The sequence below is a fragment of the Arachis ipaensis genome, chromosome B3 (assembly GCF_059453495.1).
Source record: "Arachis ipaensis isolate K30076 ecotype BB chromosome B3, ASM5945349v1, whole genome shotgun sequence".
Lineage (NCBI taxonomy): Eukaryota > Viridiplantae > Streptophyta > Magnoliopsida > Fabales > Fabaceae > Arachis > Arachis ipaensis.
The window spans coordinates 111154293-111298471 of NC_142438.1; the positions used below are offsets into that span (position 1 = coordinate 111154293).

The 144179-nt window shown below is 37.3% G+C and overlaps 2 protein-coding genes and 5 non-coding genes across 7 annotated transcripts; 3 read left to right on the forward strand and 4 right to left on the reverse strand.

The window, feature by feature from the left end:
- Positions 1 to 13144: 13144 nt before the first annotated feature.
- Positions 13145 to 13252, reverse strand: LOC148572038 (small nucleolar RNA R71). Its single transcript, XR_015908707.1, has one exon. It is a non-coding gene; the product is annotated as a small nucleolar RNA R71 (small nucleolar RNA).
- Positions 13253 to 26599: 13347 nt separating this feature from the next.
- On the forward strand, positions 26600 to 26703 carry LOC148572039 (small nucleolar RNA R71). Its single transcript, XR_015880415.1, has one exon. It is a non-coding gene; the product is annotated as a small nucleolar RNA R71 (small nucleolar RNA).
- A 19750-nt stretch (positions 26704 to 46453) lies between these two features.
- LOC148572040 (small nucleolar RNA R71) lies at positions 46454 to 46561 on the reverse strand. The gene has a single exon (XR_015907996.1). It is a non-coding gene; the product is annotated as a small nucleolar RNA R71 (small nucleolar RNA).
- Positions 46562 to 83377: 36816 nt separating this feature from the next.
- Positions 83378 to 83485, reverse strand: LOC148572041 (small nucleolar RNA R71). Its single transcript, XR_015908181.1, has one exon. It is a non-coding gene; the product is annotated as a small nucleolar RNA R71 (small nucleolar RNA).
- A 19542-nt stretch (positions 83486 to 103027) lies between these two features.
- LOC107633437 (protein FAR1-RELATED SEQUENCE 5-like) lies at positions 103028 to 103942 on the forward strand. Its single transcript, XM_016337066.1, has one exon. It carries the CDS (start codon positions 103028 to 103030, stop codon positions 103940 to 103942), a length of 915 nt encoding a protein of 304 aa, XP_016192552.1.
- Positions 103943 to 108873: 4931 nt separating this feature from the next.
- LOC107634567 (protein ROH1A) lies at positions 108874 to 110678 on the forward strand. The gene has a single exon (XM_021119142.2). The coding sequence runs from the start codon at positions 109119 to 109121 to the stop codon at positions 110301 to 110303; it is 1185 nt and encodes a 394-aa protein (XP_020974801.1). The 5' UTR covers positions 108874 to 109118; the 3' UTR covers positions 110304 to 110678.
- A 23689-nt stretch (positions 110679 to 134367) lies between these two features.
- On the reverse strand, positions 134368 to 134475 carry LOC148572042 (small nucleolar RNA R71). Its single transcript, XR_015908387.1, has one exon. It is a non-coding gene; the product is annotated as a small nucleolar RNA R71 (small nucleolar RNA).
- Between the last annotated feature and the right edge of the window lie 9704 nt (positions 134476 to 144179).

Below are 144179 nucleotides of genomic sequence, written 5' to 3' on the forward strand. Positions count from 1 at the left end.
GACTTGTGAATAGAACAGTATTCCAACTTGTTTTACCTTCCCTTACTTAGTAAAGGATAACTAAACGAAATAACTCTCAATTGTCAATTAATCTTAAGAGTGTTCCATCAAGAATAGGGCTTCCATATAATCAACTCCCAGTCAAGGCTTTTATTTACACTATTCAATTTCATCAATTTAATTTCCTGTTTACTCAACTCAAACCTTTTCGAAAACATCTGATTAATAAAATAGCACCCTTTCCTGCAACTCGTTGGGAGACGACCTGGGATTCATACTCCCAGTATTTTAAATTTCAATTTTCTGTGACACCTTTCTAAATTGAGCGGTGGATTTCTGGCGAGTTAAGAACTATACTTGCAACGCATATATTCTAATAATTTTTAATTCACCACTTTCTGCCTGCATCATCCATCCACCTCCTCTGACGCATATTGAGCTCTTTCTAATCAAAGATATACTTAAGACTCTTGTGATCAGAAAAGACTCTAATCCTTACTCCGTAAAAGTAGTGCCTCCAAATTTTCAATGCAAACATAATCGCCGCCAATTCTAAGTCATGAGTCGGGTAATTCACCTTATATGGTATCAGTTAACGCGAAGCGTAAGCCATTACGTTTTGGTGTTGCATCAACACGCAACCCAAACCCTTCAAAGAAGTATTACAATATACTTCAACGGTTGATGCAGTTCTGGTAAAATCAAAATAGGCGCTGAAGTTAATTTCTCCATCAAGGTTTGAAAGCTCTCCTCACACTCCGACGTCCACAAAAACAGTGTCTCTTTCCTTGTTAACTTAGTCATTGGTAATGCAATTTGTGAAAACCCGTGAATGAACCTTCTATAATATCCAGCTAACCCCAAGAAGCTTCTGACCTCAGTCACTGTCATCGGTATTTTCCATTCCATCACCACCTCAACCTTCGAAGAATCCACTGCTATCCCTCTTTTACTCACCACGTGACCTAAGAACTTCACTTCCTCCTTCCAGAATTTGCATTTGGACAACTTAGCATACAATTTTCTCTCCTTCAGAACCTGTAGCACAATTCTCAGATGTTCTTCGTGCTCCTTCGCCGTCTTTGAGTAAACTAAGATGTTGTCTATGAAAACCACCACGAATTTGTCCAAAAAGGGACGAAATACTCTGTTCATGTAATCCATGAACACAACAGGTGCATTTGTCAACCCAAAGGACAATACTGCAAACTCGTAGTGCCCATATCACGTCCTAAATGCAGTTTTCAGAATGTCATCCTCCTTCACCCTTATTCGATGGTAACCAGATCTTAAATCAATTTTTGAAAACACCCTAGCCTCTTGCAACTGATCCATTAAGTCATCTATCCTCGGCAACGGATACTTGTTCCTCACAGTCATTTTGTTTAACTGCCGATAATCCATGCAAAGTCGCATTCCCCCATCTTTTTTCTTCACCAAGAAAACTGGCGCTCCCCACAGAGATACACTCGATCAGACGAACCTCCTGTTTAGAAGCTCTTCCAACTGAGTCTTAAGCTTAGCCAGCTCTATTGGAGCCATTCAGTATGGCACAATCGACACTGGTCCGGCTCCCGGCACCAAGTCAATCGCAAATTCAAATTTCCCTTTGAGGCAGAAATTCGGGAATATCTTCAGGAAATACTTTAGGAAAGTCTCTAACTACCAGAATTTGATCTAACATCTATACATCACCTAATGTATTCGCAGCCAACAATATATAACCCTGACACTCTTTCCCACTGCAGTTCACCAATACAGAGTTCAAGTAATAACCCTTAGCTACCACTGTTCCACTTTCCCCTTTCAGCATAAACCGAATTGATCGCTCAAAGCAATCTAACAAAATTCGATTCTTTGACAACCAATCAAACCGCAAAATCATTTCCATCCCAAACATTGGCAAACAATCAAATTATGAACAAAGTCTCTATCCTCAATCTTGAAAGCTACTTGCCTACAACCTGACCTAGTCACAACCATCTGATACGGGGTATGCACATGCAAATCAAATGATAATTCTAATACTTTTAATCCTAGTTCCTCAACTTTATCAAAGGCAATAAACGAATGTGAAGCTCCAGTATCATATAATACAACCAATGTTTTCTCACCAATTAAACACTTACCTCTCATCAACGGATACAACTTTGCAACATCTTAGGCCTTTACAGCAAACACCCGACCTTGCTGGTTCTGGCCCGCATTTGAAGTCCTCCTACAAGGACAATCGTTCGCCATGTGTCTTGGCAATCTGCATGTAAAGAATCCACCTATACCCAGCTTGCATGAATCATAAGGATGAAAACGCCTTGCAACGGTTACAAATTGAATCTGGAGAAACCTTACTTTTATTACCTCTCCCTCTCTCTGGGTGTTACTGATCATAGTTGTTCCTCCTAAGGCCCCCTTAACCTTGAAGTACATGTCCTCCTCTCTTAAAGTTCTGAGCTCATGGTTGGAAGTAACTTCCACGCACACGATTGTGGTTTCCCCCACGAGTATCTCTCGATAATGGTATCCCTCAAGCCTCCTTGATACTTAATACACTTCCAGCTCTCATAGGACTCCGGGGCACCCTAACATACCCTAGAGAACGTACAAAGCTCCTCAAACCGACTAGTGTAATTGGCCACAGACAATGAGCCCTGCTTCAGCTGCAAAAGCTCCAACTCCCTAGCCTCCCTTACAGATTCAGGAAAGTAGTTCTTGTAGAAAGCCGTTTGGAATACATCCCAAGGAATGTTGGCATTTTGAAGCTGTGGTAATCGGCATTCCCCTTGCCACCAGTGTTGCACCTCTCCTAATAGTTGATATGCTGCAAACTCTACAAATTGGTTGTTCAAAACATGCTGGGCTTGTAGAGAACGCTCCATAGCTTGGAACCAATTGTTCACTTCAGTGGGGTTGGTCGAACCTCTAAAAGTCGGTGGATGAACCTTGAGAAACGAAGCCAAGGTCATCAGAGCACCTCCCAAGTCATTACCGTCTCCTTCTCCATTTTTGTTCCCGTGTCCATTATCGTTTCTCCCGCCGATTGGCCCAATCTCTCTACTGCTTGCAAAGTTGTAGCAGCAATTGCTTCCATAATATTAGCCAAGTTGGCCATCGCTACTATGAACCCGGCATGGTTGTCGGCCGGTCGATCATTCTCAGTTCCTTCCCGTGTACGAGTACGACCTCTTTCGTGAGTAGCCATTAGGGTTCCTGTCTACACTAAACAGTTGATATCAAAGTGATCAGTCTCAATATGAAAAGCTTAGTGGTTCAGTTATCCTAAAAAGGAACTCACAAACAAGCATGCTATGCAATATCAAGTAGATAACCTAAATAGCATCAAAGAAAAAGACACAGAGTATGCAATGAAGCACAATCGGTCCATCTCTCAGACTCACAAGGACGAACTGCTCTGATAACACTAAATGTAACACCCTAATTACCCTAAACCTTACCGTAAAGCAAAGGATAACTAAAGATCACCACAATTCTAATGTTTATACAATAATATATATAGAAAGAAATAGTAATTCTAGAAGCCCGATGAAGGAATAAGCTCAAAACAGAGTTTCAAAAGCACAAATATTCACACGAAGCTAAAAGCAGAAAGGTACAAGGTATACAAGATAAGAAAGCATAAATAGATATATAAGTATAGTAGTCATAAGGAACTAGCCTTACCCTACGAATTTTAGGCCAACTAGTTATGTACAAACATACAGAGTTTTGAAAGTAAAACAGTATATACAATAATCTCTCTCAAAGTTAGCCTCTAAGGAAAATAAAATACAAAAGTGAGAGTACAAAATAAAGTATCCAAAAGACTCCAAAAGATAATCAAGATCCTCCTCTTTGTCATCATCTCGCAACTCACCGAGGTGGGTTATGACCTGCATATGAAAAACAACAACAAAATAGGTATGAGAATCGGAGGTTTTCAGTATGGTAACAATGCCCAATAATGTAAGATATAAGACTCCGGGATGCCAGAGGCAATCCTAGAGCTTCCTATCAATCATGAGATTCAACTTAAAGGATAACTCAATATAAAACCATCACTTTAAAACCATAATAAAATAAGGGAATCTAACTTAGGGATTTTCTAATCTAACATTTACACCATTGTCCCATAGCCTTTGCCATCCTAACCTCCATGCGATCCCATCGCCACTGCCTTCTGAACCTCTTCAATCTCAGCAGAAAACATAAGTAATAGCAATACAAGTAAAGCACAAGTATAATCATGTATATCAAGTAATTCAAGAAACAACTAAGCATGTTATACAATTAGGAAAATGCAAGTCGGAAAAGCAAGAAAACAGATAAAATATGCACATGATGAATGCCTGTCCTATTTGGCTATGATATCAAATCGTCGGTTTAACTGCTAACCCGACACATCCCCATGGGAATATTGCCTTTCGATCACGGATATAGCTACGGGAACCCCCATGGATATAGTGTCGGGCACACTCCTGTGATCCGAAAGGATGCGAGCGCGATACTCTGCCACAGACATCACATCTCAATATAAGCAGGACTAACCACCACCCCTTACGCCACCCTCGCGACCTCGACAGGCGAGATTAACCTACCGTCCCTGCCAGGCGCATAGCATCTCAATAATCTCAGTATAAAACAATCAGTGGTTTTTAGAAATCATTTTCAGTACTCCATCATCTCACTCAACTAATCCATCCTTAATACTCCAGAAACCTAAGGCTCCATCTTCTAAACTTTTTAGCTGAAATTATCTAGTTGACTTACTTATGATATTCTCTATGTTTCAAAGCCTAAAAATAAGTTAAGACATCCTAGGTAAGCTTTACGGAAGTTCACAAGCTTGCTGGGAAGGTAAAATAGTTAAAAACAAGGTTTTCTTAAAAGAACAGGACAGTGTGTGTATGCATAGGGTTGTGCATGCGCATTCCCAAAATAGTTTTCTTAAGTGTGCGTACTGATGAGCGGATAATTTATACCCTTTTTGGCATTATTTTTACATAGTTTTTAGTATGTTTTAGTTACTTTTTATTATATTTTTATTAGTTTTTATTCAAAAATCACATTTATGGACTTTACTATGAGTTTGTGTATTTTTCTGTCATTTCAGGTATTTTCTGGCTGAAATTGAAGGACCTGAGCAAAAATCTTATTCAAAAGCTGAAAAAGGACTACAGATGCTGTTGGATTCTGACCCTCTTGCACTCGAAGTGGACTTTCTGGAGCTACAAAAGCCCAATTGGCGCGCTCTCAATTACGTTAGAAGGTAGACATCCTGGGCTTTCCAGCAATATATAATAGTCCATACTTTTTCCGAGATTTGATGGTCCAAACTGGCGTCCAAATCTAGCCTAAAACATCATGGCGTAAAACGCCCAAACTGGCACCATAGCTGGCGTTTAACTCCAGGAACAGACTATGCACATGTAAAGCTCAATGCTTAGCCCAAGCACACACCAAGTGGGCTCTGGAAGTGGATTTCTGCACTATCTGTACTTAGTTACTCATTTTCTGTAAACCTAGGTTACTAGTTTAGTATAAAAACTACTTTTAGAGATTTATTTTACATCTTTGGAATATCTTTTGATCACTTTGATCTTTGAGACCATTTTTCACGTTTGGGGGCTGGCCATTTAGCCATGCCTAAACCTCTTTCACTTATGTATTTTCTACGGTGGAGTTTCTACACCCCATAGATTAAGGTGTAGAGCTCTGCTGTTCTTCATGAATTAATGCAATTACTACTGTTTTCTATTCAATTCACGCCTACTTCTTCTCTAAGATATACTCTCATACTTAATTCAATTAAGTCAGAATGAAGGGGTGACCCATGACAATCACCCAATCTTTGTTACTCGCTTAGCCAAGATCCGCGTGCCTGACAACCACAAAGCGGTCTACATGATGTTCAACGTAGTCATGGGACGACATTCGGAGTATATTCTCTTGGATATCTAATACACGGACCGAGTCTGTGAGATTAGTATCTTCGTGGTATAGGCTAGAATAATTGGCAGCATTCCTGGGATCCGGAAAGTCTAAACCTTGTCTGTGGTATTCCGAGTAAGATATGGGAAGGAATGACTGTGACGTGCTTCAAACCTGCGAATGTTGGGTGCAAGTGACAGTGTGCAAAAGGATCAATGGATTCTATTCCGACGCTAGCGGGAACCGATAGATGATTAGCCATGCGGTAGCTGTACCTGGTATTTTTCATCCGAGACGAGAAATCTGACAGTTGATTAGCCGTGCAGAAACCGTAGAGGACCATTTTCACTGAGAGGATCCTACAGCTTGCCATGGAAGGAGGTAACGCATGGTTGGAAGAAGGCAATAGGAAAGCAGAGGTTCAGAAGCAACAAAGCATCTCCATACGCTTATCTGAAATTCCCACCAATGAATTACATAAGTAACTTTATTTTATTTTATATTTTATTTATCTTTTAATTATCAAATCCTCAAAACCATTTGAATCCGCCTGACTGAGATTTACAAGGATGACCATATCTTGCTTCAAGCCGACAATCTCCATGGGATCGACCCTTACTCACGTAAGGTTTATTACTTGGACGACCCAGTGCACTTGCTGGTTAGTTGTGCGGAGTTGTGAAAAGTGTGAATCACAATTTCCCACCACAAAGTTTTTGGCGCTGTTGCCGGGGATTATTCGAGTTTGGACAACTGACGGTTCATCTTGTTGCTTAGATTAGGTAATTTTATTTTATGTTTAAGCTTTTTACTTTTATTTTCGAAAAATTCAAAAAACAAATTTATGTGTTCTTCAGATTTTTAAGAACGAATTCTAGAGTTTCAGGTGATATGTGAAGCCTGGCTGGCTGCTAAGCCATGTCTAATTTTTTTGGACTGAGGCTTTCACTTATCATTGCAGGAGCTTTTTGATTCCCATCAATTTGGCTGTTGTATGTAATGCTCTGCTGAAACTTGGCTGGCCATTTGGCCATGTCTAATCTTTTGGACCGAAGCTTTCACATAAAGCTTAGCTGGCTATTTAGCCATGTCTAAATTTTTGGACCGAAGCTTTAGACTAACATTGCATGATTCCTGGAATTCTTATTAAAAATTTTGTATCTCTTTATTTTCTTTTTTTCAAAATAATTTTCGAAAAATACAAAAAATTCATAAAATCATAAAAAAACCAAAAATTTTGTGTTTCTTGTTTGAGTTTAGTGTCAAATTTTAAGTTTGGTGTCAATTGCATCTTTTTAATTTTCTTAAAATTTTCAAAAATTCATGCATGTGTTCTTCAATGATCTTCAAGTTGTTCTTGATGATTGTCTTTGTTTGATCTTTACATTTTCTTGTTTTGTGTCTTTTCTTGTTTTTCATATACATTCTTGAATTGTTAGTATCTAAACATTAAAAATTTCTAAGTTTGGTGACTTGCATGTTTTTCTTTTCTTAAAAAAATTTTCAAAAATGTGTTCTTGATGTTCATCATGATCCTCAAAGTGTTCTTGGTGTTCATCTTGACATTCAAAGTGTTCTTGCATGCATTATTTGTTTTAATCTTAAATTTTCTTGTTTTGTTTCATTTTGGTGTTTTTCTCTCTCCTCATTAAAAATTAAAAAATTAAAAATAATATCTTTCTCTTATTTTACTAATAAATTTCAAAATTTTGGTTTGATTTGGTCAAAAATTTTTAAAATTTAGTAGTTTCTTATTAGTCAAGTCAAAATTTTAATTTAAAAAAAATTCCACCTTTTCAAATTTTTTTCAAAAATCTAATCTTTTTCATTTCTCTTTCATGTTTTCGAAAATCTCAAAATTAATTTTCAAAATCTTTTCTTATTTTTATTTCATATTTTTGAATTTATTGCTAACAATTAATGTTTTGATTCAGAAATTTTCAAGTTGTTACTTGCCTATCAAGAAAGGATCAATCTTTAAATTCTAGAATCATATCTTTTAGTTTCTTGTTAGTCAAGTAATCAACTTTAATTTCAAAAATCAAATCTTTTTAATTTCCTTTTCAAATCTTTTTCAAAATAAATTTCAATCATATCTTTTTCAAAATTTAATTTCAAAATCCTTCTCTAACTTCTTATCTTTTCAAAATTGATTTTCAAATCTTTTTCAATTAACTACTTGACTTTTTGTTTGATTTTAAAAAGTTTTCTATTTCAATCATATCTTTTTCAAAACCACCTAACTACCTTTCTCTCTCTCTAATTTTCGAAAATCATTAACCTCTTTTTCAAAATTCCTTTCAATTAACTAATTGTTTTAAATTTTAATTTAATTTTAATTCTCTTCTTAAATTTCGAATTCTAACTAATAATTAAAATAAAAAAAATATTTTTATTTTCTTTTGAATTAATTTTCGAATACTCTCTCTCTCTCATCTCTTTCTATTTATTCTATTTATTTACTAAAACTTTTCCTCTACTTATAATTCGAACCCACTCCCTCTCTCTGTGTTCGAATTCTTCTTCATCTCCCTTCTTCATTCTATTCTCCTATTCTTCTACTCACATAAAGGAATCTTTATCCTGTGACATAGAGGATTTCTCTTCTTTTCTGTTCTCTTCTTTTTCATATGAGCAGGAACAAGGATAAGAACATTCTTGTTGAAGCTAATCCTGAACCTGAAAGGACTCTAAAGAGGAAATTAAGAGAAGCTAAAGCACAAAACTCTAGAGAGGACCTAACAGAAATTTTTAAAAAAGAAGTAGAGATGGCAGCCGAAAATAACAATAATGGTGGAGATGCAAGAAAGATGCTTGGTGACTTTACTGCACCCACTTCTGACTTCTATGGCAGAAGCATCTCAATTCCTGCAATTAGAGCAAACAACTTTGAGCTTAAGCCTCAATTAATTTCTCTAATGCAGCAGAATTGCATGTTTTATGAACTTCCATTGGAAGATCTTCATCAGTTCTTAGCTGAATTCTTACAAATCTGTGACACTGTTAAGACCAATGGGGTTAATCCCGAGGTCTACAGACTTATGCTTTTTCCCTTTGCTGTAAGAGACAAAGCTAGGACATGGTTGGACTCACAACCTAAAGAAAGCCTGAACTCTTAGGAAAAGTTGGTCAATGCTTTCTTGGCCAAATTCTTTCTACCTCAAAAGTTGAGCAAGCTTAGAGTGGAAGTCCAAACCTTCAGACAGAAGGAAGGTGAATCCCTCTATGAAGCTTGGAAAAGATACAAGCAACTGATCAGAAGGTGTCCTTCTGACATGCTTTCAGAATCGAGCATCTTATGTATATTCTATGATGGTCTATCTGAATTGTCCAAGATGTCATTGGACCACTCTGCTGGTGGATCTCTTTATATGAAGAAGACGCCTGCAGAAGCCCAGGAACTCATTGAAATGGTTGCAAATAACCAGTTCATGTATACTTCTGAAAGAAATCCTGTGAATAATGGGATGATGATGAGCGGATAATTTATACGCTTTTTGGCATTGTTTTTAGTATGTTTTTAGTATGTTTTAGTTACTTTTTATTATATTTTTATTATTTTTTAAATAAAAATACATTTCTGGGATTTACTATGAGTTTGTGTGTTTTTTTGTGATTTCAGGTATTTTCTGGCTGAAATTGAGGGATCTGAGCAAAAATCTGATTCAGAGGCTGAAAAAGAACTGCAGATGCTGTTGGATTCTAACCTCCCTGCACTCGAAGTGGAATTTCTGGAGCTACAAAAATTCAATTGGCGCGCTCTCAATTGCGTTGGAAGTTAGACATCCTGGGCTTTCCAGCAATATATAATAGTCCATACTTTGCCCGAGATTTGGTGTCCCAAACCGGCGTTCCAAGTCAGCATAAAAATTCTGGCGTCAAAACGCCAGAACTAGCATAAAAGCTAGAGTTAAACGCCCAAACTGGCACAAAAGCTGGCATTTAACTCCAGGAACAGCCTATGCACGTGAAAGCTTCTATGCTCAGTCCAAGCACACACCAAGTGGACCCGGAAGTGGATTTCTGCACCATTTACTCATTTCTGTAAACCCTAGGCTACTAGTTTTCTATAAATAGGACCTTTTGCTATTGTAGTTTCATCTTGGAATCTTTAGTTCATCTTTTGATCTCTTGATCATGTTTTGGGGGCTGGCCTCACGGCCATGCCTAGACCTTTTGTTCTTATGTATTTTCAATGGTGGAGTTTCTACACCTCATAAATTAAGGTGTGGAGCTCTGCTGTTCTTCATGAATTAATGCAAAGTACTATTGTTTTTCTATTCAACTCAAGCCTATTTCTTCTCTAAGATATTCATTCGCACTCAAGAACATGATGAATGTGATGATTATGTGACACTCATCACTATTCTCACCTATGAACGCGTGCCTGACAACTACTTCCATTCTACATGCAAACAAGCTTGAATGTGTATCTCTTAAGTTTCTAATCTAAGATTAAAATCTTCGTGGTATAGGCTAGAATTATTGGCAGCATTCTTGAGATCCGGAAAGTCAAAACCTTGTCTGTGGTATTCTGAGTAGGATTTGGGATGGGATGACTGTGACGAGCTTCAAACTCGCGAGTGTTGGGCGTAGTGACAGATGCAAAAGGATCAATGGATCTTATTCCAACATGATCGAGAACCGACAGATGATTAGCCGTGCAGTGACAATGAATTTGGACCATTTTCACTGAGAGGACGGGAGGTAGCCATTGATAACGGTGAAACCCAACATAAAGCTTACCATGGAAAGAAGTATGAATGATTGGATGAAGACAATAGGAAAGCAGAAGTTCAGGAGGAACAAAGCATCTTCATACACTTATCTGAAATTCTCACCAATGAATTACATAAGTATCTCTATCTTATTTTATATTTTATTCATCTTTTAATTATTAATTCTCCATAACCATTTGAATCCGCCTGACTGAGATTTACAAGATGACCATAGCTTGCTTCAAGCCGACAATCTCCGTGGGATCGACCCTTACTCACGTAAGGTTTATTACTTGGACGACCCAGTGCACTTGCTGGTTTGTTGTGCGGAGTTGTAACAAAGAGTTGAGATTACAATTGTGCGTACCAAGTTGTTGGCGCCATTGATGATCACAATTTCGTGCACCAAGTTTATGGCGCCGTTGCCGGGGATTGTTCGAGTTTGGACAACTGACGGTTCATCTTGTTGCTTAGATTAGGTAACTTTATTTTATTTTTGTTCTTCAGAATTTTTAAGAATGAATTCTAGAGTTTCACATGATGTTTTTATCATCACAAAAGCTGATTGATTCTCATCAATTTGGCTGTTGTATGTAATGTCCTGCTGAAGCTTGGCTAGCCATGTCTAATCTTTTTAGACTGAAGCTTTAGACTAACATTGCATGATTCCTGTAATTCTTATTAAGAATTTTGAAATCTTTATTTTCTTTTCCAAATAATTTTCAAAAAATTACAAAAAAAATTTATAAAATCATAAAAACCAAAAATAATTTATGTTTCTTGTTTGAGTCTAGTGTCAATTTTTAAGTTTGGTGTCCTGCATGTTTTATTTGTTTCCTTGCATTTTTCGAATATATGAGTTTTGTTCTTCATTAATCTTCAAGTTGTTCTTGATGATTTCCTTGCTCTGATCTTTAATTTCTCTTGTTTTGTGTGTTTTGTTGTTTTTCATATGCATTCTCAATTTGTTAGTGTCTCTAATATGAAAATTTCTAAGTTTGGTGTCTTGCATGCATTGTTTATTTAATCTTAGTTTTACAAGGTTAGTTTCATTTTGTTGTTTTTCATCATTAAAAATCCAAAATTTTTTTTTTCAAAATTATGTCTTTTCAAGTCAATAATACAGAGAATTGAAGATTCAGAACATTCAGTAGAGGAATTACACAGAAAAAAGCTGGGCGTTCAAAACGCCCAGTGAGGAAGGAAAACTGGCGTTTAAATGCCAGCCAGGATACCATTCTGGGCGTTTAACGCCAGGATGGCACAAGAGGGAAGATTTTGTTTTTAATTCAAATCTTTTTCAAATTTTCATACTTTTTCAAAATCAAATCTTTTCCAAATCATATCTTTTCAATCATATCTTTTCAAAATCAAATCCTTTCCATTTTTTTACTATTTTCGAAAATCCTTGCTACAATTAATGATTTAATTCAAAATTTTCAAGTTGTTACTTGCCTATTAAGAAAGGATCAAATTTTAAATTCTAGAATCATGTCTTTTAATTTCTTGTTAGTCAAGTAATCAACTTTAATTTTAAAAATTTTTTTTAAATTGATTTTCAATCATATCTTCTCAATCATATCTTTTCAACCACATCTTTTTCAAAAATGATTTTCAATCATATCTTTTTGATTTCTAATTTCAAAATCTTTTTCAAAATCACTTAACTACTTTCTCAATTTTAATTTTCAAAAATCATCAACCAGTTTTTCAAAATTTCTTTTAATTATTTCAAAATCTTTTTAAACTTAATTTCGAAAATTCTTTCCCCCCTTCTCACCTTCTTCTATTTAAGGGATTAGCACTCTTTCTCAATGTGCAATTCGGACTCCCTCTCTCTATAAGTTCGAATTCTCTCCTTTCTACCTCCTCCTTCTATTCTTCTTTTCCTCTGACATCTCAAGGAATCTCTATACTGTGACATAGAGGATTCCATACTTTCTTCTCCTTTCTTTCATATGAGCAGGAGCAAGAACAAAGACATTCTTGTTGAAGCTGATCCTGAACCTGAAAGGACCCTGAAGAGAAAGCTAAGAGAAGCTAAAGCACAACTCTCTGGAGAGGACCTAACAAAAATTTTCAAACAAGAAGAAGCCATGGCAGCCGAAAACAACAACAATGCCAACAATGCAAGGAAGGTGCTTGGTGACTTTACTGCACCTACTCCCAACTTCTATGGGAGAAGCATCTTAATCCCTGCCATTGGAGAAAACAACTTTGAGCTTAAGCCTCAATTAGTTTCTCTAATGCAACAGAATTGCAAGTTTCATAGACTTCCATTGGAAGATCCTCATCAGTTCTTAGCTGAATTCTTGCAAATCTGTGACACTGTCAAGACCAATGGGGTTGATCCTGAGGTCTACAGACTTATGCTTTTCCCCTTTGTTGTAAGAGACAGAGCTAGGACATGGTTGTATTCACAACCTAAAGAAAGCCTAAACTCTTGGAAAAAGCTGGTCAATGCCTTCTTGGCAAAATTCTTTCCACCTCAAAAATTGAGTAAGCTAAGAGTGGAGGTCCAGACCTTCAGACAGAAGGAAGGTGAATCCCTCTATGAAGCTTGGGAAAGATACAAGCAATTGATCAGAAGGTGTCCTTCTGACATGCTTTCTAAATGGAGCATCATAGGTATCTTCTATGATGGTCTGTCTGAACTGTCCAAGATGTCATTGGACAGCTCTGCTGGAGGATCTCTTTATCTGAAGAAGACGCCTGCAGAAGCTCAGGAACTCATTGAGATGGTTGCAAGTAACCAATTTATGTACACTTCTGAAAGGAACCCTGTGAATAATGGGACAAATCAGAAGAATGGAGTTCTTGAGATTGAAACTCTAAATGCCATATTGGCTTAGAACAAAATATTGACTCAGCAAGTCAATATGATTTTTCAAAGTCTGTCTGGAATGCAAGCAGCAACAGGCAGTACCAAAGAAGCTTCATCTGAAGAAGAAGCTTATGATCCTGAGAACCCAGCAATGGAAGAGGTGAATTATATGGGAGAACCCTATGGAAACACCTATAATCTTCATGGAGAAATCATCTAAATCTCTCATGGAAGGACCAACAGAGGCCTCAAGAAGGCTTCAACAACAGTAATGGTGGAAGAAATAGGTTTAGCAATAGCAACCCTTTTCCATCATCTTCTCAGCAACAGACAGAGAATTCTAAGCAGAGCCACTCTGACTTAGCAACCATAGTCTCTGATCTAATTAAAACCACTCAAAGTTTCATGACTGAAACAAGGTCCTCCATTAGAAATTTGGAGTCACAAGTGGGTTAGCTGAGTAAGAAAATTACTGAACTCCCTCCTAGTACTCTCCCAAGCAATACAGAAGAGAACCCAAAAAGAGAGTGCAAGGCCATCAACATAACCCACACGGTCGAACCAGGAGAGGAGGAAGAGGTAGTGATTTCCACTGAGGAAGACCTCAATGGACATCCACTGGCTTCCAAGGAGTTCCCTAATGAGGAACCATGGGAATCTGAGGCTCATACAGAGACCATAGAGATTCCATTGAATTTACTTCTACCGTTCATGAGCTCTGATGAGTATTCCTCCTCTGAAGAGGATAAATATGTTACTGAAAAGCAATGATAAACCACTATTTTATGGTTTATCTTGTGCTCAATTGAGTGGTTTTTATCAACTCTTTACCCACTTATTCATACTATTTGCATAGTTTTACATTTGCCTTCCTAATTATGTGCTTTGATTGAAAACATGCTTCTTTGACCTTAAGTTCCCTATGTTTAATCCTCTCTTATTACCATTAGATGCCTTGATATGTGTGTTAAGTGATTTCAGAGATTACAGGACAGGAATGGCTCAGAGGATGGAAAGGAAGCATGCAAAAGTGGAAGGAATACAAGAAGTTGGAGAAATTGCTAAGCTGTCCAGCCTGACCTCTTCGCACTCAAACGGCTATAACTTTAGCTACAGAGGTCCAAATGACGCAGTTCCAGTTGCGTTGGAAAGCTAACGTCCGGCGCTTCGATTTGATATATAATATGCTATAGTTGCCCTTATGCTAGATGACGCGAACGCGTGCTCCACGCGGCCATGTTGCAGTAACAAAAAATCAGCATGTTTGAATTCGCAACCAGCGAATTCTGGGCTGTTTCTGACCCGGTTTGCGGCCCAGAAAACACAGATTAGAGGTTATAAAGTGGGAGAATCCATTCATTCAAAAAGAAGCTCACAATTCACAATTATTAGGACTTAGATGTAGTTTTTAGAGAGAGAGGTTCTCTCCTCTCTCTTAGGATTTAGTTTTAGGATTTAGGATTATTTCTTCTTCATCACAGGTTCAATGTTCCTTTACTTTAAGCTTCCTGATAAACCACTATTTTATGATTTATCTTGTGCTCAATTGAGTGGATTTTATCAACCCTTTACCCACTTATTCATAATATTTGCATGGTTTTATATTTCCTTCTTGATTTTGTGCTATGATTGAAAACATGCTTCTTTGATCTTATATTTTCTTATTATTAATCCTCTCTTATTACCATTAGATGCCTTGATATGTGTGTTAAGTGATTTCAGAGATTACAGGGCAGGAATGGCTCAGAGGATGGAAAGGAAGTATGCAAAAGTGGAAGGAATACAAGAAGTTGGAGAAATTGCTAAGCTGTCCAGCTTGACCTCTTCGCACTCAAATGGCTATAACTTTAGCTACAGAGATCCAAACGACGCGGTTTCAGTTGCGTTGGAAAGCTAATGTCTGGAGCTTCGATTTGATATATAATATGCTATGGTTTCCTTGACGCTAGATAACGCGATCGCATGATCCATGCGGCCGCGTCGCAGTGACAGAAATCCAGCGTGATTGAATTCGAGACCAGCGAATTCTGGGCTGTTTCTGACCCAGTTCTCGGCCCAGAAAACACAAATTAGAGGCTATAAAGTGGAGGAATGCATCCATTCATAAGGAGGCTCACATAATTCACTTCTCATGATTTAGATTAGTTTTGAGAGAGGTTCTCTCCTCTCTCTCTTATGATTTAGGACTTCTCTTAGTTTTAGCAGTGACTCTCAATCCCAGGTTCTTTATTTTTATTTAATTTATGAACTCTTCCATGTTACATTTAATTTTCTTAATTAATGTTATTTGAGGTATTTCAAGTCATGATTGCTTTCTTTTATTTACATGATTACTGCTTCCCATCTGAAGACATTTTTATTCCAGTAGATTTACTTTTCCCCTTTTGGTTTTGGTTAAGAAATCAGTAACTCAGGAGTTATCCAATTCAACAGCATAATTGTTAATTGTTATCTTGCCAATTGAACTGAACTTCAAATAATCCTAACCTTTTCTTAGGAAATAAATAGGATTCGAAGATCAAACTAATTAGTCCCTTGACTTTCCTTTGCTTTAGTAAAGGTCAACTAAGTGGAATTAAGATTCAACTTTCATTATTATTGATAAGGATAACTAAGTCTGGACTTCTAATTTCTTATACCTTACCAAGAGATTTTATTATTATTATTTTATCTTACTTGTCATATAACATATTCCCACCTTACTTCCAAAACCCCCAATTTACAATCTTCATAACCAATAATAAGAACATACCTCCCTGCAATTCCTTGAGAAGACGACCCGAGGTTTAAATACTCGGTTATAAATTTTAAGGGGTTTGTTACTTGTGACAACCAAAACATTTGTACGAAGGGATTTCTATCGGTTTAGAGACTATATCTACAACGCGACTGTTTTTATGAAATTCTTTACTGGCAAAAATCCTAACGTCATTTCCCTTCTACTTTTATTCATTCCATTACTTTAGTTGATTATTTGATGTTGCCAATTTGGTTTATGGATTCCTATGTTCAATTTAACTTTCTATTTAATATAATTTGAGGTATTTCAGTTTATGATTATTTTATTAAATGCTTTTAATTTAATTTAGAATTTTCTTTTTTTGCTTTGGTTAATTAATTGGTGATGCTTGAGTTATCAAACTCATTGTTGATTAAAAATTGGAATTCTTCAAGAATTAATTCGAGTTCCACTAACTCTAACTTTTCCCAAGGAAAGACTAGGACTTGAGGAATCAGAATTAATTCATCCACTTAACTTACCTTCATAGTTAGAGGTTAACAAAGTGGGAGAAAAATCCAATTCTCATTACAATTGATAAGGATAACCAGGATAGGACTTCCAGTTTTCATACCTTGCCAAGAGTTTTATTATCTATTTAATTTAATACAATTTACTTTCTTGCCATTTACTATTCTCGCTTTTTATCTTATACATTAAAAACCCCCAATTTACAAACTCATAACCAATAATAAGAACACCTCCCTGCAATTCCTTGAGAAGACGACCCGAGGTTTAAATACTTCGGTTATCAATTTATTTAGGGGTTTGTTACTTGTGACAACCAAAACATTTGTAAGAAAGGTTGATTGCTTGGTTTAGTAACTATACTTGCAACGAGAGTTTACTATAACCTCTAAACCATCAATCTTCCGCTCTTCAAAATGGCACCGTTGCCGGGAATTGCAAACATGTGCCTTATTATTGGTTATTGTAAATATTTACTATTTGCTTGTTTATTTGTTTTTATTTTTGTTTTTTTTTTCTTTTTTTTAAGAGGTTATTAGTTTTTATCTAGTTATTAAAAATTTTTCAAAAAATTTGTTCTTGGTGTTCATCTTGATCTTCAAGTTGTTCTTCGTGTTCATCTTGACCTTCAAGTTATTCTTAGTTGTTTTCTTCGTTTTGATCTAAAAATTTTAAGTTTGGTGTCATTTTATTATTTTTCTCTTTCCTCATTAAATTTAAAATTCAAATCTCAAATTTTAAAATTTAAAATTTCAAAATTTAAATTTCAAAATTCAAATCTTTTTCAAAAATCATTTCTTTTTCAAAAATCTTATCTTGTCTTATTTCAAAAATCAAATTTCAAAATTCAATTTTCAAAAATTCAAAATTCAAAAATTTCAAATTTCAAATTTCAAAAATTTAATTTTCAAATTCAAAATTTAAATTTCAATAACCTTTTAATTTAAATTTGTTTTTTTTTTTTTTAAATTTTTTTGCTATTATGAGTTCTCACCTCTCTCGCTTTGAGTTTGGTTCTAAATCTGTTGAAAGGAGTGGAAGCTATAGCAGGAATATGCATCAAGGTCTAAGCAATCAAAGATGGATGGAGCCAAAAGGATCTGATCAACCCTTTAGGCAATAGCCTCCAAGATATCATGGGCAAGGACCACTCAACACTGCATACCAAGTGATGCGCATAAACGTGTTATGCTACGATTTAAGAAATTGCACGATCGGCAAAATTCCTTCCGGCAAGTGCACCGGTTATCGTCGTCAAGTAAAAACTCACAATAGAGTGAGGTCGAATCCCACAAGGATTGGTTGAGTGAGCAATTCGGATTAGAAGTGTGTTCTAGTTGAGCGGAATCAAGATTTGAGATGAGAATTGCGGAATGTAAAATTGGCGGGAAAAGTAAATGACAAGAAAATTAAATGGCTGAATCTTAAATTGCATGAATTAAAGAGCAGAATGTAAATTGCTGAAATTAAAAGGGAATGGGGGTGATTGCATGAATTGAGTTGCAGAATGTAAAGAGAAAGGGGAAATCAGAAATGGGGAATTCATTGGGTTATAGGAGATATTGAGATCTCCGAATCAAAACATGTTTATCTCTTCCTCAACCAATGCGTTCATTAAATTTTGCTTGGCAATCTTATATGATTGGATCCCAATTCCTTGGCTCACCAATGCTCTCTAAAAACAAACAAATTCCCAATCCCTTGGTTTAAATGTTCATAAGAAGAGATGATGCTTGATCACTGATTATACCACACAATTTCATGAACCACAATTTGGTAGGATTACATGTCACAATATCCATCCAAACCCCAATCCAATCCACTGTGAGAAAGCTTCTCTAGCATGAATCCTCCATTCCTTTCCCAAGGCTCCGAAGGATTCCAAGTATGAGTAGTTTCTTTCCCAAGACAACTACTCAATGGAATTAGATCGAGAAGCTTTCTAACAAAATTCAAGAGAAAAGATTGAAGAAGAAGATAAACTATTATTGATTCATTGAATTACAATAGAGCTCCCTAACCCAATGAAAGGGGGTTTAGTGAATCATAGCTCTGAATTCAATTACAAAGAAAAGGAAAACTAGCTAAAAGTGAAAGTAAAAGTTCCTTCTAACTTAACTTCTATCCTATTTATACACTTTCTATATTGAGCTTCAGTTGTGCTTCTTGGGCTTTGAGGCCTCTCCTTGCTTTCCTTTTGCCTTGGGTTTATGATCCATAACCTTGATGAGGTTGTTGATCCAAATCCTGTAACATTTATTGAGCCAACTTAGTGATAATCAAATAATGACACATGACTCAATAAATTGAGATTTCAAACTCATCAATCCTTCAGGCCCAATCCCATAAACCATGATATTCAATTGGGTTTCATACCAAAGTAAGTTTAAGTTAATATTTGTGCTCAAAGACTAACTTAAATCACAATATTTTTGGCCCAGAAACCTTTTCCAAGAGTGGCGTTTAAGTTGTAGTTTAAGCTTAAACTGCAGCTTAAACGCCAGGCACTTCCAGTGAGGCCTTTTGTAGAAGCACGTTTAAGCTTCAGTTAAGGTTAAACTGAAGCTTAAACGTGGAAATGGAAGAAGGTAGCCCTGGAGAGTCATGTAGTCGAACACGTTTAAGCTTCAGTTTAAGGTTAAACTGAAGCTTAAACGTGGAGATAGGAAAGGCAGCCCTGGAGGTCGAACACGTTTAACCTCCAGTTTGAGGTCAAACTGGAGGTTAAACGTGGAAAAGGGTGGAGGCATACTGGAGGTCGAACACGTTTAACCTCCAGTTTGAGGTCAAACTGGAGGTTAAACGTGGAAGCTTGGAATGGTGGCCCTGGAGGTTAAACGTGGAGATGGAGAGAGCAACCCTGGAGTAGAAAAGCTATCGAACACGTTTAAGCTCCAGTTTGAGTCAAACTGGAGCTTAAACGTGGAATGGCTCCCTGGTACTCTTCCTGGTTCTGGCGTTTAACCTCCAGTTTGAGGTCAAACTGGAGGTTAAACGTGGAACTCCTCCCTGGGTGGCATACTCATTCTGGCGTTTAACCTCCAGTTTGAGGTCAAACTGGAGGTTAAACGTGGAATACTCCTTAAGTGAGGCTTTTCATTCTGGCGTTTAACCTCCAGTTTGAGGTCAAACTGGAGGTTAAACTTCAATCCCAGCATTTCTTATCCTTCATGATTTTGGCGTTTAAGCTCCAGTTTAGGCTTAAACTGGAACTTAAACTCCACATGTGATATTCAAGCTTCCTTTATTGATTTTGTTGCTTCCTTGCTTAGCCTCTTCTTCCCTGAAATCATCCAAACAATTGCATCAAAGTCTTGCAAAATTTCATGAGAATTCTTTCATTCATAGCATTTAAGTAATATAACTAAAACTCATGGAATTTGCATCAAAATCATATTGTTTGGATGGTTCATTACTTTGTTCTTCATTTAACCATTTTTGGTTACTTTAAGCTCAAGAAAATGCATAAAACAACTAAAACTAACAGAAAAATGCTAGTGAAACTAGCCTATGATGCCTTGGCATCACAACACCAAACTTAATACTTGCTTGTCCCTAAGCAAGTCCTGAGTTATTTGAGAAGAAAGTATGAAACAGAAAGCAATTACATTGGCTATATTAGCAAGCATTTGAAGTTCATCAGAAGGGTTTTATGCAGAAAGTTGCAGCATCATTTTTTCATACTTATCAGGTAGGATTATCACTTTTTCATTGCATCCATCAAAAATTGCTATGGCCTCTTGTTATTCTTATGTCTTTGGCACTTTTCTCTTCTTTGTTTTTCTTTTCTTTTTCTTAGAGCTTCTTTTGCTCCTTGTTTGCTTAGTGTCATGTGTTTCACAAGCCTTTGGCATTTTCTTTTTCTTATCAGTGCACTACACATATCCACCTTAGGCATTTTAGTTCACATTTCTTCTTGAGACATTGGTGCCCAGCACCTCTTTGTGTGACTAAATGTTTTGTATTTAGGTTGCTCTTGATAATGGACTTTTGGTTGATAATCCCGGGTTAGTTAACCCAAGTTACCAAGTGTTGAAACACTCCTCAGAACCTATTCATCCAAGCATATCCTTAATACATAAACACCACAGGCATTTGTCTCAGAAGTTCAAACCATTGGTACCTAGCTTATTTTCTCAATTTTTTTGCTTTTTGGTTGCCTTTTTCCGTGGCTTTTTCTTTTTCTTTTTCTTTCTTTTTCATGGCCAAAGACATTTATTCATCAAGATCCATAGACAATGTTCACTTTCTACATAAAAAAAATGATAATTCTACACTCTAATTTTAGTGATCTGACTAAACAATCAAGCATGCATACCACCACTTGATTCTACTTGATTTGTCACTAATTTAGCCAAGTTACTTTTGTTCAAACTTTTCTTTTATTTTTTTGGAAACAGAACAAGCATGGCACGCACTTGTTTAAGAAGGTGAAGTTATATCCAAACATCTAGGCATTCACTTTATTCAAGGCAATTAACAAACAGACATACTAAAAAAAACTACACATTCCAGAAAGATTCAACATTTACAGTTTAAACCAGAACACGCATGCTTTTGTTTGCCCTTTTTAAAGAATTAGCAAGGAACAATACCACCTTGTGAAATTCCTTGTTTTCTCTTTGTTGTCAGGAAACAATTTGATTTCTCCTTCTTCTTCCTAAATGTTGCTTCATGCTTTAAGGTTCTTGTTTCCTTTCCTGCAAAGAGTAATGAAGTTGCTTGCTTCTCAAGCACTTGAGTGGTCAGCTCAACTATGTGTGGGTAAGTATCGGATTCTTAGATTGGTGTGTGAACACCAAACTTAGTCTCCCACTTACTTCTCTCTGTTCTTTGAATCCTTGAGTTATCTTGGAATGATGTTGCTACTAAGGGTTTTAAGCATTTCTGTGACTGCTTAGAATAGTTGTTCCTTTCATATAATTCAAAGGTTGTTGTGTTCAGTTGATCTTTATGGTGGAACACCAAACTTAGAGTCACACATTCCCCTTTGACTTATTGATCCATGAATTCATTGTTTGGTGTGAAACACCAAACTTAATTCTTTGCAATGCACAGAAACTACTTTACCCTTTTTATTGAAACAAATAAAAGAAACAGCAACAAGGTATTACCTCAGGTTGGGTTGCCTCCCAACAAGCGCTTCTTTAACGTCATTAGCTTGACGGTCAGCTTCCTCAGTTGAGGTGATATTTAACTTTGTCCTTCTCCTCCACATCTCCCAAGTAATGTTTGAGTCTTTGACCGTTAACAATGAAGGTTCGTTGTGACTTTTCTTCCATGATTTCTACTTGTCCATAATTGGAGACCTTGGTGACAAGGAATGGTCCAGACCACCTTGATTTTAGCTTCCCTGGAAATAGCTTCAGCCTAGAATTGTAGAGCAATACTTTTTGCCCTTCTTCAAATTTCCTTGGGGCTATGTTGCTGTCATGCTTCTTCTTTGCTCTTTCTTTGTAAATTTTGGCATTCTCATAAGCTTCCGCTCTGAATTCTTCCAACTCTTGAATTTGCAACATCCTTCTTTCTCCAGCGGCTTTGTTGTCCAAGTTCAGAAGTTTCAAGGCCCAGTATGCCTTGTGCTCCAACTCCAGTGGCAGATGGCAAGCTTTTCCATATACTAGTTGGTAAGGAGACATTCTAATTGGTGTTTTGAAAGCTGTCCTATATGCCCAAAGAGCATCATCTAGCTTAATCGACCAGTCCTTTCTCGAAGTTCCCACAGTTTTTTCCAGGATTCTTTTGAGTTCTCTGTTAGATATTTCGGCTTGCCCACTTGTCTGTGGATGGTATGGTGTGGCTACCCTGTGTTTGACTCCATATTTTAGGAGCAATGCCTCTAATGGTTTGTTGCAAAAGTGGCTTCCTCCATCACTGATGATTGCTCTTGGAACCCCAAAACGGCAAAAAATGTGTTTTCTGAGGAAGTTCATGACTACCTTATTATCATTGGTTGGAGTTGCTATTGCTTCAACCCATTTAGAGACATAGTCTACTGCCACAAGAATGTAATTATTTGAGTATGAGGAGGGAAAGGGTCCCATGAAATCTATCCCCCATACATCAAACAATTCAAGTTCCAGAATGAATTGTTGTGGCATTTCATTTCTTCTTGGCAGGTTCCCAGCTTTCTGGCATTCATGGCAGTGCTTCACTAATTCTTTTGCATCTTTGAAGATAGTAGGCCAATAAAAACCACACTGCAACACCTTAGCTGCTGTTCTTTCTCCTGCAAAGTGCCCTCCATAAGTGGAGCCATGGCAGTCCCATAAAACTTCCCTTCCTTCTTCCTCGGATATGCATCTTCTGAGTATGCCATCGGAACATTTTTTGAACAAGTATGGTTCGTCCCAGATGAAGTATTTGGCATCATTTACCAATTTCTTCCTTTGATGTTTGTTAAATTCCAAAGGTAAACTCCCAGTGGCCTTGAAGTTTGCTATGTCTGCAAACCAGGGTGCTTTGTGAATTATCATGAGTTGTTCATCAGGAAAGCACTCATTTACATGTGTGCTTCCTTCTTCACATGGTATCCTTGATAAATGATCTGCCACCTTGTTTTCTACACCCTTCTTGTCTTTGATTTCAATGTCAAATTCCTGCAACAAAAGAACCCATCTAATAAGTCTCGGTTTAGATTCTTGTTTAGCAAGCAAATATTTTAAAGCTGAATGATCAGTGAAGACAATGACTTTAGATCCAATGAGATAAGATCTAAATTTTTCAAATGCAAAGACTATTGCCAAGAGTTCTTTTTCAGTGGTTGTGTAATTCCTTTGGTTAGCATTCAAGACTTTACTGGCATAATAAATCACATGTACCAAATTGTCTTTCCTTTGTCCTAACACTGCCCCAATAGCAAGGTCTGATGCATCACACATCAGTTCAAAAGGTAAGTTCCAATCAGGTGGGGCAATGATAGGTGCAGAGGACAGTTTTTGCTTCAAAAGTTCATAGGCTAGCATGCAATTTTTATCAAATACAAAGGGTGTATCAGAGACAAGCAAGTTACTCAAAGGTTTGGCTATTTTAGAAAAGTCTCTAATAAACCTTCTGTAAAAACCAGCGTGTCCCAAAAAGCTCCTAACTGCCTTGACATTACTTGGTGGAGGTAGTTTTTCAATGATTTCCACCTTAGCTCTGTCCACCTCCATGCCTCTATTAGAGATTTTGTGGCCAAGGACTATTCCTTCTGTGACCATGAAATGACACTTTTCCCAGTTTAATACTAGGTTAGTCTCTTGGCACCTCTTAAGCACCAAGGCAAGGTGGTGTAGGCAGCTGGGAAAAGAATCCCCAAACACAGAAAAATCGTCCATGAAGACCTCAATAAATTTTTCAATCATGTCCGAAAAGATGGACAGCATGCATCTTTGGAAAGTGGCAGGTGCATTGCACAATCCAAAGGGCATGCGTCTATAAGCAAAAACTCCATATGGACAAACAAATGATGTTTTCTCTTGATCACTAGGATCAACTACTATTTGGTTGTAGCCCGAATATCCATCCAAGAAGCAATAGTAAGCATGTCCGGCAAGCCTTTCAAGCATCTGATCCATGAATGGGAGTGGGAAATGATCTTTTCTGGTGGCTTCATTGAGCTTCCTGTAGTCTATGCACATCCTCCACCCAGTAACGGTTCTTGTGGGTATGAGTTCGTTCTTCTCATTTGGCACCACAGTTATGCCACCTTTCTTGGGAACTACATGGATGGGACTAACCCATGGGCTATCAGAAATGGGGTAGATTACCCCTGCCTGCCATAACTTCCTGACTTCCTTTTGTACCACTTCTTTCATGACGGGATTCAATCTTCTCTGAGCTTGAATGGAGGGTCTAGCATCTTCTTCTAACAAGATTTTATGCATGCATATGGATGAACTTATCCCCTTCAAATCAGCTAGGGTCCATCCAATGGCATCTTGATGAGTTTGCAGCACCTTGATCAATTCTTCTTCCTGTTCTTGGCTCAAGGCCGAGCTAATGATAACAGGGTGACTCTCATCACTACCCAAGTATGCATACTTGAGATTAGGGGGCAATGCTTTGAGCTCAGGTTTTGGTGCTTCCTTTTCTTCTTTCACTTTCTCTGGCATGCTTAGCATGGTTGTGTCAGCACCCTTGATATCACTAACTTCAATATCCTTGGTGAACTCCTCCTCTGCCACTTCCTTTATTGTTTCCTCAAAAGTTTCTTGTACTGCAATGTCTACTACATCAACCCTCATGCATTCCCTTAGTGATTCTGATGGATAGCTCATTGCCTTGAATACATTAAACACCAATTTCTCATCATGTAGTCTAAGAGTGAGTTCACCCTTTTGTACATCTATGATGGCTCCAGCAGTAGCTAGGAAGGGTCTTCCCAGAATTATTGAAGCTTTGGCTTCTTCCTCCATATCTAACACTACAAAATCAGCAGGAAATATAAATTCTCCCACTTTCACCAACAAATCCTCAACTATCCCATGAGGGAATTTAAAAGTTCGATCTGCCAATTGGAGGGCCATTCTTGTTGGTTTGGCTTCCTCAATCTTCATTCTTCTCATCATTGTTAGCGACATCAAATTGATGCTAGCCCCTAAGTCACACAAGGCCTTCTCCACCATGACTTCTCCTATGATGCAGGGGATTTGGAAACTGCCTGGGTCCTTCAATTTCTGAGGCAATTTGTGCTGAATGATGGCACTGCATTCTTCAGTTAACAACACAGTTTCCTCATTTCTCCAGCTTCTCTTCTTGGTCATTAATTCTTTTAAGAATTTTGCATAGAGTGGCATTTGCTCTATTGCCTCAGCAAAGGGAATGTTGATTTGAAGCTTCTTGAAAATCTCCAAGAACCTGGAGAATTGGCCATCCTTTTCACTTTTCATCAAACGTTGAGGATAAGGTGCTTTAGGTGTGTAAGGCTTCAAGACCTCTTTTTCTTTTTCTTTTGTTGCAAACGGTGTAACAGATTGTCCTTGTTCTTTGTCTTTCACATTTTCCTTTGCTTTATCCTCTGTGGTTTCCCTTGAAATCTCCTTTAGATTCTTTCCACTTCTGAGGGTTATGGCCTTACATTCCTCCCTTGCAATAGCCTTGGCAGCATGAGAACCGCTTGTCCCAGGGGCTTGCTTAGTCAAATACAAAATTTGATTTTCTAACTTCTGGATGGCAGCTCCTTGGTTTTGCAAGTTAGAATTTACTTCTTCCTTAAAAGCTTTCAATTCAATTATGTCTTGGCTCATGGTTGCAAGCATTCCTTCTATCCGATTTAATTGATCTTGAAATTGTTGGTTCGGATTAGGTTGGGTATGTTGATTATTTTGGCCATGATATGATGGTTGGGGGTAAGTGTTTTGTGTGGCTTGGTATGATCTTTGGTTGGAGTTTTGGTATGTGGAATTGTTATGTTGGTTGTGGTTGTAAGGTTTGTGGTTTTGTGGTTGGGTTTGTTGGTTTCCCCACCCAAAGTTTGGGTGGTTTCTCCAGCCTGGGTTGTAAGTGTTGGAATGTGGATCATATGATTGCCTTTGTTGGTTTCCCACATAGTTAACCTCATCCCAATCACCTCCTTCAATGCCTACTTCCTCTTGATCTTGTGTGTGTATTGCAGCCACTTGCTTTGTTTCTAATTGCCTGGTAAGCTCTGCTAGTTGCTTGGCAAACACCTTGTTTTGGGCTAGAATTGTATCAACCTGGTTCAGCTCCATGACTCCCTTAGTGTTGTGCCTTTCTGATGCATAGTAGTACTCATTCTCAGCCACTGTCTCGATCACTTCAATGGCTTCTTCCACAGTCTTTTTCCTGTTCAATGAACCTCCTGATGAATGGTCTACAGCCTTCCTTGATTCATAAGAGAGCCCATCATAGAAGATGTGCAGTTGCACCCAATCATGGAACATGTTTGGTGGGCACTTCCTTGTCAAGTCCTTGAATCTCTCCCATGCCTCGTAGAGAGTTTCACCATCTTGTTGTCTAAAAGTCTGAACCTCAGATCGAAGCCTATTGACCTTTTGTGGAGGGTAGAAACGTGCCAGAAACTTGCTTTCCACCTCATCCCATGTTGTTAGACTCCCCCTTGGGAATGATTCCAGCCACTTAGCTGCTTTGTCCCTAAGTGAAAATGGGAACAAAAGCAGTTTATAGGCATCTTCCTGGACTCCATTGGACTTCACAGTGTCACAAATTCTCAGGAATTTTGTGAGATGTTGGTTTGGGTCTTCATTAGCACTTCCTCCAAAGGAACAATGATTTTCCACAAGTGATATTAGCTGTGGCTTGAGCTCAAAATTGTTGGCCTGAATGGGTGGTTTCTGGATGCTACTACCACAATTCCCAGAGGTTGGGTTTATGTATGAACTAAGAACCCTCCTCTCAGGGATGGCATCGTTTCCATCAGCTCTCTCATGGTTGTGAACTTCTCTATCCATGTTGAGATCTAAAGCTTCCTCAAAATTGTCCTCAGATTCTCCTTCAGATTCCTCTTCTCCCACTACTCTCTTCCCTCTTGCTTCCCTTCTAAGTCTATGAAGGGTCCTCTCTGGTTCGGTATATGGAGGAGTTGATGTCTCTCCTCTCCTACCTGTCATACACGAACACAGCTCAAACACAAACAAGTGAAATACTCTTGGTTAATGGAAGAGTATGGTTAGCTCAATTGAGGAATTAATTCAAACAGTTAGTGAGTCAGTGAGTTAGTTGCATGAGTTTAAAGGCATAAAGAAGGAAAGCATGTAACCAAGTGCAGAAATTAAAATTCAACAAGTATCTTGAACAGAATTAACAAAGCAAGAGAAAATTGCTCAATCTAGTTAGCTTCCAATTTGAGAATTGTCAATCGAAAACCAATCCCCGGCAACGGCGCCATAAACTTGATGCGCATAAACGTGTTATGCTACGATTTAGGAAATTGCACGATCGGCAAAATTCCTTCCGGCAAGTGCACCGGTTATCGTCGTCAAGTAAAAACTCACAATAGAGTGAGGTCGAATCCCACAAGGATTGGTTGAGTGAGCAATTCGGATTAGAAGTGTGTTCTAGTTGAGCGGAATCAAGATTTGAGATGAGAATTGCGGAATGTAAAATTGGCGGGAAAAGTAAATGACAAGAAAATTAAATGGCTGAATCTTAAATTGCATGAATTAAAGAGCAGAATGTAAATTGCTGAAATTAAAAGGGAATGGGGGTGATTGCATGAATTGAGTTGCAGAATGTAAAGAGAAAGGGGAAATCAGAAATGGGGAATTCATTGGGTTATAGGAGATATTGAGATCTCCGAATCAAAACATGTTTATCTCTTCCTCAACCAATGCGTTCATTAAATTTTGCTTGGCAATCTTATATGATTGGATCCCAATTCCTTGGCTCACCAATGCTCTCTAAAAACAAACAAATTCCCAATCCCTTGGTTTAAATGTTCATAAGAAGAGATGATGCTTGATCACTGATTATACCACACAATTTCATGAACCACAATTTGGTAGGATTACATGTCACAATATCCATCCAAACCCCAATCCAATCCACTGTGAGAAAGCTTCTCTAGCATGAATCCTCCATTCCTTTCCCAAGGCTCCGAAGGATTCCAAGTATGAGTAGTTTCTTTCCCAAGACAACTACTCAATGGAATTAGATCGAGAAGCTTTCTAACAAAATTCAAGAGAAAAGATTGAAGAAGAAGATAAACTATTATTGATTCATTGAATTACAATAGAGCTCCCTAACCCAATGAAAGGGGGTTTAGTGAATCATAGCTCTGAATTCAATTACAAAGAAAAGGAAAACTAGCTAAAAGTGAAAGTAAAAGTTCCTTCTAACTTAACTTCTATCCTATTTATACACTTTCTATATTGAGCTTCAGTTGTGCTTCTTGGGCTTTGAGGCCTCTCCTTGCTTTCCTTTTGCCTTGGGTTTATGATCCATAACCTTGATGAGGTTGTTGATCCAAATCCTGTAACATTTATTGAGCCAACTTAGTGATAATCAAATAATGACACATGACTCAATAAATTGAGATTTCAAACTCATCAATCCTTCAGGCCCAATCCCATAAACCATGATATTCAATTGGGTTTCATACCAAAGTAAGTTTAAGTTAATATTTGTGCTCAAAGACTAACTTAAATCACAATATTTTTGGCCCAGAAACCTTTTCCAAGAGTGGCGTTTAAGTTGTAGTTTAAGCTTAAACTGCAGCTTAAACGCCAGGCACTTCCAGTGAGGCCTTTTGTAGAAGCACGTTTAAGCTTCAGTTAAGGTTAAACTGAAGCTTAAACGTGGAAATGGAAGAAGGTAGCCCTGGAGAGTCATGTAGTCGAACACGTTTAAGCTTCAGTTTAAGGTTAAACTGAAGCTTAAACGTGGAGATAGGAAAGGCAGCCCTGGAGGTCGAACACGTTTAACCTCCAGTTTGAGGTCAAACTGGAGGTTAAACGTGGAAAAGGGTGGAGGCATACTGGAGGTCGAACACGTTTAACCTCCAGTTTGAGGTCAAACTGGAGGTTAAACGTGGAAGCTTGGAATGGTGGCCCTGGAGGTTAAACGTGGAGATGGAGAGAGCAACCCTGGAGTAGAAAAGCTATCGAACACGTTTAAGCTCCAGTTTGAGTCAAACTGGAGCTTAAACGTGGAATGGCTCCCTGGTACTCTTCCTGGTTCTGGCGTTTAACCTCCAGTTTGAGGTCAAACTGGAGGTTAAACGTGGAACTCCTCCCTGGGTGGCATACTCATTCTGGCGTTTAACCTCCAGTTTGAGGTCAAACTGGAGGTTAAACGTGGAATACTCCTTAAGTGAGGCTTTTCATTCTGGCGTTTAACCTCCAGTTTGAGGTCAAACTGGAGGTTAAACTTCAATCCCAGCATTTCTTATCCTTCATGATTTTGGCGTTTAAGCTCCAGTTTAGGCTTAAACTGGAACTTAAACTCCACATGTGATATTCAAGCTTCCTTTATTGATTTTGTTGCTTCCTTGCTTAGCCTCTTCTTCCCTGAAATCATCCAAACAATTGCATCAAAGTCTTGCAAAATTTCATGAGAATTCTTTCATTCATAGCATTTAAGTAATATAACTAAAACTCATGGAATTTGCATCAAAATCATATTGTTTGGATGGTTCATTACTTTGTTCTTCATTTAACCATTTTTGGTTACTTTAAGCTCAAGAAAATGCATAAAACAACTAAAACTAACAGAAAAATGCTAGTGAAACTAGCCTATGATGCCTTGGCATCACAAAGCTGATAGATATGGTGGATCCCCTTGTAATTACCAACAAGCCCCACCCTGTGCTTATGAACTACCTCCCCAACATACCTTTGAACCACCATACTCACAAGCCCCTTTCCACCATTCACCTTCATATGACCCTTACCATCATCCACTATACCAACCACCTTATGAGCCATATGAACCATATCTAGAACCACCCCAACCTCAACCCAATTACTCCCAAGAACCACCACCTCCATATATACCATGTCAATATCCATCACCCCAAGAATCAACGGAGCAACTCAAGGAAACACTTGAAAAATTTAATGCCACACTTCATCAATTGAATCAAGCAATAAATCAATTAGCTTCCTGACGTTCAGACACTCAAGGAACCCCATGGCTTCATGTGGACAATCTAATGAAGAACTTAGCATGAAAAAGATACTAGAAACTCTAGTGGACAGTACGGAGCATGACTTTGTACTGAAACAAGTGGATGAAGCTGTAATTATTGAAAAGGAAGAAGTAGTTGAAGACTTGGGAGATGCTGAACCTCCATGGGAAAGTCAAGACATAGAACCTCCTTCCAAGGCAATTGAAATTGATGCTAAGGGGGTGTACAACCTCTAAGGCATATCATGATTAAGGACTTGGAAGAGCTCGGTCAAGAGATGGAGATTAAAGAAGAAGAAGCACAGCCTCCCATGCCCTTGGTAAGTAATGAAGAAGAGATTGAATTGGAAGAAGGCTACCAAGAGGAAGAAGTTGAAATCAAAGAAGTTTGCAAAGAGGTGGAAGTTGTCAAAGAGCACAAGGGAGTGGAGCTTGAAATCACCTTGCCAAAGTTATTGGAGACCCCTCCCCCTAAGTTGCCATCATCCTTCACAACATTCAAGTGGGTAAAATTCATATCCCTTAGCTTTCTAATCCCACTTGAATATGGGCTGCTGGAGACGGATGGTCAACTTAGAGCTCTTTGTGGCATTAAGAGTAAGAGGAAGATGGCCAGTGGTAATAATTGTCTTGCAAGGTTCATTATGGTTGGAAGCTTTAAGTTTAAACGCAAAGGTTGGTATAAAGCTCAACTGAATGGGTCTAGGAAGCTGTTTGGATGTCTCAGTGAGAATTCCGACTGTTCACCACCCAAGTGGAAAAATGATGATCAACAAGAAGATGGGTGCAAAGGCAAGGTCTGGGACCCTGGAATTCAATCTAGAAATCAGCACTCTTGGGGCCTTGTCACTTGCTTTAACTTACTTGAAGGCTTTCTACGCCTATTTTGGGATCCCGAAGGTTACTGGAAGTACAAACACTGGTGGAGATTCCTGGATGAATATAAGCATAAGCCACCATAACAGGGAGCTCACCAAATGTCCAACTTAAGGACTTTAACTAAAAGTGCTAGGTGGGAGACAACCCACCATGGTATGATCGTTCCTTTTTTATTTTTTTTAGTTTTATTTGTTTTCAAGTTTTATTTTATTTTATTATATTGAACCTGAAGTTTTGCATCACATTCATATTAGCACTACATTCTGCATTTTTTTTCAGATTAAAAAAAAAACAGAGATTTTTGCACGCGACGTGACAGCGTCGCCGACGCGTCCGCGTCGTATGTGCCTCAGGAAGAAAAAGTAATCGAACAGAGAGTCACGCGAGAGCGTGGCTGGAGGTGTGCCAGTGGCACAAATCGTCCCACATGACCGCGTCGCTGACGCATCCGCGTCGAGTGGGAATACTGGCCTCCCACGCGACCGCGTCACTCATGCGGTCGTGTGACCAGGATTTCGACGTAAAAAAGGTGCACAGCCGAAAATTGTGCTAGAGTGGTGCTGGACTGGCGCTGGGCGTGCAGTCCCTCTCATGCGAACGTGTACCCCACGCGTCCGCGTCGTATCCCAATAATTGGCCACTCACGCGATCGCATGACCCACGCGATCGCGTCACCCAAAATTTGGCACTAATATGATTTTGAACAGAGAGTTGTGCGAGCGCGAGGCTGCCTTCGCGCTAGTAGCATAAACTGTGTCACGCGACCGCGTGACCGACATGACCGCGTCAATCCGTATAAATGCAAGTCACGCGACCGCGTGCCCCACGCGTCCGCGTCGCTTGCGCCGCACATTTTATCCTAATTTGCCAAATATCTTATCTTTTCTTCCCCAATCCTAATTTTTCCTCCCTCCTCACTTACTTACTTCTTCTTCATCCTTTTAACTTCTCATCCTTTTTCACTTACATTTTATTTCATTTAATTTATTTGCATACTTTCATTCATTGCATATTTTTATTTTTCTAAATTTATTATTTTACCATTGGTGTTCAAATGTTCTTATTCAACTGTTACATCTTTTCTGGTATTTTCTTGGTGCTTAGTGACTTGTTTCATTCTTATTGAGTAATATTATTTAAATCAATGCCAATCTTTTATATCTGTATTACTCTTGCATTGACATGAATTTATATTATCTCTCCTTCCCCACTCTCTTCTCCATTGTTGCAAATTTTGCACCACTGGTATGCCATGGCTTCTATTGATTTCTCACGTACATGTTGAAGCTTCCATGTAAATGAGACCTTTTTATTTGGCACTAACCAACCCATACTTCATTTATTTTTTTATCTCTATTTTTAGGTTACTTTTCTTCCCTTTTTCTTTCAGGATGGCCACCCGGAAGGGAACTGGAAGACATTTACATGGGGAAACAAGACAAGTCCATCTGCATAATCTTTGGAGAAAAGCATCAGTTGTAGCAGCCCATCCACTTGTACATCTTAGCATGCACCGAGGACGGTGCAATCTTTAAGTGTGGGGAGGTCGATACCGATCTTCATGGGATAGTATTTTCTTCTCAACACCAATATTTTATTTTCTTTGTTAATTGCTGCATTTGCATATTTAATTGCATATTTGTTTGATTTTTTGCATATTTTACCACTTGGTTGAAGTAATATTTTCTTTTTCAAGAAACCTTTTAGAGCATTTCAATAATTTGAATAAAATTTAATGTTACACTTGTTTGAAGAAATATTATATTTTGAACATGGTTTTTGAGCCAAAGAACACACAACCTGTGAGATTTTGAGCTTATTTACATGGTTACATTAATTAACCATAAATTTTTATTCTTGTGTGTTTTCTTCTCTATAACTGCAATCTAGATTTTGTTCCAGTCTATATGTCCATTATTTAGTATATTTACATGCTTGCATATGATTGAGGCCATTATTTGATTTTTTACTCACTTATCCCAAATAAGCCTACCCTTTCAATCACCTTTGTTTGCCACCTTGAGCCTTTTAAATCCTATTTATTCTATATTTTACCACATCACTAGCCTTAAGCAGAAAAATAAATTAAATACTCCAATTGAATCTTTGGTTAGCTTAAGATAGAGATTGTGCATCAACTAAGTGTGGGAAAATTGTGGGAACATGGATTAATAAGGGAATGTATCATGTTTCTAATTTATTTAAATATTGAGAATTTGGGAACCTACTCATGTAAAACTAGAAAAAAATAAAAAAATCTGTATGTATTGATAAGTTATGTTTGCTTTTATGATTCAAAAAAAATAAAAAAATTTAATAAATAAATAAGGGGACAAAGTTACCCCAATAATTAAGTTTAATAAAAGATCAATGCACATGTGATAAAAATTAAAGAAAATTTGGTACATGAGTATGAGAATTATACAAAAGTGGGAATTATGGGTAGCTAGGCATGAATTTAAAAGTATATAGAGTATATGTATATTAGGTAAGAGCTTAGGTTAGTCAAAGATTCATGTTATATCTCACTTGGCCATACATGTACCCTTACCTTTACCTCAGCCCCATTACAACCCTAAAAAGACCTCATGATGTTTGCATTGATATGCTAAATATTTTTTGATTGGTTAGATGAAGAACAAAGTTTAGAAAGCATGACTAGGGAAGAGTAGAGTGATTGACCCTAGACACTTGAGAGACTAGAGTGATATACACTATCAGTAAGGGTTCAATGCTTGATTCTATGTTCCCTGCTTTCATGAGCTGTCTTCTTACAAGTTTACTTGTCTTTTATTGTATAATTTGAATTAGTGAAATCTGATTTATGTATATTCTTGGAGAATTTGATTTACTTTTAACCAAGTAGGTAGAAACATTTGCATGTAGTTGCATTCATATAGATAGGTTGTATTTCATACATTCTACCACTCCTCTTCATTCTTTATAGCTTCTCTTGAGCTTAGCATGAGGACATGCTAATGTTTAAGTGTGGGGAGGTTGATAAACCACTATTTTATGGTTTATCTTGTGCTCAATTGAGTGGTTTTTATCAACTCTTTACCCACTTATTCATATTATTTGCATGGTTTTACATTTGCCTTCCTAATTATGTGCTTTGATTGAAAACATGCTTCTTTGGCCTTAAGTTCCCTATGTTTAATCCTCTCTTATTACCATTAGATGTCTTGATATGTGTGTTAAGTGATTTCAGAGATTACAGGGCAGGAATGGCTCAAAGGATGGAAAGGAAGCATGCAAAAGTGGAAGGAATACAAGAAGTTGGAGAAATTGCTAAGCTGTCCAGCCTGACCTCTTCGCACTCAAACAGCTATAACTTTAGCTACAGAGGTCTAAATGACGCGGTTCTAGTTGCGTTGGAAAGCTAACGTCCGGAGCTTCGATTTGATATATAATATGCTATAGTTGCCCTGACGCTAGGCGACGCGAACGCGTGCTCCACGCGGCTGCGTCGCAGTGACGAATCAGCGTGTTTGAATTCGCAACCAACGAATTCTGGGCTGTTTCTGACCCAGTTTGCGGCCTAGAAAACACATATTAGAGGCTATAAAGTGAGAGAATCCATTCATTCAAAAAAAGCTCACAGTTCATAATTATTAGGATTTAGATGTAGTTTTTAGAGAGAGGTTCTCTCCTCTCTCTTAGGATTTAGTTTTAGGATTTAAGATTATTTCTTCTTCTTCGCAGGTTCAATGTTCCTTTACTTTAAGCTTCCCTTCTACTTTTATTCATTTCATTACTTTAGTTGATTATTTGATGTTGCCAATTTGGTTTACAGATTCCTATGTTCAATTTAACTTTCTATTTAATATAATTTGAGGTATTTCAGTTTATGGTTATTTTATTAAATGCTTTTAATTTAATTTAGAATTTTCCTTTTTTGCTTTGGTTAATTAATTGGTGACGCTTGAGTTATTAAACTCATTGTTGATTGAAAATTAGAATTCTTCAAGAATTAATTCGAGTTCCACTAACTCTAACTTTTCCCAAGGAAAGACTAGGACTTGAGGAATCAGAATTAATTCATCCACTGAAGTTACCTTCATAGTTAGAGGTTAACAAAGTGGGAGAAAAATCCAATTCTCATTACAATTGATAAGGATAACCAGGATAGGACTTCTAGTTTTCATACCTTGCCAAGAGTTTTATTATCTATTTAATTTAATACAATTTACTTTCTTGCCATTTACTATTCTCGCTTTTTATCTTATACATTAAAAACCCCCAATTTACAAACTCATAACCAATAATAAGAATACCTCCCTACAATTCCTTGAGAAGACGACCCGAGGTTTAAATACTTCGGTTATCAATTTATTTAGGGGTTTGTTATTTGTGACAACCAAAATGTTTGTAAGAAAGGTTGATTGCTTGGTTTAGTAACTATACTTGCAACGAGAGTTTACTATAACCTCTAAACCATCAATCTTCCGCTCTTCAAGCAAGTTGCCAAGTACCTTTGAGCAATCATGAAGCTTAATGCCAAGTTATTTGGTGATAAGACTTGGGAGGATGAACCCCCCTTGCTCACCAAAAAACTAGATGACTTGACTAGGCAGAGATTACCTCAGAAGAGACAGGATCTTGGAAAGTTCTCAATACCTTGTACCATAGGCACCATGACCTTTGAGAAGGCTCTGTGTGACCTGGGGTCAAGTATAAACCTCATGCCGCTCTCTGTAATGGAGAAGCTGGGGATCCTTGAGGTACAAGCTGCAAGAATCTCACTAGAGATGGCAGACAATTCAAGGAAACATGCTTATGGACTTGTAGAGGATGTCTTGGTAATGGTTGAAGGCCACTACATCCCTGCTGATTTCATAATCCTAGACACTGAGAAGTGTATGGATGAATCCATCATCCTTGGCATACCCTTCCTAGCCACAGCAAAAGCTGTGATTGATGTTGACAGAGAAAAATTGGTCCTTCAAGTGAATGAGGACTCCCTTGTGTTTAAAGCTCAAAGATCTCCCTCTGTAACTATGGAGAGGAAGCATGAAAAGCTTCTCTCAATGCAGAGTCAAATAGAGCCCCCACATTCAAACTCTAAGTTTGGTGTTGGGAGGCCATCACCATGCTCTGAGTATCTGTGAGGCTCCATGAGAGTCTACTGTCAAGCTATTGACATTAAAGAAGTGCTTGTTGGGAGGCAACCCAATTTTATTATATCTATTTATTTTCTATTGTTATTTTATGTTTTCTGTAGGTTGATGATCATGTGAAGTCACAAAAACAACTGAAAAAGAAAAAACAGAATGAAAAATAGTATTAAAAATAGCACACCTTAGAGGAGAAGATTATTGGCATTTAAACGCTAGTAAGGGTAGCAGAATGGGCGTTAAATGCCCAGTCTGGCACCATTCTGTGCTTTTAACGCCAGAAAGGGGCACAGAACTGGCGTTTAACGCTAGAAATGGGCACAGAGCTGGCGTTTAAACGCCAGAAAGGGGAGAAAAGCTGGCATTAAACACCAAAAATGGGCAGCAACCTGGCGTTTAACGCCAGGATTGGCAACCAAGGGGGCGTTTACACGCCAACATGGTGCAGGGATGAGAAATCCTTGACACCTTAGGATCTGTGGATCCTACAGGATCCCCACCTACCTCATCTCTCTCTTCTTCACACCTTGCCCAAATACCCTTCACCAATCACCTCAATACCTCTTCCCCAAAAACCCCTCACCTATCAAATCCTACCCTCTTCTCCATAATCTCTTCACCAATCCACATCCATCCATCATAAAACCCCACCTACCTCACCATTCAAATTTAAACCACTTTCCCTCCTAAACCCACCCATACATGGCCGAACCTTACCCCTCTCTCCACTCCTATATAAACCGATCTTCACTCCTTCATTTTTAAACCTCATACACACAACTCACCCCCTTGGTTGAACCACTAAACCCCCCTCCATCTCCTCTATTTCATCTTCTTCTACTCTCTTCTTTCTTCTTTGACAAGCAAACCTTCTAAGTTTGGTGTGGGAAAATCTAAAGCTTTTTGTTTTTCCATAACCATTTATGGCACCAAAGGCCGGAGAAACCTCAAGAAAGAGGAAAGGGAAGGCGAAAGCTTCTACCTCCGAGTCATGGGAGCTGGAGAGATTCATCTCAAAGGTCCATCAAGACCACTTGTATGAAGTTGTGGCCAAGAAGAAGGTGATCCCGGAGGTCCCTTTCAAACTCAAAAAGGGTGAATATCTGGATATCCGACATGAGATTCGAAGAAGAGGTTGGGAAGTTCATACCAACCCTATTCAACAAGTCAGAATCTTATTGGTTCAAGAGTTTTATGCCAATGCATGGATCACCAAGAAACATGATCAAAGTGTGAACCCGGACCCAAAGAATTAGCTTACAATGGTCCGGGGGAAATGCTTAGATTTTAGTCCGAAAAATGTAAGGTTGGCATTCAACTTGCCCATGATGCAAGGAGATGCACGCTCCTACACTAGAAGGGTCAACTTTGATCAAAGGTTGGACCAAGTCCTCATAGACATTTGTGAAGAGGGCACTCAATGTAAGAGAGATTCAAGAGGGAAGCCAGTTCAACTAAGAAGGCATGACCTCAAGCCCGTGGCTAGGGGATGTTGGAGTTCATCCAACGCTCAATCATTCCCACTAGTAACCCGTCTGAAGTTACTATAGACCGGGCTATCATGATCCATAGCATCATGATTGGAGAGGAAGTAGAAGTTCATGAGGTTGTATCCCTAGAACTCTACAAGGTGGCAGACAAGTCCTCTACTTTGGCAAGGTTAGCCTTCCCTCATCTTATTTGTCACCTCTGCAATTCAGCTGGAATTGACATAGAGGAAGACATCCTCATTGATGAGGACAAGCCCATCACTAAGAAAAGGATGGAGCAAACAAGAGAGTCCATTCATGGACAAGAGCATGAGAAAATTCCTCATCATGAAATCCCTGAGATGCCTCAAGGGATGCATTTTCCTCCACAAAACTATTGGGAGCAAATCAACACCTCCCTAGGAGAATTAAGTTCCAATATAGGACAACTAAGGGTGGAGCACCAAGAGCATTCCATCTTCCTCCATGAAATTAGAGAAGACCAAAGAGTTATGAGAGAGCAGCAACAAGGGCAAGGAAGAGACATTGAGGAGCTCAAGCACTCCATAATATCGTCAAGAGGAAGAATAAGCCGTCATCACTAAGGTGGACCCGTTCTTTAATTTCCTTGTTCTTATTTTTCTGTTTTCAAAAATTATGCTTTATGTTTATTTATGTTTGTGTCTTACTACATGATCATTAGTGTCTTAGTGTCTATGCCTTAAAGCTATGAATGTCATATGAATCCATCACCTTTCTTAAATGAAAAATTTTTTAATTAAAGAAAAAGAAGTACATGAATTTCAAATTTTAAATAGTTTAATTATTTTGATGTGGTGGCAATACTTTTTGTTTTCTGAATGAATGATTGAACAGCGCATATTTTTGAATTTATTTTTCATGAATGTTAAAATTGTTGGCTCTTGAGAGAATTATAAAAAACGAGAAATGTTATTTGATAATCTGAAAAATCATAAAATTGATTTTTGAAGCAAGAAAAAGCAGTGAAAAGCTTGCGAAAAAAATGGTGAAAAAAAAAGAAGAAGAAAAGAAAAAGCAAGCAGAAAAAGCCAATAGCCCTTTAATCTAAAAGGCAAGGGTAAAATAAAAAGGATCCAAGGCTTTGAGCATCAGTGGATAGGAGGGCCCACAGGAATAAAATCCTGGCCTAAGCGGCTAAATCAAGCTGTCCCTAACCATGTGCTTGTGGTGTGAAGGTGTCAAGTGAAAGGCTTGAGACTGAGCGGTTAAAGTCGTGGTCCAAAGCAAAAAGAGTGTGCTTAAGAGCTCTGGATACCTCTAATTGGGGACTCTAGCAAAGCTGACTCACAATCTAAAAAGGTTCACCCAGTTATGTGTCTGTGGCATTTATGTATCCGGTGGTAATATTGGAAAACAAAATGCTTAGGGTCACGGCCAAGACTCATAAAGTAACTGTGTTCAAGAATCAACATACTAAACTAGGAGAATCAATAACACTATCTAAATTCTGAGTTCCTATAGATGCCAATCATTCTAAACTTCAAAGGATAAAGTGAAATGCCAAAACTATTCAGAAGCAAAAAGCTAATAGCCCCGCTCATCTAATTAAGACTGATCTTCATAGATGTTATCGGAATTTATTGTATATTCTCTTCTTTTTATCCTACTTTGTTTTTAGTTGTTTGGGGACAATCAACAATTTAAGTTTGGTGTTGTGATGAGCGGATAATTTATACGCTTTTTGGCATTATTTTTAGTATGTTTTTAGTATATTTTAGTTACTTTTTATTATATTTTTATTAGTTTTTAAATAAAAATGACATTTCTGGGCTTTACTATGAGTTTGTGTATTTTTCTGTGATTTCAGGTATTTTCTGGCTGAAATTGAGGGACATCAGCAAAAATCTGATTCAGATGCTGAAAAAGGACTGCAGATGCTGTTGGATTCTGACCACCTTGCACTCGAAGTGGATTTTCTGGAGCTACAGAAGCCCAATTGGCGTGCTCTCAATTGCGTTAGGAAGTAGACATCCTGGGATTTTCAGCAATATATAATAGTCCATACTTTGCCCAAGATTTGATGGCCCGAACCGGCGTTCTAAGTCAGCATAAAAATTCTGGCGTCAAAACGCCAGAACTGGCATAAAAGCTGGAGTTAAATGCCTAAACTGGCACAAAAGCTGGCGTTTAACTCCAGAAACAGCCTATGTATGTGAAAGCTTCTATTCTCATCCCAAGCACACACCAAGTGGGCCCTTAAGTGGATTTATGCACCATTTACTCATTTCTATAAACCCTAGGCTACTAGTTTTCTATAAATAGGACCTTTTGCTATTGTATTTTCATCTTAGAATCTTTAGTTCATCTTTTGATCTCTTGATCACGTTTTGGGGGCTTGCCTCATGGCCATGCCTAGACCTTTTGTTCTTATGTATTTTCAACGGTGGAGTTTCTACATCCCATAGATTAAGGTGTGGAGCTCTGCTGTTCTTCATGAATTAATGCAAAGTACTATTATTTTTCTATTCAACTCAAGCCTATTTCTTCTCTAAGATATTCATTCACACTCAAGAACATGATGAATGTGATGATTATGTGACACTCATCACTATTCTCACCTATGAACGCGTGCCTGACAACCACTTCTGTTCTACATGCAAACAAGCTTGAATGTGTATCTCTTGAGTTTCTAATCTAATATTAAAACCTTCGTGGTATAGGCTACAATTATTGGCAACATTCTTGAGATCCGGAAAGTTTAAACCTTGTGTGTGGTATTCTGAGTAGGATCTGGGATGGGATGACTGTGACGAGCTTCAAACTCGTGAGTGTTGGGCATAGTGACAGACGCAAAAGGATTAATGGATCCTATTCCAACATGATCGAGAACCGACAGATGATTAGCCGTACGGTGACAGCGCATTTGGACCATTTTCACTGAGAGGACGAGAGGTAGCCATTGACAACGGTGAAACCCAACATAAAGCTTGCCATGGAAATGAGTATGAATGATTGGATGAAGACAATAGGAAAGCAGAAGTTTAGGAGGAACAAAGCATCTTCATACGCTTATCTGAAATTCTTCCCAATGAATTACATAAGTATCTCTATCTTATTTTACATTTTATTCATCTTTTAATTATCAATTCTCCATAACCATTTGAATCCGCCTGACTGAGATTTACAAGATGACCATAGCTTGCTTCAAGCCGACAATCTTCGTGGGATCGACCCTTACTCACGTAAGGTTTATTACTTGGATGACCCAGTGCACTTGCTGGTTAGTTGCGCGGAGTTGTGACAAAGAGTTGAGATTAAAATTGTGCGTACCAAGATGTTGGCGCCATTGATGATCACAATTTCGTGCACCAGATAACTTAGAAGAAAGGAGTTTTTGAGATTGATACTCTGAATGCCATATTGGCTCAGAACAAAATATTGACTCAGCAAGTCAATATGATTTCTCAGAGTCTGACTGAAATGCAAGTTGCATCAGGCAGTACTAAAGAAGCCTCCCCTGAAGGAGAAGCTTATGACCCTAAGAATCCTACAATGGAAGAGGTGAACTACATGGGAGAATCCTATAGAAACACCTATAATCCTTCATGGAGGAATCATCCAAATTTCTCATGGAAGGATCAACAGAAGACTAATCAAGGTTTCAATAATAATGGTGGGAGAAATAGGTTTGGCAATAGCAAGCCTTTTCCATCATCTTCTGAGCAACAGACAGAGAATTCTAAGCAGAGCCACTCTGACTTGGCAACCATAGTCTCTGATCTATCTAAGACCACTCTCAGTTTCATGACTGAAAAAAGGTCCTCCATTAGAAATTTGGAGGCACAAGTGGGTCAACTGAGTAAAAGAGTTACTGAAATCCCTCCTAGTACTCTCCCAAGCAATACAGAAGAGACTCCAAAGAGAGAGTGCAAGGCCATCAATATACCCAACATGGCCGAACCTGGAGAGGAGGAAGAGGCAGTGATTTCCAAAAAGGAAGACCTCAATGGACGTTCACTGGCCACTAAGGAGTTCCCCAATGAGGAACCAAAGGAATCTGAGGCTCATATAGAGACCATAGAGATTCCACTGAACTTACTATTGCCATTCATGAGCTCTGATGAGTATTCTTCCATTGAAGAGGATGAAGATATTATTGAAGAGCAAGTTACTCAGTATCTAGGAGCAATCATGAAGCTGAATGCCAAGTTATTTAGTAATGAGACTTGGAAGGATGAACCTCCATTGCTCATCAATGAATTGAATACCTTGGTTCAACAGAAATTACCTCAGAAGAAACCGAATCCCGGAAAGTTCTTAATACCTTGCATCATAGGCACCATGACCTTTAAAAAGGCTCTATGTGACATTGGTTCAAGTATAAACCTCATGCCACTCTCTGTAATGGAGAAACTAGGGATCTTTGAGGTACAAGCTGCAAGAATCTCACCAGAGATGGCAGACAATTCAAGGAAGCATGCTTATGGACTTGTAGAGGATGTCTTAGTAAAAGTTGAAGGCTTTTACATCCCTGCTAACTTCATAATCCTAGACACTGGAAAGGATGAAGATGAATCCATCATCCTTGGAAGACCCTTCCTAGCCACAGCAAGACCTGTGATTGATGTGGACTGATGAGCGGATAATTTATACGCTTTTTGGCATTATTTTTAGTATGTTTTTAGTAGGATCTAGTTACTTTTAGGGATGTTTTTATTAGTTTTTATGTTAAATTCACATTTCTGGACTTTACTATGAGTTTGTGTGTTTTTCTGTGATTTCAGGTATTTTTTGGCTGAAATTGAGGGACTTGAGCAAAAATCAGATTCAGAGGTTGAAGAAGGACTGCTGATGCTGTTTGATTCTGACCTCCCTGCACTCAAAGTGGATTTTCTGGAGCTACAAAACTCTAAATGGTGCGCTCTTAACGGCGTTGGAAAGTAGACATCCAGGGCTTTCCAGAAATATATAATAGTTCATACTTTGCCCAAGTGTAGACGATGCAAAAGGGCGTTGAACGCCAGTTCTACCCTGCAGTCTGGAGTTAAACGCCAGAAATACGTCACAAACCAGAGTTGAACGCCAAAAACATGTTACAACTTGGCGTTCAACTCCAAAAGAAGACTCTGCACGTGTAAACTTCAAGCTCAGCCCAAGCACACACCAAGTGGGCCCCGGAAGTGGATTTATGCATCAATTACTTACTTCTGTAAACCCTAGTAATTAGTTTAGTATAAATAGGACCTTTTACTATTGTATTTATATCTTCGGATCTTAGGATTTTTAGTTCAACTTTGGATCATATTGATCATGTTTGGGGGTTCGCCATTCGGCCATGCCTGGACCTTCATCACTTATGTATTTTCAACGGTAGAGTTTCTGCACTCCATAGATTAAGGTGTGGAGCTCTACTGTTCCTCATGATTTAATGCAAAGTACTACTGTTTTATATTCAATTCAACTTATTCCGCTTCTAAGATATCCATTCGCACCCAAGAACATGATGAATGTGATGATTATGTGACGCTCATCATCATTCTCACTTATGAACGCGTGCCTGACAAACACTTCCGTTCTACATGCAAATAAGCTAGAATGAATATCTCTTGGATATCTAATACAGGGGACCGAGTCCGAGTTATTAGTGTCTTCGTGGTATAAGTTAGAACCCATGGATGGCCATTCCTGAGATCTGGAAAGTGTAAACCTTGTCTGTGGTATTCCGAGTAGGATCTGGGAAGGGATGGCTGTGACGAACTTCAAACTCGCGAGTGCTGGGCGTAGTGACAGACGCAAAAGGAGGGTGAATCCTATTCCAGTATGATCGAGAACCTCCAGATAATTAGCCGTGCCGTGACAGAGCATTTGGACCTTTTTCACAGAGAGGATGGGATGTAGCCATTGACAACGGTGATGCCCTATATAAAGCTTGCCATGAAAAGGAGTAGGAATGATTGGATGAAGACAGCAGGAAAGCAGAGGTTCAGAGGAACGAAAGCATCTCTATACGCTTATCTGAAATTCTCACCAATGATTTGCATAAGTATTCCTATCTTTATTTTCTGTTTATTTATTATTATTATTCGAAAACTCCATGACCATTTGATATCCGCCTGACTGAGATTTACAAGATGACCATAGCTTGCTTCATACCAACAATCTCCGTGGGATCGACCCTTACTCACGTAAGGTTTTATTACTTGGACGACCCAGTGCACTCGCTGGTTAGTTGTATCGAAGTTGTGACAAATTATGAATTAAGATTAGAGCACCAAGTTTTTAGAGCCATTACCAGGGATCACAATTTCGTGCACCAAGTTTTTGGCGCCGTTGCCGGGGATTGTTCGAGTTTGGACAACTGACGGTTCATCTTGTTGCTCAGATTAGGTAATTTTCTTTTTGTTTTATTTTCAAATATCTTTCAAAAATTTCTCATCTGTTTTCGAAAATTATTCTAAATTTTTAAGAATGAATTCTAGTGCTTCATGAAGCATGTTGAAGCCTGGCTGGCTGTAAAGCCATGTCTAATTCTTTTGGACTGTGGCTTCCAACCATCAACATAGAGGCAAGTTAATTGGAATATCAACTGTTACATGCCTGATTTATATCCTAAAGCTGGCTGGCTATTAAGCCATGCCCAACCCTTGGATTGGAGCTTTAGGCCAACATTGAAAGATTCCTGGGATTCTTATTAAAAATTTTGAATTTCTTATTTTCTTTTTCCTATATGTTTTTCGAAAAAAAAATTAAAAGAAAATACAAAGAAATTTATAAAATCATAAAAATTAAAAATATTTTGTGTTTCTTGTTTGAGTCTTGAGTCAATTTTTAAGTTTGGTGTCAATTGCATTTTTTTTAAAAAATTTATGCATTTTTTGAAAATTCATGCATTCATAGTGTTCTTTATGATCTTCAAGTTGTTCTTGGCCAGTCTTCTTGTTTGATCTTCATATTTTCGTGTTTTGTGTCTTTTCTTGTTTTTCATATGCATTCTTGCATTCATAGTGTCTATGCATGAAAAATTTCTAAGTTTGGTGTCTTGCATGTTTTCTTTTCTTGAAAATTTTTCAAAAATAAGTTCTTGATGTTCATCTTGACATTCAAAGTGTTCTTGGTATTCATCTTGACATTCATAGTGTTCTTGCATGCATCATGTGTTTTGATTCATAATTTTCATGTTGTGAGTCATTTTTTTTTGTTTTTCTCTTTCATCATTAAAAATTCAAAAATCAAAAAAATATCTTTCCTTTTTTCTCTCATAAATTTCGAAAATTTGGATTGACTTTTTCAAAAATTTTTAAAATTCAATTGTTTCTTATGAGTCAAATCAAATTTTCAATTTAAAAATCTTATCTTTTTCAAAATCTTTTTCAAAAATCAAATCTTTTTCATTTTTCTTATTTATTTTTGAAAATTTTAGAAATATTTTTTAAAAATATTTTTCTTAATTTTACATCATATTTTCGAAAATATCATCAACAATTAATGTTTTGATTCAAAAATTTCAAGTTTGTTACTTACTTGTTAAGAAAGATTCAAACTTTAAGTTCTAGAATCATATCTTGTGATTTCTTGTGAATCAAGTCATTAATTATGATTTTAAAAATCAAATCTTTTTCAAAACTAATTTCAATCATATCTTTTCAAAAATATCTTTTTATCTTATCTTTTTCAAATACCTTTTCTAACTTCTTATCTTCTTATCTTTTAAAAATTGAATTTCAAATCTCTTTCAACTAACCACTTAACTTTTTATTTGATTCTTATCTTTAGTAAAACTGCCCAACTAACTTTTTACCTTTAATTTTTGAAAATCCCTTCCCTCTTTTCAAAATTTCTTTTTAATTAACTAATTATTTCAATTTTTTATTTTAATTTTATTTCATTCCTAATTTTCGAAAACTACTAACCTTTTTCAAAAACTTTTTTCGAAATTTAACTTTAAAATTTAACTTTTATTTTTCGAATTCTCTCACCTCCCTTCTTCTTCTATTCATTCATCTACTAACACTTCTCTTCATCTCATATCTCTGCTCTCCTCACCCTTCTGTTTAGATTCTCCTTTCTTTTCTCTTTTACTCTTCTTTTCTTCTACTCACAACAAGGGAACCTCTATACTGTGGTAAAAAGGATCCCCATTATTATTTTTCTGTTCCCTTCTCTTTCATATGATCAGGGACAAGGAAAAGGGCATTCTTGTTGAAGCTGATCCAGAACCTAAAAGGACTCTGAAGAGAAAACTAAGAGAAGCTAAAATATAACAATTCAGAGACAACCTTACAGGAATTTTCAAACAGGAAGAGGAGATGGCAGCCGAAAATAATAATAATGCAAGGAGGATGCTTGGTGACTTTAATGCACCTAATTCCAATTTACATGGAAGAAGCATCTCCATCCCTACTATTGGAGCAAACAATTTTGAGCTTAAATCTCAATTAGTTTCTCTGATGCAACAAAACTACAAGTTTCATAGACTTCCATCTGAAGATCCCTTTCAGTTCTTAACTAAATTCTTGCAGATATGTGATACTGTTAAGACTAATGGAGTAGATCCTGAAGTCTACAAGATCATGCTTTTCCCGTTTGCTGTAAGAGACAGAGCTAGAATATGGTTGGACTCTCAACCTAAGGATAGCCTGAACTCTTGGGATAAGCTGGTCAAGGCTTTCTTAGCCAAGTTTTCTCCTCCTCAAAAGCTGAGTAAGCTTAGAGTGGATGTTCAAACCTTCAGACAGAAAGAAGGTGAATCCCTCTATGAAGCTTGGGAGAGATACAAGCAACTAACCAAAAAGTGTCCTTCTGACATGCTTTCAGAATGGACCATCCTGGATATATTCTATGATGGTCTGTCTGAATTAGCTAAGATGTCATTGGATACTTCTGCAGGTGGATCCATTCACCTAAAGAAAACGCCTGTAGAAGCTCAAGAACTCATTGACATGGTTGCTAATAACTAGTTCATGTACATTTCTGAGAGGAATCCTGTGAGTAATGGGACGCCTCAGAAGAAGGAAGTTCTTGAAATTGATACTCTGAATGCCATATTGGCTCAGAATAAAATATTGACTCAGTAAGTCAATATGATTTCTCAGAGTCTGAATGGAATGTAAGCCGCATCCAACAGTACTCAAGAGGCATCTTCTGAAGAAGAAGCTTATTATCCTGAGAACCCTGCAATAGCAGAGGTAAATTATATGGGTGAACCTAATGGAAACACCTATAACCCCTCATGGAGAAATCACCCAAATCTCTCATGGAATGATCAACAAAAACCTCAACAAGGCTTTAATAATGGTGGAAGAAACAGGTTTAACAATAGTAAACCTTTTCCATCATCCACTCAGCAACAGACAGAGAATTCTGAGCAGAATCCATCTAGCTTAGCAAATTTAGTCTCTGATCTATCTAAGACCACTCTAAGTTTCATGAATGAAACAAGGTCCTCCATTAGAAATTTGGAGGCACAAGTGGGCCAGCTGAGTAAGAAGATCACTGAAATCCCTCCTAGTACTCTCCCAAGCAATCCAAAAGAAAATCAAAAAGGAGAGTGCAAGGCCATTGATATAACCATCATGGCCGAACCCAAGGAGGAAGAGGAGGACGTGAATCCCAAGGAGGAAGACCTCCTGGGACGTCCAGTGATCAACAAGGAGTTTCCTTTTGAGGAACCAAAAGAATCTGAGGCACATCTAGAAACCATAGAGATTCAATTGAACCTCCTTATGCCATTCATGAGCTCAAATGAGTATTCCTCTTCTGAAGAGAATGAGAATGTTACTGAAGAGCAAGTTGCCAAGTTCCTTAGTGCAATCATGAAGCTGAATGCCAATTTATTTGGTAATGAGACTTAGGTAGATGAACATCCCCTGTTCACCAATGAACTAAATGCATTGGATGAACTGAGATTGCCTCAGAAGAAACAGGATCCTGAAAAGTTCCTAATACCTTGTACCATAGGCACCATGACCTTTGAGAAGGCTCTATGTGACCTTGGGTCAGGAATAAACCTCATGCCACTCTCTATAATGGAGAAACTGGGAATCTTTGAGGTACAAACTGCTAGAATCTCGTTAGAGATGGCAGACAATTCCAAAAAATAGGCTTATGGACAAGTAGAGGACGTGTTAGTAAAGGTTGAAGGCCTTTACATCCCTGCTGATTTCATAACCCTGAATACTGGGAAGGATGAGGATGAATCCATCATTCTTGGAAGACCCTTCCTAGCCACAACAAGAGCTGTGATTGATGTAGACAGAGGAGAATTGATCCTTCAACTGAATGAGGACAACCTTGTGTTTAAAACTCAAGAATCTCCTTCTGTAACAATGGAGAGGAAGCATAGAAAGCTTCTCTCAATACAGAGTCAACTAAAGCCCCCATAGTCAAACTCTAAGTTTGGTGTTGGGAGGCCTCAGCCAAACTCTAAGTTTGGTGTTGAACTCCCATATCCAAACTCTAAGTTTGATGTTGGGAGTCTATAAAATTGACCTGATCACCTGTGTGGCTCCATGAGAGCCCACTGTCAAGCTATTGACATTAAAGAAGCGCTTGTTGGGAGGTAACCCAATTTTTATTTATCTAATTTTATTTTATTGTTCTTTCATGTTTTATTAGGTTCATGATCATGTGGAGTCACAAAATAAATAGAAAAATTAAAAACAGAATCAAAAACAGCAGAAGAAAAATCACACCCTGGAGGAAGGACTTACTGGCGTTTAAACGCCAGTAAGGAGCATCTGGCTGGTGTTCAACGCCAGAACAGAACATGGATCTGGCGTTGAACGGCCAAAACAAGCAGCATCCTGGCGTTCAGACGCCAGGAATGCACAATGAGGAAAGCTGGCGCTGAACGCCAGAAACAAGCATAAAACTGGCGTTCAACGCCAGAAACATGCTGCATCTGGGTGCTGAACGCCCAGAACAAGCACCAATTCGGCGTTTAAACGCCAGAATTGCATGCAAAGGCATTTTACATGCCTATTTGGTGCAGGAATGTAATTCCTTGACACCTCAGGATCTGTGGACACCACAGGATCCCCACATACCTCCACTCACCTTACCTCCTCATAATCCTATATCACCTTCTCTCTCTCCATTCACAGTCATCCCTTCTGTTTTCCATTCACCACTCACATCCATACACCCCACCTACCTTCAAAAATTCAAAATCTCTTTTCCACCTAAGCCCACCCATATAGCCAAATCACACATCCCTCCATCTCCTCCATATCTTCTTCTTCTTCTACTATTCTTTCTTCTTTTACTCGAGGGCGAGCAACATTCTAAGTTTGGTGTGGTAAAAGCATAGTTTTTTTGTTTTTCCATAATCATTGATGGCACCTAAGGCCAGAGAAACCTCTAAAAAGAGGAAAGGAAAGACAAAAGCTTCCATCAAGGGTCTATAGCTCAGTGGTAGAACATTTGACTGCAAATCAAGAGATCCCTGAGATACCTCAGGGGATACATTTTCCTCCACACAATTATTGGGAGCAACTAAGGGTGGAACATCAAGAGCACCCCATCATCCTTCATGAAATTAAAGAAGATCAAAGAGCAATGAGGGAGGAGCAACAAAGACAAGGAAGAGACATAGAAGAGCTCAAGGACATCATTGGTACCACAAGAAGAAAACGCTACCATCACTAAGGTGGACTCATTCTTCCTTGTTCTCAAATTTTCTGTTTTTTGTTTTCTTATGTTAAATGTTTATCTATGTTTGTGTCTTTATTACATGATCATTAGTGTTTAAGTGTCTATGCCTTAAAGTAATGAATATGAATCCATCACCTCTCTTAAATGAAAAATGTTTTAAAAAAACAAAAGAACAAGAAGTACATGAGTTTCAAATTTATCCTTGAACTTAGTTTAATTATATTGATGTGGTGACAATACTTTTTGTTTTCTGAATGAATGCTTGAACAGTGCATATGTCTTTTGAAGTTGTTGTTTATGAATGTTAAATATGTTGGCTCTTGAAAGAATGATGACAAGGAGACATGTTATTTGATAATCTAAAAAATCATAAAAATGATTATTGAAGTAAGAAAAAGCAGTGAATACAAAGCTTGCAGAAAAAAAAATGGCGAAAAAAAAATATAGAAAAAGAAAAAGCAAGCAGAAAAAGCCAAAAGATCTTAAAACCAAAAGGCAAGAGCAAAAAGCCAATAGCCCTTAAAACCAAAAGGCAAGGGTAATAAAAAGGATCCCAAGGCTTTGAGCATCAATGGATAGGAGGGCCTAAAGGAATAAAATCCTGGCCTAAGCGGCTAAACCAAGCTGTCCCTAACCATGTGCTTGTGGCGTGAAGGTGTCAAGTGAAAACTTGAGACTGAGCGGTTAAAGTCAATGTCCAAAGCAAAAGAAGAGTGTGCTTAAGAACTCTGGACACCTCTAATTGGGGACCTTAGCAAAGCTGAGTCACAATCTAAAAAGGTTCACCCAGTTATGTGTCTGTGGCATTTATGTATCCGGTGGTAATACTGGAAAACAAAGTGCTTAGGGCCACGACCAAGACTCATAAACTAGCTGTGTTCAAGAATCAACATACTGAACTAGGAGAATCAATAACACTATCTGAACTCTGAGTTCCTATAGATGCCAATCATTCTGAACCTCATCTGATTGGAGCTATGTTTCATTGATAGTTTGGAATTTATAGTATATTCTATTCTTTTTATCCTATTTGATTTTCAGTTGCTTGGGGACAAGCAACAATTTAAGTTTGGTGTTGTGATGAGCGGATAATTTATACGCTTTTTGGCATTGTTTTAAGTATGTTTTTAGTGAGATCTAGTTACTTTTAGGGATGTTTTTATTAGTTTTTATGTTAAATTCACATTTCTGGATTTTACTATGAGTTTGTGTGTTTTTCTGTGATTTCAGGTATTTTCTGGCTGAAATTGAGGGACTTGAGCAAAAATCAGATTCAGAGGTTGAAGAAGGACTGCTGATGCTGTTGGATTCTGACCTCCCTGCACTCAAAGTGGATTTTCTGGAGCTACAGAACTCAAAATGGCACGCTCTCAACAGAGTTGGAAAGTAGACATCCAGGGCTTTCCAGCAATATATAATAGTCCATACTTTGCCCAAGTGTAGATGACGCAAAAGGGCGTTGAACGCCAGTTCTACGCTGCAGTCTGGAGTTAAACGCCAGAAACACGTCACAAACCAGAGTTGAACGCCAAAAACACGTTACAACTTGGCGTTCAACTCCAAAAGAAGCCTCTGCACGTGTAAACTTCAAGCTCAGCCCAAGCACACACCAAGTGGGCTCCGGAAGTGGATTTATGCATCAATTACTTACTTCTGTAAACCCTAGTAACTAGTTTAGTATAAATAGGACTTTTTACTATTGTATTTATATCTTCGGATCTTAGGATTTTTAGCTCAACTTTGGATCATATTGATCACGTTTGGGGGCTGGCCATTCGGCCATGCCTGGACCTTCATCACTTATGTATTTTCAACGGTAGAGTTTCTGCACTCCATAAATTAAGGTGTGGAGCTCTGCTGTTCCTCATGATTTAATGCAAAGTACTACTGTTTTATATTCAATTCAACTTATTCCGCTTCTAAGATATCCATTCGCACCCAAGAACATGATGAATGTGATGATTATGTGACGCTCATCATCATTCTCACTTATGAACGCGTGCCTGACAAACACTTCCGTTCTACATGCAAACAAGCTAGAATGAATATCTCTTGGATATCTAATACAGGGGACCGAGTCCGAGTTATTAGTGTCTTCGTGGTATAAGTTAGAACCCATAGATGGCCATTCATGAGATCCGGAAAGTCTAAACCTTGTCTGTGGTATTCCGAGTAGGATCTGGGAAGGGATGGCTGTGACGAACTTCAAACTCGCGAGTGCTGGGCGTAGTGACAGACGCAAAAGGAGGGTGAATCCTATTCTAGTATGATCGAAAATCTCCAGATGATTAGCCGTGCCGTGACAGAGCATTTGGACCTTTTTCACAGAGAGGATGGGATGTAGCCATTGACAACGGTGATGCCCTATATAAAGCTTTCCATGGAAAGGAGTAGGAATGATTGGATGAAGACAGTAGGAAAGCAGAGGTTCAGAGGAACGAAAGCATCTCTATACGCTTATCTGAAATTCTCACCAATGATTTGCATAAGTATTCCTATCTTTATTTTCTGTTTATTTATTATTATTATTATTCGAAAACTCCATAACCATTTGATATCCGCCTGACTGAGATTTACAAGATGACCATAGCTTGCTTCATACCAACAATCTCCATGGGATTGACCCTTACTCACGTAAGGTTTTATTACTTGGACGACCCAGTGCACTTGCTGGTTAGTTGTATCGAAGTTGTGACAAATTATAAATTAATATTAGAGCACCAAGTTTTTGGAGCCATTACCAGGGATCACAATTTCGTGCACCATGGACAGAGGAGAGTTAGTCCTTCAATTGAATGAGGGCTACCCTGTGTTTAAGGCTCAAGGATCTTCTTCTGTAACCATGGAGAGGAAGCATGAAATGCTTCTCTCAATACAGAGTCAAACAGAGTCCCCACACTCAACTTCTAAGTTTGGTGTTGGGAGGCCATCATCAGGCTCTGAGTCTCTGTGAAGCTCTCCAAGAGCTCACTGTCAAGCTATTGACATTAAAGAAGCGCTTGTTGGGAGGCAACCTAATGTTATTTAATTATATTTATTTATTTTCTATTGTTATTTTATGTTTTCTTTAGGTTGATGATCATGTGAAGTCATAAAAACAACTGCAGAAATAAAGCAAAATGAAAAACAGCATAAAAAATAGCACACCCTGGAGAACAGACTTACTGGCATTTAAACGCAGTAATGATAGCAGAATGGGCGTTTAACGCAGAGCCTGGCAGCATTTTGGGTGTTAAACGCCAGAATGGGCAGTACTCTGGGCGTTTAACGCCAGAAAGCGGTGTCTAGTGTCTGGCTGGCGTTAAACACCAGAAAGGGGCAGCAGACTGGCGTTTAACGCCAGGAAAGGTAGCAGAACTGGCATTTAACACCAGGAAAGATAGCAGAGCTGGTGTTAAATGCCAGAATTGGCACACAATGGGCGTTTGAACACCAGAATGGTGCAGGGAGCAGAATTCCTTGACACCTCAGGATCTGTGGACCCCACAGGATCCCCACATACCCCACCTCTTCTTCTCTACTCTTCACACCTTTCTATAACACTCTTTCCCAAATACCCTTGACCAATCACATCAATACCTCTTCCCCAAACACCATTCACCTATCAAATCTTACCCTCTTCCCCATATTATCTTCACCATTCACATCCATCCATCATAAACCCCACCTACCTTACTATTCAAATTCAAACCATTTCCCTCCCAAACCCACCCATTCTCACACGGATTCCCTCTCTCTCCTACCCTATAAATACCCCTCCTCACTACCTTCAATTTCACACATCATACACACTACTACCCTCCTTGGCCAAAACCTTTACTACCCTCCATCTCCTCCTTTTCTTCTTCTTCTACTCCTTTCTTTCTTCTTTTGCTCGAGGACGAGCAAACCTTTTAAGTTTGGTGTGGAAAAAGCTCTGCTTTTTTTATTTTTCCATAACCACTAATGGCACCTAAGGCCGGAGAAACCTCTAGAAAGAGGAAAGGGAAGGCAATTGATTCTACCTCCAAGTCATGGGAGATGGAGAGATTCATCTCAAAGGTCTATCAAGACCACTTCTATGAAGTTGTGGCTAAGAAAAAGGTGATCCCCGAGGTCCCCTTCAAGCTCAAAAAGAGTGAATATCCAGAGATCCGACATGAGATTCAAAGAAGAGGTTGGAAAACTCTCACCAACCCCATTCAACAAGTCGGAATCTTAATGGTTCAAGAGTTCTATGCTAATGCATGGATCACTATGAACCATGAACAAAGTGTGAACCCGAACCCAAAGAATTGGCTCACAATGGTTCGGGAGAATTACTTGGATTTCAGTCCGGAAAATGTGAGGTTGACATTCAACTTGCCAATGATGCAAGGAAATCCTCACCCTTTCACTAGAAGGGTCAACTTTGATCAAAGGTTAGATCGAGTCCTCATGGACATCTGTGTGGAAGGAGCTCAATGGAAGAGAGACTCAAGAGGCAAGCCGGTTCAACTAAGAAGGCTTGACCTTAAACCCGTGGCTAGGGGATGGTTGGAGTTCATCCAACGCTCTATCATTCCTACTAGCAACCGGTCTAAAGTTACAATAGACTGGGCTATCATGATCCATAACATCATGAATGGAGAGGAAGTAGAAGTTCATGAGATCATATCCTTAGAACTCTACAAGGTGGCAGACAAGCCCTCCACTTTGGCAAGGTTAGCCTTTCCTCATCTCATTTGTACCCTATGCAATTCAGTTGGAATTGTCATAGAGGGAGACATCCTCATTGAAGGAGACAAGCCCATCACTAAGAAAAGGATGGAGCAAACAAGAGAGCCCACTCATGGACCTCAACAAGAGCATGAGGAAGTTCCTCATCATGAAATCCCTGAGATGCCTCAAGGGATGCACTTTCCTGCACAAAACTATTGGGAGCAAATCAACACCTCCTTAGGAGAATTGAGTTCCAACATGGGGCAACTAAGAATGGAGCACCAAGAGCATTCCATCCTCCTCCATGAAATTAGAGAAGACCAAAGAGCCATGAGGGAGGAGCAACAAAGGCAAGGAAGAGACATAGAGGAGCTCAAGCACTCCATAAGATCTTCAAGAGGAAGAACTAGCCGCCATCACTAAGGTGGACCCGTTCTTTAATTTCCTTGTTCTTATTTTCCTGTTTTTCAAAATATATGCTTTATGTTTTGTCTATGTTTGTGTCTTTATTACATGATCATTAGTGTCTAGTATCTATGTCTTAAAGCTATAAATGTCCTATGAATCCTTCACCTTTCTTAAATGAAAAATATTTTTATTTGCAAAAGAACAAGAAGTGCATGATTTCGAATTCTATCTTGAAATTAGTTTAATTATTTTGATGTGGTGGCAATACTTTTTGTTTTCTGAATGAATGCTTGAGCAGTGCATATTTTTGAATTTGTTGTTTATGAATGTTAAGATTGTTGGCTCTTGAAATAATAATAAAAAAGAAAGAATGTTATTGATAATCTGAAAAATCATAAAATTAATTCTTGAAGCAAGAAAAAGCAGTGAAGAACACAAAGCTTGCGAAAAAAATAAAGAAGAAAGAATGGCGAAGAAAAAAGCAAGCAGAAAAAGCCAATAACTCTTTAAACCAAAAGGCAAGGGTAAAAAGGATTCAAGGCTTTGAGCATTAATGGATAGGAGGGCCCACAGGAATAAAATCCTAGTAAGTGACTAAACCAAGCTGTCCCTAACTTTGTGCTTGTGGCGTGAAGGTATCAAGTGAAAAGCTTGAGACTGAGCGGTTAAAGTCGTGGTCCAAAGCAAAAAGAGTGTGCTTAAGAGCTCTGGGCACCTCTAACTAGGGATTCTAGCAAAGCTAAGTCACAATCTGAAAAGGTTCACCCAGTTATGTGTCTGTGGCATTTATGTATCCGGTGGTAATACTGGAAAACAAAATGCTTAGGGTCACAGCCAAGACTCATAAAGTAGCTGTGTTCAAGAATCAACATACTGAACTAAGAGGATCAATAACACTATCTGAATTCTAAGTTCCTATAGATGCCAATCATTATGAACTTCAAAGGATAAAGTGAGATGCCAAAACTGTTCAGAAGCAAAAAGGCTACAAGTCCCGCTCATCTAATTGAAGCTAATCTTCATTGATAAGTTTGGAATTTAGTGTATATTCTCTTCTTTTTATTCTATTTTGTTTTCAGTTGCTCTGGGACAAGCAACAATTTAAGTTCGGTGTTGTGATGAGCGGATAATTTATACCCTTTTTGGCATTGTTTTTACATAGTTTTTAGTATATTTTAGTTACTTTTTATTATATTTTTATTAGTTTTTATTCAAAAATCACATTTCTGGAGTTTATTATGAGTTTTTGTATTTTTCTGTGACTTCATGTATTTTCTAGCTGAAATTGAAGGACTTGAGCTAAAATCTTATTCAGAGGCTGAAAAAGGACTGCAAATGCTATTGGATTCTAACCCTCCTGCACTCGAAGTAGATTTTCTGGAGCTACAGAAGCCCAATTTGTGAGCTCTAAATTGCGTTAGAAAGTAGACATCCTGGGATTTCCAGCAATATATAATAGTTCATACTTTTCCCGAGATTTGATGGCCCAAACTGGCGTCCAAAGCCAGCCTAAAACATCTTGCCGTAAAACGCCCAAACTGGCACCAGAATTGGAGTTAAATGCCCAAACTGGCACCAAAGCTGGCATTTAACTCCAGGAAGAGCCTATGCACGTGTAAAGCTCACACACCAAGTGGGCCCCGGAAGTGGATTTTTGCACTATATGCACTTAGTTACTCATTTTCTGTAAACCTAGGTTACTAGTTTAGTATAAAAACTACTTTTAGAGATTTATTTTACATCTTTGGAATATATTTGGAATATCTTTTGATGACTTTGATCTTTGAGACCATTGTTCACGTTTGGGGGCTGGCCATTCGGCCATGCCTAGACCTCTTTCACTTATGTATTTTCTTCGGTGGAGTTTCTACACCCCATAGATTAAGGTGTGGAGTTCCGCTGTTCTTCATGAATTAATGCAATTACTACTGTTTTCTATTCAATTCACGCCTACTTCTTCTCTAAGATATACTCTCGTACTTAATTCAGTTAAGTCAGAATGAAGGGGTGACCCGTGACAATCACCCAATCTTTGTTACTCGCTTAGCCAATATCCGCGTGCCTGACAACCACAAAGCGGTCTACATGATGTTCAACATAGTCATTGGACGACAGCCGGAGTATATTCTCTTGGATATCTAATACACGGACCGAGTCCGTGAGATTAGTATCTTCGTGGTATAGGCTAGAATAATTGGCAGCATTCCTGGGATCTGAAAAGTCTAAACCTTGTCTATGGTATTCCGAGTAGGATCCGGGAAGGAATGACTGTGACGAGCTTCAAACCTGCGAATGTCGGGCGCAAGTGACAGTGTGCAAAAGGATCAATAGATTCTATTCCGATGCCAATGGGAACCGACAGATGATTAGCCATGCGGTAGCTGTACCTGGTATTTTTCATCCGAGACGAGAAATCTGACAGTTGATTAGCCGTGTAGAAACCGTAGAGGACCATTTTCACTGAGAGGATCCTATAGCTTGCCATGGAAGGAGGTAACGCATGGTTGGAAGAAGGCAATAGGAAAGCAGAGGTTCAGAAGCAACAAAGCATCTCCATACGCTTATCTGAAATTCCCACCAATGAATTACATAAGTAACTTTATTTTATTTTATATTTTATTTATCTTTTAATTATCAAATCCTCATAACCATTTGAATCCGCCTGACTGAGATTTACAAGGATGACCATAGCTTGCTTCAAGCCGACAATCTCCGTGGGATTGACCCTTACTCACGTAAGGTTTATTACTTGGATGACCCAGTGCACTTGCTGGTTAATTGTGCGGAGTTGTGAAAAGTGTGAATCACAATTTCGTGCACCACGTACGCATAGAGGTGTGCGTATGCACACAAAGTAAAAGTTTCCATTTTGTATGCACGCATGGATACGTGCGAACACCCTCAACAGAAGGCACTTCCCAACGTGTGCGTACACATGATGTTGTGCGTACGTACAACTTGCATTTTTCGCAGGTTGTGTGTGCGCACAAGAGCGTGCGAACGCTCCCAACAGTAGGCATATCCCTGTGTGTCTGTGCGCACCAGAGTGTACGCACGTTTTCAAAATTTCACAGGGTGTGTGTGCACACAAGGGTGTGCGTACGTACAAGTAAAAACATGGCCCCTGCTCAGAGCACGCGCACAACAGTGTGCATGCGCACACAAACCAGAACTCACAATTTCTGCAACGTCACAGAAATCAAATTTTTGTCACCAACTTCCAACGATCATATCTTTACTACAAAATTTCGATTTTCGCAAAATATATACCGTTTTAAAGCTCTTTAAATTATATTTAATTTGATATGAAATTCAATTAATTTCAAAAATTGTTGCTCAAGATATCATCCGTCAAAGTTCACCAAAAACTGGTTTTTACCAAAAGTTCACTAGGTTCTCAAACCTTCAAAATTCACAACCAAACCAATTCAAAGCCTATTCAATTTCACCATACAACCCTCCCAAATACTATACTTTACCTTTCCATTCCAACTCAATCAATTCAACATCTAACTCAATCCATTCATCCACCATAAACCCAACAATTTCCACAATTTCTACATCAAGATTCTGATATCAACAACTTTAACATAATCTCATTATTCATAAGCATCACTTATCCTATCTCAACATCAACAAACATCATAATTCGTTATCATTCCACACAATCATCATTATTCCACCCAACTTCATAATTCAACATCATCATTTACCATCATCATCACAATCATCAAAATCATCATACATCACAATTATCAACAATCAATTTCGATCCTATTCTATGGTCCACTAGCCTAAATGTCCAGAAATATTACATATTACATAGAGAAAATCGAAACCATACCTTGGCCGATTCCCAATATGTGCTGTACACCAAATTTGTGTCCACACCAAGTCTCCAATCACCAACAATTAATCCAAAGCTCCAATAATTCACAAGTCAAGCTAGACATATGTAATTTTATCATAAATCAACACCTAGGGTTCATCAATTTCACAAATTCACAAGGTAAAGAGTTTTCTTACCTTCTCCGATGGTGTTTGGGGCACAAACTACCAATAGTCCAATCTTAGATACCACCGAATCAATCAAAACACAAAAATTCACTCAAAACCAACTCCCACATTTTTGAATTTCTTAGGGCTACAAAAAGGAGAGAAAATTTCAAAATCTTACCAACACAAGTTAGATGAAACTAAAGGTTCGATGAGAGCTTCGCATAGCCGTAAACGGCACGCGAATCGGAGAACTGTAGCTCGAGTTATAGCCACCGAAAGTTGGTGGTGAATAGTGACACTCCCCCTTTCTTCTCTCAATTCATGCAGCTGTAATGTTAAGTTATGAGGCTGAAATGACCTCACTTAAGGGTATATATGGGTTAGGCTTGGGCCCAACTTGGGCCCAGTCCAACCCGTTAGCGTTTTTGACCCGTTTGCTCCAACTTTGGGTCAAACCTTTAAAATTATTGTCCAGTTTTCAACTTTAATTATTTTCTAAGTTTTCCTACAGTTTTTACTGCTCTCACACAATATCGGACAGATTTAAGCCGATACTGCTAGCTAATTTACCGGTACGTATTTTTACGCAATTTTCCGCAGAAAATTATATTTTTCAACTCAAAAAAATCTATTGAGTCCAAAAATCATATTTAAATTTTCTAATTAACATTTTAAATTTTTATATCCTATTTTAAGCAATTAATTTAATTAATTAACCAGTTAATTAGTCGTAATTCTTATAGACATTATGCAAGAAATAATAAATAATGTTGGATTCATCGAAATAAATTTCACACCCACATTTATATATGGTATAATCTCACCATCAAAATATACTAATAAACACACATTAGCTTCCATTGTTTTCAACAAAAACTTCTCAAACTCTAATACTCTCACACTCTAAAACTTTAAAAGAAATCACAACTAAGAACATAGAAGTAGAAGAAAGTGAATGAATATACTTTGCTTATTAGCTTATGTGAGGTTAACTTATTTATATAGGAACAAAAACTAATTTCTTAACTACTTTTGTCACAAAATAGTAAGATTTTGTTTAAAATAATATTAAATATTAATATTTCGCATGAAATGATATACTGACTTGGTCAATTCAATCTGACAAAGAAAACTTCTCGCAGTATATGAATGTTTGAAAATGTCATATTATTCCTTCCCAATCATGTTTTTCATTAAAAAAAAACCGAAATTCCTTCTCGCTGGCGACGTTATGAATTTTTAAAATAAAAAGCAAATTCCTTTTCACTAATAGCAAGGTACAATTTTAAAAAATTTAGAAAAACTAAAAAATTATTCTTGCTTTATGTGAGATACTTTTTGACTAACTAAAAAAACTAGTATCTCACCCACCGCGAGAAGGGTGAGCCCACCACTCCCTATCCAATACCCCATGTTTCCATCTTCGAGAATAACCATAAAAAAGTTCCATAATCAAATTTTTTTTGCTGTGAATTGATGGTAGTTTTCTCTTTCTTTTTTTCATGTGGTGAAAAAAAAGGCTATGTGGTCCCGTGCATTTGCATGAATCAAAAGCTAGTAATTAAAAGAAACTTTCATGTATCAGACTCTACTTTATTCCCCTATCACATAGCCATGCATTATAAAGCCACCATAAATACCACCTAATATTATTTAGTTCTTACATTTTGCTATATAGAACTTGATTTGAGCGTAGTTTTGTGGGAATATATTAACTAAAGAAATATTAAGAGAAGAGATTAAGAGTAAAAAAATTTGTGAAAAAAATACTTTTATTAGTGACAAATAAGCAACATAAGAACTAAAAATAAGAAATAATAGTAGAGAATAAGTGTTGAGACCTTCACTAATGTCACAAAAGAATAAATGAGTTCTTTTAAAGTGGACAAGGGTTAAGTAAAACTTGCTATCAGGTGTTCTAGTGGAACACTTGAATAATATTTTTGTAGATTCACTTGTTTGAATTTGATGAAAAAAGTCAAGAATAATGAAAATAATTAGAGGAGAGCAAAGGATAAAGATGATCTCTCCAATTTTTAGAAAATTCTTTCGAGAGAAGTGGATTGATGTCCTTTTATAATCTTAAACTATTTTAAAGGGAGAATACATTATTCAATGGTTACAATATCATCAGCCTATCCTAAGGCTTGTTACTGAATATGGTAGTTAGCAGAAGGTATTTTGGGGTGTTCCCATTATTTTAAGTCTCTTTAACTAAAATGGGTGTAAAGAAAAAGTTAATCTCCACAAGTTAAGATAGCATTTCTGACACTATTTCGGGTGTTTGTGGCAAAGAGGTATTCGGGTAAAAGAGTGCTCATGGCATGTGACATTAGTGAAGGGACATCTAGTTTGATTCATTTCTAACTAAATAACATTCTTTACACTTCAAATTCAACCAATCCACTTCCACCAATTTAGTTTCCACTTAAAGAGAAATTCAACTCCTCAATGTGTTCTTTTTGGGGTTTCATCCTTTTGGCCCAACACGTATAGAAAAAACTTTACGCTTTTTTGGCCATGTTTTGAGCCATCTTAAAATTATTTGTACACAACAAAATTACCTTTTTGGTGTACAATCATAAGCCCCATGCATGCAGTATTTGAGGATACAAAATATTTTCTCAGACTGTATATTTTATATCGTCATGCTTGTTATGGTGTCTTGAGACACTAGATATTCGTTGTCTTTGCATCTGAATATAATTGTTTTTCTTCTCATGTAACACATCTCAGCCCGATGTATATTAGATTATTACTTCTGGAATCAGCTAAAGGAGCTCTATGACAAAGGTCTTTCAACTTGCAACTTGAAATGTCATATCTTCATTTGTACATGTTTCCAATGGCAACACAAATAGAAAAAAAATCAGAAATTATGAGTAATATTCATTTGTAACTAGAAAATGGATATTTGGAAATATTAAAAAATTATTTGCCTAGCATAATAATGAGAAATTTGATAATAAATTTTTAGTTTAATCACTCTATTTGTCCCTATAGTTTCGCAAAATTTTCAATTAGGTTGCTATACTTTTTTTCTTTTAATTGGGTCCCTGCACCAAATTTTTTTTCAATTAGGTCCTTCTTGGCAGCAATTGGCTTAATTTTATAGGGACCTAACTAAAAAAAATTGGTATAGGAACCCAAATAAAAGAAAAAAAAATGTATGGACCAAATTAAAAAAATTTTTGGTGCAATGACTCAATTAAAAGAAAAAAAGTACAGTGATCTAACTAAAAATTTCACGAAATTATAGGGATCAACAGAGTAATTAAACCTAAATTTTTCAGTTAGAGCAATTTACTAATGGAGTGTTCAATATTAGTATTCTTCCAAAGCTGTAAACTTGGAATATCATGCAATACCTTCATATACTTCACCAAATAAAATATGATAATGTGAGAACATAAAAAATGAATGGTCTTATCAAGTAAAGAATATGATGAATAATTTTTATACCTCTGATTTTTTTTTCATTAGAAAACTCCCTGGTTGCTTGACGTCAGGATTTTTACCAGTAAAGAAGTTCATAAAAACAGTCGCGTTGTAGATATAGTCTCTAAACCAACAAAAATTCCTTCGTGCAAACGTTTTGGGTGTCACAAGTAACAAACCCCTTTAAAAATTGTTAACCGAGTATTCAAACTTCGGGTCGTCTTCTCAAGGAATTGCAAGGAAGTATGTTCTTATTACTGGCTATAAAGGTTGTAATCGGGGTTTAGAAGGTGAGAAGCAAGTGATTTAAATGACAAGTAAAGTAGATGGCAATTGAAATAAACAAACACTGTAAAGCAACTTTTGGCAAGGTAAGAGAAATTAGAAGTCCAACTTAGTTATCTCTCTCAACAATAATGAAAGTTAAATCTAAACTCCACTTAGTTAACCTTTACTAAAGTAAAGGAAAGTCAAGGGACTAATTAGTTTGACCTTCGAATCCTATTTATTTCCTAAGAAAAAGTTGGGATTATTGAAGTTCAGTTCAATTAGCAAGATAACGATTATCAATTATGCTGAGTTTAATAATGTTGAGTTACTGATTTCTTAACCAAGACCAAAAAGGGAAAGAGTAAAATTGTTGGAATAAAAATGCCCTTAGCTGGGAAGCAATGGTAACACAAATTAAGGAGAAAGCAATCAATAACTGAAATACCTCAAATAATCATTAATTCAAATCATAACATGGGAAGGATTCATAAGTCAAGTTGGCAACATTTATGGGTACAAATAAAAGCATTAAAGTAAATATTAAACCTGGATCGAGAGTCACTCTTACAAACTAAGAGAAGTCCTAAATCCTAATCCTAATCCTAAGAGAGAGAGGAGAGAACCTCTCTCAAACTAAATCTAAATCATGGAAAGTGAAAATTGGTGAGCTCTCCCTGAATGGATGCATTCCCCCACTTCATAACCTCTGGTCTATGCCTTCTGAACTTGGATTTGGGCCAAAAAGGGCTTCAAAATTCGCTATGAGCGTTTTCTGCAATTTCTGGTGCGTGGCCTCTGTCACGCGTCCGCGTGGGTCACGCGGTCGCGTCATTCGGAGCATTTGCTTGCCACGCGGTCGCGTCAGTCATGCGACCGCGTCATGTGCGTTCTACTTAAGGCGCGCAGTCGCGTCAGTCATGCGGCCGCGTCGCTGCTGATTCGCGCTTGGCACGCGATCGCTTCGTCCATGCGATCGCGTGGATGCCAGTTTCTTCAGAAGCTCCGTTTTGTGCTTTCCTTCCATTTTTGTATGTTTCCTTTTCCATCCTTTAAGTCATTCTGCCTTAGAAAATCTGAAACTACTCAACACACTAATCACGGCATCGAATGGAAATAAAGGTAATTAAAATAATTAATATTAAAGCTTAGGAAACATGTTTTTCACATACATCACATAATAAGGAAGGGAAAGTAAAACCATGCAATTAATATGAATAAGTGGGTGAAGGATTGAATAAATCACTCAAACTAAGCACAAAATAACTCATGAAATATGGGTTTATCAACCTCCCCACACTTAAACAATAGCATGTCCTCATGCTAAATCCAAGGTAAAGAATAAGGTAAGGTTAAAGTGGTGGAATGTTATGCAATGCAACATATTCTAAATGCATCTATCTAAATGAGTCATGCAATTCCAATTTATCCACTTATATATAAAGCTTACATGTAGTCAAATTAATTTACATCCTCAAAGAGTATATATATATATATAGCCAACCCTTAAATAATAAAGCATTTTAGCAAATGAGATGGGAAATATTGTACAAACTTAAAAAACAATTAGTAATTTAAGCACAGATATATGCTGATGAGCTATTGAACCCTCACTGGATTTTGTGTTTACCCTCTAGTCACTCAGTGTTTATTGGGTTTATTCACTCTATTTTTCTTTTTATTCTTACTTTCTATCACTTTGTTCTTCATCTAACCAATCAACAATTATAGAGTACAGTCATACCAAAGGTCATGAGGTCTTTAATTAAGGTTGTAATGGGGCCAAGGTGAAGGTAAGGATATATGTATAAGGCTAAGTGAGCTAATAAGTGAATCCTTAATTAGACTAAGATCTCACCTAACATACATATTTAGTAGAACAAAACTTCTTTACCAATTTTCCCATATTATCCCACTTGTTGTTACATGCTCATGTTTCAATTTTTGTTTTTATCCCATGTGCATTGCTTTTATTTTGCATTGGGAAATTTTTTTTTTATATCCCCTTTTATTAAATGCTGAAAAATAACTTTTTTTTTATGCACATGGTAATTGAATCACTTTGATTTCTCATGAGCATGCTTTCCAAAATTTATTTTATTTCTTTTAACTTTTCTACCCTTTTGTTTCTATCATCCATGTTCCCAATAGGTTTCCCGCATTTTAATCTATTTATAATTTTCTATCTTAAGCTAACCAAGGATTCAACTTGGGATTTTATTTTGTTTTTCTGCTTAAGGCTAGTAGTGTGGCTAAATAGAATAAAAGGGATTTTAAAGGCTCAAGGGGGCTAACAAGGGTGATGTGAAAGTTAGGTTATTTTGGGGTAAGTGAGCTAAAATAAATGATGGCCTCAATCATTCTTTTGGCATGTATCTATATTCTATAATTGGACATATAGATTAAAGCAAAGCAAAGAACATCAGAATAAAAAGAAACGAAACACACATGAATGAAATTATGGTTTGAATGCAACCATACAATTAAGCTCAATACTCACAGGCTGTGTGTTCTCTAACTCAAGCATCATATATCATTAATATATGTTATGCAGGTTTAGTTAAAAATTCCCATTATTCTCATAAAAAAATTATTTAAGGTAGCCTTTAAAGTTTTAATGTTCCTCCTTGATGAAATGTTGTCAGCTTAACTATATGATGTAATGCTATATATACAAGGTTTATGGATTTAAATCTGTTATGTTCAATTTCCTAGCTTACTTCCTTTTTATATTTTTCAATTTAACTATGCTATCTTATGCTAAAAAGGGTAAACTATACTAATTAATCCACTAATAAGTCAGAATTGCAAACTAAACTAAATAACTAAAAATATGAACTAGAAATGCAAAATGCAAAAGTAGAGTAAAAATACATAAAAGCAGCAATGTATAAGTACTCAGAAAAAAAAGAAAAATACAGAAAAATATCCAAAATAAAAGAAAAAGAGATGTAGTGGTTCACCAAAATAAAAATGCCAGAGATGGCGACCTCCCCACACTTAAAATGAAGCATCATCCCTGATGCTCAGTCAAGCCGGGTGTGAAGGGGTGTCATCACTGGTAGGAATGGTAGCTGGGGGCTCTGTGGTGGTGGTGGGCTGAGGGTCTGGCTGCTGTAGAGGCGGTGCTGACTGGATCAGGATCTCCGGATCTGCAGCCTCTATCTGATGCGTAACCTCCTGATGTGGGGCAGCCTGCTCTGTGTCTGCCTGCTGATGGGTCTCCTTCTGGAAGTGAGTCTTCTCCTCGTGCTCCTCCTCCTCCTCCTCTGATGGCTCTGATGGTGTGTCGGGCTCAGAGGGGATGTCACCACCCTGTCGGATCATCAGCTTCAGATGCGAATAGCGTCGCTGGCTGCGCCGCTCCAATTTTTCATACTGGCGCCGGTTACGGCGCTCCATCTGATCAAGCTGTCAGAATAGGCGGTGCACGAGGCGGTATACGGGCTCAGAGGCAGTGGAGGTGCAGTGGTGGTAGCAGGGGCAGCTGTGGATGAAGAGGGTCCAGCAGATGGTGGGGCTGTCTCATCAGTAGCAGTGAAGGGTGGTGGTCTGTAGCCCAGAGCTAGGAAGTTCCTGCTGTGAGGAATGATCTTCCTGCAGTCCGCCGCTGGTGGTCTCTCATCGGCATCCTCCCATGGCACGTCAGCTCGACGGCCTAGCTGTGTAACCAGATACGGAAAAGGGAGGGTGCCGCGAACATGGACCCTGGCCATAAAATGCCGGATAAAGCGTGGTAGATAAAGGTCCTTACCCTCCAGCACACACCTGATGACAAGTCATCTTAGCCTAGTTTCACTAGCCTTTTTCTTTTGTTTTCAATTGAATTATGCACTTTCTTGAGCCAAAAGCAAGCCAATTGGGTAGATTTTCATGTTTCCTTTGATTTAATCAACCATGTATGAATTCATGCTATTTCATGAGGTTTTATGCTATAATTGTCACATATTGTGAAAGAATGAATATCTCATGATTTTGAGCATAGCTTTGATGTGTTTGGTTGATTAATGATAGGTGAAGAAAGCTTGGAGAAAGGTTGATGCTAGAAGGAATGGCTAGGAGGAAGAGAGAACAAAAAGTTTGAGCAAAAGTTTGCCTCAAACTTTAGCTCAAACTTTTGGATTAATTGAAAATGAACCAGGAAGCAAAAAGCTGGACCAAAAGTTAGCCCCTAACTTTTTGGCTAACTTTTGGGCAAAAGCTAGAGCAAAAGATAGCCCCTAACTTTTTGGCCAACTTTTGGCATGAAAAACACCCCTGGATGAGCAAAAGTTTGCGCCAACGTTAGCCCCTAACTTTTTGGCTAACGTTGGCGCATGAAAAACACTCCCTGGACTAGCAAAAGTTTACGCCAACGTTAGCCCCTAACGTTTTGGCTAACGTTGGCGCCATGAATAACCAAAGGGAGGCCAACGTTGGAGCAAAAGTTAGACCCCTAACTTTTGCCCCAACGTTGGTATCAGCAAAACAAGGGTGCTGATGTGAAAAGTTGGAGCAAAAGTTAGCCCCTAACTTTTACTCCAACTTTTACTCAAACTTTCATGATTCCAACCCGGTTCAATTCGGTTCTTCTCCAAACTCCAAGAGCAATCAACCAAGGCCTCTATTAACCCAATTCCATCAAGAGCAAAGGCCCAATTAAAGGCTTGAAGACCATTTGAAGAAAGTGTATAAATAGCATAGGATTTAAGTTTTAGAGGAGCTTCTCTTTTTAGTTTTCAGGGAGCTTCCCTTTTAGTTTTTCAGAATAGCTTTCTTTTCGGTTTGCTTAGAGCTCACTTTTATTTTTCTTAGCATTGTTGTTTTAATTCAAGAGAATTTGGGAGGAGAATTGATCTCTCTTCTTCCTTGTTCCTGCCCAGCACTCTTTACTTTTCTTGTCTTGGATCTTGGGTGGAGAATTGAAGAAATTCTGTTTCAATCTCACCTTGGGATCTTGTTTAATTTTCTGCTTAATTGAATTTCAGTTTCGGTTACTTGCTTCTTCATCTACTTTCTTTGAAATTTACAATTTCCTCTGCAATTGTGCTTGTTGGATCTAGGAAGGCATTGAGATCTAGACTTGGTTTTCTAGTCTCTTGGGTCCTGAGATCCGGATTTCCCATTTCCCATTCCCTGTTTACTATTTTTATGCTTATTTACATTTCTGTTTTAAGATCCAGTTTGATTCAAGACATCCTTTACTTCTCTGTTTGTTGCAATTTTACATTTCCTTGTTTAATTTCTGCAAATCCAACTCCCCATTCCCTTTACAATTCAAGCCATTTACATTTCTTGCACTTTAAGATTTTGCAATTTACATTTCTTGCGTTCTAAGTTTCTGCCATTTAATTTCTTGCTCTTTAAGATTCAGCACTTTAATTCCTGTTCTCTTTAATTTCATGCCAATTACCCATTCCCTTTACTTTCTATGCAATTTAAATTCTGCAAATCACAAATTTCTCAACCAAATCTTGATTCGCTTGACTAAATCAACCACTAAACTAAAATTGCTCAATCCTTCAATCCCTGTGGGATCGACCTCACTCCCGTGAGTTATTATTACTTGATGCGACCCGGTGCACTTGCCGGTTAAGTTTGGGTGTTTTGGAGAAATTCGTTTTTCCACGAAAATATCCCATCAAGTTTTTGGCGCCGTTGCCGGGGATTGATTAGATTGACAATGATTAAGTGAGGTGGTGATCTAGATCTAGCATTTTTATTTTCTGTTCCTTTAATTTTCAATTAACCCACTAACTATTTGAATATTTACTTAAGCTAACTAAAACTTCATTCTAGCAATAGATTGAAGTGTCACTGGTTTGTGTATTTCTTATGTTCTGCTTGTATGTCAGGTACAAGAAGAAATACACCCATCTTTCATGAACAAGACGAAAGAACTCTTAGAAGGTTAAGAAGAGCTGAAAGAGGGAAAAATATTGTTGGAGAAGAAGAATCAGAAGAAGAATTCCAAGATATGGAGGAACATTCAACTAATCCACCAGGTGGAGCAGACAACAACAATAACAATCCACCCCAGAGGAGAGTTTTAGCTTCCTATACTTTTGCAAATCCTAGACATTGTGGAAGTAGCATCTTAACTCCAAATGTCAACGCAAACAATTTTGAACTAAAGCCACAACTCATCACTTTGGTTCAAAACAATTACTCTTTTGGTGGAGGACCACTTGAAGATCCGAACCAACACCTATCCACCTTCTTGAGGATTTGTAACACTGTTAAAACTAATGGTGTGCCTCCTGACAGCTACAAGCTATTGCTATTCCCATTTTCTCTCAGAGACAAGGCCACTCAATGGTTGGAATCCTTTCCAAGAGACAGCATTAACAATTGGGATGATTTGGTAACCAAGTTTCTTGCCAAATTTTACCCACCTCAAAGGATCATAAGGTTGAAGACTGAGGTACAAACATTTACACAAATGGAGGCTGAACCCATCCATGAGGCATGGGAGAGATACAAGGCTCTAATCAGGAAATGTCCTCCTGAAATGTTCACTGAGTGGGATAAGCTGCAGAATTTCTATGAGGGCTTAACATTGAAATCTCAAGAAGCTTTGGATCATTCAGCTGGAGGTTCCTTGCAACTCATGAAAACTGCAGAGGAAGCTCAAAATCTCATTGATATGGTGGCTAACAACCAATATTTCTTTGCTCATCAAAGAAACCGCCAACCATCACAAAGAAGAGGAGTAATGGAGCTAGAAGGAGTGGACTCAATCTTGGCTCAAAACAAGATGATGCAGCAGCAAATTCAACAACAATTTGAACAAATGGCCAAGAGGATTGATAGTCTCCAAGTTGCAGCAGTGAACACTAGCCAACCATCAACCACATGGGGGCAAAATGAAGAAACTCAAGAAGAACAACAACAAGAGCAAGTACAGTATATGCACAACCAAGGACCAAATGAAGTGTATGGTGATACATACAATCCATCCTGGAAGAACCACCCAAACCTCAGATGGGGAGATAATCATACCCAAAACCAACAACCATGGCAGAGAAACTCAAACCAAAATAACCCAAGAAGCAACCAAAACCACAACCAGCAGCAAACTAACCAAAACCCCTACAGAAAAACTCAAAACAACTACCCCAACCCCAACCAGTACCAATCCAATAACCAACCCACCAACCAAAATGCCTACCATCCACCACCCATATCTCATAACCCACCTCAAGTATCACCTGAAGCCCAAAGAATCACTAATTTGGAGGCCGTGATAGACAAAATGTTGAAACACCAAGAAATGATAACCAAGAATCAGGAAGCCTCCCTGAAGAGCCTAGAGAGACAGATGGGGCAAATCTCCAAACAGATTTCTGTTGAGAGACCTTCAAGCTCACTGCCGAGTGACACAATTCCAAATCCTAAGGAAGAATGCAAGGCGATAAAATTAAGGAGCGGGAGAACATTGATGAGCAACAATGACACCACTAAGAAGCAAGTAGAGAGCAGTAAAAGACCAATAGAAGAGGAACAGCCAACACACACAGAGGAAGCCAATGATGATGATGCAATGGCAAGCAAGGAAGCTTCAAAGCAAACTCAAGCAAAGGAGGAACAATCAAAAATTCCAAAAAAAGGGAATGAAGCAGTTGAAGAGCCAACCAAGAATCAAAAGCAACAAGCAGAGAAAACCTTTGTACCTCAACTGCCATATCCCCAGAGATTCAACAAAGAAACCAAGGACCAGCATTTTCACAAGTTCCTCAAAACTTTCAAAAAGCTGGAAATCAATATTCCTTTTGCTGAAGCACTTGAGCAAATGCCTCTGTATGCCAAGTTTTTGAAGGAGCTTATCAACAAGAAAAGAAGTTGGGATGAGAAGGAAACCATACTGCTCACTGAGGAATGCAGGGCTTTGATTCAAAAAGGGTTTCCCCCTAAGCTTGAAGACCCAGGGAGCTTTTTGCTACCTTGCACCATTGGGGAATTAACCATCACTAAAGCAATGTGCGATCTAGGAGCAAGTATCAACTTAATACCATCCTCCTTGGTAAAAAAGCTGCATATAGAGGAAGTTAAACCAGTACAGATATCTCTAGAGCTAGTAGATAAGTCAACAGTATATCCCAGGGGTATGATTGAAAACCTTCTGGTCAAGGTGGACAATTTCATATACCCTGCAGATTTTGTGGTTCTAGATTCAGAAGGGGATGATGGTGACTCTATTATTCTGGGAAGGCCATTCTTGGCCACTGCTAGAGCTATCATAGACATAGAGGAAGGAGAATTAACTCTCAGAATGCATGATAAGAGTGTCACTCTGAAGGTGTTACCAGAAGCACAGTTTGGTAATGAGAAGAAAAACTATATGGAACTTGACAAGGAAGAATCACAATTAAAGGGAGAAAGCAACAAGGCGATTCACAACAACATCCCAAGGCAAAAGATTGTGCAAACTGATGAAGAAGTCCAAGAGAATATGGGAGTATTAGCCACTGAAAGGATGAAAGATCCCCAAGGTAAGCCTACGGCCAGAAAAGAAAGGTCAACAAAAGAAAGGATGAAACGCAGAAACAAAACAAAAAGGGGTTGGAAGAACAGGAAGATTCCAACAGAGGGGCTTTCCAAAGGTGACAAAGTGCAATTGATATATCAACAACTGGGAGCAAGCCGACAGACTGATGACTATTACAATGTCAGCAACATACTCTCGTTGGAACATGCTGAAATTGAACACCAGAGAACAAAGAGGAGGATCACGGTCAGGGGAGACAAGTTGAGGCACTACAACCCTCAACCACCATAAAAGAAAGCTCCAATGTCAAGCTAGTGACAATAAAAGAGCGCTCCATGGGAGGCAACCCATGATTTAAGATTTATGTCATTTTAAATTCAATAAGTTATGATCATCTGAGCATGAAATTTATTTTCATAGACGTACTCAATGAATGCATGCAAAATTTTTTTTCATATGCTAAGACTTCTAAAGTTTGGTGTGCCTTCAAGCACACCAAACCAGTGTTGCAAACATTTTCATACTATATGCCTAGCATATGACCAAACACTAAGTTTGGTGTTTCTCTTCTCATGAAAATTAAAAAAAAATCATGCATCAATGATCATACATTATCTCTTACTGAGACTTTTCAATTAAAAAGAAATCATACTCTATGATGAAGGCATCAATTGTGATTTACTACTAGCATCTCACATTTACCCCTTAAGCAAAATACAAATTTGGTGCACGGATTTAGGGACACAATTGATCCTTCATGAAAAAAAAAAACAAGAGAGAAGAAGGAAAAGTATGATGAAAACATTTCTTATAAACATTTGACCAAGAATGGCATTGGGATTTCAATTTCACTAGTTGGAGGAAGAAACACATATTTTCAACTATATGACCAAACATTAAGTTTGGTGTCCTCCAAGAAAAGTCACGATTCAAATGGATATAAGGAATGATGATTCATATAGTGTTAATGAAAAAAAGAAAGAAAAAAAAAAAAGAAAAGCACCATTGCCACGGTTTGATATAGCTAATGCGTGTTGTCTTGTTGTGATGACTAGGTGGTCAAAGAACACTTTATGAAAGAGACAAGACAGAGGAAAGCATAGCATGAGGACAAAATCTCATCACATGCCTCAAAAAGAGAATCTGTCACTCGTTGAAATGATCACGGCAAAGACAATTGAAGGATGTCAAGCTAGTGACAATAAAAGAGCGCTTGTTGGGAGGCAACCCAACTTGAGGTAGTTTTCTTTTCATAGCTTTTTCAATAAAAATGTTGAATAATTGATATGTATTGCAAGGAGCTAAGTTTGGTGTTGCACACCAAAAACAACTTAAGGAAGAATGGAGGATTCTAAGTTTGGTGTTCCACCAAAACCTCATTCAAAAGCACATTCTAACCTCCTGCACATTGTTAGCTCCAAGCAATCGAACAGATTATTCAACCACTTAACTGCTTTTTAGCCTTAACTTCATAACCTTTAGCAAGGACACAAGATTTTGCCTAGAGTTAACCTGCTGTATCCAGAGAAGTGGCAAGAACTTAAGTTTGGTGTCCCCACACCAAATTAAATCCACAAGCCACACTCAATTCATGCATACTAACTGGTCATCTAAGGGCTTGAGAAGCAAGCAACTTTTGAGAAGTATGAAGGGAATTCACCACCATTTGAAGACACTATGCATCATAACTCAAAAGGGCACAACAGAAGGAAGGACAAAGGAACTGCAAACCAATAGGTTGTATTTACACTTAACTCTTACTGTTGAAAAATGTTTTGACTTGTGTTTTGTTAAAGTGTTCATCTAATACAAGTAGAATCACTCTTAGAATAAGTAAGCTAGTCTATGTGTGTGCTTGTGTGTTTACTTTCACTGAACAAAAAGCATGCTTTGTCCCCTGCATTTTCAATTCAATAAAAGAAATGTTTGAATGTGAAGTGAAATAGTTCTCTGTTAGATAGAAGTAAAATAAAAGTAAGTGGTGGTATGTGTGTGATTGTATAATAGCTCACCTTTAATGAATAAGAACACTAGGATGTCTCCTCTTAAGTAGAAAGTAGCTACTGTCTATGAATCTCAATCGAATAAAAATCCTTGGTTAGAAAGAAAAACAAAAAGAAAGAAAAAAGGGGAGAAAAAGAAATAGCCAAAAAGTAGCAGAACAAAAGAAAAACAAAAAGAAACAAAGCTGGACACCAATAGCTTGAACCTTAGGATATATGCCTGTGGTGTCTTTGTATTAGGATCTGCTTGGATTATTAAGCTCTTTGGAGTGCATCAACACTTGATGACTTGGGTTAACTAACCCGGGATCATCAGCTGAAAGTCCACTATCAAGAGCAACCTAACTACAAGGCATTTAGTAGCCCAAAGAGGTGCTGGGCATCAATGTTCTAAGAAGGAATGTGAGCCAAGTGTCTATAGTGAATAATGTGTCAAGTATAAAGAAAAGGAAATGAACTTGCTACACATGACACTCAAATAAAGCTTATGAACAAGATAATAGCCAAGGATAAAGGAATAATGAGAGGTCATAGCAGTATGTTACTTGAAGCTTGAAGGAGGCTTTCTAGGCTTAAGAGTCAATAAGAGGTGAGTGTGTACATATCCACATAAAACCCCATGAACTACCAATAACACTCTACTAGCATGAACATCCTCTTCCATTTCATTCTTTGTTCTCAATAAATCATTTCTTGCTTGGGGACAAGCAAGCTTTAAGTTTGGTGTTGTGATGACAAGTCATCTTAGCCTAGTTTCACTAGCCTTTTTCTTTTGTTTTCAATTGAATTATGCACTTTCTTGAGCCAAAAGCAAGCCAATTGGGTAGATTTTCATATTTCCTTTGACTTAATCAACCATGTATGAATTCATGCTATTTCATGAGGTTTTATGCTATAATTGTCACATATTATGAAAGAATGAATATCTCATGATTTTGAGCATAGCTTTGATGTGTTTGGTTAATTAATGATAGGTGAAGAAAGCTTGGAGAAAGGTTGATGCAAGAAGGAATGGCTAGGAGGAAGAGAGAACAAAAAGTTTGAGCAAAAGTTTGCCTCAAACTTTAGCTCAAACTTTTGGATTAATTAAAAATGAACCAGGAAGCAAAAAGCTGGACCAAAAGTTAGCCCCTAACTTTTTGGCTAACTTTTGGGCAAAAGCTGGAGCAAAAGTTAGCCCCTAACTTTTTGGCCAACTTTTGGCATGAAAAACACCCCTGGATGAGCAAAAGTTTGCGCCAACGTTAGCCCCTAACTTTTTGGCTAACGTTGGCGCATGAAAAACACTCCCTGGACTAGCAAAAGTTTGCGCCAACGTTAGCCCCTAACTTTTTGGCTAACGTTGGCGCCATGAATAACCAAGGGGAGGCCAACGTTGGAGCAAAAGTTAGACCCCTAACTTTTGCCCCAACGTTGGTATCAGCAAAACAAGGGTGCTGATGTGAAAAGTTGGAGCAAAAGTTAGCCCCTAACTTTTACTCCAACTTTTACTCAAACTTTCATGATTCCAACCCGGTTCAATTCGGTTCTTCTCCAAACTCCAAGAGCAATCAACCAAGGCCTCTATTAACCCAATTCCATCAAGAGCAAAGGCCCAATTGAAGGCTTGAAGACCATTTGAAGAAAGTGTATAAATAGCATAGGATTTAAGTTTTAGAGGAGCTTCTCTTTTTAGTTTTCAGGGAGCTTCCCTTTTAGTTTTTCAGAATAGCTTTCTTTTCGGTTTGCTTAGAGCTCACTTTTATTTTTCTTAGCATTGTTGTTTTAATTCAAGAGAATTTGGGAGGAGAATTGATCTCTCTTCTTCCTTGTTCCTGCCCAGCACTCTTTACTTTTCTTGTCTTGGATCTTGGGTGGAGAATTGAAGAAATTCTGTTTCAATCTCACCTTGGGATCTTGTTTAATTTTCTGCTTAATTGAATTTCAGTTTCGGTTACTTGCTTCTTCATCTACTTTCTTTGAAATTTACAATTTCCTTTGCAATTGTGCTTGTTGGATCTAGGAAGGCATTGAGATCTAGACTTGGTTTTCTAGTCTCTTGGGTCCTGAGATCCGGATTTCCCATTTCCCATTCCCTGTTTACTGTTTTCATGCTTATTTACATTTCTGTTTTAAGATCCAGTTTGATTCAAGACATCCTTTACTTCTCTGTTTGTTGCAATTTTTCATTTCCTTGTTTAATTTCTGCAAATCCAACTCCCCATTCCCTTTACAATTCAAGCCATTTACATTTCTTGCACTTTAAGATTTTGCAATTTACATTTCTTGCGTTCTAAGTTTCTGCCATTTAATTTCTTGTTCTTTAAGATTCAGCACTTTAATTCCTGTTCTCTTTAATTTCATGCCAATTACCCATTCCCTTTACTTTCTATGCAATTTAAATTCTGCAAATCACAAATTTCTCAACCAAATCTTGATTCGCTTGACTAAATCAACCACTAAACTAAAATTGCTCAATCCTTCAATCCCTGTGGGATCGACCTCACTCCCGTGAGTTATTATTACTTGATGCGACCCGGTGCACTTGCCGGTTAAGTTTGGGTGTTTTGGAGAAATTCATTTTTCCACGAAAATATCCCATCAACACCATAGAAGGGTGATCATAGCAGCTGGGATCTCCGTCTCATGAGTACTCGGCATCACATAATTACTCAAGATCTGGTGCCATAACCGAGCCTCATCATTTAAGTACGCCCTCTTGATCCCTCTAGGCATGGTGGTGTCCTGACCCATCTCCCAAGGAACAGTCGGGTCGAGAGCTATCCGTGCCTTTACAGCATCCCAATCAAACTGCATCTGGCGCATGTCCTCCTCAGCCTTTGAATAACCATCAGGCTGATCGGACTTGGCTGGGAGCTGGAGAATGTCCTCTAAGGCCTCCTCAGTGACTAGAATTTGTTTTCTTCTCAGGTTCACTGCATCTAGGGTGGTGATGTAGTAGTTGTAGTAGAATTCCCGGACCCAAGATGCATTGACCTCTGTCAATGTTCTCTCCAGAAAGAACCAGCCTCTTTGCTTGATTTGCTCAGTGGTGTACTGCTGGAGTGCTTCTGGAATCTTCAGAGTTCTCTCCAGGTATAGATTCCTGGAGTTTGCAAAAGCCGGATACTTCAGCTCACAGTACCAGTTTGCAAATTTTATTGGATCATTTGTAGGGAGCAACTGGTCAGCTTTTTCCTGCTGTGTAAAGTTCTTCTCCCGCCATGAGGAATCATGCATGAGGACAATGATGGACTGGGAGGAATCTCCTCTCTTGCGCTTGCCAGTAGCCTTGCCTTTACCTTTCCTCTGTGAGGCAGACATCCTGAAAAATGGAAAACCAGGATATGGATAAAAATAGGGAAGCAAATAGGCAAATAAACAAAGAAAAATCAAAGCGACAAAAGAGAATTGGAAATAGGTAAATGAGTTAAGTAATAGTGTATTAAGGATTGTATAGTAGTTTAAAAGTTTGAAAGGAAGAATTTACAATCCAAAATTTATCAGAATCCAAGGTAAATAGAAAAATAGGGATGGCAGTGGGGCGGGTAGGGGCGGGTTCTTGCCCTACTCGACCCCGCCCCGCCGTCCTTGTACCTTACTACTACCCGCCTCATCCCTACCCGCGGGTAGTAGGCTACTCTACCCTAACCCGCCCCACGGGTACCCGCCCCGCCCCTACCCGCCCCTATAGAAAGTAAATGACATTTTAAATTTTACACATTCATATATAAATCAAGATACAAACTTAAAATTCATAACTGAATTAAAATACAAACATAAGATTCATACAATGTCAAATAACTTAAAATTAAAAAAGAGTTCATAGAATGTCAAATAACTAAATTAAAATACAAACATAAAGAAATTACATCATTAAAATATAAAAAAGTCTTCAATCCTTATTCTTGATCACTTTCCACATCTTCATCATCATTAAAGTTTTGAAGATCAAGATTCAAACCTAAAATTCAAACCTGAAAAAAAACAATTAAAAAAGCACAAAACAAAATTTAAGAATTGGCAAACTGAATCATGTTCACATCACCTAGTCCAACACAAGTCTCTCTTTTCCAACAATTCTAACAAGATCTTTTAGTCTTTTGAGATCCATTTGACCATTGTTGAACACATACTATAAAGAGAGAAATCAATTAAACACAATATGGCTAAATTATTTCCATTGAAAAATAACACATAAGTGGCATTCTTGAATAACATAATTGGTTGAGAGAGTTAATACAAATGCTTTCTCAATGGATGAAAGTTAATGGCAATTAAAAGGTGGAAAAACTTAAAGAAGAACTTAAAGATGTGACAATGACGTGGCTTGCTCCTTCCTCGATGTAACTCAAATAATTGTTCGAATTTATTCTCCCTCCAATTTGCAAACCGCCTAAATTTTACCAGTCCTCCACATTTAAGTTCAGCAGAGGAAAAATATATGTAAGTTTTAAACATTTCATCAACCATAAAGGACAATGAAAATGCTAACATAACTTGTATATTGCTAAGACTCATGTTTCAACTTTCAACAACATCATTCTCAATAACAATTAAGAACACAACATTTTAGTAAATATGTTCCTTTAGAAAACACAAATGCCACTAATCAGTGGCAGCATTTAGAAAATCATATCGGGATAAGCATGCAATGCTTCAAGTGCAGCAGCTTTGCTCAAAAGATCCGCACCGAGCATGATCGCATGGCCAACGGTAAGCCCATCTTGTTTATAAAGAATAGCATACTCAGCTAAAACATTAAAAATCAAGGATGAATATGTTTGTTATCAAATTGAAAGTTCAATTAATATCAATAATACAAGAAGAATATATGACTTCAAAGTATTCTGCACAAGTTGAATATATGACTTCAAAGGAATGAAAAAGAAGAATAATACTCTAATTCACTCAATAAAACCACACACTAACCCAGCATGAATTAATGGTTATAATGCAGTGTGAATCAAGGATGAATTCATCAAGGCTGTGTTTGGTAACTAAAATAGGACACAAATATAAAGATTCAGAGATAGAAAAAATGTCTTCCCTTCGTATTCAATTTTCAGTACAAAAAATAAAGGAAGTTTAAGATCTCAATTTTCTCCAAACAGTGTTTATTCTTTTGAACAGTTAATCCTATGACAAAATCTGCCCCATAAACTAAAATTGTTCCTGCAAATGAACATACATGTGATGCTAGACTTGAACAGAAACATAGTTACATAACCTCACTAAGATATGACAATATTAATGCACTCAAGCTTTAAGATATGGCAGCAGAGAGAGCATGAGATAGAGAAAGGGGCAACTTACCAGTTACTAGAGGAGGAAGACGGTAACAAAGAGGGCAGCGTAGAGGTTCGGTAGTGCAGGACGGCAGCACAGTGACACAGCGAGGGTTCACTGTTCAGCAGATGAAGACTCAGCGATGGGTTCGGAGGATGGTAGCATCGCGGCGGTGAGAGGCTCGGCGGGAGAGGAAGAGGGTTGCGGCTGAAGAGGAAGAGGAAGTGGGCGAGGGGCTCGGAGGAAGGTGTTGTCGCGGCGGTGATTGGCTCGGCAGGAGAGGAAGAGGGTTGCGGCTGAAGAGGAAGAGGTGACGGGTGACCTTTCTCTGTTAGGGTTGGGGGAATGGGGGCACAAAGCCTCAAACATGAAAGAGACAAGGTCACAAGGAGTGAAACTGTTAGGGTTGCGGCTGTGAGAACTGAGAAAGAGAAACCCTAAAATTGAAATTGTGTATATATACTATGCACTCCGGGGCGGGTAGGGGCGGGTTTACCCTGACCCCGACCAAAACCCGCCCCGCCCCGACCAAAACCCGCCCCGCTCCGGGTCGTGTTTTAACCCGCTCCGACCGGGTCGGGGCGGCTCGGGTACCCGCGGGTTCGGGTACTCCTGCCACCCCTATAGAAAAATAGTCATTATGCCATGGTTAGAAAGTTAGAGGAAAGTGAAAAATCAGAAAAGAGACTTTGAAAGGTTAGTATGGTTAGAATTTGAAAAAGAAGTTAGTAAATTAAAATTAGTGAGTCAATAAAATGTGGTTTTAAGGTAAGTGGCATAAAGAAAATATTCCATATAACAAGGATTCACAATTATGGCTAGAATTAACTCACAACCAAACAAGGAAAACAGGGTGATGTTGATTCTAATAGATATAAAGAAAGCAAGAACTGGAATCAGAATATCACAAATACAGTTGATAAACCAGGAAATCAAAGAGGATAAGAAAGTCTGTCATAGCATTCATGAAACGGTTTGGGTAAAGCAGAGGACAACAGAGTTCAGATTGCCAAACCAAAACATGAATGAAAATAATTCACAAAAAATTTGGGCAGCATTCCGGCTAAAGTTGGATTGTCCCGGAAAATAAACAGCAAACAAGGCAGTTCATATGAATTAAAAAAACTTGCTGCAGTTACCTATAATTAATAGAAACAGAAAAATTCAGAGTAACAAGCAGCAAATGCAAGAAATCACAGCATATGAAGGTCACAGGAACAACAGAAATCCAATTTTGATAAAACAGAAACATGAACAGTGCAAGTAAACAGACCTAGATCCACTAACCACAGCCTAATCTACCTAACAACCTAAAAATCCACTACAGCATGCATATTTGATGAGCGGATAATTTATACGCTTTTTGGCATTGTTTTTAGTATGTTTTTAGTAGAATCTGGTTACTTTTAGGGATGTTTTTAATAGATTTTGTATTAAATTCACATTTCTGGACTTTACTATGAGTTTGTGTGTTTTTCTGTGATTTCAGGTATTTTCTGGCTGAAATTGAGGGACTTGAGCAGAAATCAGATTCAGAGGTTGAAAAAGGACTGCTGATGCTGTTGGATTCTGACCTCCCTGCACTCAAAGTGGATTTTCTGGAGCTACAGAACTCGAAATGTCGCGCTTCCAATTTCGTTCGAAAGTAGACATCCAGGGCTTTTCAGCAATATATAATAGTCCATACTTTGGCCAAGAATAGACGACGTAAACTGGCGTTCAACGCCAGCTCTCTGCCCAAATCTGGCGTCCAGCGCCAGAAAAGGATCCAAAACCAGAGTTGAACGCCCAAACTGGCACAAAAACTGGCGTTCAACTCCACAAATGGCCTCTGCACGTGCTACACTTAAGCTCAGCCCAAACACACACCAAGTGGGCCCCAGAAGTGGATTTATGCATCAATTACTTACTCATGTAAACCCTAGTGACTAGTTTATTATAAATAGGACCTTTTACTAGTCTTTTTGACCATCTTTGGATTACCTTATGATCCTTTGATCACGTTTTAGGGGGCTGGCCATCTCGGCCATGCCTGGACCTTCACTTATGTATTTTTAACGGTAGAGTTTCTACACTCCATAGATTAAGGTGTGGAGCTCTGCTGTTCCTCAAAGATCAATGCAAAGTACTACTGTTTTCTATTCAATTCTTCTTATTTCTCTTCTAAGATATCCATTCGCACCCAAGAACGTGATGAAGGTGATGATTATGTGTGACGCTCATCATCCTTCTCCTTTATGAACGCGTGCCTGACAAACACTTCTGTTCTACATGAAATAAGCTAGAATGAATATCTCTTAGATCTCCTAACCAGAATCTTCGTGGCGTAAGCTAGAATGATGGCGGCATTCAAGAGAATCCGGAAGGTCTAAACCTTGTCTGTGGTATTCTGAGTAGGATTCAATGATTGAATGACTGTGACGAGCTTCAAACTCGCGAGTGCTGGGCGTTAGTGACAGACGCAAAAGGAGGGTGAATCCTATTCCAGCATGATCGGGAACCGACAGATGAATAGCCGTGCCGTGACAGGGTGCGTGAGCATATTATTCACTGAGAGGAGGGGATGTAGCCACTGACAACGGTGATGCCCTTGCATAAAGCCAGCCATGGAAAGGAGTAAGACTGATTGGATGAAGATAGCAGGGAAGCAGAGGTTCAGAGGAACGAAAAGCATCTCCATTCGCTTATCTGAAATTCCTACCAATGATTTACATAAGTATCTCTATCCCTATTTTACTATATAATATTCGAAAACACCATTATCACTTTATATCTGCCTGACTGAGATTTATAAGGTGACCATAGCTTGCTTCATACCAACAATCTCCGTGGGATTCGACCCTTACTCACATAAGGTATTACTTGGACGACCCAGTGCACTTGCTGGTTAGTTGTATCGAAGTTGTGACAATCATGAATTAAGATCAGAGCACCAAGCTTTGGAGCCATTACCAGGATTTGTTCGAGCCTGGAGATCACAATTTCGTGCACCAAGTTTTTGGCGCCGTTGCCGGGGATTGTTTGAGTTTGGACAACTGACGGTTCATCTTGTTGCTCAGATTAGGTAATTTTCTTTTCGTTTTGTTTTCAAAAATCTTTCAAAAATATTTTCAAAAATCTCTCATCTGTTTTCGAAAAAAATAAAAATGTTTTCAAAAATAAAATATTTTTTTTCAGAATTTTTAAGAATGAATTCTAGTGTTTCATGAAGCATGTGAAGCCTGGCTGGCTGTAAAGCCATGTCTAAATTCTTTTGGACTGAGGCTTCCAAACTATCAGAGGTAAGTTACATACTTGGTAAATGATGAGCAGCAATTTGTTATCAAGATCAATATACTCTGATGTTAAATGCTGAAGCTTGGCTGGCCATTGGCCATGTCTAGTGTTTTGGACTGGAGCTTTCTTTGAAAAGCTTGGCTGGCTAGTGAGCCATGTCTAATTCCTGGACTGAAGCTTTAGACTAAGAATGCAAGATTCCTGGAATTCATATTAAAAATTTTGGAATCCTTATTTTCCTTTTTCAATAAATTTTCGAAAAAAATCCAAAAAAATTAGAAAATCATAGAAAGCAAAAAAATATTTTGTGTTTCTTGTTTGAGTCTTGAGTCATGTTATAAGTTTGGTGTCAATTGCATATGCATCTTACATTTTTTCGAAAATATCATGCATTCATAGTGTTCTTCATGATCTTCAAGTTGTTCTTGGTAAGTCTACTTGTTTGATCTTGATGATTTTTTGTTTTGTGTCTTTTGGTGTTTTTCATATGCATTCTTGAATTCTTAGTGCGTAAGCATTAAAGAATTCTAAGTTTGGTGTCTTGCATGTTTTCTTTGAATAAAAAATTTTTCAAAATTGTGTCTATGATGTTCATCTTGACATTCATAGTGTTCTTGGTGTTCATCTTGACATTCATAGCATTCTTGCATGCATCACATGTTTTGATCTAAAAATTTCATGCATTGCATTTTTTTTGTGTTTTTCTCTCTCATCATAAAAATTCAAAAATAAAAAAAATATCTTTCCCTTTTTCTCTCATCAAATTCGAAAATTTGGATTGACTTTTTCAAAAAATTTTAAAATCAAATTGTTTCTCATGAGTCAAATCAAATTTTCAATTTGAAAATCTTATCTTTTTCAAAATCTTTTTCAAAAATCAAATCTTTTTCAAAAATCTTTTTCTTATTTTTATACCATATTTTCGAAAATAACAATAACAATTAATGTTTTGATTCAAAAATTTGAAGTTTGTTACTTGCTTGTTAAGAAAGATTCAAACTTTAAGTTCTAGAATCATATCTTGTGATTTCTTATGAATCAAGTCATTAATTGAGATTTTAAAAATTCAAATCTTTTTCAAAAACTAACTTCTATCATATCTTTTCAAAAATATCTTCTTATCTTATCTTTTTCAAAAATATCTTTTCAAAATATCTTTTCTAACTTCCTAACTTCTTATCTTTTCAAATTTGTTTCAACTAACTAACTAACTTTTTGGTTGTTTCTTAACTTTTTCAAAACTACCTAACTAACTCTCTCTCTCTCTCTAATTTTCGAAAATATCTTCCCTCTTTTTCAAAAATTTCTTTTTTATTAACTAATTATTTTTATTTTTAAATTTAAAAAAAAAAATTCGAAAATTTCTAACATTTTTCAAAAACCATTTTCAAAAATCACTAACTCCTTTTCAAAAATAATTTTCGAAAATTATACCTCCCCCATCCTATTCTATTTATTCATTCATATCCTAACATCTCATCTCACATCTCTTCCATCCGTACAGTTGTGCTTCTTCCTTTACATCACATTCTTTGTCCCCCCCTCTTTTCTTCCACTCACAAAGGGATCCCTATACTGTGGTATAAAGGATCTCTATCATTATTATTATTTTTCTGTGCCTTCTTCTTTGTCATATGAGCAGGAGCAAGGATAAGAACATTCTTGTGGAAGCAGATCCAGAACCTGAAAGGACTCTGAAGAGAAAATTAAGAGAAGCTAAAATACAACAATCTAAAGATAACCTTTCAGAAATTTTCGAACAGGCAGAGGAGATGGCAGCCGAAAATAATAATAATGTAAGGAAGATGCTTGGTGACTTTACTGCACCTAATTCCAATTTACATGGAAGAAGCATCTCCATTCCTGCCATTGGAGCAAACAACTTTGAGCTGAAACCTCAATTAGTTTCTCTGATGCAGCAGAACTGCAAGTTTCATGGACTTCCATCTGAAGATCCTTTTCAGTTCTTAACTGAATTCTTGCAGATATGTGATACTGTTAAGACTAATGGAGTAGATCCTGAAGTCTACAGGCTCATGCTTTTCCCCTTTGATGTAAGAGACAGAGCTAGATTATGGTTGGATTCTCAACCCAAAGACAGCCTGAACTCTTGGGATAAGCTGGTCACGGCTTTCTTAGCCAAGTACTTTCCTCCTCAAAAGCTGAGCAAGCTTAGAGCTGATGTTCAAACCTTCAGACAGAAAGAAGGTGAATCCCTCTATGAAGCTTGGGAAAGATACAAACAGTTGACCAAAAAGTGTCCTTCTGACATGCTTTCAGAATGGACCATCCTGGATATATTCTATGATGGTCTGTCTGAGCTATCAAAGATGTCACTGGACACTTCTGCAGGTGGATCCATTCACCTAAAGAAAACGCCTGCAGAAGCTCAAGAACTCATTGACATGGTTGCTAATAACCAGTTCATGTACACTTCTGAAAGGAATCCTGTGAGTAATGGGACGCCTATGAAGAAGGGAGTTCTTGAGATTGATACTCTGAATGCCATATTGGCTCAGAACAAAATATTGACTCAGCAAGTCAATATGATTTCTCAGAGTCTGCATGGAATGCAAGCTGCATCCAACAGTACTCAAGAGGCATCTTCTGAAGAAGAAGCCTATGATCCTGAGAACCCTGCAATAGCAGAGGTGAATTACTTAGGTGAACCTTATGGAAACACCTATAACTCAACATGGAGAAATCATCCAAATTTCTCATGGAAGGATCAAAAGCCCCAACAAGGCTTTAATAATGGTGGAAGAAACAGGTTTAGCAATAGCAAGCCTTTTCCATCATCAACTCAGCAACAGACAGAGAACTCTGAACAAAATGCTTCTAATTTAGCAAATCTAGTCTCTGATCTATCTAAGGCCAGTGTAAGTTTCATGAATGAAACAAGGTCTTCCATTAGAAATCTGGAAGCACAAGTGGGCCAGCTGAGTAAAAGGATCACTGAAATCCCTCCTAGTACTCTCCCAAGCAATACAGAAGAGAACCCAAAAGGAGAGTGCAAGGCCATTGACATAAGCGCCATGGCCGAACCTGTGAGGAGAGGAGAGGACGTGAATCCCAAGGAGGAAGACCTCCTGGGACGTCCAGTGATCAATAAGGAGCTTCCCTCTGAGGAACCAAAGGAATCTGAGACTCATCTAGAGACCATAGAGATTCCATTGAACCTCCTTATGCCCTTCATGAGCTCTGATGAGTATTCCTCTTCTGAAGAGAATGAGGATGTTACTGAAGAGCAAACTGCCAAGTTTCTTGGTGCAATCATGAAGCTGAATGCCAAATTATTTGGCATTGATACTTGGGAAGTTGAACCTCCCTTGTTCGTCAATGAACTAAGTGATCTGGATCAACTGACATTGCCTCAGAAGAGACAGGATCCTGGAAAGTTCATAATACCCTGTACCATAGGCACCATGATCTTTAAGGCTCTGTGTGACCTTGGTTCAGGAATAAACCTCATGCCCCTCTCTGTAATAGAGAAACTGGGAATCTATGGGGTGCAAGCTGCTAAAATCTCACTAGAGATGGCAGACAGCTCAAGAAAACAGGCATATGGACAAGTAGAGGATGTATTAGTAAAGGTTGAGGGCCTTTACATCTCTGCTGATTTCATAGTCTTGGATACTGGAAAGGAAGAGGATGAATCCATCATCCTAGGAAGACCTTTCCTGGCCACAGCAAGAGCTGTGATTAATGTTGACAGAGGTGAAATAATCCTTCAATGGAATGAGGACTCCCTTGTGTTTAAAACTCAAGGATCTCCCTCTGCAACCATGGAGAGGAAGCAGAAAAAGCTTCTCTCCAAGCAGAGTCAACCAGAGCCCCCACAGTCAAACTCTAAGTTTGTTGTTGGGAGGCCACAACCAAACTCTAAGTTTGGTGTTGAACTCCCATATCCAAACTCTAAGTTTGGTGTTGGAAAGTTTCAACAAAGCTCTGCACATCTGTGAGGCTCCATGAGAGCCCTCTGTCAAGCTATTGACATTAAAGAAGCGCTTGTTGGGAGGCAACCCAATGTTTATCTAATTCTTATTTTTTTTTGTTTTTCATGTTTTCTTAGGTTCATGATCATGTGGAGTCACAAAATAAACAAAAAATTGAAAACGGAATCAAAAACAGCAGAAGAAAAATCACACCCTGGAGGAGCATCTGTCTGGCGTTCAAACGCCAGAACAGAGCATAGTTCTGGCGCTGAACGCCCAGAATGGGAGCATCCTGGCACTGAACGCCCAGAACAAGCATGGTTCTGGCGTTCAACGCCAGAAATGGCAGCAAAGGGGCGTTGAACGCCCAAAATGGGCACTAACCTGGCGCTGAACGCCCAGAGTTGTGTGCAAGGGCATTTTACATGCCTAAATTGGTGCAGGGATGTAAATGCCTTGAAACCTCAGGATCTGTGGACCCCACAGGATCATCTCAGGATCTGTGGACCCCACAGGACCCCCACCTACCTCATCATCTCTCTTTCCATTCATGATCATCCCTTCTTTTTTTTCCATTTACCACTCACATCCATACACCCACTACCTTCAAAAATTCAACATCTCTCTCCCACCCAATCCCACCCATATGGCCGAATACACACTCCCATCCATCTCCTCCATATCTTCTTCTTATTCTTCTATTCTTTCTTCTTTTGCTCGAGGGCGAGCAACATTCTAAGTTTGGTGTGGTAAAAGCATAGCTTTTTTGTTTTTTCCATAACCATTGATGGCACCTAAGGCCAGAGAAACCTCTAGAAAGAGGAAAGGGAAGACAAAAGCTTCCATCAAGGGTCTATAGCTCAGTGGTAGAACATTTGACTGCAAATCAAGAGATCACTGAGATACCTCAGGGGATACATTTTCTTCCACACAATTATTGGAAGCAACTAAGGGTGGAACATCAAGAGCACTCCATCATCCTTCATGAAATCAGAGAAGATCTAAAAGCAATGAAGGAGGAGCAGCCAAGGCAAGGAAGAGACATAGAAGAGCTCAAGGACATCACTAAGGTGGACTCATTCCTTGTTCTTACTTTCTCTGTTTTTCATTTTCTATGTTATGTGCTTATCTATGTTTGTGTCTTCATTACATGATCATTAGTAGTTAGTAACTCTGTCTTAAAGTTATGAATGTCCTATGAATCCATCACCTCTCTTAAAATAAAAACTGTTTTAATTCAAAAGAACAAGAAGTACATGAGTTTTGAATTTATCCTTGAACTTAGCTTAATTATATTGATGTGGTGACAATGCTTCTTGTTTTCTGAATGTATGCTTGAACAGTGCATATGTCTTTTGAAGTTGTTGTTTAAGAATGTTAAATATGTTGGCTCTTGAAAGAATGATGACTAGGAGACATGTTATTTGATAATCTGAAAAATCAAAAAAAAAATGATTCTTGAAGCAAGAAAAAGCAGCAAAGAACAAAGCTTGCAGAAAAAAAAAATAGGCGAAAAAAAAATGTAGAAAAAAAAATAGAAAGAAAAAGCAAGCAGAAAAAGCCAATAACCCTTAAAACCAAAAGGCAAGGGCAAATAAAAAGGATCCCAAGGCTTTGAGCATTAGTGGATAGGAGGGCCTAAAGGAATAAAATCCTGGTCTAAGCGGCTAAACCAAGCTGTCCCTAACCATGTGCTTGTGGCGTGTAGGTGTCAAGTGAAAACTTGAGACTGAGCGGTTAAAGTCAAGGTCCAAAGCAAAAACAAAGAGTGTGCTTAAGAACCCTGGACACCTCTAATTGGGGACTTTAGCAAGGCTAAGTCACAATCTGAAAAGGTTCACCCAATTATGTGTCTGTGGCAATTATGTATCCGGTGGTAATACTGGAAAACAAAATGCTTAGAGCCACGGCCAAGACTCATAAAAAAGCTGTGTTCAAGAAACATCATGCTGAACTAAGAGAGTCAATAACACTATTCGAAATCTGAAGTTCCTATAGATGCCAATCATTCTGAAACTCAATGGATAAAGTGAGATGCCAAAACTATTCAAGAGGCAAAAAGCTATAAGTCCCGCTCATATGATGGGAGCTATGTTTCATTGATAGTTTGGAATTTATAGTATATTCTATTCTTTTTATCCTACTTGATTTTCAGTTGCTTGGGGACAAGCAACAATTTAAGTTTGGTGTTGTGATGAGCGGATAATTTATACGCTTTTTGGCATTGTTTTTAGTATGTTTTTAGTAGAATCTGGTTACTTTTAGGGATGTTTTTAATAGATTTTGTGTTAAATTCACATTTCTGGACTTTACTATGAGTTTGTGTGTTTTTCTGTGATTTCAGGTATTTTCTGGCTGAAATTGAGGGACTTGAGCAGAAATCAGATTCAGAGGTTGAAAAAGGACTGCTGATGCTGTTGGATTCTGACCTCCCTGCACTCAAAGTGGATTTTCTAGAGCTACAGAACTCGAAATGGCGCGCTTCCAATTGCGTTGGAAAGTAGACATCCAGGGCTTTCCATCAATATATAATAGTCCATACTTTGGCCAAGAATAGACGACGTAAACTGGCGTTCAACACCAGCTCTCTGCCCAAATCTGGCGTCCAGCGCCAGAAAAGGATCCAAAACCAGAGTTGAACGCCCAAACTGGCACAAAAACTGGCGTTCAACTCCACAAATGGCCTCTGCACGTGCTACACTTAAGCTCAGCCCAAACACACACCAAGTGGGCCCCGGAAGTGGATTTATGCATCAATTACTTACTCATGTAAACCCTAGTGACTAGTTTATTATAAATAGGACCTTTTACTAGTCTTTTTGACCATCTTTGGATTACCTTATGATCCTTTGATCACGTTTTAGGGGGCTGGCCATCTCGGCCATGCCTGGACCTTCACTTATGTATTTTTAACGGTAGAGTTTCTACACTCCATAGATTAAGGTGTGGAGCTCTGCTGTTCCTCAAAGATCAATGCAAAGTACTACTGTTTTCTATTCAATTCTTCTTATTTCTCTTCTAAGATATCCATTCGCACCCAAGAACGTGATGAAGGTGATGATTATGTGTGACGCTCATCATCCTTCTCCTTTATGAACGCGTGCCTGACAAACACTTCTGTTCTACATGAAATAAGCTAGAATGAATATCTCTTAGATCTCCTAACCAGAATCTTCGTGGCGTAAGCTAGAATGATGGCGGCATTCAAGAGAATCCGGAAGGTCTAAACCTTGTCTGTGGTATTCTGAGTAGGATTCAATGATTGAATGACTGTGACGAGCTTCAAACTCGCGAGTGCTGGGCGTTAGTGACAGACGCAAAAGGAGGGTGAATCCTATTCCAGCATGATCGAGAACCGACAGATGAATAGCCGTGCCGTGACAGGGTGCGTGAGCATATTATTCACTGAGAGGAGGGGATGTAGCCACTGACAACGGTGATGCCCTTGCATAAAGCCAGCCATGGAAAGGAGTAAGACTGATTGGATGAAGATAGCAGGGAAGCAGAGGTTCAGAGGAACGAAAAGCATCTCCATTCGCTTATCTGAAATTCCTACCAATGATTTACATAAGTATCTCTATCCCTATTTTACTATATAATATTCGAAAACACCATTATCACTTTATATCTGCCTGACTGAGATTTACAAGGTGACCATAGCTTGCTTCATACCAACAATCTCCGTGGGATTCGACCCTTACTCACGTAAGGTATTACTTGGACGACCCAGTGTACTTGCTGGTTAGTTGTATCGAAGTTGTGACAATCATGAATTAAGATCAGAGCACCAAGCTTTGGAGCCATTACCAGGATTTGTTCGAGCCTGGAGATCACAATTTCGTGCACCAATATCTATCTATCCTAATTATGAACTGGGTGGTGGTCGGCGCGGCGGCAATGGTGGCTGGGTGGTGGTTGAGAGAAGAGGGGCAGAGAGGGAGAAGAGGGTTGGGGCGGGGCTACGCGACTAATAGGGTTCGCGTGGCTGAGGGGTTATATTTTTGAATCCACGCGGCCGCGTGGGGCACGCGGTCGCGTGGTTGGGGTGAAAATGGTAGTGACGGGATCGCGTGGGGCGCGCGATCGCATGAAAGGGGGTGGAAGAGGGGATGACGCGATCGCGCGGGTCACGCGATCGCGTCACTGAAAATTGTGCTAAACGCACGACTCCAGCACCATTTCAGCATAACTCTCTGTCTCCTTCTAAGGTGATGTGCAATCCATGTGACGTGATCACGTCGCTCACGCGGTCGCGTGGGATTGGTATTGTGCAAGTGACGCGATCGCATGGGGCATGCGATCGCGTGGGCCAAATTGTGTAAAACGCACAAGGGCCGCACGATTCCAGCCTAACTTTCTGGACGTTGGATAATTACGCCGATCTCCGGGTCACGCGATCGTGTGGATGACGCGGTCGCGTGGGAAGTGTAGTTCGCCATGTGACGCGATCGCATAGGGCATGCGGTCGCGTCGTGCATCCCCTTTTTTTTTAATTGAATGCAGGATGCAATGCTTAATGTGAATGCTATGCATAATTCCAGGTTTAATAAAATAAAAATAAAATTCAAAAACAAACAAAGTGGAATAAAATTAAAATTGCAAAAGGAACGATCATACCATGGTGGGTTGTCTCCCACCGAGCACTTTTGGTTAAAGTCCTTAAGTTGGACATTGGAAGGGCTTCCTGTTATGGTGGCTTGTGTTTAAATTCATCCAGAAATCTCCACCAGTGCTTGGAATGCCAATAGCCTCTGGGGTCCCAAACTAGGCATGTAAAGCTTCTGAGCAGCTTCAAACAAAGTTTTAGGCTCCCGGGGTGACGAATGTCAGAATAGATTCCAGGATCCCAAGCCTTGTTTTTAAATCCGCCTCTGTCTTGATCTATATGTTTCCATCCGGGTGGTTTAAAAAGTAGAATCTCACCATGGTGACCAAACGTTCTCCGTGATCCATGCAATGAAGCATGATACCAATCCGTGTACTTCGAGGTGAAGCGTGAAACCTTATTGAACCTTGTGCACCAACTCTGAGTACGAGCCAGTTCCCTCTTACTCTTAAAGCCGCAAAGAGCTCTAAGCTGGCCATCTGTTTCAAGCAAACCATATTCAAGTGAATAAGCAAAGTTAAAGGTTAAGGATTGTACCCACTTGAAGCTTGTATTAGGTGGCAATGGCCTTGGGGGTAGGTATTTCCGGTGGTTCTGTAAGTTCCATTCCTTTGTGCTCTTCTGTAAATTCCTCCACTTCCTTGCAGGGTTCTACAATTGTATCTATGTCCAGGTCAAAGTATTCTATGTCTTCCTCATCACTTGAGTCATAGATTGGAGGTTGAGAAAAATCTACCTCCGCATCATCTTCATATTCACTTGGTGAAGATTCTTCAATCTCAGAGAATTCACTTGCGGATGCAAGTTCATTACTAAGAGAGCTAGACTTGTAACTATCATCATCAAGGGAATTTGTGTCCTGGGTTATTCCGTCTGATTCTTCATAAACAACTTGCCTTGGAGGTTGTACAATATCCTCCTTAGCATTAACTGTGGCGTCCTTGATGGAGTTCTTCTCAGTTCTGGATTCCCATGGAGGTTCAGCATCTCCTAGATCTTCAACCAACTCTTCTTCTTGAACAATGACAGCTTCTTCTATTTGTTCTAGTACGAATACATTCTCTATCTTGTCCACTGGAGTTTCTGGTATCTCCTTCATGCTACGCTCTTCGTTAGACTATTCACATGGGGCTGTAGCTGATCCTTGTGTATTTGAGCGTCTAGAAACCCATTGAATTACTACTTGCTCTAGTTGTCGAATGGTTGTTTGAAATTTATTTACTGTTTCCGTTAGGCGAACCTCTGCTTCTCGGGTTGCCGGACTTGGACATGATACAAAGGAAAGTGGTGGTGGTTGGGAGTGATTGGATTGGTACTGGGGTAAGGAAGGATCATATGGTGGCGAATGGTGAAGAGAAGCTTGTGAGTGTGGTGGTTCGAGGTTATGTTGAAAGGATGGTTTATATGTATGGGGTGGGGCTTGTTGGTAGTTACAAGGTTGTCCACCATGTCTTTCAGCTGGGTATGCACGGTAGAATGGTCTTTGTCCAGGATATCTCGGAGGGTGTTGCTGCCTAAAGGGTTGATTAGATCCTCTTGGCTCCATCCATCCTTGATTGGTCTGACCTTGATGCACATTCCTGCTGTAGCTTCTATTTCCTTCAACAAAATTAGAACCAAACTCAAAGCGAGAGGGGTGAGAGTTCATGGTAGCAAATAAAGATAAAAAGGAAAAACAAAAATAAATAAACAAGCAAAAGAAAAATATTTACAATAACCAATAATAAGGCACATGTTAGCAGTTCCCCGGCAACGGCGCCATTTTGACATCAGGATTTTTGCCAGTAAAGAAGTTCATAAAAACAGTCGCGTTGTAGATATAGTCTCTAAACCAACAAAAACCCCTTCGTGCAAACGTTTTGGGTGTCACAAGTAACAATCCCCTTTAAAAATTGTTAATCGAGTATTCAAACCTCGGGTCGTCTTCTCAAGGAACTGCAAGGAAGTATGTTCTTATTACTGGCTATAAAGGTTGTAATCGGGGTTTAGAAGGTGAGAAGCAAGTGATTTAAATGACAAGTAAAGTAGATGGCAATTGAAATAAATAAACACTGTAAAGCAACTTTTGGCAAGGTAAGAGAAATTAGAAGTCCAACTTAGTTATCTCTCTCAACAATAATGAAAGTTGAATCTAAACTCCACTTAGTTAACCTTTACTAAAGTAAAGGAAAGTCAAGGGACTAATTAGTTTGACCTTCGAATCCTATTTATTTCCTAAGAAAAAGTTGGGATTATTGAAGTTCAGTTCAATTAGCAAGATAACGATTATCAATTATGCTGAGTTTAATAATGTTGAGTTACTGATTTCTTAACCAAGACCAAAAAGGGAAAGAGTAAAATTGTTGGAATAAAAATGCCCTTAGCTGGGAAGCAATGGTAACACAAATTAAGGAGAAAGCAATCAATAACTAAAATACCTCAAATAATCATTAATTCAAATCATAACATGGGAAGGATTCATAAGTCAAGTTGGCAACATTTATAGGTACAAATAAAAGCATTAAAGTAAATATTAAACCTGGATCGAGAGTCACTCTTACAAACTAAGAGAAGTCCTAAATCCTAATCCTAATCCTAAGAGAGAGAGGAGAGAACCTCTCTCAAACTAAATCTAAATCATGGAAAGTGAAAATTGGTGAGCTCTCCCTGAATGGATGCATTCCCCCACTTCATAACCTCTGGTCTATGCCTTTTGGACTTGGATTTGGGCCAAAAAGGACTTCAGAATTCGCTCTGAGCATTTTCTACAATTTCTGGTGCGTAGCCTCTGTCACGCGTCCGCGTGGGTCACGCGGTCGCGTCATTCGGAGTATTTCCTTGCCACGCGGTCGCGTCAGTCATGCGATCGCGTCATGTGCGTTCTGCTTAAGGCGCGCCGTCGCGTCAGTCATGCGGCCGCGTCGCTACTGATTCGCACTTGGCACGCGATCGCTTCGTCCATGCGATCGTGTGGATGCCAGTTTCTTCAGAAGCTCCGTTTTGTGCTTTCCTTCCATTTTTGTATGTTTTCTTTTCCATCCTTTAAGTCATTCTGCCTTAGAAAATCTGAAACTACTCAACACACTAATCACGGCATCGAATGGAAATAAAAGTAATTAAAATAATTAATATTAAAGCTTAGGAAACATGTTTTCACATACATCACATAATAAGGAAGGGAAAGTAAAACCATGCAATTAATATGAATAAGTGGGTGAAGGATTGAATAAATCACTCAAACTAAGCCCAAAATAACTCATGAAATATGGGTTTATCATTGCTTCTTTAACATGCAATGTTCTTTGTCCTTCTCAAATTTTTTGAATTCATTGATTTCAAAGGGTTGGGGTGTTGAGGTGCTCCAATGTTGATCACTTCTAATTCATTGTAGTTGTTGATATATAGTTGAAGACTTTTAAAAATATGTAACTTTGTGAATTGAGCAAAGATTGACTTTGAGTGTTCTATAATTTTTTCTTTATAGTTTGGGTTAGTATCCTTTGAGGTGGTGTTCTTCGTAGAGGTATTTTCCAAGCAACATTCTTATAACGATATAGAATTTCAAAATTGAAATTATTGTTCACTTCAGGAGAAGTATTAAGATCATCTTGAGGAAGGTAATAAATGATTACTTTTCTGATTTCGTTCATCAACAACGTCTTCTTTTTCATGTTGAGATTTCTTTCAAAGCCTCTATCAATAGGCTAGTGAAAAAGTAGATCAATCTTCTTATCTAACTTTGCAGGTTGATCGTGTATAACATGATTTTGCGCATCGACAAACATATTTAAGAACACTTGAAGTGACAAATGTGATATATAGTATGCATTCATGCAAGTATTTGTATAATTTATAGATACCCCATGACTAGGGGTGAAAAAAGGTCAGGCGGCATGCCAGAGGCCTGTAGCCTGGCCTATGTTTAGCTTGGCCTAGCCTAGCCTGTTATAAAATAAACACAGGCTCAGGCTCTTGAAAAAGCCTTAATACGTTAATAGGCCAGGCTCAGGCTCACTAATTAGCCTTATTGACCTGTCAGGCCTGCCTGGGCCTGTTAACACATAATTAAATATATAAATAATATTTTTATTATTAATAAAATTATGAGATATTTTAAATTTATTATATTTTATTATAAATACTTTTGTATATTTTAAATACTTTAAAAGTTTAAAAATTCTTATAAATATTAAATATGACATATTATATATAAATATTTTTATTAAAATGATTTTTTTAAATAATATTTTTATTTTTGTAAAAAAAAATTATGAGATCTTTTAACAGGCTTTAGGTCAGGCCAGGCTAAATAACAGGCCACGTTTAATACTTTAAAAAAAGTCTATATATAGCAGGCTGTAGGTCAGGTTCAGGCCAATTAATTACATGACAGGTCAGGCCTGTGAAGAGTAAAGCCTGGCCTGTTTCCACCCTTACCCATGACTTTACTTAATTAGACCATAACCATGATTAAAAGACTCTACCCATACATGATAATTTTTTATGGCATCGAACACAATTCATATAGATGAGTATATATATTAGGGAAAGATTGTAGAAAAGTTCTAACTTTCTTTGGATAGAATATTTTTGTTGTGAAAATCTTTTTTTTACTATAAAGAGAACTTTTGTTGTTGAAAAAAATTCTTATTGTAGACGAATTAGAGATTATATTAACAATAGCTATCCCCAAGTAATGTTGGTAACTCAAAAGAAAAATTGTCATAAGAATTCATGCTAGCTTAGAAGATATCCAATGTGCGGACTTCAATATACAGATACACTTTTTTCCTTTTTTAAAACATACTTTTCTAGTATGTACTCATAATTTTGAAGAACACCTAACTCATGAAGATGAGTGGACATTTTTATTCAAATTATTAGTACCCTTTTTGAATGGACATCTTCTAAGTAAATATTTTTAGGGTGACACCTTTTCTGTGCCATCTTACAAATGAACACTTCTTTACTTTATTCTCATTGCTTCTTTGACGAGAAAGAGAAAACACTTCCATGTGTGTTGATTATGATTTATATATGTGATGCGTCTGTATCATTAGTATTTTTTCTTCTTTATTTTAATTGATTTAAAAAGAATTTCTATGGATAATCAATGAATTTAAGGTTAGAATGGATATTACTTTAATTAGTTGAAATTTATTGATTACATAAAGTTTTAGAAGGAAAATAGAAACACATAGAAAGCTTCCTGAAAGTTACAGAAAGTTCCTTGGAAGAAGAAAAAGTGAGAGACAGGGGCTTTCACATACTACGTCCCCCACATTTTACATGTCACGTGTACACATGCAGCGCGCGCACGTGTGACCATCATTTCACATAGTATGTTGAAGCTTTCACGTAATACGTTGGGGACATTTTCCATGTCACACGTACGCGTGACTATCACTTTTCATGTAGTACGCTAACGATCTCACGTACAATGTAGCCCACTTCACGTTGTACGTGAGCCCACAGAAGACATTCCAGGATCAATTCTCCATGTCACATATGACTTGGACGAGCCAAGTACTATGTAGGCATTGCTACCTCTTCCAGAACCTAAAACCAAGGCCTTCTGTTCTTCAACTTCTCAGCCCTTTGAAGGATCAATCACAAGCCCAGTAATGATGACAGTTATTAAATATCACAAGCAATTAAGGAAGATATCTTCTCGGTAGAAAATAATTAGGAAAAGATTTGATTCTGTTTGAATTTTGAATTTGATTTAGAAGTTTGAATTTTTATCTTTCAGCTTTTTAGGTAAGTATATAAGGGAAAAAGGCTCTAACCTCTTCTCTTCGCCACTTTTGAGTTTTATTTTTTTTAAGTTTTCAAGAACAAGCGTGAGTTTCTAATTCTCCTCGGTTAAGGTTAGGAGCTCTGTTAGTTCTATGACTTTTCTATTTCTAATTGATGCAATTGATTCCTTTTTAAGAAACTGTTTTCATTCTTTATCTCAAGGGGTTTGAATATGTTGAAAAATAATTCTTCTCTGACTTGAATTTTCTTAATCTCTTAGAAAATTGATTAATTGAATTAAACTTGAAAATTGATTCTCATAATTCTTAAGTTTTGAAACTGGATTGATAAGTGACATAAAATCAACTAGGTTAAACTCTTATGAATTATGTGATTTTATAAATCAGTAGACGTCTTCAACTCTTTTCTTGATTAAGTGACTAAGGGATTAGTGTTTAATTAGGTTAAAGAGAAATTGAATCACCAAGAGATTGGGGTTTAATTACTAATGATTTGCCATAAAAGAATCATTGCATGCATGATTAGAATAGAAAGTGAAAAGTGTTGATTCGAACGACTAACATCTCTGAAACCTTAATTTTCTCAATTATACATTACTTTCATACTCACTGTTTGCTTTGTTTGCTTCATTCAATTTCTGTTTGAGTTCAAAAGCTTTCAAAACCCTAATTTTCTAGTCTGACTATATTAATCGGTTGATTTTGTTTGCTTAACTCGTTAATCCTCGTGGGATCAACCCTCATTCACCTGAGGTATTACTTGATTTGACCCGGTTCACTTGCCAGTATTTTTTGGATTGTAAAATCTACATCAATAAGTACCTCTATTCTATAAGTTTTTTTTCTAAGAACACCTAATGGAGATGGAGGGAACACCTTTAGATACCTCTTCAAGTGTACCACATAAGTTTTAAATATTTGAATAATCATGCATGTATTTATGCCTTCCTTTTCAAATTATTGTATGAATATTTTTGCAAGAGATAATCAACCACAATCATCATAGTTGTTGATTTCTTTCAAAAGAGTGAGTTAAACACCTCATGGATGAAAAACATTCATTCAGCCCTTTCTCTCTTGATGGGGAGGTTATAGATAGGACCAAAATAAATGTTCAGTCGTCTCTTTTCTTTTCTGTCATTGCCTTTTTTTGGAACATCACTTAATATTTCTTCACAAATTAGGAACACCTCCATATCTTGTGTGTTTGATACTTCAAAGTGATTGAAGATTCAAAAGAATTCCATATTGTAGCACTGGTAAAAATGTAGCTTAGGGTGTTTAATTTTTTTTAAGAATACCGATCAAAATAAGACACATGTAACATTGGTGGTATTTGAGGTTAGTGAACCCCGCATTTCAAAATATTCCAAGGTTTTCAATTTTTTACTATCTTCAGCATGAATTTAGAATAACATTCCAATATACATAATATTTAGATACTATATCTAGGCATGGATGTTCCACAAGATGATAAATGCGCATAGAATTGAGAGTTTTAATATCAAAGTTGAGAGTACTTAGCTTCTTTGAAGACTCTTTAAGATAATGTTCCAGGTGGATTTCTCATGAAACAACTTATATGATTTATTGTTGTTAACCAGCTTCTATTCATAATGAGTTTAAGTGTTTCTATGGTGATGTCAAGACTTCCCTTCCTTCATTTTTCTTAGCGACTTCAACTGCTGATGAGCGGATAATTTATACCATTTTTGGCATTGTTTCTATATAGTTTTTAGTATGTTTTAATTACTTTTTATTATATTTTTATTAGTTTTTATTCAAAAATTACATTTCTGGACTTTACTATGAGTTTGTGTGTTTTTCTATAATTTCAGGTATTTTTAGTATGTTGGATTCTGACCCTCCTGTACTTGAAGTGGATTTTATGGAGCTACAGAAGCCCAATTGGCGCGCTCTCAGTTGCGCTGGAAAGTAGACATCTTGGGCTTTCCAGAAATATATAATAGTCTATACTTTCTCGAGATTTGATAGCCCAAACTGGCGTTGAAAGCTAGCCTAAAACTTTCTGGCGTAAAACGCCAGAACTGGCATAATTCTTGGCGTTAAACGTCCATTTTGGCACCCAGGGTGGCGTTTAACTCCAACCTTGGGCATATGCACGTGAAAGCTTGAAAGCTCAGCCCAGACATGCACCAAGTGGGTCCCGGAAGTGGATTTCTGCACTATCTGCACTTAGTTACTCAATTTCTGTAAACCTAAGTTACTAGTCTAGTATAAAAACTACTTTTAGAGATTCATTTGGTACCTCATGACATTTTACACTTCATATTGTATCTTCTACGGCATGAGTCTCTAAACCCCATAGGTGGGGGTGAGGAGCTCTGCTGTGTTTCAATGGATTAATGCAATTACTACTATTTTCTATTCAATCATGCTTGATTCTATTCTAAGATACTCATTCGTACTTCAATATGGAGAGTGTAATGATCTGTGACACTCATCATTATTCTCAATTCTATGAACACGTGCCTGACAACCACTCCCATTCTATCTGAGCTCAACGTAGTCATTGGGTAACAGCTTGAGTGCGCATCTCTTGGATATCTAATACACAGACCGAGTCCGTGAGATTAGTATCTTCGTGGTATAGGCTAGAATCATGGGCAGAATTTCTGGGATCCGAAAAGTCTAAACCTTGTATGTGGTATTCCGAGTAGGATCCGAGAAGGAATGACTGTGACGAGCTTCAAACCTGCGAATGTTTGGTGCAGTGACAATGTGCAAAAGGACAAGGGTCTTATTCCAACGCTAGTGGGAACCAACAGATGATTAGCCGTGCGGTAGCTGCACATGGTATTTTTCATCGGAGACGAGAAATCTGACAGTTGATTAGCCGTGCAGAGATCGTACCTGGTATTTTTCATCCGAGAGGATCATAAAGCTTGCCATTGAAGGAAGCCATGCGTGTTTGAAGAAGAAGACAGTAGGAAAGCAGAGATTCAGATGACAGAGCACTCTGGAACCTCAACCTATTTCTCATTACTGAATCACAGGTACTATTTATTTCATGTTATTTATTTTTCATAAATACAATCACTCTCATCATTAATCTCCTGACTAAGATTTACAAAATAATCATAGCTTACTTCAAGTTGACAATCTTCGTGGGATCGACCCTTACTCACGTAAGGTATTACTTGGACGACCCAGTGCACTTGCTGGTTAGTTGTGCGGAGTTGTGAAAAGTGTAATCACAATTTCGTGCACCAACTGCCTTTTCAAAAAATTTGGGTATCAAGTGTTTCTAAACGTGTAGATATTCTTTGCTAGGCACCTTTGCAAACCCTTAGGGTGTTCATAGAGATATAGTAGAATCAAATCTAAATAACCTTAAGTTATTTAAATTCAAAGGTTATTGTCTTGAAAATCTCTCTTCCAAACTGAAGTCCCCATCTAGGGTACCTGACTTTGCTAGAGAGAAATTCTTGTCTAAAGAGTATGATACCCTTTCTTCTGATATTTCTGCTCTTCAAAAAAAAAAAAGTTGACATGCTTAGATTTGAACTGGACACTATGAAGGCTAAGCTAACCAGTGTCAACTTGGAGCGAGAGTAATCAGCCAAGTATAACAATGTTACTTTTTTCATCATATCTTTTGATGATCTTTTGAAGCTGTTCTTAGTTTTTTTTGTGAAAGATGTAAGGCTTTAACAAGTATATTTCTTCTTTGCTGTCTCTATGACTTTTATTGTTATACTTCTTTTTGAGTGTCTTGCTTTTTCTTTTATTTAATACTATGCATACTCCTCCAAGGAATTTTATTTTCTTTGCCTACTTGTGTGATCATTTTATTTTTGATACACATTTTGCTTTTGGAGGAGGGATACTATACACACATTTAATAATATGCATAATCCAAAATTTTTCTTGCCCGGCTTTTGCTCTCTCTTTTTTATTAAAGAGCTCACAGGGTGGAATACCTCATTTTCTAGAATTCTTTTGCAATGCAAACTTTTTAAGATGCATCATTTATAACACTTGAGTATACGATTATAGATGGAGTTTTTTCACCACTGCTTCAATGAACATTAGTTTATTATGGTAGAACTCCCTGTTGAATGAGTCGGGATTCTATAACACTAGAACATTTTCATGGGCTTTTGGTAATTTTGTGAGTAGGGAATTGACAGCCTCCAAGCTTTTTTTTAGGCTTCTGAATGACTCCTATCAAGACTTTGGATATCTCTTTTTGAATGTGGGGTTCCAACCTGAGTTAGTTAAATATGATAGTACATTCTCAAGATTTTGAAAGATCTCTTGCTAATGTGTCTTCATCTTGGGACTCCTCTATGGTGATCATCTTTTTAGCCTCATCTACAATCTCAATCAACATTACCTCTCTTGCCGCATCTATCATTCCAATGTCATGCTGGGAAAAAAGGAGTGTTCTTCACACCTGCTTGATTTTGTTTTCTGTGTAGGAGTATCTTTTCTTTCTTTACTTGCTTATGAAATATCATTCACATAACAATTAGTCAAACCATGACTCTTATTTCGGTATACCATGTAGTACTTTAGGTCTCTCAAGTCTTCAGAGATTGGTGGTTCTCTACATGTTCTAAGATTCAATATTTCATCCTCGAACCATCCATTTACGACCACCATGGCTTGAGATATGGAGAGGGATAGCAATGGTGGAAGACTGTTTTTGTTAGGACCCTTAGGATAGGAATGCTTTCTGCTCCTATCATCAACAATACACACCTCTAGAGGGAAAACTTGTTCAGATCTCCTCCCATTGCGCTTCATTGTCTCGGTTATGTCAAATGCTCTCTTCAAGAGTTCAGAAAGATATTTATATTGCTCATGAAACAATAAATTTAGGACTCATCTTCCACGTTTCTAATACACTCATACGGCACCGGATTCGATAGTCCCAGAACAAAACATATTTTTTAAGTTTTTTTAATAACTGATAATTAGTCCTTATCTAATTTTAATTACAAATTAACCCCATATATTTTATTTAATCATAAAAAACTATTTTTTTTATTTTATAAATTATTATTTTATCATTAATCTATTATGTTTATTAACAATCAAAAACAAAAACAATAACGAATTAAATCTTTCATTGATTGTAATAAATTTTTTTGCTATTCCAATCGATTAAAAGTTTATATTTGATCTGTGACGTTCGTCCAGGACTGTGAAATCATGTTTCTTTGAAAATCAATCGATTGGATTATCAAAACAATCGATTGAATTTCAGGTTTCCCATAACTCAATCGATTGGACTACAGGTTGTTATCATAAAACAATCGATTGAAAATTGTAAGGCAGCATGGTTTTTGCAAAAATCAATCGATTGGTCACATTACCCAATCGATTGAACGATGAATAAAATGTGAGTTTTTTATAATTCAATCGATTGTTTATACTACCCAATCGATTGAATGCTTCAAAACAACATGAGGTCTCACAATTCAATCAATTGGTTGTGTTACCCAATCGATTGAATTCATCAAAACAATATGGATTTGTCAAATTCAATCGATTGGTTGTGCTACCAAATCGATTGAAGTGTGTACTACACCTATTTCAATTTTGTTATCGTTTTTATAAATTATTATCTTATTATTCATCTGTCTTATCTTTAAAATTCTATCTTCAATTTTTAAGGTTTTATTTTGATTTAGATACTCTAATCTTATCTTTTCTTTATTATTAACATTATAAATTGGTGAATAATCCATCACCAATATTCAATCCCACCATTAAAATCGTGTATCAATCTCTTTGATTATAAAAAATTTCATTGTTTTTCTTTCGGATATCCATCTACTTAATATCCAATTTTTTTCATTTTTTATCTGTCTATTTAATATCCACTATTTGTTCATCATTAATTGATAATTACAGTTGCAGCAATCACCAAAGGTCGAATCAATTTTATTATTGTAGTGTTCAAAAAATAATCCATCGTTTTGATTACAAAATCGAGGTCAGTGAATAGAATCTCTAATTTTGCAATTCTTTGTTTCGATACTTTATTCGTGAAATTGATTGTGTAATAAAAAAATTTTTTTTTATCTTTTAGTAATTCTCAGACATTGAGAAATACTAAAAAGTAAATAGATTTTATTATTTTTTATTATTAATTAGCTAGCAATCAAGGACGGTCCTAGAGGGGGCGAGTAGTGGCCTGGACCCCCCAAAATTTTAAGAAACTATACTTATATATAAGATTTGTGTTTAAAAAATAAAAAGATATTATGTAATTTAATAGTTTTATATGTATTATTTTTCACTATGTAATAGATCTATGTCTTAATTGTTTAATTCACTAATATTTTTTACCTAACTAATTTAATATCATACCCTCAAGTCTTTGTACCTTTCAATTTAGTTTTTATATAATAATTTCTATATTTATTTTTATAAAAAATCATTTGTTTTTTTATATTAATATATTTAACATTCATATTTTTATATTAATAATAACTTACATAGTTATGTTTTGGTAATCACATTATGTACTTTAGATATTATTTTCTTGTAAAAAATATTAATTTTTCTTCTAAATTTACATTGTTAAAAGAAAAATTTTATAAAGATGTCTTATATCTTGTATTCTATAAGGGTACTGTGTCTTTCAAATAATTAATAATTTATAATTTATTTTCAAATTTTTTAAAATTTTTGAAAGAATAAATTTTAATTAATAAGATATGTGATAATTTTTAGCTAAACACGCTATAAATTATTGGTATTTTAAAATTTTATAATGTACTATTGATATTGTTATATTTTCTTTATGTAATTATCATATTAAAAATAAAATTGTGGAAAAAAATTATAATTATATGTATCTTAATATATCTGTTAAAAAACTAACTCCAATAACTATATGTTAATTATTTTTATAGATTAAAAAAATTATTTAAAAATTTGCACCTCCATATTAAAATCTCTGGATCCGTCCCTGCTAGCAATATTAGAATCTATTTATTTTTTGTAATGTTATAAGATGAAGTGTACTGAATTATTTTTTTTATTGGACATTTTTAAGATGTCAGGTATATTTACGGACACTGAGATGAATGAGCAATACCAGGAGGACGATGACATTAACCAACAAGAAGAGCTAGTTTGTGACCAAGATATGATGAATTAACAGAATGAATTCGAACAAGATTTCAGAGATAAATTTACTGAGGGATCATATTTTTCTGAAGCTGATCGGTCAGAAGATATCCTTGAAACTACTTATGTGGTTGACTCCATGCAAGACATTACAACTTTGAATTTTAGTGAAAATTTTGCGGAGGAAATTAGTAAATATCACTTTTCTACATTGCAGCTTGCATTTGATTTTTATCTGAAGTACTCAAAGTCGAAAGGCTTTAGTGCAAGGAAGAGCAAGACCTTCAAGAATAGTATTGGCGAGATTTATAAACAAAAGTTTGTATGTCATAGGCAAGGATTCAGGGAGGACTGGAGGAGAAATATTACACGCTGGAAAAAAGGAAGAATGAGCCTAGATTGGAAACAAGAACTGGGTGTGAATCCCGAATGGATGTTAAATTTGTACCAAAAATTGGAAGGTGGCATATCTTTTATTTCTCTGACGAAGACAACCATGATTTATTGGATACACAATTCAGTGCTATGTTTCCTGCCCACAGAAAAATATCAGAGGCATATATTATGCAAATGATGAACATGCTAAAGTCCGGGATTAGCACTTCACAGATATTTGGTCTTCTAGCTAGTCAAGAAGGCGGGTATGAATTTGTTGGCTATGGTCCCAGAGATATCTACAATGAGATTGCTCGGCAAAGGCGTCAAATTCCTGGTGAAGCAGTACGAGTGTTGAAGAAGTTGGAGGATATGCGGTTGAAGGATCCACAATTATATTTCAAGGCATGTCATGATTCAAGAGGTTTGTTACGTAACTTGTTCTGGTCTGATGGGATTAGCCTATTAGACTACCAACTCTTCGGGGATGTTATTGCTTTTGATGCTATGTACAAGAAGAACAGGTATAGTTGTCCATTAGTCATAGTCAGCAGGGTTAACCACCACAACCAAACAATTGTTTTTGCTGCTACGTTAATTGTGGACGAGACTACTGATACATATATTTGGCTCCTGCGTCAGATCATGTTTGCAATGAAGGGTAAGACCCCGACCTCAATAATAACTTATGGGGCCATGGTGATTAGGAATGCAGTAAGAGATGTATTTTCCGAAGTCAGACATAGATTATGCGCTTGGCACCTTATTCGAAATGCAACTAGCAATGTTGGAAATCCATCGTTTCTATCTAAATTCAGAAAAATCATGTTAGGAGATTATGAGATTCCCGTGTTTAAGCGTAAGTGGGTTCAGCTTATTGAAGAATTTGGCCTTAAGGATAAGTCGTGGGTGAACAACATGTATGAAGAGAAGCATACGTGGGCTACTGCATATATAAGAGAAAACTAGATAATTAAAGATTGGTGTCCAAGTGGTAATTACGTTGGTAATGAAAAAGAAATAAACAGGTCTTCTATAGTCTTTTGTGGGTTGGCTCAATGCATAAGACGCCTTGGATTTATCGAATGATTTGGGCTCCATCTTTGGCTTTCTAATTCCGTCTGGGTGAGTGAACGGTAATTTTTTCTGTGTCCCCATAATGGTCTTATCCTAAGAAAAAAAACAGGTTCAGTAAATTCTTATTATCATGTTAGGATTATACTAGTAAAAAATATGAGTTATTGAATTTTACTACACATGCATATACCTTTAATATATTTTTCTTTTTTGTTGTGACTCTTATAGTTGGGGATACTGGTTTGTCCATATTGATCTCGATGTTGAACGCATCATCGTGAGTGAAAAACCTCTTGTCCAGTTCAATAAGATCATCCTCGTCGTCTGATATAGTAGTATGAATATCAATATCCGAACTCTTAGCCTTCAATCTATTTGAGAATGGACGTGTCTTTTGTACAGAAAGCTTGGTCGGAGTCTCGAAATCATTGTTCAGACTGAGTTGTGATATCATTGTCTCAATGCGGCTTACAGATTCAAGGATTTTATCAATTTTTTCGTCCCGAGCCATGTTTACAACTCTCATTGACTGCAAACATTTTAGGTAAAATAATTTCATATAAATGTAAAAATACAAAAAGAGTGATAAAAAATGTTTATACTATATAAATTGTATGACATAATATAAATTGCATTACTTGTTGTCAAATTAAATTACCCCCATGCTAAGGAGGACCTCTTCCACTTTACTAGACAATTCTTCACTTTTATTTAGATCCTTGCTTTGAATAACATCGTTATTGATAACTAGGTCATCCTGTATAAAGAAAACATAAAAGATTAAATTACTCATAATACATTCTACTAAAAATTAAAAACCGATTACGTCTTACCTTAGCACTAGGAATTGTAGTTCCAATTTGATCACCAAAATCAACTGTGATAAGATCACAGTCTATAGCCAGTGACATATTCTGTGTATTACATGCATCATTAGGGACTAAATCTTCGTTAGAAGGAATATCCATGATTATTATCAACTGAAGAATATTGTATGAGTAGATTTGGTTGAAAGGCAAATACTTAAAATAATTTGTCAACGTATAAAAAATTAGTCGGATTGAGCACATATATATACACCCAAAAAAGATAACCAAATTTTAATTCTATCTTTTTTTAAATTTTTAAATTAAGTGAACAATTTTAAAAATTTTTATGATATCTTATCTTTTGGTTAAAATCAAATACAAATAAAATTTTATCTTGATTTTTATTTACAATTTAACAAAGTAAATTTTATTAATTCATATGATTATATCTTATCTATAATTATTTTTAAGTAGATAAATAATAATAATAATAATAATAATAATAATAATAATAATAATAATAATAATAATAATAAGATTAGACGCATCATTAATAATTAAAAAAAAGTTTCAAAACTGGTTGAATAGGCACTATACGTAATCAAGCCCCCACCAATCGATTGAAATAATAATTGTGGATACTTCAATCGATTGCACTTAGAAAACAATCAATTGAAACAGTAATTAAGTGTACTTCAATCGATTACAATAATAATACAATCGATTGAATCAGTAATTGAGGATAATTCACTTGATTGCATTAACAAACCAATCGATTGAAACAGTAATTAAGTGTACTTCATTCGATTACAATAACAAAACAATCGATTGAATCAACAATTGAGGATATATCAATCGATTTCACTACCAAAACAATCGATTGAATCCATACAAACACCTGATTGCAAGCATTCTTCAATCGATTGGTTTCAAGAACTGATTGCACCTGATTTCATGAAAAAAAGCTGACGCGTCTTTAGCTTCCTTAGATGATGAAGACGAAGTTGCAAACTTCTATCTTTCAGCCAACCTCATACCGCAAATTTTTCTAACTATTATTAAGTTACAAGAATCTTATAATGAATTATTTTAAGAATTCACAAAGATGGTCAAATAATTTGCTTTATCAAAGAAAAAAGTTTTGCAACTTCAAAAAAGATGTTAGACATTTTGAAAAATGAAAATATTATTGGTAAACAAATTTGTGAAGATCACAATTCATCATACGAATCGTGAAACTCATCTTAAGGATATAGATAAACTTAAAATAGATTTAGCTAAATTTAATGCATCATCCAAGAGTTTAAATAAATTATGTAGTAAAATCATGCGAATGATAGAAAAGGTCTTACAATTCAAACAAACCTAGTACCTTTAAGAACTTTACATATGAATTATAAAAATGTACAAAAGTCCCACTGAATATTCAAGAACTCTACATGTGAATTAAGTTCCCAGATTTACATGCATAGATAAGATGTTTTTTTTCTACTTTATCTTCTTTGTATACTAAGAAAGTTAGATTGCCATAATACTTTCTTTAAAAATAAAATAAGCTTAAAAAAGTTGCACTACCTAATAAAAGCACAAGAAATTTTTGCCATCATGTATGAAAATGGCAGAATAAAACACTAGCAAAAATGTCAGTGCTATGCTTCATGATCAGCAGAACAAAGTCCAAAGATTGAATTTGATATCAATTTTAGTGTCCACTGAGCATCATGTTGGCACCAACTGTTGCAATAGTAGTAGCATCGAGAAACTTTCACCATGGAAATAACTTGCAAGAACTTATGCTTCTGTTGGATTTCATGAACCAGTGAGAAAGTTACAATCAATTCCAAAGTAAAATTCATAATATGATTTACAGGGATGAAATCATTTAAAATTGTCAAAATACCTAGTGAACAATAATACCTAGGACTCTTAAAAGTGAAATGACACATTTCATGATACAGTGAAAATAACACCTAGATTTTGTCATTGTTGAAAATAGAGCCGCTCTCAAAACGTAATTATCCTAGATTTTTTTGTAACTCACTAACATTAACTCTCATCCAAGCATCAATGGGTATTATAGGATCATGTGGAGTTCTTGATAACAATTTCTTCATGGTCCAGGCCTTGGGATGATGCCCCTTGAGTTTGTGATGCCTAGATTAGTGTATAGAAGATCAATTGCTTCTCCTTGACGATTGATAGCTTCAGTTTGCTTGTCTTGACGCTGCCTCATTTCAGCAAATTGCCCGTCCATATATACCACCCCCTCCTTCGCCAACAATGCGAGATTTGATGGATGAATTGCAAAGCATGAGAGTAATCTCATACTATAGACTCTGCAAACCCACCAATCTATCATATTCACCCCATTCCTCATCTGCCGCAATACCTTCAGTAAATTTTGCCCCATGATAAACTAAATTCCATTGTTCAACTAATTGTTCCAAAGTAACTCTATAATGCCGTGACCCTAAATCAAACTCAATCAGTGGCATTACCTCCTCACCCTCTTCATCAAGTTTGGAACAACATAATTTAAAGTACTATTAATAATATTATTAATAGAGACCATTTATAAACTCAACAAACTCAAAACATTAATAATATTATTAATCTATTAATAATACATATTATCATAAAGTTACAGATCAATAAAAATTTATCAATATAAGAATAATGAAGATTAAATAAAATTTTATGTAGATTAAAATTCAATTACTTGTATAGTATACTAATAATTAAATTTACATATATTTTACTCAAAATCATTATATATAACTATATATACAAGCAATTGAATTTTAATATACGTAAACTTTTAATTAATCAACACTTATATTGATAAATCTTTATCGATACATAACCATATGACAATATGTATTATTAATAGATTAATAACATTATTGATGTTTTGAGTTTGTTGAATTTATAAATGGTCTCTATAATATATATATATATATATATATATATATATATAAAAGATAGTGTATTTTAATGCAAAGATATTAAATAGAATTATTAATTTAGTTCAAAGAGATAAAAGAATTAAATTTGTTATTACTCAAAAAAAGTTTACTATATATCAAATAATGTGTTCATTAGTTTCTATTTTATTGTGAAAATTATCTAAATCATAATACTAATAGTATATCATATGGTTATTATTATTAATGTATTAACCATATTTTAATGTTTATTATTTATACATTTAAAAGTTATATTTAAAAATTATTTATTTAGCTTCATAATAAATGATATTTTTAAATTTGAATAATATATTAATTAGTTTGTACTTATTATACTATATATTCAATAATTTATTAAAAAATAATATTAATATAATGAATAAAAATCATTTGAAAAAGATATTGCTTAAAGAATAAGGCCAAATAAACCCCTAACTAATTTGAATTTAGAGACAATTAGACTCCTGTCTATTTTTGAACCTGACACGTCAGTGTTCCGTTCAGACTTGACGGAGAAACACTCACAAGGACCGCGTTGTGTCATGGAAGTAGAGGATAGGAACCGAAATGGATCATTTTTATCTTAAAAGATCGCGTTGTCATTCTGAAAAATGGACAGGGGTTGGGTTGGTAGTTCGCTCATCAAATTTTGATACAAATTTTTCCAATCACTATTAGAAAAATAAGATCTTTTCATCATTAAAAATTGATAATTTTATGTCGAGTGATTTAAAAAAAATGATATATTGTGTCATATTTTTTGGAAAATAAAAAATATAAAAATCAAATTTTGTTCTAAATTTTTTTATACACATGCTAAATATTTATTCAAATATTTTTAAAAAAATTAGATTTAATGAATAAACTGTTTGTTATATATGAATGTTTTTTATTTGATACTTATAAAAAATATAATATTTATTAATTTTTTGTGATATTTTTAATTAATTCAAAAATTATTTTATTGATAACAATTTTTTTTCGGCATTTGAATATTTCGAGATTGGTAGGTTTTTTTGTTCTCTTTCCATGTAAAAAAGAAGAGAAGAGAAGAGCATTGTGGGAAAAAGAGGAGAGAATACCGAATCAGCGTAGACCCAAAAAAGCAAAAGAAATAAGAAAAAAGAAAAGAGAAATGGTCTGGTCTTACGACAGCACCTCCCTCTGACCATAAAAATAGGCCATTTATATAACTCCCGCGTTCTCTCTTCTCTTTTACACCTCTAATCTTATTTCTTTTCTCTTTTCTGTTTCTTTTTCAGTTTCTCCTGTTATTGATTTCAGAAGAAGAAGATGCCTGCGACGACAGAGAACAACCACAACCAGGGATCGTTCCTGGGGAGAATAAGCATCAGAAGGAACCAGGTGATGTCGATGTCAATGGACGGCATCCACGACACGGAGTGTGAGGAGATGGAGCTATTTCAGAGGCACGTGGCAGAGAGATTCGCAGAGCTGCTGTCGTGCACAGATGAACCGGAGGCATTCATGTCCATCGGGTGGCTGAGGAAGCTTCTAGACGAGTTTTTGTGTTGTGAGGCAGAGTTCAAGGCTGTAATCCTCATGGGAAGGGACCCATTCCAGATCGCCAAGCCACCTCTCGACAAGCTCCTCCCTGAGCTCCTTGACCGCATCATCAAGTCTCTCGATGTCTGCAATGCCGTCTCCCTCGGAATTGATTCCCTCAGGAACATCCAACGCCTCGCCGAAATCGTCCTCTCTGCCCTCGACCAGACCCTCATCGGAGACGGCCAGGTCCGCCGTGCAAAGAAGGCCCTCTCCACCCTCCTCAGCGCCATGCTCCACGAGGACAAGGACGGCGGCATCACCAAGGGCACCGAGCGCAACCGCTCATTCGGCCGTCGCGGCAACAAGGACAAAGACCGCTCTGCCGCTGCCCCCTTCCGCTCCCTCTCTTGGACCATGCCCAAAAACTGGTCTGCTGCCAAGCAAATTCACGCCATGTCATCCAACCTGGCAGCTCCACGTGGCAATGAGTCGTCTGGCCTTGCCCTCCCTGTTTTTATAATGAACACCGTTTTGGTTTTCATTCTGTGGACATTGGTTGCAGCGCTTCCATGCCAGGAGAGGAGTGGGCTTGGGACCCACTTCCAGATGCCTAGGAATTTGAGCTGGGCCCAGCCCATCACTGCACTTCAGGAGAGGATCTCCGAGGAGTGGAAGAAGAAGGAGAAGAAAGGTACGGTGGGGCTATTGGAGGAGATGCAGAAGATGGAGAAGATTGCACAATGGCTCCTTGATTTTGCAGACTCATTCCAGTTCCCTGCCGAGGCTGACAAATTGGAGGAAGTTAAGGCACAAGTGGAGGAGTTGGCTGATATATGCCGGAAGATGGAGGAAGGGTTGGAGCCATTGCAGCTGCAGATTAGAGAGGTCTTCCATAGAGTTGTCAGGACCAGAACTGAGTTCCTTCATGTGTTGGACCAAGCTGCCAAATTGAATATACCCACTTCCTAAACAACTTCCATAACGGCACCCTCTTTTTCACTCTATCTTTTCTTTTTCCCCTTATTTTTCTTGTTTAAAAGAATCCCCCTTTGTGAACGGCACTTTCAGAACCAACATGGACAGTTCAATGAGGTTGGTTTCTGGGGGTGGGGGTTAATTTAAAATTCTTTACAAGGTATGGAAAGCATAGTCATTTCCAAAGCTGGTCTTCTTAATGGATTATTTTAATATTTCATTAACTATGGTAGGCTGCTCTCTACATTTGCCTACATTGTACATCAACATTATAGCTTCTTTTATGGGCTGCTTTACTTCTAAGGGGGATGTCTGCGGCTGCATTTACTAAAAACTTGTTTAATTAGCTGTATCTATTCTTTATTAATCAATTTTCTATTTATTTTTTCTAGAACCATGGTATTCTGTTGCGTAAAAGAAAAAGATGAAAAAGATGTTGCTTGGGGTTGGAAGAAAGACATACATCCATCTAGAAATTAAGCAAAAGTTTTCCCCTTATTATATCACTTATTAACAAGCTTACTTTAACTTATATTTTTCTCGTTTAGTTTTAGAGTTCCAAAGGAGCTAGTATTAATTGTCTAGTACATCTGGAAATGATGATATGTTGGTATATTATTATGGCAACTACCCCCATGAAGATGTCAAAAATATATTTTTATGATGATCTTTATTTAAAAAATGTAACATATTTGTTTGGCCACACTTTTATGACATATAAAAATCAAGCCCTACAACTTATCATCTAATAGTCAAAAAGAAATATCTTCATATGATGACAATTATGAAATTTTCATTGGAGTAGCCATCTATTATTAATGACCAGTGGTTGCATGACAATTTCATAGGAACTACGTTGAATAGGCCAGAGGGGAGGTAAGATTGGATCTAAAATTCGTTAAGTTTTCCTCCCATGTACATGTCAACGATGATCATATATTTTAAGCAAAAAATGTGCAGTGATATATTACTATCCACATTTTTTAGTGAAAGTCAGCAATCAAAAGTTTGGAGGGAGCACTAGAGCAATCAACACTCAGCACTAGAAAACAAATTTGAGTGCCTAGTGCAAAATAACTGGATTTCTACATGCCCACTACTACAAAGCTTATACCGATCGAAAGAAAAAATATAATTATACCTTATACTTGGTTCCTCAAGTTGGAGGTTTTATTTATATCAGCATAGCTAGACGTACAAGTCATTAAATGTTTTGCAGAAACCTATCATCCATAATTAACTCTGAAAAATAACAATCAAAATCGAAATGTGATTTCAATAACGTAAATTAAATTAGCAATAGAATGCTAAAAATTGACAAAAGTTATAGAGTAGGGATTTTGTCATAATTTACAGGTTTTGACTATATTCACTTTATTCAGCAAGTTTGGTAAGTTTGAGAACCATTTCAAAACATGCAGCCTTAGTAGATTAGTTATAGCACAAAATTTCTCTTGTTGTTATTGTTGGCTTGTTGCTATCATCTCTTTGCATTTTGAATTTGTCTTTCATATCAGAATATTTAAACGTATTTCATCTTTGGAATCTTTGCCAACAATGAATCAATAATACTAGCATTTGGCCACGCAATTGCACGAAAAAATCTAATCATTTTTTTCGTTAAAATTTATATTTTTTATATAGAATTTATACCAAACAAAATTTTTAGTGAAAATACAAGTTAAAGTATTGATGATGTAAAATTATGTCAAAATAAATCTAAACTCATTATATTCATAATAATAATGACTATTATAAAATATTACAACATTCATAATAAATCCGTAAATTAGAAATATACAGAAGAAAAGGCATATTAGAAATCTCCTTGCATGCTTGCAAAGGAGAGAATGTTTGTTACTTTGTTATGTAATGAGAGATTTGGAGAAAGAAGAGTGTAAAACACAAGAAAAAATGGTTTGAGACTTTGAATTGTTTGTGTTTTTTGAAATATTCATTATTGTAATTTTTATATCAATTTTTAATAGGATTAAAAATTATAAATCTATTAGTTAGCTTAGTATATAAAATTTATTGTGTATTTTTTATATAAAAATACTTTTAATTTGTTATTTATCACTTTTAATATTAATTAATTAAAAAAATATAATACCAAAATATTCTCCCTCAAATTTGTTACTTGTTAAGTAGATGGTCGGTTAAATTCAATTCTTTATTCTTAGGGAATCTTTTAAGATTTTGTTAGAAAGGGAGATCTTGATTCAATAAACTTGAACAGAAAATTAATAGATTATGATCTAAATATTCTTTCAATGCTTACAAAAATTATTTAAAAGAAAAAAATGAATGAGAGAAAAAATTAATTCACCTAAAGAAAAGAGAATACATTTAGTTTATTTTAATTCTGTACCATTTCTGTACTAACTAACTACTATTCTTGCCTTTTATGAATATTGTCCAGGTCTATGATCAAATCAGATATTATTTTCATTGTAATACATTTTCTTCAAAACAGATAAACTAAGTAAGGTCTCAATCAAAATTGATAAATAAGGTCTCAATAAACTTTGCCTCAATATATAAATTTGGTGCATTCTTATAAATTGAGTACAAGAAATAATCTTTAAAGGCCTTATGTAGTAGCAGCAGCTCTCCTCTTCCTTGGTGTAGCTTCTATGTCTAATCATAATAACAATAATCTTTAGAGTCACACATAAACCATAGTTTAATAAATACTAATAGCATGTTAAAATTTTTCTGAAACTAATAATAATCATCATCGTAAAAAAGAAAAGACAATAACATTAGCAATGCAATTAAAATGGTAAAAATGTCTAATGAAAAATAAAAAAGGAAATTTAATCCAAAAAAAAAGTACCTTCCGCCTCTATAAGGACTTTTAAAAACCATGATGAGTGTCAATAGGTACTTTTGAATTTGAATAATTCTTTGTTTGGATTGCTTTCAGATTGACAACTCCTTAAATGCAAACAACTGTGATTAAACCAAAGGGAACTAAATCTATTTATAAACAAATCTAAGTGGATAGAATGCTAGTAGTGTATGATAGCAGATTAGCTTTAATTGTAGATAGAACCAAACCACCCTTTCCAATTTTATTGCTTGGACGAAATAGTCAAGAGACAAGTTTTGGTTCTTTATAAGAATAGAGTCCCACATTTGGATTTCTTAAGTTCTATTCACAAATATATTCAGTTAAAATCTCTACTGGTATTTTTGCTCTTTGGAATATAATGAATGTCATAATTAATGACTACAACCATATCCAATTAAATGTTAACCAAGTTACCTTCATCAATGTTTGGATCTCGTTTTGGTGCAGAAGTTGCCTTCCTACCAATATGAAAGAAAAACAGGTCATAACTGAATGCAATACCCAATTTCACCAGTTTGAATCATAGAATACCGTCAAATTCTTTAAGCAATATAAAATGGTACATGTGAAAAATAAGGCTACAATTTCCACTTAGCAGAGTTGAATAAACATTTTAATGAGTCAAACATTCTCAACAAAGCTCCAGTGAAATTGAAAGAAAGTACCAATATAAAAAGTTAAAACAGAAATAGAATCTCCTATTTTGCTACTTAGGCTGAGTTAACTGATTTGACTAATCTGAATATAAAGAAGTTGTCTCAAAAACTAAATGGTCAAAGGATCAGCTCCAAATTGTTCAATATAGAAAAAACTACATAACAATTCAAGCACGTATGAAAATGCATTCATGTAAACCCTATAAAATAGTGAAATACTTTCTATATGCCACAGAACTCTATATCATGCACAACTATATCAAATAGTCTTTTCAGGTAGGGAAGCCTCATTGTACCATCACATAAGAAATGGCAAGAATTCCTTATCAAATTGCGAATTGTACCAAACCTTCACCTTCAGCAATAGTAGAAAGGAGGACCAGAGGCCAGACTTACATAGCCATAGAGTCAGAGGAAAACAGAACAGAGCAAAAATAAATCAAGAAATAAAGAAAAGAAAGTAAGCCCCACAAACAAAAAGAAATAACTAGAGATGCCAAAAAATGTCAACCAGTAGCACAAAATTGTTATAAAAAAAAAACCACTTTACTTTTTCTTTCCCTTAGCATAATATGTTAAAGAGTTTTCATATAACCGAATGAGTCTCACTTTATCATCAAAGGCTTAATTTTATTCTGTAATACTTAAGACAAAAAAGATTTTGCAATAATTCAGTATATTACCTTTAAAATATTTCTTTTTCACTCTCTCATTAACAACAATCATAGAGAAGCAAAAATATATTCAGAAAAATAAAAAATAGTAATCAGACTTTATAATTAGAAGAAGTAGCTAAAAGTGGCCATATCTTGAAGAATAAATGCAAAGGATCAATTCTAGACCTGACCCAAAGCTACCTCTAATCATATACACACCCAGCACACAGAGAGCAGCCACTAAGGTCTAAAAAGAGCACGAACAATTGAAGAAACAATGAATTAAACAAACAAATTTGGGTTCCAATAAAAAATTAGCACCAAATAAATTCTTAATGAATTTCAACAACCATAGCTAATTTTAATGACACGAAGGAGCGCAATTGGAACCCCAACGAAACCTACAGAACCCATAAAAAAAAAACTCAATCTGGTAACCTCAACTTCTTCCATACAATTAGAAGATTCACATATGGAAAAGATTCACAATAAATCAATACTCGATGCAAAATTAAATCTACCGACAAAAGGCATAAGGATAATAACATTTCCAAAGAAACTTTAGAATATACTAATATAGTACTGAAAGATTTCATGCATAAATTTAATTTCAATTAAAAAATCTAGTTCTAACTCTCCACGTAATAAAACCTAACCTATTTTGGTTGGAAAAAATCCGAATTGAAGCATAATCCAAAAGTATATAATCATGTAGCGCATCCTTTAATATCATTCGACACACTCCATCATTTTTAAATTTTAAAATTGATATATTCTCTATGTCCTGGTGTTTCTATACAAAACTAAAAAGAGATTTTAAAGTAACTATTATGTTACAACCATCAAAACCTAAGCCTGCCCTTTCTAACGAATTGATTAATTACCAAGCTTTTCATTTCACTAAATAAGTATTATTTAATCCACCAAATAAGATAAAAAAAAGTCTAATTACCCTAATCACCATTTGGCATTTTGATACCTGATTTTCATATTTAGTAATTCAATCATGAAAGGCCACCAAATTATGTGTTTAAAATTATCATAAAAATAGTATAAAAGTAAATTATTTAATGCAATTAACCTGTTAAAAGCCAATTAATATTCAAAAAGAAAATTTCAAACCAAATTCAAGATTTACTCCAAAATAAGCAAATAAATAAATGCAAAAATAAGATACTGTTTTGCAAATCAGCCTGACATTGGTTTGTGGAATCTTGCACAATTCACAAAAACTTTCTGAGTTGCTCAATTAATAAATGAGAAAGAGGCAAATTATGCGATAAAAAGGTAGCAATAATACTTGCATGTATATTCCAAATTTCCTTATACAAAATACTATTATTATAAGTCATAGATTTTACAATGTCAAATGTCTTCTTAATCAAATTCAAACCAACCATGTAGTATGCATAATGCTTTAATAAAAAAAAATCATGTGATACTAACTCTTTTTTAACCAAGAGCAATGCTGCACATGCACAAGTTTTTGGAATATTAATCAAATTCAACGTCGTATTAACTATTTTAACATGTAGCCAAATTGCCTTCATCAATATCTGAATTTTATTTTGGTATAAAAGTCAAGGGCATATAAGAAAGAAAAAAATTGAAAAAAAATTACACAATATAGCAATATAACACTTTCTACTAAGCAAGTAAATCAGATGAATTCAAAGGAATATATATCATTTGAATAAGTAAACAGACTCTTACCTTTACAATAACGATAGCTATCACTCCAATGATAATAACGAGCAGTAGCATCATAATACACTTGTCAGTAGCAATCTATTGTCAAGAAAAGCAAAGCAAACAAAATGGTTAGTCAATAAATGATTCATATACTATTGTGGGTGAAAAAAAAAGGTTGAATTTTCAGAAATTGACTTGCCTACAAAGTTGCTTGGTCAATTTTGAGGCTCTCTTCATTGAGAAATGAATAGAATCCAACTCCTCAGTGACTTTTCTCATTTATTCTGTCTATTCAGGAGATATTACAGTGTTTAGTAGGTACATATATATTGATTTAATTTGATGTGTGTATTAATAAAGAAGTTAAGCAACATCATAAGTTATACACCTGAGACTTTAGAGTTGCTGTAGTTTCGGTTCCAATATTTATTGTCTCTTGAACAATTTGTTATTAGCAATGAACACACATAAATACCTAGCAACAATGAAATTTTGTAAGGATATTTCAAGAAATATATAGTAACCTTCTTTTCCTTGTCAATAGTTTAGTTTATTTCATCCATCATTTGATGCCCTCTATTAATTAGTTGTTCATTTGTCATTGCTGTAAAGAAACAAATGCATCATCATACATCTTCCACAATCCAACTTAAACAAAAATCATACAACTTAATTAGAAAGCACATTAAACATATTAAGGAGAGATGACATCCTATTTCTATATGGATATATCTATAGCCCTACTCTCTCTTTCTTTCCCTTCATATATCTCTATTTATTATCCATTATGAAATTTATTATTCTAATATAAACCTACCTAAGAAATGAATTACAAAGAGATTATTATGATCATCAACAATAAATGAAAAGGATAAATTTTTATACAATGAAAAGAAGTGCATCTTTTAAAAGAATTTTTGTATTCTTTTTTGAGGTCAACAAAAATTAAAATTTTTAAAATTATATTTTTATTCTAAATTATAATTTTAAATTTCAACTCTTAAAAATTTGATTTAAACTATAAATCTTATAATAAAAAATAATTAGATTTAATTATGAAAAAAACTCCACATCAGAGATAAAATATAATAATAAATAAATTTCTCATTAGTCTTGGTCACTTTCCAACTTTCCATCATCATTAATAGTTTGGAGGTCAATATTAAAACCTGAATTATAATGTTATATATTTGAGAAAGAGTACATAGCTAGGCTGCTGAGAGCTGATAATTTATACTCTTTTTGGCATTGTTTTTAGTATGTTTTTAGTATGATTTAGTTAGTTTTTATTATATTTTTATTAGTTTTTAAATAAAAATCATATTTCTGGACTTCACTATGAGTTTGTGTGTTTTTCTGTAATTTCATGTATTTTCTGGTTGAAATTGAGGGAGCTGAGCAAAAATCTGATTCACGCTGAAAAAGGACTACAGATGCTGTTAGATTCTGACCTCCCTGCACTTGAAATGGATTTTCCGGAGCTATTGGAGTCCAAATAGCGCGCTTTCAATTGTGTTGGAAAGTAGACATCCAGGGCTTTCCAGAAATATATAATAATCCATACTTTTCTCAAGGATAAATGACGTAAACTGGCGTTCAACGCCAGTTCCATGTTGCAGTCTTGCGTCAAACGCCAGAAACAGGTTACAAATTGGAGTTGAACGCCAGAAACAGGTTACAACCTGGCGTTCAACACCAGAAACAGCCTAGGCATGTGAGAAGCTTAAGTCTCAGCCCCAGCACACACCAAGTGGACCCCAGAAGTGGATTTCTGCACCAATTATCTTAGTTTATTCATTTTCTGTAAACCTAGGTTACTAGTTTAGTATTTAAACAACTTTTAGAGATTTATTTTGTACCTCATGACATTTTTAGATCTAAACTTTGTACTCTTTGATGGCATGAGTCTCTAAACTCCATTGTTGGGGGTGAGGAGCTCTGCAATGTCTCGATGAATTAATGCAATTATTTCTGTTTTCCATTCAAACACGCTTGTTCCTATCTAAGATATTCATTCGCGCTTCACTATGAAGAAGGTGATGATCTGTGACACTCATCACCTTCCTCAATCCATGAACGTGTGCCTGACAACCACCTCCGTTCTACATCAGATTGAATGAGTATCTCTTAGATTTCTTAATCAGAATCTTCGTGGTATAAGCTAGGGTTGATGGCGGCATTCATGAGAATCCGGAAAGTCTAAACCTTGTCTGTGGTATTCCGAGTAGGATTCAAAGATTGAATGGCTGTGACGAGCTTCAAATTCGTGATTATTGAGCGTAGTGACAGACGCAAAAGGATTAATGGATCTTATTTCGACATGATCGAGAACCAACAGATTATTAGCCGTGCTGTGACAGAGCATTTGGACCATTTTCACTGAGAGGATGGGAAGTAGCCATTGACAACGGTGACACCCTACATACATCTTGCCATGGAAGGAGCCTTGCGTGTGTGAAGAGGAGTACAAGAGAAAAGCTGAAATTCAGATGACAAAGCATCTCCAAAACTCCAACATATTCTCTATTATTGCACAATAAGTATTTATTTTATGCCTTTTTACTTTTCACAATTGAACTTACAAAACACTGTTGTTGGTATCCTGACTAAGAATAATAAGATAAACCATAGCTTGCTTCAAGCCAACAATCTCCGTGGGATTCGACCCTTACTCACGTAAGGTATTACTTGGACGACCCAGTGCACTTGCTGGTTAGTTGTGCGAATTTGTGAGAAACAGTAATATTGACATTGACATACACATTTTCGTGCACCAAGTTTTTGGCACCGCTGCCGGGGATTGTTTGAGTTTGGACAACTGACGGTTTATTTTGTTGCTTAGATTAGGAAAAATTTTTCTTTTTGGTTTAGAGTCTTATATTATTGTTTTTGGTTGAAATTATTTTTTTTAAATCCTTATTTTCTCTTTTTAAATTTTTAGAATTTTTTTTTACTAATAATTGAGTTTTTCTGTTTGAGTTTAGTGCCATGTTTTAAGTTTGGTGTCAACTGCATGTTTTTATTTCCCTTTAAATTTTCGAATTGCATGTTCTTTGTTCTTTCTTAATCTTCAAGTTGTTCTTATTTTGTGATTTTTCTTGTTTTTCTTATGCATTTTCGAATTATTAGCATTTAAAAAAAAGATTTATTTATACCTTGTTAAAACACTTTAAATTTATAGCTCAATTGGCTAGAGCGTGGTGCTTATGTTCTTGGTAATTGGCTATCATCTTTTTAAAAAAAAAACTTTTTCAAAAATAATTTTTCTTTGAATAAATCTTGTGCCAAACTTTAAGTTTGGTGTTTTCTTGTTGATTTTTCTTTAGTTTTCGAAAGTTTTATTTTGGTTTTCCAAAAATTTTAAGTTTGGTGTTCTATCTTCATGTTCTTGTTGTTCTTGTAAGTCTTCAAAGTGTTCTTGAGTCTTCTTTGTGTTTTGATCTAAAAATTTTAAGTTTTGTGTCTTTTTATTGTTTTTCTCTTTCCTCATTAAATTCAAAAATATCTTTTTCCTTTATTTTAATTGATTTTTCGAATTTTCCTTTTAAAAATTCAGATTTTATTTTAAAATTTTTTTTATTTTATCTTATCTTAGTTTTAAAATTTCAAAATTCCAAACTTTTTCAAAAAATCATATCTTTTTCAAAATCTTATCTTATCTTATTTCAATTTTCAAATTTCAACTTCCAAAATTCAAATTTCAAATTTCAAAATTCAAATTTCAAAATTCAAATTTCAAAATTTAAAATTTAAAATTTAACTTTCAAATTTCAATTTTTAAATCTTTTCAAAATTTAAATCTTTTTCAAATCCTTATCTTAATATTGTTGACTTTTTCGAAAATTCAAAATTGAATTTTGAAATTTCAATTTTCAAATTTCAAATTTCAAATTTCAAAATTAATTTTCAAATTTAAAATTTAAATTTCAACACTTTTTAATTTAAATTCCTTATCTTCTCTTACCTAGCTTATCTTATCTTTTCTAATCTCAAATCTTAAAATCAAATCTTTTTCATATCTTTTTTTTCTTACAAGTATCTTTAACTTTAAGACATATCTTTTTCAAAACTTCCTATCCAATTTCTCTCTCTTCATTTTTTCGAAAATCCTCACCCACATTTTTTTTAAATCTTTTTAATTAATTAATTTAGTTTTCAATTTTCTTTTATTTATTTTTCTTCAAATTTTTCGAAATTATAGTCAATTTTTCATTTATTTTATTTTATTTTATTTTATTTTAATTTCGATTTTCAAAAAAAATAAAAAAATAATAATAAAAATAAAAATATATTCTATTTGCTATTCATATCAATTCCCTTTTCTCCATCATGGATCTAAGTGGAAATGAACAATCCAGAAGGACTCTGGGGTCATATGCCAACCCCACTACTGCTTCATATGGGTGTAGTATCTGTATACCCTCCATTGGAGTCAGTAGCTTTGAGTTGAATCCTCAGCTCATTATCATGGTGCAGCAAAGTTGCCAGTATTCTGGTCTTCCACAGGAAGAACCTACAGAGTTTCTGGCACAGTTTTTACAGATTGCTGACACAGTACATGATAAGAAAGTAGATCAGGATGTCTACAGATTATTACTGTTTCCATTTGCTATAAAAGACTAAGCTAAGAGGTGGTTAAATAACCAACCTAAGGCTAGCATAAGGACATGGAAACAGCTGTCAGAAAAATTCCTGAATCAATACTTTCCTCCAAAACGGATGACACAACTAAGGCTGGACATCCAAGGCTTTAAACAAGGAGATAATGAATCTCTTTATGATGCCTCGGAGAGATATAGAGAGATGCTAAGAAAATTCCCCTCTGAAATGTTTTCAGAGTGGGTGCAGTTAGACATCTTCTATTATGGGCTTACAGAGAAAGCTCAAATTTCTCTAGATCACTCAGCTGGTGGATCTATACACATGAGAAAGACAATTGAAGAGGCTCAAGAGCTCATTGATACAGTTGCCAGAAATCAGCATCTGTACCTAAATAATGAATCTTCCATGAAAGAAGAGGCTAAAACAGTAACTGCTGAACTTAGTCCTGCAGAACAATTTACTGAATTCAATCAGCAATTAGACTTTCTAACAAAACAGCTGGCCGAATTCAATGAGATACTACAAGACAGAAGAATGGCTAATATAAATATGGAGGTACAGTTGAAGCAAACAGAACAATAGTTATCAAAACAAATAACAGAAGAGTGCCAAGCAGTTCAATTAAGAAGTGAAAAAACATTAAATACCTCACTTCAAGGCAGTAGGAAGCCAAGAAATGAACAAACTGCTATCCAAAATTTCTCTGAGGACAGTAAGAGCCCAGAGAGGAATAACTCTGGCGTTCAAACGCCAGAAACAAGCAAGGAGTTGGCATCAAACGCCCAATGGAAGCTCAGTTCTGGCGTTCAAACACCAGGAACAAGTAAGGAGTTGGCGTCCAACGCCACTCCAGCTTCTAACCCTGGCATTCAAAATGCCAGTGAGGGATCAGACACACACAAGTGCTGATAACAACCCCTCTAAAAAGGCTTCTCCAACCACCTCTGTAGGAAATAAACCTGCAGAAACTAAGGTTGAGGAATACAAAGCCAAGATGCCTTATCCTCAAAAACTCCGCCAAGAGGAGCAGGATAAGTAATTTGCTCGTTTTGCAGACTATCTCAGGACTCTTGAAATAAAGATTCCGTTTGCAGAGGCACTTGAGCAAATACCCTCTTATGCCAAGTTCATGAAAGAGATCTTGAGTCATAAGAAGGATTGGAGAAAAACTGAAAGAGTTCTCCTCACTGAAGAATGTAGTGCAGTCATTCTGAAAAGCTTCCCAGAAAAGCTTAAGGATCCCGGGAGCTTTCTGATACCGTGCACATTAGAGGGTAATTGCACCAAGACAGCTTTATGTGATCTTGGGGCAAGCATCAATCTAATACCTGCATCCACTATCAGAAAGCTTGGTTTAGCTGAAGAAGTCAAACCAACCCGAATATGTCTCCAACTTGCTGATGGCTCCATTAAATACCCATCAGGCGTGATTGAAGACATGATCGTCAGGGTTAGGCCATTCGCCTTTCCCACTGACTTTATGGTGCTGGAAATGGAAGAGCACAAGAGTGCTACTCTCATTCTAGGAAGACCTTTCCTAACAACTGGACGAACTCTCATTGATGTCCAAAAGGGGGAAGTAACCCTGAGAGTCAATGAGGATGAGTTTAAATTGAATGCTGTCAAGGCTATGCAGCATCCAGACACACCAAAAGACTGCATGAAAGTTGATCTCATTGACTCTTTAGTAGAGGAGATCAACATGGCTGCGAGTCTCGAATCAGAGCTGAAAGACATCTTTAAAGATGTTCAGCCTGATTTGGAGGATTCAGAGGAATCGAAAGAACCTCTGAAACTTCCTCAGGAAGAGGAGAAACCTCCTAAATCTGAGCTCAAGCCATTACCACCATCCCTGAAATATGAATTTCTGTGAGAAGGTGACACTTTTCCAGTGATCATAAGCTCTGCTTTAAATCCACTAGAAGAGGAAGCACTACTTCAAGTGCTAAGGACACACAAGACAGCTCTTGGGTGGTCCATAAGTGACCTTAAGGGCATAAGCCCAGCTAGATATATGCACAAGATCCTATTGGAGGATGATGCTAAGCCAATGGTTCAACCACAGAGGCGGTTAAATCCAACCATGAAGGAAGTGGTGCAGAAAGAGGTCACCAAGTTACTGGAGGCTGGGATTATTTATCCTATTTCTGATAGCCCCTGGGTGAGCTCTGTCCAAGTTGTCCCTAAAAAGGGAGGCATGACAGTGGTTCATAATGAAAAAAAATGAACTGGTTCCTACAAGAACAGTTACAGGGTGGCGCATGTGTATTGACTACAGAAGGCTCAATACAGCCACCAGAAAGGATCATTTTCCTTTACCATTCATAGACCAGATGCTAGAAAGACTAGCAGGTCATGATTATTATTGCTTTTTGGATGGCTATTCAGGCTACAACCAAATTACAGTAGATCCCCAGGATCAAGAGAAAACAATATTCACATGTCCATCTGGAGTGTTTGCTTACAGAAGGATGCCATTTGGGCTGTGTAATGCGCTTGCAACCTTTCAGAGATGCATGCTCTCTATTTTCTCTGATATGGTGGAAAAATTTCTGGAAGTCTTCATGGATGACTTCTCAGTATATGGAGACTCATTCAGCTCCTGTCTTGATCACCTGACACTGGTTCTGAAAAGATGCCGAGAGACTAACCTGGTTTTAAACTGGGAAAAATGTCACTTTATGGTGACTGAAGGGATTGTCCTTGGGCATAAGATTTCGAACAAGGGAATAGAGGTGGATCAAGCTAAAGTGAAAGTAATTGAAAAATTACCACCACCTGCCAATGTTAAGGCAATCAGAAGCTTTCTGGGGCATGCAGGATTCTATAGGAAGTTTATAAAGGATTTTTCAAAATTGCAAAACCTCTGAGCAATCTGCTAGCTGCTGACACGCCATTTGTGTTTGACACAGAGTGTTTGCAGGCGTTTGAAACTCTGAAAGCTAAGCTGGTCACAGCACCAGTTATTTCTGCACCAGACTGGACATTACTATTTGAACTAATGTGTGATGCCAGTGACCATGCCATTGGTGCAGTACTGGGACAGAGGCATAACAAACTTTTGCATGTCATTTATTATGCTAGCCGCATTTTAAATGATGCCCAGAAAAATTACACAACCACAGAAAAAGAATTGCTTGCAGTGGTTTATGCCATTGACAAGTTTAGATCATACTTAGTAGGATCAAAAGTGATTGTGTATACTGACCATGCTGCTCTTAAATATCTACTCACAAAGCAGGATTCAAAACCCAGGCTCATAAGATGGGTGTTGCTTCTACAAGAGTTTGATATAGAAATAAGAGACATAAAAGGGACAGAGAACCAAGTGGCTGATCATCTGTCCCAGATAGAGCCAGTAGAAGGGACGTTCTTTCCCTCTATTGAGATCTCTGAAACCTTTCCGGATGAGCATTTGTTTGCCATTCAGGAAACACCATGGTTTGTAGACATTGCAAACTATAAAGCTGCAAGGTTCATACCCAAAGAGTACAGCAGGCAACAAAAGAAAAAATTAATCACTGATACAAAGTACTACTTATGGGATGAACCATATCTCTTTAAGAGATGTGCAGACGGAATAATCCATAGGTGTGTGCCTAGAGAAGAAGCACAGAAGATCCTATGACATTGTCATGGATCACAATATGGAGGACATTTCGGAGGTGAGCGAACAGCTACAAAAGTTCTCCAATGTGGCTTCTACTGGCCCACTCTCTATAAAGACTCCCGAGAGTTTGTGCGTAACTATGACAGCTGCCAGAGAGCTGGTAATCTGCCTCATAGTTACGCCATGCCTCAGCAAGGGATCTTGGAGATTGAGTTATTTGATGTATGGGGTATTGACTTCATGGGGCCTTTCCCACCATCATACTCAAACACTTATATTCTGGTGGCAGTCGACTATGTATCCAAATGGGTGGAGGTGATGAGATATTTTGGTTAGAAACGAATCTCTCCCAAAACACCCAAAACTAACCGGCAAGTGTACCGGGTCGTATCAAGTAATAAAAACTCACGGGAGTGAGGTCGATCCCACAGGGATTGAAGGATTGAGCAATTTTAGTTTAGTGGTTGATTTAGTCAAGCGAATCAAGTGTTGGTTGGGTGATTTGTGATTTGCAGAATGTAAATTGCATGAAATTAAAGAGAGCGGGAAAGTAAATTGCTGAAACTTAAAGAACAAGAAATTAAATGGCAGAAACTTAAAGTGCAAGAAATGTAAATTGCAGAAACTTAAAGTGCAAGAAATGTAGATTGCTTGGAATGTAAAGGGGATTGGGATGTGGATTTGCAGAATTTAAACAAGGAAAAACTAAATTGCATCAAACAGAAGAAGGAAAAGGGAATTGGGATTGAACCGGAAATAAAGCAGAAAAGTAAATGAACATAAGAAGCAGTAAACAGGGAATTGAAATGAGAAATTCAGATCTCAGGACCCAGAGACTAGAAAACCAAGTCTAGATCTCAATGCCTTCCTAGATCCAACAAGAACAATAGCAAGGAAATTGTAAATTGCAAAGAAAAGAGATGAAGATCAAGTAACAGAAACGGAAATGCTAATTCAATTAACAGTAAAGGAAATAGAGAGATCCAAGATTGAGATTGAAACAGAATTTCTTCAATTCTCCAATCCAAGATCCAAGACAAAAGTAAAATGAAATTGAAAGCAATGAAAGCAAGAAATTCAAGTTCAAAAGCTCTCCGAAAACTATTATGAAAATTCTAAAAGGAAAGCTCCCCAATAACTTGAATTCTATCCTATTTATACACTTTCCAAAATGATCTTCAAGCCTTGAGTTGGGCCTTTGTTCTTGGTGGAATTGGGTTGAAAGAGGCCTTGGTTGATTGCTCTTTGAAGATTGAAGAAGAACCGAAGTGAACCAATTGAACCGGAAATGAAGTTAGCCAACGTTGGTCTTCAACGTTAGGGTCAAAGTTAGGGGTCTAACTTTGACCCTAACTTTTCATATCAGCAAACCACATCCTTCTGGTGTGGACGTTGGCGCCAACGTTAGGGGTCTAACTTTGACCCTAACGTTGGCCTTGCTTGGTGTGATTGGCGCCAACGTTAGCCTCCACGTTAGGGGGCTAACGTTGGCGCAAACGTTGCCTACTCCCCCATTGTGATTTAAGTGCCAACGTTAGCCTCCAAGTTAGGGGGCTAACGTTGGCGTAAACGTTGGTGGCCCAAGGAATAAAATTTCTCTTGCCAACGTTAGCCTCCAAGTTAGGGGGCTAACGTTGGCTCAAACGTGGGAGCTCAGGGAGTACTTCATGCCCAACGTTAGCCTCCAAGTTAGGGGGCTAACGTTGGGGCTAACTTCAAGCCTCCAAGTTCAATTTCAACTTCCATTCTTCACTTCTAGCCATTCCTCTTTGCTTCAACCTTTCTCCAAGCCTTCTTCACCTATCATTAATCAACCAAACTAATCAAAGTTTTGCTCAAAATCATGAGGTATTCAATCTTCCACAATATGCAACAATTATAGCTCAAAACCTCATGAAATGGCATGAATTCACATATGGTTGGTTCAATCAAGGGAAACATGAAATTCTACTCAATTAGCTTGCTTGTAGCTCAAGAAAGTGCATAATTCTAATGAAAACTAAAGAAAAAGACTAGCTAAAATGGGTTAAGATGACTTGTCATCAGGAGGCCATTTCCACACCCACTAATGATACTAAGACAGTGCTGAAGTTCCTCCAGAAACATATCTTCAGCAGGTTTGGTGTCCCTAAAGCACTAATTAGTGATGGGGGCACTCACTTCTGCAACAAACAACTTTACTCTGCTATGGTCCGGTATGGAATTAGCCACAAGGTGGCAACTCCATATCATCCACAGACAAATGGGCAAGCTGAAGTCTCTAATAGAGAACTAAAAAGAATCCTGGAATGGACTGTAAGTACCCGTAGAAAGGATTGGGCAAGAAGCTTGGATCATGCTCTGTGGGCTTACAGAACAGCATTCAAGACTCCTATAGGGACCTCTCCATACCAGCTTGTGTATGGTAAGGCCTATCATCTGCCCATGGAACTAGAGCATAAGGCCTACTGGGCAACCAGATTCCTAAACTTTGATGCCAAATTAGCTGGAGAAAAAAGATTGCTCCAGCTGAATGAGCTAGAGGAATTCAGACTCACTGCTTTCGAAAATGCCAAGCTTTATAAAGAAAAAGCAAAAATGTGGCATGACAGAAAGCTATCATCTAGAGTCTTTGAACCAGGACAAAAGATTCTGTTGTTTAACTCTAGGCTCAGGCTATTCCCCGGGAAACTGAAATCCCGGTGGAGGGGACCATATGTGATTACAAGTGTGTCACCATATGGCTATGTGGAGCTTCAAGACATTTATTCTAATAAGAAGTTCATTATTAATGGACAGAGAATCAAGCACTATCTTGAAGGCAATGTTGAGCAAGAGTGCTCAAGGCTGAGGCTAGATTAAAAGCTCAGCAAGGTCCAGCTAAAGGCAATAAAGAAGCACTTGTTGGAAGGCAACCCAATGTTATTTAATTATATCTATTTATTTTCTATTGCTATTTTATGTCTTCTTAAGGTTGATGATCATGTTCAGTCACAAAAACTACTGAAAAATCAAAAACAGAATGAAAAACAGCAACAAAAATAGCACACCCTGGAGGAGGAGTATTCTGGCGTTTAAACGCCAGAAACAAGCATCTGTCTGGCGTTTAACGCCAGAAACAAGCACCAAGCTGGCGTTTAACTCCAGAAACAAGCATCTACCTGGCGTTAAACGCCAGAAACAAGCTACATTTGGGCGTTTAACGCCAGAAATAGGCAGCAGTCTGGCGTTAAACACCAGGATTGCACAGCAAGGGCGTTTTACACGCCTACTTGGAGCAGGGATGTTAAGTCCTTGACCCCACTTGATTTGTGGACCCCACAGAATCCCCTTAGGATCTTTGGACCACATAGGATCCCTACCTTTCCTTCTTCATTTTCACACAACACAACTCTCTCTTCTTCCACTTGGTCGAATACATCTTCTTCCCCCATCTCCTCCATTTTCTTCTTCTTCTACTACTGTCTCTCTTCTTTTGTTTTTCTATAACCACTAATGCCTCAAGGGATGCACAGGGATGCACTTCCCTCCACAAAACTATTAGGAGCAACAAAGATAAGGAAGAGACATAGAGGAGCTCAAGAGCACCATTGGTTCTTCAAGAAGAGGAAGACGCCACCCTCACTAAGGTGGACCCGTTCCTTAATCTCCTTGTTCTTATTTTCCTGTTTTTCATTTATTATGCTTTATGTTTTATTTATATTTGTGTCTTTACTATATGATCACTAGTATCTAAGTGTCTATGTCTTAAAGATATGAATGTCCTATGAATCCATCACCTTTCTTTAATGAAAAATATTTTCTGAAAAAGAAAATGAAGTACATAAATTTTTGAATTTTAAAATAGTTTAATTATTTTGATGTGGCGGCAATACTTTTTGTTTTCTGAATGAATGCTTGAACAATTTAATTAAGGTGAAATGTTATTTGATAATCTGAAAAATCATAAAAATGATTCTTGAAGCAAGAAAAAGCAGTGAAGAACAAAGCTTGCAGAAAAAAAAATGCGAAAAAAAAGAGAGCAAGAAAAAGAAAAAGCAAGCAGAAAAAGCCAAAAGCTCTTTAAACCAAAAGGCAAGAGCAAAAAGCCAATAGCCCTTAAAACCAAAAGGCAAGGGTAATAAAAAGGATCCAAGGCTTTGAGCATCAGTGGATAGGAGGGCCTAAAGGAATAAAATCCTGGCCTAAGCGGCTAAACCAAGTTGTCCCTAACCATGTGCTTGTGGCGTGAAGGTGTCAAGCGAAAACTTGAGACTGAGCGGTTAAAGTTGAGGTCCAAAAGCAAAAACAGAGTGTGCTTAAGAACCCTGGACACCTCTAATTGGAGACTTTAGCAAAGCTGAGTCACAATCTGAAAAGATTCACCCAGTTATGTGTCTGTGGCATTTATGTATCCGGTGGTAATACTGGAAAACAAAGTGCTTAGGGCCACGGCCAAGACTCATAAAGTAGCTGTGTTCAAGAATCAACATACTAAACTAGGAAAGTCAATAACACTATCTGAATTCTAAGTTCCTATAGATGCCAATCATTCTGAACTTCAAATGATGAAGTGAGATGCCAAAACTGTTCAGAAGCAAAAAGCTAATAGCCCCGCTCATCTAATTAATACTGATCTTCACAGATGTTTTTGGAATTCATTGTATATTCTCTTCTTTTTATTCTATTTGATTTTCAGTTGCTTGGGGACAAGCAATAATTTAAGTTTGGTGTTGTGATGAGCGGATAATTTATACGCTTTTTGGCATTGTTTTTAGTATGTTTTTAGTATGATTTAGTTAGTTTTTATTATATTTTTATTAGTTTTTAAATAAAAATCATATTTCTGTACTTCACTATGAGTTTGTGGGTTTTTCTATAATTTCAGGTATTTTCTGGCTGAAATTGAGGGAGCTGAGCAAAAATCTGATTCAGGCTGAAAAAGGACTGCAAATGCTGTTGGATTCTGACCTCCCTGCACTCAAAATGGATTTTCTGGAGCCATTGGAGTCCAAATGGTGCGCTCTCAATTGCGTTGGAAAGTAGACATCCAGGGCTTTCCAGCAATATATAATAGTCCATATTTTTCTCAAGGATAAATGATGTAAACTGGCGTTCAACGCCAGTTCCATGTTGCAGTCTGGCGTCAAACGCCAGAAACAGGTTACAAATTGGAGTTGAACGCCAGAAACAGGTTACAACCTGGCGTTCAACTCCAGAAACAGCCTAGGCACGTGAGAAGCTTAAGTCTCAGCCCCAGCACACACCAAGTGGACCCCAGAAGTGGATTTCTGCACCAATTATCTTAGTTTATTCATTTTCTATAAACCTAGGTTACTAGTTTAGTATTTAAACAACTTTTAGAGATTTATTTTGTACCTCATGACATTTTTAGATCTAAACTTTGTACTCTTTGACGGCATGAGTCTCTAAACTCCATTGTTGGGGGTGAGGAGCTCTGCAGCGTCTCGATGAATTAATGCAATTATTTCTATTTTCCATTCAAACACGCTTGTTCCTATCTAAGATGTTCATTCGCGCTTCACTATGAAGAAGGTGATGATCCGTGACACTCATCACCTTCCTCAATCCATGAACGTGTGCCTGACAACCACCTCCGTTCTACATCAGATTGAATGAGTATCTCTTAGATTTCTTAATCAGAATCTTCGTGGTATAAGCTAGGATTGATGGCGGCATTCATGAGAATCCGGAAAGTCTAAACCTTGTCTGTGGTATTCCGAGTAGGATTCAAGGATTGAATGGCTGTGACGAGCTTCAAACTCGCGATTGTTGCGCGTAGTGACAGACGCAAAAGGATCAATAGATCTTATTCCGACATGATCGAGAACCAACAGATGATTAGCCGTGCTGTGACAGAGCATTTGGACCATTTTCACTGAGAGGATGGGAAGTAGCCATTGACAACGGTGACACCCTACATACAGCTTGCCATGGAAGGAGCCTTGCGTGTGTGAAGAGGAGTACAAGAGAAAAGCTGAAATTCAGATGACAAAGCATCTCCAAAACTCCAACATATTCTCCATTATTGCACAATAAGTATTTATTTTATGCCTTTTTACTTTTCACAATTGAACTTACAAAATACTGTTGTTGGTATCCTGACTAAGAATAATAAGATAACCATAGCTTGCTTCAAGCCAACAATCTCCGTGGGATTCGACCCTTACTCACGTAAGGTATTACTTGGACGACCCAGTGCACTTGCTGGTTAGTTGTACGAATTTGTGAGAAATAGTAATATTGACATTGACATACACATTTTCGTGCACCAGCTGCCAAAAATAACGAAAATTAAATTAAATAAAGAAATAATAGAATAACAAAGACCAATAGAATAACGAAGTATATGAATATATTCACACGTATATGAATATCAAAGTCTAATAGAATAATAAATTGAACTTATTTCTAATTACAAACTTTTTTTGAAACAGCTCAAATTCCCAATAAAACCCACAAACATAAAGAAAATAATAGAAAGTTTGATAGATAGGGAGTATCTAGAGGGTGATAAGAACAACACAAATATACAATTACCTTACTTAAATTAGTATGATTCTGACTTCACATTATAGAATTTCTTTATAAATGACGATCATGGAAAAGACTTCACTAAATCCCTCAATCATATATATGTATAATGGGAAATATTTTACATTATATAATTCTTGTTGCTATTTTTTATTCTTTTTTATTAAAAGAGCCTTAGTTTTGAAATCAGTATGATAAAAATTTTGATTATTCAAAAAGTATCAAATATGTTTTAATAATTAAATGCCTTTAAAATCTAGTAAATAATTGTTCATAATTAAACTGAAATCTATTTTTTTTCCCGAAGCACTTTACATTATGTTAATTCAAGCACAACTAAAACAGTTCAAATTATTCATGAGTAAACCCCAAATTATTCTTACGTCATTAACAATTACAAAAATAGAATACTTTTCTCCCTAACTCGCATGATTCACTGAAATTTACTTAATCATGTCTAACATGACAACCACTGACCAACATAGCATTCATAATTGAGGGAGGGGAGGAGCGAAATCCAAACATATTGAAAAGGATTAGAAACAATCTGCATTACTGATTGCAAGTTCTAAGGACCACAGGTATTTAAATTTTTCTTTCTTCAGGAATTCAACAATAAGTAAAAAGAAACAGCCACAAACACAAAAGAAATAGCAAACCAAAAGAGATAGGGGTGATTCAGGTGAACAATGAAATGCAAAGAAGAAAATGGATAATTGATCTATCAAAAATTAAAGATTGAGGAAGGTTTGATGCTTTGTCTCTCTGATTTTAGTTTTTTCTTTTCTTTTTCAATTGAAAACTCAATTTTAAAAACTAATTAAAGGGGTAGTAAATTAAATGACATAAAAATAATAGAATGCAAGTTCATCTATTTCCACCGATTCAACATTCTAAAACATGAAAATTTACTTTTAAATATCACTTAAATGGGGTGCACACTTCTCTCCGTGTGACTCCGCACTCCCCGATGCCTACCCTTTGCTCAAGAAGCTTCACCTAAAGCGTATGTCTCTCGTTGATGATGTCCTCAACCTTATCGCTCGGTCCTTTCCTTCCTTCAAAGAACTCGTTCTCATGTGCTATGAAGATTTTGGGATCGCTGGAATCAGAACAACACACAAAAGGTTAAAACTACTTACCAAATCAATAAAAAGTAAAAATAAAACAAAACCAATGCAATCAAGAACCAAATCACAGTGAAAAGTATGGCACCTCAATCTTGATCTTTCCATCCCTGATATCAAAGTTTTCATCGCAGTCTTTATGCAATTTACAACAATATAATTTATGCAAACAATTTCTGGGTATATGATAAACCACTATTTTATGGTTTATAATATGTTTAATTGTGTGGTTTTATCATGATCTTTACCCACTTATTCATATTATTAGCATGCATTTATATTTCCTTCCTAAAATTTTACATGATTGAAAACTTGCTTCCTAGAGACTTTTGATTATGTATTTTAATTCTCCTTTATTCCATTCGATGTCGTGATCTGTGTGTTAAGTGTTTCAGGATTTATAGGGCATGAATGAGTTGGAGATTGGAAAGGAAGCTTGCAAAAATGGAAGGAACACAAGAAATTGAGGAGATGACCAGCGAAAAGTGACGCGGCCGCATGGCTCATGCGACCGCACGAAAGAGAGGAAATCGCAGTGACGCGGTCGCATGGCTCACGCGACCGCGCGGATTGGAATAGCACAAGTGACGTGGAGGCGTGGACGACGCGCCCGCGTGGCAAAGCGAAACGCCACATGACGCGTCCGCATGAATGACGCGATCGCGTGACATGCGCGATCTGCATAATCTGCAGAATTTGCTGGGGGCGATTTTGGGCCCTATTTTGACCCAATTTTCGGCCCAGAAAAGCATACTAGAGCCAGGGAACATGCAAAAACCAAAAACAACATTCATTCTACATAGTTTTAGTTTTTAGATCTAGTTTTACTCCTCCTCTAGGTTTTCTCTCTACACACTCATAGTTCTTAGGATTTTTATTTTCTATTGTTCTTTGCATTGGGATATCGAGAAGAGTTATTACCTCACCAAAACTTCGTCATTCTAGTTCGTTTACTTTACTTGGCTTTACTCTTCCATGTCCTTTAATTTACTCAATTTTATTATTGAATTATTTTAGAATTTATTAATACAACAGTTACTTCTATTTTTAATTGATCCCTTTGAGTTTTATTTATCATGTCTTTCTTTAATTCCCTTTCCTATATTATGAGTTCTACATTCACAATGAGCGAGTAGTTCCCTAACTTGATGGGGAGTTGATTGAAAGGAACCCTTCAGTTGGAATGTTCAAAGGAGAAATTGTAATTAGAGTTATTGTTAGATGGCTCTCTAGTCACTAACGCCAATCCTTCCCAGTAAGCGGATTGGGACTTGTGAGTAGAAACATCATTCCAACTTGTTTGACTTTCCCTTATTTAGTAAGGGATAACTAAACAGAACGACCTTCAATTATCAATTAATCTTGAGAGTACTGCAACAAGAATAGGGCCTCCAACTAATCTACTCCCAGTCAAGGCTTTTATTTAAATTACTTGATTTCCCCAATTTAATTTCCTGTTTATTCAACTCAAACTCTTTCTGAAAATATCGGATTAACAAAATAGCACACCTTTCTGCAACTCGTTGGGAAACGACCTGGGATTCATACTCCCAGTATTTTAATTTTAATTTTTGTGACACCCTTTCTAAATTGATAAGCGGATTTCTGGTTGGTTAAGAACTATACTTGCAACGCACAACTTATATCAATTCTTAATTAGCCAATTTCCGCCACGTCAATTTTTGGCGCCGTTTCCGGGGAGTTGCAATAGAGTGCTAAAGTTATTAATTGGATTTTATTTATTTGCATTTTATTTTATCTTGCTACCATGAGCTGCTTGTTTCTTTCGTTAAATGATGCGTTCACTTCCTGATCCTAACTTGCTAGTATTCGATCCTGAGATTCAAAGAACTATTTCACGAATAAGGCAAGCTCGGCGTCAGTTAGTCCTCTCTGAGGGCGGATCTGAAACGTCACTAGAGAAAGAAACCAGCCCCCGTTCTACTTATTTAGTTGATTTACGTGTAGGTAACATGGCAGCAGCTAGGAGAGTTACTATCCAGGAGGCTGGAGCCCCTGATTTTACAATGCAATCATTTCAAGCGCATCACCCAGCGGTGGCTACAGACTTTGAAATAAAGACCGCACTGCTCAATTTGATGCCCAAGTTTCATGGCTTGCCTGATCAAGAGCCTATCAAGCACCTGAGAGATTTTCAAATAGTCTGTTCTATCGTCAAGCGTGATGGTGCAAATGAAACTTCAATTTTGCTGAAAGCTTTCCCGTTTTCTCTTGAGGGAAAGGCAAGAGAGTGGTACTACACTCAACCCGCAGCAACTGTATCCAACTGAGATATACTCAGAAGATAATTTCTGGAAAAGTTCTTTCCAGCTGAAGTTACTGATAAACTGAGGAAAGACATTTCCATGATTGTTCAGGATGAATCTGAGACTCTCTATGAATACTGGGAGCGCTTCAATAATCTTCTAGAAGCATGCCCCCACCATATGATTGACAAGATAGTGTTACTCGGTTACGTCACACAGGGCATGAGGCCCCCAGATAAGACCACATTGGAAAGTGCTAGCAATGGGTCTATAAAAAAGTACAAGACCACTGATAAGGCATGGTAATTGATCAGCGACTTAGCTGAATCTACTTGGAATCACAGGCAGAAACAATGCCGTTCAAAAGCCGTTGCAGAAGTATCCTCTAGCAGAGAGACTGCTGCTCTAACTCAAAGTATCTGTGAAATGATCAACTTACTGAAGCAGATGCAATTGAATCAACAACAAGTTCAGCAAGCTCAACCTTCTCCACCACAGCAAAACCAACAGTTAGTCCCATAGAGAGTTTACGGAATCTGTGCTGATTATAGCCACTATACTTATGAGTGTCCGCAGCTCCAGCAGGAAGACAACACCGTGTCAGTCACTCATAACTTCTATGACCGCCCCAACCAAGGGTACAATCAAGGTGGCAATTACAGCCATGGCTGGCAGGACAATTCTAACCAGAATTGTAGGGACAACAACAACAGAGGAGGCAGAGACAATCAGGGAAATTAGAGGTGGAATAATAACAATAACAAACAGCAAAACCAGAACCAGCCTTACAGAGCACCTCACCTGAGGCAATCCCAAGGACCACAGAATACCCAACAGCAGACCTCTCAAATTACTTATCCTTCTTCATCTTCTAATGATGACTTACTACAATCTATTGATCGGAGACAACAGACCATGGAAAATAACCTTTATGCTACACTAAATGGTCTGAACTCTACTTTGCAAGCTCTTGTCTCACAGATTGGATCAATGAATAACTCCAATAACCATCCTTTGAGCTCCAGTGGAATCCCCTCTCAACCATTACCCAATCCAAAGGGTGGCATTAATGCCATCACCCTAAGGTCCGGAACCACACTGCAGGAGAGGAATCAGGAGAAGCCAAGACCACCAGAACACGCCTCAGCTGAAGAGGTAGTGAAAATAGAAGATGTTGAAGAGGAAGAGGATATACAGGACATGGCTGAAAAAGAAGAAGTTCAACCACAGGAGGAAGCACCAAAGGGTGCAGACACTGCAGAAGACACCACTCCCATTCCATTTCCACAACTTGCAAGGAAGCCCAGGAAGCAGCTGGAACCTGATCCCAAAATGGTAGAGATATTCAAAAAGGTTGAGGTAACTGTTCCTCTTTTTGATGTTATTCAACAGGTACCTAAATATGAAAAGTTTCTAAAATATTTATGTATACATAAAGACAAAATTAATGAATTAGAAACTATTCCTTTAGGTAGTTCCATATCTGCTTTAATGGGAGGTTTACCTGAAAAGTGTAGTGACCCAGGTCCTTGTATAGTTAATTGTACTATTGGTGGTGTGATAATTTCTGACTGCATGTGTGATTTAGGAGCATGTGTGAGTATAATGCCTTTGTCTATATATGATATTTTGAGACTCCCTCCCTTAAAAAGGTCGGCAGCTCGTTTTGTGTTAGCAGATAAGAGCATTATTACAGTGGTTGAAGTTACTGAAGATGTATTATTGGGCATTAAGGGACTCACAATCCCCACTGATTTTTATATTCTAGAGATGCCTCAAAATGACTCAGAGAAGCCATCATCAATCCTACTTGGAAGACCTTTCCTGAAGACATCAAAGTTCAAATTGGATGCTTTTTCAGGAACATACTCTTTTGAAATAGATGGCCGATTAGTAAGTTTCAACCTGAATGGAGTTATGAAGCACCCTTCAGAAGATCATTCTATCTTCTAGTGTGACATCATAGATGAAACTGTAGCTGAAGTTCACCAGGAGGAATTAGAGGAGAAGCACACAGGACAAGGTCCAAGTGTGGGGACATTCTCAGAGGACAATGACAGTGCTTTACCATTGTTACCAGCTCCAGACAACTCAGAGCCTGACCATGATCAGAAGTTAGAATTAAAACCCCTTCCTCCACACCTCAAATATGCTTACCTTGAGGACAAGCAAAAGTGTCCAGTTATCATTGCAAGGGAACTCACTTCTCAACAAGAAGAGCAGTTACTTAGTGTGCTGAGGAAGCACAAGAAGGTAATTGGGTGGAGTTTGGCAGATATAGTAGGCATTAACCCTCAAGTATGTGAGCACAGAATATTTTTAGAAGAGGGAGCAAGGCCTGTTCGTCAACCCCAAAGAAGACTGAACCCCACTATCTTAGAGGTTGTCAAAAAGGAAGTGACCAGACTACTAGAGGTAGATATCATCTATCCCATCTCAGACAGTGAATGGGTAAGCCCAGTACAAGTAGTACCAAAGAAGTCTGGAGTCACTACAGTGAAGAATGAGCATGGAGAGCTCATAGCAACCAGAGTACAGAACGCTTGGCGGGTCTGCATTGACTACAGACGCCTCAACCAAGCAACTCGTAAGGATCACTATCCTCTTCCATTCATTGATCAAATGCTGGATCGCCTGTCAGGTAAATCACATTATTGTTTTCTAGATGGTTACACAGGTTATCTCCAGATTCATATAGCTCCTGAGGATCAGGAAAAGACTACTTTTACATGTCCTTTTGGGACTTATGCTTACAAGAGAATGCCCTTTGGCTTGTGCAATGCACCAGCTACCTTCCAAAGGTGCATGATGAGTCTTTTCTCTGATCTTATTGAGGACTGTATGGAAGTTTTCATGGATGATTTTAGTGTTTATGGCGATTCCTTTAGCCTTTGCTTAGATGGATTATCTAGAGTATTAGATAGATGTGTCAGTACAAACCTTGTATTAAACTTTGAAAAATGTCACTTTATCGTTAAACAAGGGATTGTACTAGGACATGTTGTGTCTAATACTGGCATTTCTGTAGATCCAGCAAAGGCGGATGTTATTTCTGGTTTACCTTACCCCTCTTTTGTGAGGGAAGTCCGCTCATTCCTTGGCCATGCAGGTTTTTACAGGAGATTCATTAAGGATTTCAGGAAGGTAGCACTTCCCTTATCCAGACTACAGCAGAAGGATATTGAGTTCGAGTTCAGTGAAGATTGCAAACAAGCGTTTGATAAGCTGAAAACCGCCCTGACTCAAGATCCAATTGTGAGAGGACCAGACTGGAGCCAGCCATTCGAAATAATGTTCGACGCTTCCAACCATGTAGTAGGAGCAGCATTGGCTCAGCGTGAAGGTAAGGACCCTTTTGTTATTGCTTATGCGTCTAAAACTCTAGATACAGCACAATCCAATTACACTACTACTGAGAAAGAGCTTCTTGCTATTGTTTTTGCTCTGGATAAATTCTGAGCCTATTTACTGGGTATGAAGGTAGTAGTGTACTCGGACCACGCAGCTCTAAAGTATCTATTAGCTAAAAAGGAGTCCAAACCACGGCTTATACGTTGGATACTGCTATTACAAGAATTTGATTTAGAAATTAAGGATAGGAGTGGTAACCAGAATTTAGTGGCAGACCACTTGAGTCGCCTTGAGCACATTTCAGATGACCCCACTCCTATAGCTGATAATTTCCCATTTGATGACCTGCAAGCAGTATCTGAGGTAGTCCCTTCGTATGCACCTGTAGCTAATTACCTAGTTAGCCGCACTTTTCCTCCAAACTTTTCTAAGCATCAAAGAGACAAGCTGAAAAGCGAGTGTAAATATTATATATGGGATGACCCATATTTATGGAGATGTGGTGCTGACCAGGTAATTAGACGGTGTGTGCCTCAATCAGAATTCCAGTCCATCTTAGAGGCCTGTCACTCGTCTGGGAGTGGAGGACATTTTGGCCCTCAAAGAACAGCTAGAAAAATCTTAGACTGTGGATTCTGGTGACCTACACTTTTTAGAGACGCTGCTGAATTTTGTAGATCTTGTTTCCCATGCCAAAAATTTGGTAATATATCCAGGAGGGATGAGATGCCTCAACAAATTATGCTTTTCTGTGAAATTTTTGACGTTTGAGGCATTGACTTCATGAGTCCATTTCCAAATTCTAATGGTTATTTTTATATATTGTTAGCTGTGGATTATGTTTCAGAATGGGTGGAAGCAATTCCTACCCGCACTGATGATGCTAACACTGTTGTTTCCTTTGTGAGAAACCACATTATTTGTCGCTTTGGATCACCACGAGCAATCGTGAGCGATCAAGGCACCCATTTTTGTAACAGGAGACTAACAGGATTAACAAAGAAGTATGGAATAATTCATAAGGTTGCAACAGCCTACCATCCTCAGACTAATGGGTAAGCCGAGGTGTCAAACAGAGAGATAAAGCGTATCTTGCAGAAGATAGTCAAACCTCATAGAAGAGATTGGAGCACCAGGCTACAAGATGCACTTTGGGCGTACAGAACCGCATACAAGACACCCATTGGGATGAGTCCTTTCCGCTTAGTCTATGGAAAAGCTTGTCATCTCCCTGTTGAAGTCGAGCACAAAGCCTTTTGGGCAGTAAAGGAGTGCAACATGGGAATTGAGGAAGCCGGAGCTGAAAGGAAATTGCAACTGCAAGAATTGGAAAGCCTTCGCCTAGAAGCTTATGAGAACTCCAGACTATACAAGGAGAAGATGAAGGCTGTACATGATCAGCACATTAAGAGAAAAGAGTTTCAACCTGGAGACTTAGTCCTCCTTTACAAATCTCGACTGAGGCTCATGCCAGGCAAGTTGAGATCAAGATGGGATGGTCCATACAGAGTAGAGAAGGCCGAACCGTACGGAGTTTATCACCTAAGCCATCCTTCCAGCTCTGAACTTATCAAAGTTAATGGACATCGTTTAAAGCTATACCATGGAGAGCGGATGCAGAAAAATAAGGAGCTCGAGATCTTCCTCTTGGAAGATCCTCACATAGCCGAAGATTGAGCTAATGGAGCGTCCAACTTACGGACGTTAAAGCAAAGTGCTATGTGTGAGACAACCCACCATGGTATGATCGTTCTTGTCTTTATTTTTAGTTTTTTCTATTTAATAACTCTTCTCTTTATTAGTACATTTCGTGCATCTGCATTTACATACTTTTATTTTTAATTAAAAAAAATTGTTACCCGACGCGACCGCATCCTTGACGCGTCCACGTCGCAAGGAGATGGGAGAAAATAAAAACAAATAGAGAGTTACGCAGGAGCGTGGCTGGAGGCGTGCCAATGGCACAAATTGCCCCACGCGACCGCGTCGTCAACGCGTCCGCGTCACATGGGAACATTGGCCTCCCACGCGACCGCATGACCCACGCGGCCGCGTGCCCTAGAATTCGACGTCAAAAGGGTGCACGACCAAAAGTTGTGCTAGAGTGGTGCTGGATTGGTGCTGAACGCACAATCCTTCCCACGCGGCCGCGTGACCGACGCGACCGCATTCTATCCTTCTAATGGCCACTCACGCGATCGCGTCACCCAATATTTGGCAATTAATGATTTTGAACAGAGAGTTGTGCGAGTGCGAGGCTGCCCTCGCGCCAGTGACATAAAACGGGTCACGCGACCGCGTCAATCAGTATCAGCGCAAGTCGCGCGACTGCGTGCCCCACGCGACCGCGTCGATTGTGCCGCACAGCTTCCCTGATTTTCCACTTATCTTATCTTTTTCTCCTCAAATCTTATTTTCTCTTTTCCCTCCTTATTTCTTCCTCCTCCCTTCTTCCTTCTTCCTTCTTCCTTCTTCCTTCTTTCTCACTTTTTACACCCTCACTCTCTCTCTCTCTCCCCCATTAACAAGGTTTTCTTTTTCTTCTTCTCTCCTTACTTTTCTATTTTTCTTCTTATTTTTCTATGTTATCTTCTTTTCTTTTCTTTTTACTTTCATTATTCATATTTTCTTCCTTTTTACTTGGTGTTAGAAATTTATTTGAGTCATTATTTCTGATTATATGCTTGTGGATTGTTCTAAATTTGTTTGGCAACTATGTATTACTTTTTAAAGGGTTGCTTGCATGTTCAATTTAATACTTTCTATACATTATTTCACCATACATGCTATGTGTTTGTGAAAAAGCCCATATGGCATTTTGCACTTTTCTACGTTATTCTACTCTACTATTAAATGCCTGTTTTTCACAAAACCCCTTCTATATTTTATTCGTTATAAATAATTGTCAATACAAACGTGATGGTTTGTTACGAGTGATGCTTGATCTATGCTACTCATGCCTTTGCCAGCATGCCAATAAACACCTTGCATTCACTTGTCATCATATGCACTAACTATTTTCCATTGATGACTTTTCACATGTAGTCATGACCATGTGATTACATCATTTACCTTTTATTGTGCATTCATAACCACCTTTTTCTGTTCTCTTCCTTGCTCTATCTCTTTGAATTTAATTTACTTTCTCTTCCCTTTTTCAGAATGGCCACCAAGAAAGGAAAAGAGAAAGCTACTCCCAAATCCACAGCAAGAAGAGGAACAAAAAGAGCATTAGTGGCAGAACACTCTTCAACTGCGGTTAAACTCTCAACAAAGAGACTTAAGAAGATTATAAAGGTTGATGATAAAGAAAAAGCCTTTCCAGCAAAGGACACTGCACGATTTCTCAATCGCTACTGTGAGCAGATGTTCCCCATCCTGGCAGAAAGGAGCTACAACAACGAATACCTTCTTCTCCTCCCAAATTATATTGCTACCTTTGTTGAGCCGCAAATTGCACAAAGACAATGGGGTTTCCTATAGAGATAGCCGAGGCAGGTCAATCTTTCTTGGGTAGTCGAGTTCTACTCCAACTTCCACCTGCCAACCCTGCAGTCTGTCTTTGTTCGTCAGAAGCAAGTCCCCATTACAGAAGAGGCCATTCAAAAAGCTCTAGGTCTTCCCCCTATTCCAGAAGGTTTGGACGCCTCTCAAGAAGCCGTACTCAAGCGCCAGATGTACCAATTTGACTGGGATGCCGTTCTCAGAGTTATCGCACTACCTGGCAGCCGATGGATCTACGATTACCATCGTACCCGCCCTAAGGGAATTTCGGCTTCAGCACTTACCTTAGAGGCTCGTGTATGGGCATAGATCATGTCCCATTACGTCTTTCCAAACACTCATGAGTCCTCCTTCACTGCGAACATGGTCGTTCTACTATGGTGCATCCTTACAGACCAGCCTCTGAACCTCCCAAGACACATCCGGAATGCCATGGGACACATACAAATCACGGACAACTTACCTTTTCCTGCCTTGGTCTCAGATCTCGTCTCAGCAGCCGGAGTCTCCTTCAGAGCTGGGGACACCAAAGCCATACTTCCACGGGATGATCAATATGTCCCTAATGGGAAATATATCAGACCGTCAGCAGCCACTACAAGCCAGCCCACTGAACCGGCTCCGGACATTCCTCCTTCCGTACCACAAGCACCTACCACAGACCAACTGCTCCATCAGATACTCGAAAGGTTGGATCGGCAGGAACACAAAGCTAAGATGAGAGAGCGCCGTAACAAGCGCCGATTCACATACCTCAAGGAGCTGATTATGGGAAAATTCAAGGACTCAGACACCCGGGACTCCACTTTCTTTACCAGCACAGGGAGCCATGATGGTCCCGACTGTGGAGATACTGCTACCAGCCCACCCCTGTTCCTGACAGATGGCACCGAGGACGGTGCAAAGCCTTGAGTGTGGGGAGGTCGGTCAGTACCTGACTTCTGGAGGTAATTTCTCTTCCCTAAACACCAATAAATTAGGATATTTAGTTAGTTTTTCTTTTATAGAATAGGATAAATTGCATAGTAATAGATTAGTTGCATGCATGTTCCACTTGATTGAAAAGACAATAAGTTTCTTCTAAGACTCTATTTTTGGAACAAAATTTCACTAATTTTAATTAAATTTTTATGTTAAATTTGCTTGAAGTTGTATTTGGAACATGATTTTTGAGCTAAAGAATACACAACCTGTGAGATTTGAGCCTTTATGCATGGTTACATTATTTAACCATAATTATTTTATTCTTGTGTGTTTACTTCTCTATGATTGTAATCTATATTTTGTTTCATCCTATATGTCCAATATTTATTATATTTATATGTTTGCATATGATTGAGGCCATTAATTGTTTAGCTCACTTATCCAAATTAAGCCTACCCTTTCAATTACCTTTGTTAGCCACTTTGAGCCTTTAAATCTATTTGTTCTATATTTTACCACATTACTAGCCTTAAGCGGAAAAACAATTATATATCCCAAACTGAATCTTTGGTTAGCTTAAGATAGAATTGTGTATGCTAATTAAGTATGGGAAATTGTGGGAACAAAAGATAATAAGGGAATGTGTCATGATAATAGAATGGGAATTTGGATACCTACTCATGTGAAACTATAAGAATTAAAAATCTATGTGCATTGATAAGCTATGTTTATTTTTATGCTTATATTAAAAAAAATAAAAAATATTCAATAAATAAATAAGGGGACAAAATTACCCCAACGTTAAGTTAAGAATTCAAAGGTCAATGCATGTATGATAAAATTAAAATAAAAGTTGATACATGAGTATGGAATGTGAAAGAGAAATTCTAGGTAGCTAGGTATGAATTTTAAAGTTATATAGAATATATACATAGGTTATGTTAAAGCTTGGGTTAATTAAAGATTCAGTTTATAAGCTTACTTAACCATATATGTATCCTTACCATTACCTTGGCCCCATTACAACCTTGAAAAGACCTCATAATGTTTGCATTGGTATATCAAATGTTGTTGATTGATTAGGAGAAGAACAAAAATTAGAAAGCATGATTAGAGAAGGATAGAGTGATTACCATTTACACTAGAGAGATTAGAGCATACATACATCATCAGTGAGGGTTCAATGCTTAAAATTCTATATTCCCTGCTTTCATGAACTATCTTCTTGCATTTTTATCTGTTCTTGCTGTATGAGAATTGAATTAGTGGAATTTGATTTGTAATTGTTTTGAATAACTTATTTACTTTTGATCAAGTGGACAGAAATCATATAGTTTCATTCACATATATAGGTTGCATTGCATTGCATGAGTTTTACATGTTCCTACTCATTTATTTTATCTCCTTCAACTAAGCATGAGACATGCTAATGTTTAAGTGTGGGGAGGTTGATAAACCACTATTTTATGGTTTATAATATGTTTAATTGTGTGGTTTTATCATGATCTTTACCCACTTATTCATATGATTAGCATGCATTTATATTTCCTTCCTAAAATTATTACATGATTGAAAACTTGCTTCCTAGAGACTTTTGATTATGTATTTTAATTCTCCTTTATTCCATTCGATGCCGTGATCTGTGTGTTAAGTGTTTCAGGCTTTATAGGGCATGAATGAGTTGGAGATTGGAAAGGAAGCTTGCAAAAATGGAAGGAACACAAGAAATTGAAGAGATGACCAGCGAGAAGTGACGCGGCCGCATGGCTCACGCGACTGCGCGAAAGAGAGGAAATCGCAGTGACGCGGTCGCATGGCTCACGCGACCGCGCGGATTGGAATAGCTCAAGTGACGCGGAGGCATGGACGACACGCCCGCGTGGCAAAGCAAAACGCCGCATGACGCGTCCGCATGAATGACACGATCGCGTGACATGCGCGATCTGCATAATCTGCAGAATTCGCTGGGGGCGATTTTGGGCCCTGTTTTGACCCAGTTTTTGGCCCAGAAAAGCAGACTAGAGCCAGGGAACATGCAGAAACCAAAAACAACATTCATTCTACATAGTTTTAGTTTTTAGATCTAGTTTTACTCCTCCTCTAGGTTTTCT

What these genes read in the sequence shown, in the direction of transcription:
- LOC107633437 (XM_016337066.1), top strand. Translation starts at nt 103,028, where the DNA reads ATGGATGTTAAATTTGTACCAAAAATTGGAAGGTGGCATATCTTTTAT.
- LOC107634567 (XM_021119142.2), top strand. Translation starts at nt 109,119, where the DNA reads ATGCCTGCGACGACAGAGAACAACCACAACCAGGGATCGTTCCTGGGG.